We start from the raw sequence: 114,039 nt of genomic DNA, 5'->3' as shown, positions 1-114,039 counted from the left end.
TTCTTTGAATATATTTCACCCTTCTCCCCAAATGGAAACTCCTTTTAAGGGGAGAAATTATTAGAAATTGGTAACTTTTTCATTGTTGAAATGTAACGGATATATACATACATATATGTTTGCTTATTGGCCTGCCATCTTTCTAATTCTAGGTTAAAAATAATGTTTTAAAACCCAATAATGAAAATGTCTTTACCTAGTTATGGAGGATGGGTTTATTAGTTGCTTAAATCCAAAACAGGTATGCTAAAAATGTGTTTGGCATGTACACTTTTTAAGGTCAACTTATCCAACAAAAACCCATTTTTCAAATCAATATATGAACGTGAAAACACCATAAGTAAAAACTCTGTCTCAACAAATATATATTAAGGAGAAATTCATACACTGTACACTGAAAACAATGCATAATTTAAAAGTAACAATTTTCCCATTTCTCTATAAACAAACCAAATGTGCTTTATAAAATGCATGGCTCTATAGAGAAATTCTCTGGGAATGATGTTTCAAGTTATCCAAAAGACCATTTGCTGAATTCAGTTCAGTCTAACTGCTGAGTATCTGTCCTAATACATTATATATATATTTCCTGCAGGGCTTGGCTTCCCCAGAGAGTATCACTTCCAACATTGCTGAAACTTTTCAGAAGAGCCTACTAAAATCTCTTCTTATATTGCCAAGTCTTAATCCTCATATATAATTTACCTTTCCTAGATAATTTTAGTGGCCCACTTATTTATCAATTTTTATTGTCTTATAGAAACATATAGAAATAAAAACAATTATAAAACATAAAGAGATTAAAGTTACAAACTAAAAAGTGAAGTTATCTGAAAGCCCTCAAGAGCAATCACTCATCTCTGAATCCTTAACTCCATCATAGTACAGATGGAGCAAAATGGCAGCAAGTACCGGTATCTCTAAAATAACATGCCTGAACATTACCTTGTCCAGAGGTCAGAGTTTACAGAAAACACAGCTAAACATTCAGGATAGTAATGGACTCCAATGCATGATATGCCATTCAAAAGGTTTGAAATTCAATGTTTTCATAGAACTCTCACCAATAGTCTGAAATAGTGGATGCAGCAGTATATCCATTAGTAAATAGTTATGTAAGACGATCATTTGCTCCTGTTTTGTGTTTAGGTATAATAAGCAGCTGTCACTTTTAAAAGCTTTAAAAACACAACTTACAAAATCAGCAAACCTGCTATGGGAGATCTTCAGAAAGTTCTTGACAGAGGAGAATATATTCCCTTGAAATCTGCTCCTGTATTTGAAAGTAAATTTGTTCAGGTAATTTATTTTTTGAAGTGCATTTGTTTAATTGGTAGAAAGATTTTCAATTACAGGAACTGAAAAAGTAAAATAGATAGAAACGTTATCCTACCGCTTGTTCCCTCAGGCTTTTCCCTCAATACCAATATAGGACAGCAGGATTAAGTAGCTTTTATTAGAGTTGTTGTTTAACGTTCTTTCTTTTCTGCCTTGAAACAAGAAATAACTAATTTTTTAAGAAACCACTTTGGATACTGAGAATTCCAATAATTCAATTCAATTCAACCAATTTGGATTAAATATGTTTTATTGATCTTCAAGACTAGTATTGTAATGTATTGTATTAGTAACTAATATAATACTAGTATTGTATTACTAGTATAGTAATGCCAAAAAATTTCTAGATGTTTTTTCACAGATGTTTGCAATGTCTTTTTTGGGGGTGGGGGGGGATAGGTTTTATGAGTAGTTATATAGTTTTGCTGCAATTCCATTCCCTATTGAAGCACCATGTCCATTCCAAATTTAAGGTTCATTACTAAACCCCAGAACTTTTAAGCTGTGGATCCTCCTGTCCCCTCTTTTCATTCCCAGTATAAAGCTGCTCAAATCATCAAGACATTGTATATATTAAATCAAAAGCGCAACATACACAAAGGGTTTGCATTCCATGTAAAGCATATGAAATATTTTGTTTGCATATCCTAATCTACAAGACATGCATCCCTTGTTACTCAGTTCATATAACAATTGGTTGAATGTACAGTAGTTGACTTTTAACTTTTTTAAATAAAACTATAAAAATAAATAAAGCAGCAACACTCAACATTACTATTTCTTTCTTTAACCCCAGAGTACTCTTAATGTTAAATTGCTCCCCAGAATCAAGTTTAATTTGGTTTGGTTTGGTTTGGGCCACATTAACAAAATTCTGTCAAAACTGAATTAAACTGAACTTCTCGTTAGCAGCTGATCAACTCAGGAAAGACATTAAAACTACTGTATTAATCCTAATAGAGGATCTGATTCATATCTTCATGCTTTGTTTCTCAGCTCCTTTACTTTGAATTCTTATGCAAGGAATTGGACTAATTGCTTCAAACTCTTACGAGAAAAGCATTATGCAATGTTATGGGTTGAAGTTTTAAGAGACTGCTTTAGCATAGGGGACAATTTTCAATTTCTGTGCCATGAGCTCAGGGAAGGAAGGGAAGGAAAGATATTGAGCTAGCCAAGATCAGAAAATGTGCAATTCGTGTCACTAAAATGTGCTAAACAGAATGATCAAGCTGTCAGTGAGTGAAATGCAATTGAAAAGCATTGCTAAACAAGCAAAAAAATCCATAACTAGATAAGCACAATACTCAGGGTGTCTGGACAGAAAATGAGGTTGTCACAACTCTTACTTCCAGCAGCTTGACTAGCCTGCCACAGGCTCTTTTGCAATAGGCAGCTGAGATACCACTGGACTAAGCTGACGAGAGTTGTCCAGTGGCTACTCTTAAGGAACCTATTAATCTCAAGGAATAATTTCATAATTCAGGGTAACCCTGTACTTTTCAGCTCTTTGGTCTTAGAGAAAGTGGTGGTGTTAGACGCTAAGGGATCTGTTCTGTCTGAAGGCCTAAGGTTTGATCTCCTGGCTTTCCACTGAAGCCTCCTCCTTCTCCTTCAAGGAAAAATACAAAATGTATTGGCTTAAATTGGTGTGCCAACTATGGCCCTTAAGAGAAATTAACCCTATGGTATACATTTGCTTTACCAGTGGCAAATCTGTAATGTTTTCTAAGACTGAATTTAAATAAAAATAGGCACTAATTAATTACTGTGATATATTACTTAGACTCAATTTCTAAGAGATACATGTTTTCTGTTTAGGTATAAAATTTAGAATAAATAAAAGAAACGTAACTATTCTAATGCTGCAGTTCTTTAGCTTTAGCATTATACTGTATATATATGCTCTTTGAGGTGATTAGCGAAACATAATTCTAATGTTTTGGTAAGCAACCAAAGTTCTAATTCAATCAAAAGTAAGTTATCAGTTGTATAATAGCTAAGCAGGTTTTATCCAGGAACTAATGTACTCTTCAGCTCCACTCAACAAATGGACCTTGTTATAACTATTTAATTCCCATGAATAATTCTCCTCATGCATTGTGCTTTAACACTTGCTTATAACTTGTAATTATTTCATATGCTAATTCTGTTTTGACAAGTCATTGAGGTGGATTCATCCTGTGGTGACTATATGAGTAACTGTTCATCATCTTAATAATTTTTTTAATTTATGTTTTTTTCCAAAAATGTATCCATTTTGAGTTCATTCATATACTTTAACCATTATTGTCATCTTTTACTTCTTCCTGCTTTGTTGGAAGGCTTTTTTTAAAAATTTCATCATTCACTCGCATGCCAAAATTATGTTAGTTTCTGTCAACTGTACTTTTTATTATGCTTTGAACAAACTTTACTCTTTTTTTCAGGTAAATAGGAAAGGTGGATCAATTTACCTTCATAATCGTCCCAACTATGTGACTGTGGGCATATGTGCCTCTAGCACAAAATTGTCAAAGCCAAATGTAATGTTGCTTGCCAATTCATCTCCCTATTCCTCCAAAGAAGAACTTTCAGCCTATCCACCATCTACCCAGCCCTCACATTCTAAAGAAGAACTGGTACTCACCAGGTGAGCTAACTACTAAAAAAATACTCAAGTATATAGCTATTTACCATAAGTTGATTTGGAGAAACTACGTTATAAAATAAAAGTAATGGTTGGGACACCGGGCTAGAAAAGCAAGACTGTGGGTTCTATTCCTACTTTAGGCACAAATGAAGCTGAGTAACTTTGGGCCAGTCACTTTCTGTCAGAAAGTGGAAGGAAGCAGGCAATGGCAAACCACTTCCAAATTATATCTATTTTTTCTGATGTTGGTTTTCTTAATAAAACGGAAAAATATAGTCTAGATCACAGGTGTCAAACTCAATCGTGTCACATGACATATTGACTCATCGGGACTTTTTGCCTTTGTGGAGCAGGGATGGGTGTGGCCTGCACGATACATCCAGCCTGCAGGCCGCCAGTTTGACAGGCCTGGTCTAGATGATATGGTATCTAAATGGCCCAAGCAAGTAACAAGTAATGTGGCGCTGATGAGGTGTCGCCCAAACGCACCAATGTAATGTGGGGAAAGATGTGCGTAGAACATTATAAAATCAGATTGCCAGATGGTGCAAAACTAGAAATGTACCTTTAAAATATTATGCATTTTTGCATTATTACTTTTTTCTTATCATTCAAGAAGTTGGAAGATCTGTCTGGATTATGTCTGCTATTAAATGGCTTCTTTCTACTATATGCACTCAGTTTGCCTGTCTTTCTTCGTAAAATGTACTGTTTTTAGGCAACCCAAATCATAATGAAATCTGTTTGAAACCACTGCCGAATCTTATCCTGTCCTGTACAAAGTAATGAATTGTTAAAATATTATCTTTCTGAAACTGATATGACAACTTTGTTGCAGGTTCTTGCCTTTGCAGTTTGTAGATCTCTCCATTCACTCCGCTAATAAGAAACGGCTGAAGCTTAAATTGGTGAATGGTCGCGCCTACTACCTAGAACTCTGCGCTTCACCACAGAAGCAGAGTGAGATATTCTCTCAGTGGGTGCGGCTCATCAATCTGCTGAAATCTAAATCTGAAGGTCCTTCAATTAATACTCTTTATAAGGATTTTGAAACTCAGGACGACAATAAAGCCATCAGGAGTAAAACGGGAATACAAGTGAGTGTTTACTGGATGGACCCAACATTCCTTCACAAATCAGGAATATTGTCGGAAATGAGACCCTGAGCATTCAAACACCACATATATCAATTGTTCAGTAAAATTGGTGCTTTTGTAAAATTGGATTTTTTAAAAAAGTAACTTCAATGTCAATTCCTTTATTGTGTTAGGGAAAGTACCTTATATATAGACTGACCTTTAATTTTTTTTTTGATATTACTGAAAACTGGTGTGAAGAATTTTTTTTTGCTATGCTTTCATTACTTTACTCTGAAATGGTCTTATAAGTGTTCAGAGAAGATTGGAAGATATAAGCATGCATTACTTAATAAAATTATTGGTTGGTGGGTTGGCCTGGCTCAAATTCCTATTTAAGCAGAAGAAAAATGTTGAACCACTAAGATAAAGAGACAGACAGACAGTCAGATGCTAAATAACTCATTCCTTAAGAATCCCTGCCTAAAGAAACGATCATGATGGAAGGAAATCCTTAAAGAGAATATAGTCACCCAGAGCAAATTACACATTTTGCGGTGTCATACATCAATTAAACATGTAAAATAAACCAATATATCATACACACCGAGGTGATTCAGAAACATTTTATATTGGGCAATTTTGTGTTTCACAATTAATTGCAGTACAATTTTTTTTAAAAAAAATATTCTCCTAAGGTGTTTCATGTGTAACACAAAGGCATGGCAATCCCAAAGGTGCCTTTTCAAAGGGCAACTGGACTTTCTTTGTTTTTCCTTGAAGATGTATCGCTTCTTATCCAAGAAGCTTCTTCAGTTCTTCAAGGAAAAACAAGGAATGTCATTGTCTTTTGAAAAAAGCACCTTTGGGATAACTACAACCTAGATGACTGAGAATCTCCATCAACAAAAGGCATTACAAGTGATGGGGGAAAAAATTAAATCCTGCAGAAATTTTAAGTTGTGGATGAATAAATAAAAACATTCTATTTATTGAAAACCCAGATTTCAATTCAGTAATTCAATTAATTAATACATTTTCCAGAGCGGCAAAATTGACATTTGACCAGCATTATATACATCGCATCTCACTAGTAAAAATGTCACCCAATTAAAAACATTTTGGGTGGCTAGACCTGAACATTTCACGCATGATCTGCAGCCAGGGTCTCTTGATGACCAAAAAATTGGCTACCAAAAGCCTGAAATGTTATAACTCATGGATTCTGCAGCTTATAGTATGTCCTTAAATATTATAAAAATATAGACTTTTCAAGAGCTATTCTAAAGAGGTTCCATAGGGGAAGATATCTTTTTTTTCAATCCCATGTCTTTTTTACTGTCAGTCTGCAGACAGCACAAGGCAGACTGCTTACACAAGATTGGGACACTGATATCAGTATAAGATTGAGCTGTCCTTAATGCAAGTATTTGAAAAGTCTAGGATTAGCTGCATACACTTGGTTAACTTCTATGTGAAAGAAACCATGTCATCTCTGAAAAACAATGAAAAATAATAATTTTAAGTCCAAATAACTGGATTTAGTATGCAGTTATATACATTTAACTGAAATTATTACATATAGTGACAAGAAAAATGCAAAAAAATAAGCTGCACAGCAGAATCTTTTAAAGGAAATCTATGTTAAGATATGCTCTGTGACAGCACAGTTAAATATAAATCATACTTATCAATGGAGATTCTCAGTTATCCAGGTCATGGTTGTCTCAAAGGTGCTTTTTCAAGAGGCAACTGGACTTTCTGGTTTTTCTTTGAAGACATTTCGCTTCTCATCCAAGAAGCTCTGTTGAAGAAGCTTCTTGAATGAGAAGCCAGACGTCTTCAAAGAAAAACCAGAAAGTCCAGTTGCCTCTTGAAAAAGCACCTTTGGGACAGAACACATACTTACAAATATCAAATTCAATAATAGTTTTAAGCCTATTAAAATATTGTGAATGTGATTTCATATATTCTTTTCTGTTTCTCATTTTGTGCCTCCCATTCTTCCTAATCTACAGGGAAATATTTGGGTCAAATATTCTAGGTTGCACTCTGAATCATCTCCATAGCAAATTCACAGAAACTAATGGCAGTTTTACTGTACTGAGTTTTATACCAGGTGTTCAGTTTTTGCTACATAAGGCATGATGATGTATGCTTTCTTATTCCTTCTTCCTCAGGAAAAAAACACAATAGAATCTTTTAAAAATCAAGGAGCCAGTCAAGAGTCAACAGAACTGAGTAAGAAAGCATCTTCCAAGCGTGTCACCTATTCAGATGTTGTGGGTTCTATTGCAGAATTTCAGAACAAGAGCCAGGCAATAGTTTCTTCTGACAGCTACATGAAACAGCCCCATGCAGACTCAGCGAAACAAAACAAATTTAGTCAAGAATTAAGGGGAACACCTACTAGAAAGAAAAAATCTAGGTAAGTGAATATAGGTCGATGTGCATACACACACACATATACGGATATATGCAGACATATGTACAATACATATATTTTCCACCTTCTGTTTCAGCATAGAGTTTTTATACCAGTACATCTGGTTTGTAATGCAGCTATTGGAGCACTTTACATATTCCTTGGTCCTAAGACCCCAGTTATTAAGCACACCAAAGGAATGGTGAACCATAGATCTAGATCAGAAGAAGAAAATACCAAAAGATAATTCTACATCTGAATGCCTAAAACAAAAGTAATATAAATCTAAAACCAAGGCGAGCTTATATTCAGATTTATTATCAACTTTGAACAACGGACATTTTGCATTACACAGGTAACTATTTTAACAGAGCACCCATCTAACATTTTCTGGTTGTACAATCTCAAATTTCTTAATATTCTTTTAACTTGCATTGGGGGGGGGGGGGAATTAAACAAAATGTACCCAAACAATGCAATAAAATACAGCAGCACTCCCCAATTTGATGGCCTCCAATTATTTGAAATTCACCTCCCATAATCCCTAGCTGACACGAACAATTTAGAATTTCACATTTTCTGCAGAGGAAGGAATTTGTATTTGGAGTTTGGAACTGCAAGATATGGGTTTTTCTTCTCTATTGATTACAAATTGATTAATTCTGCAAAGAATGATAAAACTGCCTGTCCAAATATAGCTTACCTGAATTAGTAAATTGGGCAAAAGCATTTTAATATGGAGCAAATATCAATGAATAGCCTCGTGTTCTTCTGCAACTGTTTATCACACTGCAAAGAGGCCTACAATTTTTTTAAAAATCTAAATAAACAGCTATACAAACTTTTAAGTCAGCAACAATTGGTTCCTTATCATAGGTTTGGGAGAGATTCCAACACTGTTGAGGTGAATCAGGGAAATTTGTAAGGAAACAGCACTGAAAGGAGATGAGTAAGCCAGCTCCCCACATACTATGAACTCTTCTTCTGGCAAAACATGGGACTTGATTCCTTCAAAGCCATTACAACTTTCAATTTTGTTACCTACTTCAAATGTCCCTGCTTTTGTTTAATAAAAGCAAGGAATATCTATTTGCTGCTGTGTGTAATTCAGCTTTAACTTAAATCCTCACCATAGAACCTTACAAGTTTTGACTGTCCTTATTGCTTGCAGGGAAAGGGCATCTTTTTCCAGAAGTGAAAAACGACTGCATTCTTCAGGTAGGAATAAACTTCATATCAAAGTGGATTAGGGCCAGCAGGCAAAGTTTGAAATGCTGGAAAGCTCTTAGGAACAGGCAGTTTCCAGGTTAAAGAAATAGCTTTGTACCCCATGGGAGAAATAGAAATATTCAATTTAAAATGGCTCTCAGAATTATGTAACTGTGAAAGTATCAAGATCTTGCAGCGATAAAGAGCATTTTTACTACCTCTGCCTTATATGCAGCATCAATTCCTGAACAAGATTGACTTACCGCTAGTGATTTATTCAGTGGTAACTTAAATTAGAAAAAATGTACAGATGATCCTCAACTTACAACCATAACTTGTTATGGGCCAGGATTTCCATTATTAAGTTGGTGCAGCCGTAAAGCAAGGCATCGGGTGATCGGATTCGCTTACAACCATTTTTATCATGATCATTAAGCAACCCACACACTCATCAAGCAATCCAGTTGATATATTGCTTGCCTGAAACAGATTGGAAAGGTTGCAAATCATGATCACATGACCGCAGAATGCTGCAATTGGTCATAAATCCAAGTTGGCTTCAAAAAATGCCTCTATTGGGATCATGTGGCACAGGGGTGGTGTGATGGTCGTAAATGCAAGGACTGGTCATAAATCACTTTTTCTGGGGCCATCATAACTTTGAACTGTTGTTAAACAAACAGTTGTAAGTCGAGGACTATCTGTAATGCAATTTGGTATGGCATCTTTCTGCAAAGTCTGCAGCTAGAGTGAAAGGCATCAGCCTTAAGCATTCTTAATCATTTATAAAGTCTTGAGCTTCCACACAGGAGAAAATACTTCTTCCTATATATCTTTGACAGGCCACTGAAATCCATTAGAAGCTTTTGTTGTTGGGAAATGTCCCGTGAATTTATGTTTGGCATCAGCAGGAAACTTTTTCTGTTATGGCACTCATTCTATACAATAGTCTCTCTTGGAATAGGCTATGCACTGGCTTTATTACAATTTAAGCACATGATGAATTTTAAATTTGCTTTGGCATTTTAGGAAGCCTCTAAAATTGTTCATGGCTACTGGTTTTATTACATTTTATTATTTCTTACTGTACTTTTTATCGTACCTAATATACATTTAACACTCCATGTAAGCTGGAAGTGTTTTGTATGACAGACTGTATAATTTATTCTGAGTAAAATCAAATAAACACTACTAGTAATAAGACTACTACTAAACCTTAAAGTATAATAAAGAGGACATATTCAGTTACTGATTTGAGCAACATTTTAATCAGTTGGTTCCAACTTCCTCAACCCATGCCTTTGCTTGGAATATTAACACAGATGAAATCTACCCATTTTACCTGTGGAAAGTCTCAGATCCTTTAAATTCCTCTACATTACTATTCCTTTCATCATTCCATAATATTCCCTTGTGGCACTAATCGATGCACTCTTCCCTCACCAGTCTTTCCTGGTTTTAATTCTTTTTCACAGCACATTTCAGCATCAGAACTACAGCATCAGTACCAATTATTCTTTCTGCATCAGAACTCATTATTTACTCACAGAGAGAAATGAAACATAGCTCTCTTCATGAACTTATCATTCCTTTACCTTTAACATAACATTCCTTTATCAGAAGTCTTATCCCTGAAGCCCTCTTATCAACCTTGAGAAGGCACAAAAACTTGCCACACCCCCAATTCTGGTATCCCAGGCAGCCTTGAGTAATTCTAAATATTAATAGATGAGTACAGATTATGCAAAACCTGGCTCAAAAACAGTAACTGTGAGAGGGACCTTGGAGTCCTAGTGGATGATCACTTAAACAAGAGCCAGCAATGTGCAATAGCAGACAAAAAAAAAAAGCTAATATAATCCCTGTTTATATAAACAGAGGCATAGAATCAAAATCATGTGAAGTTATTCATACCACTTTATAAATCTTTAGTAAGACCACATCTGAAAGACTACATCCAGTTTTGGTCTCATTACAAAAAAAATGTTGAGACTTTGGAAAAAGTGCAAAGAAAAACAATAAAGATGACTAAAGGCCTGGGGATAAAAACATATGAAGAGCGGTTAGAGGAATTGGATATGACTAGTCTAGAGGGAAAAAAGGACTAGGGATGACATGATAGCAGTATTCCAGTATTTGAGGGGCTGCCACAAAGAAGAGGGGGTCAATTTATTTTACAAAGCACCAGAAGGCAAGACAAGAAACAATGGATTGAAACTAATCCAGGAAACAAACAACCTGAAATTAAGGAGAAACTTCCTAACAGGGAGAACAATTAGCCAGTGGAACAGCTTGCCTTCAGAAGTTGTAGGTGCTTCATCACTGGAGGTCTTTAAGAAAACAATTGGACAATCACTGGTCTGATAGGGTCTCCTGCTTGAGCAGGGGGTTGAAATAGACCTCCAAGTTCCCTTCCAGCTCTGTTCTGATTGATTCTGCTCAGGCCTGATGTATATCACTTTCTCCTCCAAAATTATCCACTGAGTTTAACCCCATGCTCCCAAGACTGGGAACAATAAACTCTCACTCTTCTCTTTTTGTATCTGGAGAACAAAGCCATTTCTCCCCAATCTCAAAATTTATATTGAATCAGGTTGTGGAAACTACCTAGATCTTTGTATATTAAATTACCAAAGTAATATCATAATTATGTCCTGCACCTTTTTATTGTCACTGCCAACCACAATTCTTAACTGCAAACTGCAACCAGGCAACCACTAATAATTACATGGATGGTTTAAGGCCTGGGTCTGAGCAGAATCAAGAACCTGATTCTGAAGCCCTTCTCCTCATCAGACATTTTGAGTATTTCAAATTTCTGGGTGAATTTGGGCTTTTCTAGAGGCATGGTAGGTTTAACTGACGTTCCCAGACATGCGATACATGCATTTTGCCTGACAGTTTAAATTGGGTTTATTTAAACTTTCCATAATATTCCAGCATAAGAGTCATTTTAAGCAATCAAAGCCAAAAATCAAAAACCCAATAATTACTACAATTCTAAAAACTGCTTTTTCTCATTTTTTTCCTCCACAATTATCAATGGTCCCGTTTAAAATGATCATACCTGGGATTGACTATTCAAACAGGAATATGTATAAACGTATATGTTGTGCTTACAATACACAACTCTGAAACAGAGTGTAGCTAGAATTTTGCTTCTACTTGGGAGAACCGTCACATTATTCAGTGTTGTAAATCAAATTTGTATTATTTTCATCTGTAAAACGTGAGCAATAAAGATTCATTAAGAAAGCTTCTGAACATACAGTGTAGATTCTATCCAATTCACTAACTCAAATTGAACCAAAAATCACAGAGAGATTCTCAAGAGAATGACATCAGCAGCACTTCTCTTCATCTAAAGCAGTATTTCACAATCTTTGCAACTCTGATATGAGTGCATTAAATTCCTAGAATTCTTAGCAATGGTTATGCTGGCTGGAGAATTCTGGTTGTTGAAGTTCACACAAAGGTTGCAAACACTGATCTAATGTGAGCCATGCATACTTTCAGACACTTGTATATAATAGATGGGAGATTTCTCTGTGAAGCTTATATACAGTATTTAATAATAGCTAAATAGGTTTTAAAATAGAAAGAGAATGCACCTCATTTTCTTTCTATTATTTCATCCATCTGCCAATTCTTCAAAACTCTGCCCATTTTTTCCTGCTGTTTTCTTCAGAATTTTACTGAAAATTACTTTCTAGCCTGTCTACCTAATCCAGAGAGGATAACTTATTAGCAGAAGTAGGTTTTTACACAGGCCACGACCATGCTTTAGGATCTGTATACATACCAGTATACAGAAAATGGTTAGTTCTATCAAAAGCTCATTCATGAAAATCATAATTAGTGATTAGGAGGTTGGTCATCAACCTTACATACATACAATAGTAGAGTTGGAAGGGACCTTGGAGGCCTTCTAGTCCAACCCCCTGCCTAGGCAGGAAACCCTATACCTTCATTATTCCCAAGCACATTTTCTCTGCAAAACCAAAGAAATCAGAAAAAAAATCCATTCTTTAATCAAAACTCTATTTTAAACTCCTAAGCATTAAAAGTCTGCCTTTCAATTACCAACCCCCCCCCCCTCTCCAACTCAACTTTTCAAATCAGTCAGTGACTCACAAGCAGCTCATGAAAAGCCAATCAGATAATGGAAGCTAACCCATAGTACTACAACATGACCCTCATGAGGAGGCAGGTTGACATTTAGATGGAAGAAAGAATGGGAGAGACATTTCCTGAAAAAGCCTGGGATAGAGGGGGGAAAAGCAAGTGAAGACATACAGCACTCTTAAAAGCTTTGCTGGCATTTGAAACTGTGTTATTGATTGAAAACCAATCAAAATGACCTTTATTAACTTAATTCATTACTTAGTAAATTCTTTTCATAATAGAGTTTCTTCTGAATACTCATGTTCTGTGACTAACAACAGCAATTCAAAACCACATTCCTATTCCTATGTATGTATTTCTGCAAATCTTTGTGAAACCAATCCTTTAAACATATGAAAAAATGTATATAACATAAATAGAACTCCTGATTATATACACAGTATACATTGGAAGTATATAATGCTAATGGGGTAAGAAGTGGCATTAACAATGTGTATTGATAGAATTATATGTCAAGTGCCTAGTATCTTGCTTACTCAGAAGCCTCCCAGTACTCAAATTTTATTGTTAGGATCTCTATTTGCATTGTGCTCATAGAAGTTGAATGGGGGTGATGGCACTTTTTATCTCAGGCCTAAGTTGTAGAAACATTAATCTTTTTTATCATTGTCTGGGCTATCAATTAGAATTTTAATTCTGTGTAATTTAATTTTCATTGCCTAAATTGCAGTCATATTCACAATAGTCTATTTTTTAAAACTCACAACCACTCATTGTTTGGTACTCAACACAAAAGCTAAGAACTATGTTCTGCTGCCTTGTGACTCATTATATTTTCCCTTGAGAAAAATGGTACTCATCACGCCTCCTGGAACCAAATAACAATGAGTACCGAGGTACCACTGTATAAAAATAAACAAATGTGGTTTTATATATCTATATATATCTATATAAGACAGGGTCTTATTTTCTTTTGACCCTGAAATAAGCACTTGGCCTTATTTTCAGGGAGGTCTTATTCTTTTTGAGGTGCAGGGGATAGACAGCGTGGTCATTTCATGGCTGCTGCTATGTTGCAATATTTTCAGGGAGCGCTTATTTTCAGGGGAGGGCTTATCTTAGCGCATGCACTCAAAAGCCCAATTGGGCTATTTATCCAGGGAAGTCTTATTTTCGGGGGAAAGGGGTATACACACACATATATTTGTATTTGCAGATCACTTCTATAGATAGTAAAAACTGACTCTTTCCTTATTATCTTTCTTTTCTTTCCCCAACCTTTTCCCACACCATTGCTTTTTCTTGCTGTCCTGGATTTCTCAAATTCTTTAGTAATTTCCAGTGTGGCTGTTTTCCCTCTGATTGTCCTTTCTGTCCCACTTCTGCTTTAAGTCACTATGCTTTCAAAAATTTACATTTTTCTTGTACCTCAGATCCTCTACCGCACTTCATCTCCTCCAACCCCCACCCATTACTTCAATACATTCTTCTCATGCATGCCAAGGAGTTCATTTGTTGTCAAAACAGTGCTTTCCAGAGTTTTTCAACATCCATAAGATATACTTTTAAAATTGTATTTCACAGAACTATCATAGCTATGTTTTTATGATACCAAATAACAGAGATACACAGCAGCAATTTATAATGGATAAAACAACTGATTTTAAAAACTATCCTTTCAACCTAGGGATAGCAATTCTCATGTATCTTTGAAATGGATTAAAGAAAACTACCTTGTAAGCAGGTATACTTCTCATTATAAACATTAATTAACAATTTTAAAAGATGGATAGTTGACTAAAGCTGGGAAAGCGAGTCAGTTTTGTCTAAATCCTCAAAGCCCTGCCCCATCTGGCTATACACACATACTTCCTTTTGATGCTTTTTCCTCTATCTCTCTTTTTCTCTTACACTTTTTAATCTGTTTCTCTGGGCTATATTTTCCTCATGTTCCTCCTGTTTTTTTACAGGAATCCTAAAAAATATCAGTCACTCTGAACTACTTTATAACAAATAATATTGAAAAAAATGTGCTGTCATATAATTGATATGAAAAGAAACTAAGCTGAAGATGCAAAATGAAAGAAGAAAACAACGTGATCAGATGTGAAAATGGAGTAAACGTCAGAAACTGTATGAGTGTTCTCTTCCAGTATATAAAACTATTGAAATATCAGTGTGCATTTTGGGTTTTTAAAAAAATAATTTACCCACAAGAAAAATGTGTGTACCTGACGACTGGTGTTAATTCTTTATTTCATTCTAATTAAATTATTTATCTACAATATACAAAAACTAAGAAAAAATCTTTAAAAATACAAGAGAAAATAAACACAAATTAAATCATACTTCCTTTACAAAAATGTATGAATAACTATATTTTAATTAATTATTAAAGATGTATTCATTATTCACTGTTTCATAAAATCATGATATCTCTTTCCACATTTTCTGGTATCCTTTTTCTAATATCAAAAGCTTTTTAATGTTCTAAAGGCGCCTTTCTAGTTTTTATTGTTTAAACAAAGCAAAAATCTGCTTTTAAAAAAATGCTTTTATTTTGTATATTAAAGGCAATGGTTAATGTTTCTTTCCTATCATCTACAACTGATGGTTTTTGGATTTCTTTGCAAAGTTTTGCTATAAAACTTGTGCATGCTTAATATATTTCCTACCATTTTACATAGTTTATTTGGAAATATCTTTACATTTATGATTGAATCAAAAGTCTACTTGCAACATAGAATTTCTTAATCATTTTTCTATAATTTTGTACTGAAAAATCTTGATTCCTAATTTTAAGCCCAATAAAAAATATTTTACTGATGCTTATGGTCATTTATCAAACAAATTTGTAAATAGCCAGACAGGTATACCATACAGACATTTTCCCACTTTAAATATATAAAATTGATTTATTTATTTATCCAGTAAATACAATAAACTAAGATTTCTTTATTCATGGTTTATTGAATAAGCTATATTTGTTTCCAGAACAAAGGAGACCATAAATAATTAAACCATTCTATGATTCAGCCACTGACTTTCCATTTCTACTATGTATCCTGTTTCCCCCCAAAAAACTACTCCTCTTTTCTCGTGGAATTTCATGAATAAGTACCTATTGCTATGCTTTATCAATGTTTCTATGTGTGAAAAAGTTCCAGCACTTGCAACACTTGGAAGAAAGATCACTAATAGTTTTTAATGGCTTTACAGATAGTCCTTGACTTACAACATTTTGTTTAGTGACTATTCAAAGTTACAACGGCACTGAACAAAGTGACTTCTGATTGTTTTTCATATTTATGTCTGTTGCGGCATCCCCATGGTCAGACTGGCTCAAATTTATGTCGGTTGCACTGTCCTGCAGTCATGTGATCACTTCTGCCACCTTCTGCAAAGTGAATAGGAAGTCAGATTCACTTATCAACCATATCAATAACACTGCAGTTACTAAGTGCAATGATTCATTTAACAACTGTGGCAACAATTGTTAAATTTAGGGCTCAATTGCCATGGTGTGGTGAGGACTACCTATATTTGCAAGTATACAATAGTAGCAATGAAAACAAAGCGGATATAGATTTGCTTCCATTGAAAAAAACTGAAGATACTGAGGAGTAGCAGCAGCAGTTGAAATATGAATAGGAGTGCCAGTAGTTGGAACCCCAGAAGCTGAAATGAAAATATCAGCTAATTTTTCATTTCCTTTACTGCCTGTCCTTTTGCTGCCAAAGTATTAAGGACCAATTTCATCTTGAACTGATGAAAGCATTTAGTGAGAGAGGAAATGGTCTTGTTTTTTTTCTAAATGTCGGAAACAACAAAGCCTTGGCCCTCAGGTTACTGAGCAAGCATTTTCCTGATGAAGTTTAACTCAACAGTGGGCAGCTGGAAGCTGAGGGATGCATGTGCTCCATTTATCCCTTCTTTGCCATCCATTTTCTTCACATCTTGCAGTCTTTTTCTGACAAGTATTCCCTCCCCAAAATGGCAAAGATAGCAGGCTGATCTTATCAAAGCTTGAAAGTTAGACAAGATCAAGTCTAGAATGGGAGGTTTCCAGGAAGTCTACCAGACTGGAAAGTTTTTTTTTTTAAAGCTAGAAAAAAATAATAGCAGATTATTTACATATTATTACCAAGAAAACTGAACTCAGAATCATGCGCATCCTAACTTTTTGTGGGAAAATCATGTTTTGTGACTCGTGATTTAATGCTCAATAGATTAAATAAAAAATAAAAGGGACGTGGTGGCTAAGATGCTGAGTTTGTCGATCGAAAGGTTGGCAGTTCAGTGGTTCGAATCCGTGGCACCACGTAATGGAGTGAGCTCCCGTTATCTGTCCCAGCTTCTGCCAACCTAGCAGTTTGAAAGCATGTAAAAAATGCAAGTAGAAAAATAGGGACCACCTTTGGTGGGAAGATAAAAAGAGTTCTGTGCGCCTTTGGGATTTAGTCATGCTGGCCACATGACAACAAAGACATCTGCGGACAGCACTGGCTCTTCGGCTTTGAACTGGAGATGAGCATCACCCCCTAGAGTCGGGAACGATTAGCACATATGTGCGAGGGGAACCTTTACCTTTACTTTACCTGTATTAAATAATTTCATAAAATTCATACCATCAGAATCTAACTCCTGAACATAATGCAAAGAATATTCTTAAGAGGCAACAGGTTGAATCATCTATGAAACAGAAATTGCATTTGTTGTAGGCATTCTCCAGACTGTACTTTAAAAAAAACACAGATGATGTGTCATTATGAAATATTCTGCAGGAAGTGAATTATTACATCACAATCAGTTGCAGGAGAGTTATAGTCTCATAGTTCCTCTCTAGCTTACTGAAAGAATATGCTGAAACAAATGTGCATGAACACTGGAAGGACAACACATTTTCTCTACTGCCACATTCACAGATGACACATATTCTTCTTTGGGCTATTTTAATAGAGACAAATGGCTAAAGAGAATAAAAATACAAAATACAAAATATTTTCTTTCCTAATTATGATAGTTTTTAATTATTAGTTTAAACTACAATGACCATATGTCAATTACTGTAAAGGACAGTTGTTTACTACAGAAAATTGTCCTTTAGATTTATTTTTCAGAAACTCACCTTTGTCTTTTTTGCCATTTACTATTCCTGTAGAAATGATACCACTTAATGCAGACTTACTTATTACAAAAAATCTCTTTGATGCTTACTTATAACTTCATAGCCCTTTATGTTTTTTAGATATTTTGCTGGAATAAACATTTTTGTAAACTTTTCCTTGGTTTTGCTCCTTCAAAGTAAGCATAAAAACAATTATATGTTTTTTAATCCTTATGAGCCTCTTTCAGATTTCCTCGTTTTCGAGGTTTGTCCTTTATCCCCCCCCCCCCCCCCATATGTCACCGTACTCTAAACAACATTTTGCCTTTAATCCTCCAAGGCGCTTCTTTGAGAAAGGTAATGCTTGATTAAACCATTTAACAAATTAAAAGAACTGAGCGTTATACAGACAAACATTTCAAAGCTGCTCTATGCAGGTCCACTTAAAAGCGTGAGAAGTAAAACTGGTCTGCACCCTGCCCTCCCCAAGGAAATACAGCTATAAGAACCGCCACCGCCCCTGTTTCTACCGATGGGGGGGGGGGGGCAGCTACCTAAAGACACCCAGCAGGACGCCGGTCAATCAAGCAAAGCCGGAGAGAGAGAGAGGCTACCGAGGGCGGGGCAAGTTCGTTCGGGGCCGCCGCGACGTCACGCAAAGCTCTGCGGCCCAGGAACGGCGCACCTCCCCAATCACGCCTCGCGCCCTTTGAGAGGCGGGGCTTGAGGCTCGGAGAGCGGGCGAAGCTGCTGTGCACATGCGCGCGGGGTGGGAGGGGTGGGGGCTAGTGGGACGGCGGTTTTGTGGTCGGAATCCGGCACGGGAGGTGGCCGAAGTTGCGGTGCTTGACTGACTCTCGCTCGGCGGAAGGCAAAACCGGGGAGCTTCTCTTCCTCCCCCCGCTTCGTCGCCTCTGGTTGGGAGAGCTCCGGAGTGGAGCGGGAACTGCGTGCCTCTCGCTTTCGCCTCGCACCTGGCTATGCCTCCTCGTCCGGCGGTGCTGGTGTTAGGAGCGTGAAGGTGAGGCCCCGCGTCTCTTCTTTTGGTCCTGCTGCTACCTGACAGGTGCCTCAGCCGAGGCCGCCGACTCTAGGGACCCTCCAACGGCGCCCGGCATTCGCCCCACTTACCTTCCTTCGCCGCCTTTGTGGAATCTCCATGGTCCCTGTGAGGGGGGGGGGCTCCGCTTTCAGTTTATGGGCCCACAGGTTGCTGTTCCTCTCTTTCCCCCTCCCGCACTGCGCTCCTTTTCCTAACAACCCCCCCCGGGTGCTGTGCGCGCGCGAACTTTCATCGGTGTAGCCTGGACGCGTCCTGCACTCTCGCACCCCAGCCCCGCCTTTTCCATCTTCCTTTTTTTCCCCCTTTCTGATTGTGTTTGTGTTTGCTCTCTCTCTCTCTTGTTCTCTTGCTCTTTAAATTCCCGAGTAGGAATTGTAAGGGGGCTCTTTCATGTCCTGATCCTTCCCTCGAATGTTTACTAGCGGCTGTCTTTATCCAAGTGTTTAATCCTGCAGTGGTCGCCAGGTATGTGGGACTCAGGGTTTGTTTGTTTTTTTAAAAGGCTGCTTCCTGGGTGTCTGGCACGAACGAGAAGTTAGTTTCTGTCTCTCAGGATTCCTGGATGCAGCTATTTCTATTGCTGCCTTGCCCAGAGTCTATTTCGGTGCCTCCTGCCCTTAATCCTGCCTTACTTCTTTCTCTGACCTACTGGAAGTCCTATGTTTGGCGAATTGGCCATGTAAAGCTATTAAGTCCTAACCTGTTTTTGCAAAAGGAATTACGACCGTATGCCCAACAACATTGCATACAGCAAAGGGATTTTTGTGGTTTTTCTAGAGTTAAACTATTGTGAAGAAACCTCAAAAAACATGTGCATTGCGCCTCTGATTGTATCCTGGTAATTCTAAAAGCGTCAAGTTATTCCCTGGATTGATTGTGTCAAGACCCAAGAAAATTTAAGCAGTTTAGTTTTTCCTTAATATATATCTGCATTGACATAATTGGTAGATGAGTTTTTATTATACATTAATGATTTTTCATTATATCTTGTCTTGCAAAAAGAGCAATAGGCATAATCTTTGCTGTTTTAAGGCAAATTTCCAAAAAGTTGCAGGTCCTAGTAAAAATTTGCACTTAAAGTATTTTGTTTGCCTTGAATTTAAATCATTTTCTTTCTATAGTACTTGATTAGCATTATTTAAATGAAAAGTAGCTATATTTTATTATAAAAGAATAAACATATAAGGGTTAGGCTTATTTATGGTGGTCAAAAGTCTTAGTAGCTTTGTTTCTGTTCACACAGGATGCTATCTCCAACAAATGTAAATGCAAGTGAGGATAACAAGATAGAGCATTGTCTTTTTAATTAAATGTACCTGGAAAAACATTTAACGGATATTTTAAAATAATATGTCGTCTGTTGATATTTATTTTCTTTAAACTGATTAGTCAGTTAATTATCTGGTGAATTGCTGTTGCTGAAGTGAAAGGATAAAGTAGTATTAATATCCCTTTTCAATCAACAATTCTGGATTAAGTTTAATAGTTAAAAGCTTTCTAATTAAAAAGCATTTTGTTGAAATCTCCATTTTTAAAGCAGATGATTTGGAAATTGCAGTGCATATGATTTGTTCCATACCAGTGAGTCAAGAATGTAAACAAATAATGGACTTCAGCCATGTTCTTAATACTCATATCAAAGTTTCTCATGAAATCTCTTGCTATGCATACTCAGCTGCTGCTTGCAAGATAATAGGTTTGAGATTTTTTAAAAAAGTTATTTCCCAAATAATGTTACTAAGATATTATAGTAGTATAGTTAAGGCAATCTTATACGTACCTAGAAATAAATTACATTGAAATCAGTAGACTATATTTCTGAGCAGATATTTTATTGGTAAAAAAATGGCCTCCTTTGATATCAATATGCCATATTATTAATGCTTATTTGTTTAATTTATATGGTTTCACATATTATATGCCTAACTCTGTTTGGAAAATAACAGTAAAACATTTGAAAAACTAATATAAATTAAGAACAATATGCTTAAATCTCTCATAAAAATTAATACTTAGTAATTTATGGATCATACTGTGATTTGCATTGGTTTTAAAAATGGTGATTTTATTGTCATATTTTAACTGGTTTGAATAATGATGTTTGGAAAGACAGCTAATTTTCTTACATCAAAATCCAATATAGCTTGTTTGCTTTTGCATTTCTGAATTGTTGTTAGACTTTCCTGAGCTAGCTGGAAATGTGGTTTGGCATAGTTCTAATCATAAGTTAAGCCTAACGCTAGCTCAAATTTGGAATGTTTTGTCTGCCATGGGAAATGCTTTTGGGAGAAATTAACTGCTTATTTATTTAAAAGATTTATAAGGCTGCCTATTCACAGTTTGTGATTCTAAGTTGCATAAAAAAGGTTCTTTTTTTAAATAAACATGTTAGAAAAGGAAGAAAATAACTTTTTCCTTTTCCCATTTTAATAAGAAAAGTTATTCATTTTCAGTCAGACAAGATGAATTCTAAATTTGATGCCTTAATAAGAATATCATCAATATTTTGGCATTGATGATGTAAGAGCTGATCACTTAGACTGTTCTGTTCCTGCTGAATGATCTAATAATTTAAACTCTGACCATTGAAACAATTTACTGGTAGTCCTCGACTTACCACCATAGTTGAGCCCAAAATTTCTGTTGCTAAGCGAGACAGTTGTTAAATGAGTTGTGACCCATTTTACGACCTTTCTTGCCACAATTGCTAAGTGAATCACTGCAGTTGTTAATAACATGATTATTAAGTAAATCTGGCTTCCCCATTGATTTTGCTTGTCAGTGAATGTGAAATTGCAAAGGTCAGAATAAGTAAGATAGCTAAATAAGGAAATATTGAAAATAGTCTCAGAATTTGAGTAATGTAGTATAATAACTTATCACCATAATAGCTTTGATGTATCAGCTTCAAATAAAACAATAAATAAAGTGCAATACGTTGTATACATAAATTGTTTTTTTTTAATGTTGATGCTTGTGAAGTATTATCCAAATAAATATGAATTTTAGAATTGGTACTTAATGATGATTATGATGATGACTGTACCTTTCAGGGATGAACATGTAAAGCAGATGTCATTTGTTTTCATGCCTTCCTCTGATATAATGGACAACCTCCAGAATTCTTGAAGAAGCAGAAGCTAAATGTTTCTGCACTGTAGATCTCCTTTTTTCTTTGTTTAGCATTTGAGGGCAATATTTAGATAAAGCTATTATTTTGTCCCTGCTTAAATATTTCAGTGTGAAACAAAATTTAAAATTCCATATTTTATCTGATTTCAGTTTAGGAAAAAGCATATTTTCCAATCCATAGGTAGCAAGATACATCCAGGCCACAGCCCACTACCCCGCTGCAGCCCATTTGGAACCAGGGAGCAGAAGCAGCAGGTGAGCATGTGCAGGTACAGCTCCATGCGTGAGCAGCAGGCAAGCGTGCACACGGAAAGCTCAATTTATGTGAGCAGCGGGCAAGTTTGGAAACAGATCATGGAAATGGGCAAACGTGTAGGTTCAGCTCCACTTATGCGAGCAGCGGCTCAGAGTGCACACATGCAGCTCCATTTGCACAAGCAGCAGATAAGCTTGGAAACAGGCCACAGAAGCGGTGAGTAAGCATGCTTGTGCAGCTTCATTTGCGTGAGCAGCGGGCAAACATGCCCTCTGCTCGTGAAAATGGAACTGTGTGCATATGCTCACCCGAAGCTTACGCAGAACCATTCCATCTCCCCCCCCCCCCCCCCCGCATGCTGGTCCTTAAAGCCGGAAAGGTTCGGGACCTCTGAGATACATACATACATCATATTATTCCCTTACATACTCATCCATAATATGCAAAGAGCAGAAAAAAATATGAGATAGTAAGTAAAAGAAATTAGTAGCAGAGATAAGGAAATCTGACAAAATCTAGTTTACCTTATAATGACTGTTCTTGCAAATGATTGCTTCCACCACATACATACAGTACATACATCTCAAATCATGGATTTTCTTTAATCTTCTTTTCTTTCATCTTTCTGAGAATCTTATGCACTTTAATCACATATCTTTTTTGATGTTCTGCTTTTCAATCCATTCACTGTCCTTTATGTATTTTAATCTGTACAGATAGTCCTTGAGTTATGATCGTAATGGAACCTACCCATTATAGTCATAAATTGTAATAGTTGTAAAACTGATTTTAAGACTTTTTGCAGCAGTTGTTAAGTGAATACAGCAGTTGTAAGTGTGAATGTTATCATAAGTGCAAACCAATTATAGGTGCAGTTTTGTTGAAAACCAGAAATGCCAGTTTTTAATAAAAACTTTGTAAAACATGGTCATATCATGTGGAATGCTGCAAATAGCTGTAAATGCAGCCATGTTGCTGAGTGCCTGAAGTGTGGTCATGTGACTGCAGGGACTGACCATCAGAACTTTGGATCCAGGTTGTAAGTTCCCTTTTCAGGTAGGTTGTAACTTTGAGTTGTTGCTAAGTAACTGGTTGTAAGTTGAGGACTACTTGTACCGTAATTTGATTTTCATTTATCTGTCAATATGATCAAAGTACCTGAATTCTTTCTTCTGATCACTAGCTTATATATTAAACACATATTAATTCATTACTTATTCATCTGGTCCTTATATCCCATATTTACCACATCCAATTCTTAAATAACCCATTCCCTACTGCATTCAACTTTTGTTTCTTTTGGCATAAGCAAACCACACTTCCTTATAACAAAATGGACAGAAGCCTAATCTTGTTAACAACTATTTTCAGTTAATTTCAACAAACATTAATTCCTCAAAATGAACCACTAGTTTTCTACCAGTATTTTCATACTTTAGTATTTTTTTTTATATTTTAAGTGAACTTGCAATGTTTCCTGTATTTTTTTCTGTCATATACAACTGTTTGAGTCTTTGATACTGTAATATTCCATATTCTGAAGATGCTGTGGATAACTTTGAGAACTGCTTTAGAAATTTTAAACTAAAAGGAAAACAATGTCAACTATAAAATGCTAACATGTAACAAAGAAAACTTTCTCTCCTTTCAGCTCTACCTTCTTTCCCGTCTTTCCTTTTCTTCAATGTCAATTTTTCTATAGTTCACTCTTGACACTAACAATAATCTGTCTCTTAGTCAAAACATCTGATCATTTGTGTCCTTTGCTAATTGTGGTCAATATGCCACTAGTGTAATTTGAGTTCAGTCACAGTATGTTTACAATATTGTATACAATCTAGGACAGTGATGGTGAACCTTTTTCTTATGGGGTGTCAAAATTGCCCACTCAATCCTCCCCGCCCACCTGCGCATATATTTGTGACACACACACACCGTGCATGCATGCATGAACCCTCCCCAGGCTCCAGAGGCTTTCCTGAAGTCTGGGGAGGGTGAAAAGGGCCTCCCCCAGCTCCGTGGAGGATCTCTGGAAGCTGGAAATGGATTGTTTCTAAACTTCCGGTTGGGCCATTGGAGCCGTTTTTTTCCTCCCCAGGCTTCAGGAAAGTCTCAGGAGACTGGGGAGAGCAAGAAAATGGCCCCTGTAGGCCAACCTGAAGTTTGGGAACGAACTTCCAGTTGGCCCATTGGGTCCATTTTTCACCTTCCCCGGCCTTCAGAGGCTTTTCTAAAGGCTGGGGAAGGTGAAAAAAGCCTCCCCTGGACCTACGGAAGGGCGAAAAATCAGGAGCTGGCAGCTGGCATGCCACCAAAAATGGCTTTGCGTGCCACCTGTGGCATGCGTGCCATAGGTTCGCCATCACGGATGTAGGAGCTTTAAACTAGAGTCTGTCTTGCAAGCAAACATGTTGTCTCCATAGCACCAACTAGGAGTTATGTATAATATACTGAAATTTGCTTAGGTTAAGTGTCTGTTGGTTGTCTACGTTTGATACTCAGTTCTAGTTTTTCCTCAATTACAAATCTCTAGAATTCCATGAGACTTTGTGATTGGCAGAAAAACTTTAAATTTCCCATGCCATGTAATATTAGCAATTGTACTGATTGGGATTTTTTAAGAACCAGGACTCAGCTGCCAGCCTGCTCTTTTGTTTTGTTATCAACATTGCAAAGCTAGAGTGTAAGTTAGAAGTGAGTTGCATTGTGAGGTTTTCAAAGGTTTTTTTAGATTTTTATGTAGGGGTTCCATGAGACATGAAAAATATTTTAAATGTTCTTCCAAAATAAAAAAAAACTTGAGAAAAACAACTTGAACCAATGAGTTTACCAATTATCAGTGGCTAAAACAAAAGGCTTGTTTTTGACTGCAAGAGAATTTGCCATAAATAGGATGCAACTCAGTTAAGTGAAAAGAAGGAAAGTGGATGGATGCTTGGCTTATGTAATGGTATGCGGGAACGATCCTGAGACACATGGTAAAAGATGCTGTTTAGGGAACAGCCAGACAAGAGGAGAAGGAGCCTACAATTGCAGAAACGATCCTCTCTAATTGATCAGGCTGTTAAAAGAAATGGTAGGAGATCTGTACTTGCAAGATTCTGTCAATGTAGTCTTATAATAAAATAGAATTAGATCATCTGGTTGTGTTTTCTATTTGGTTTACCTGAGAGGGCTAATAGTTTACTATAGTCTCCAGAGAAGACTTCATAATAAACAAATTTGTTCTCTCTCTCTCCTTTTCTCTCTCCCTCTCCCCCACCTCTCCTTTTACTTTAACCTTTATTTACTTACATGAGTAAAGCAAATGAAACTCGTGTATTTAAATAAATAAAAATGCACTTATGAACGAATCACTTGTAAACAACTTGAAAAAAAATTGGGATTGCAACCTGCTGTGCTATCTTTCTAAAATATCAGTGCTAAATGTTTCATTCCTTTATTCAGGACTGTTTTATGGAAATAAATTTTAGGACAAATCCTGGAGATAGAATTGGTTTGTCAAGGGGCCCACTGACTAGGCACTTCAATCTCTTTAAAACCTCTGGGAAATAAATTAGCAAAGTTATCAATTATCATGACTCTTTTTCTTACAGGGGCACTTACACTCCCTCTGTCCTCTCAGGATTGTCTGTCTTGTCTCCTGTTCCAAGAATCTTTTTTTTCTTCTGATTATAGGTACTCCTTACTTACCAACCATTCATTCAGTGACTGTTTAAAGTTAAAACAGTGCTTTAAAAAACTTTATAGCCCATTCATCTCAGCATTTCTCAGTCATGTGATCACCATTATAGTCACAACATCTCTGGTGTCTGATTGTCTTCTTCCTCTATTCTGCTGTAAAGATGAGGAAGGGAGAAAATGAGCAAGCGTTGTATACTCTTGTATACATCAAAAGCAATGCAACCTCAGTGGCAAAAAGAAGGCAAACCTTTTCAGGCAAAGTAGAGATTGCCTACATAAATTGCTTGCTCTCTGCCCCCAGAAGAGAGATTGACGAAAAGGGAATATCACATTGTTTTTGATGTGTAAAAGACAGTAACCATGCAGTTGAGAATGCTAAAGAGCCAGGAGTGGTTAGAAGGAAAATAAAAGCCAAACTGAATAATCTTGTCTCTTTCCAGCTAGAAAGCACAGTTGCACTCATTTGATTTTCTACTTAGTGACTGGATCACTTACGCAGAGTTGCCAGTCACAATTAGTATCTATAAGTGAGGACTATCTCTGCTCTTTTGTTAAAGTTTAAATACTATTTATAGGAGTTATAAAATACAGTGCATAAATAAGTTGCAAAATACGTTGCCACAATATGAAATATTGCCATTTATTTGGATGATTTGAAAAGAGGACTGATTAATATATGCAAAAAAAAGCTATGAATTCCTGCTAATAATAATTATGCATTGCCTTCTTAACTGAAGAAGGTGTGTCTCTTAACTTGCTGAGAAAATGGACTTGATGATACTCTTGCATTCATTACATGCTTGTGATTTTCCATAGATGTTTGCGTAGTATGGTAAGAAGATAATGGCTATTGCTAATCTTAAAAAAGTGAATAATATGCAGGTAGTCCTCGATTTACAACCAATTCACTTAATGATTGTTCGAAATTGTAACAGCACTGAAAAAAAGTGACTTATTACCATTTTTCACATGATGCAGCATCCCGGTAGCCATGTGAACAAAATTTGGATGTTTGGCCTTTGGCATGTATTTATGAAGGTAGCAGTGTCCCAGGGTTATATGGTCATCTTTTAACAAGCAAAGTCAATGAGGAAGGCAAATCCACAGTGTTACTAACTTAACAGTTGTGGCAAGAAAATGCAGCAAAACTCACTTAACAACTGTCTTGTTTAGTAACAGAAATGTTGGGCTTAATTGTGGTCATAAGCTAAGGACTACTTGTACATATTTAAATATATAAATATAAAACAAAAACTTTGTTAGATTGAAAATCCCAGTTCATAATGTTGGTATTGATATACTAACTAAATAGATATAAATAGATTTTTCAATTCTCAATTGATTTTCAGTTTGGGAATAAGTTCACATTCTTTTTACTGGCAGTTTTTGACTTATCTATTAAGATCAGCCAAAAATTGAAAAGTTCTGAAGTCAATATAGTAGGTCCAAGATATATTTTCCTTGACATAGTGGGTTCATATGTGGCATGTAGAGATAGGGCAGTGTCTGAGATAAGTAAGTTACAGTGAGGATTTTTAGAACATTATCTTCTTGATACTCACTTTGGGTGTGGTGATTGAGATTCTTTGTGGCCCTGAAGGCTTTTTCAAAATAGAGTGTAAAACTATTCATATGATTTTTTTTAACTGGCATGACTGGTTCCTGAGGAAATTTAGGAGGGTCCTGCAGTAATACATCAGGCAACACCTTGAAGCTGTGCATTCCCACACATTTAAATCAATCCCATTGGAGTGAATAGAAGAGATCAAGTACTTCAATATGTTTTACTTATTAACTGACTATATTTTTATTCTGATTTTTAGAAATCTGTCACATTGGCTGATATCAGTAAGATATCAGTAAGATATCAACAGGCTCTAACAGGAAATATCTACATCAGTGAAGAGGGTAAAGGCAAAAATAGATATGGAAGATCATTTCTAGATTGAAAACAAACAGTCAATATTTATATTCTATTTTAGTTTTGTTGTTCTTTTCTTGCTTTAATGATTATTGGTAGACTTTTACTTCTGTGGTTAAAAGCTAAATTCTCTTCCCTTGACTCTTGCATTTTCAAGGAAAGACCTTCAAGGAGACATAATCTTGCTGGCAAAATCCATTCATGCTATCTGATAAATGGTTATGATAACTTTTATATGTAATTCAATTAAAATATATATCAACCTAAAGATTTTTTGACTGCAGTTAGTATACAATGTTACTTGATTTTCCACATGTAACTTCTCCAAACATATAAAGCATATTTCCAACTGGCTGGTTTTTTTCAAATTTGTGAAGTCAAACCTATTTCAGTAAGCCTTGTAACTGATATTAGTTCACTGTTATATCTGTAAGCTGTGTCTACAAGATTCTAAGACATCATATTGTTATGAAAATATCCCAAAAATTTAAGACGTGCCTTGCATTGATAGCCCCAGGAAAAATTATAATACATATATACTTGCAAAAATGGTGGGAGAGGAGAAGGAATAAGGTGTAATTTTCTCTTTGTCATAAAGGGTTTTTATTTATTTCTATCTTTATGTCACTGCTTTATTTTTTAGAAGTAACTTAGTATTGTGGCAGGCTGCTTGTCTCCTCACTGAGTGTTGGGTTCAAGAGGGCATGACTTCTGTCTTCTCTTTAGTTACAGTACATTTATCATTGTAATACCAGAATGGCTGGGGAAGGAAAGTTCTGGTATGTTCTGATATTATTTTGTAAAGATACAGTGTAAGTAGTTTTCTGTAGCTGATCTACAAAGGGTTTGTAGCCTGATTTCAGAAGAAATGCTTTAGATATTGACCTCCTTGAACTACTAGAGAGCAAAGTTCTTTTTCTCTGGGGCAGAAAAAAAAATACAGAAGAGGAAGATAATTGTGTCTGAGGCTTGCAAAATAATTTATCTCATTGCACACTCTGAAAGTTCTACTCAGTGCAAAACAAGTTGAATGAAACTAAACTGATGACTCAGAAAAGCCACTCCTAATTGAAGTAGGATACGTGATCAAATGGCTGAAAGTTCCTTATGAAATTATAAAATATTCAAGAGTGTTCCAAGAAATAAATAAAGTGCTATTTATTTTGCTTTACAGTTATAGAAGTACATAATTATTTCCCAAGTTTTATTGGTCTACCAATCAGAGTCTTCATTTCAGTGGGCAGCCTTCTAAATTTCACAGTATAAATTTACTATATTGTAATTTATTTAAATTTCCAAACTCATACAGCAAGAGAAATAGTAATATGTTAAATTTATTCATATGCCTGTTATTCCCTATTCTTATTATTATACTTGTTAAAAGAAGGGAATCACAATTATATGTTCAAAGGATGATAAGCAATCATCTTTTGAGGATGCGTTTATTTAGATAAAGTCGTGATATATCACGTGACAACGCAAGTTTGACACCCCTGTCCTAGAGTCTTCATTCAGCCATAATTGAATAAATATAATCTAGGTTTGAAGTGTCTTTTGCTTCTGTGAAGATTTACTTATTTTCCTCTGCTGATCATAATAAACAATTTGATTGCATCCAGTTCATATAGTTATGAGCACAATTGAGCCCCAAATTTCTGTTGCTAAGTGAGATATTTGTTAAGTAAAGTTTGCCGCAGTTTACAACTTTTCTTGCCACTGTTGTTAAGTGAAACACTGCAGTTCTTACATTAGTAACTTAATTACTAAGTGAATCTGACTTCACCATTGACTTTTGCTTGTCAGAAGGCTACAAAAGGTACATGATCCCAGGACACTGCAACAGTCATAAATATGAGTCAGTTGCCAAGAGTCTGAGTTTTGATCACATCACCATGAGGATGCTACAATAGTCGTGTGAAAAATGGCCTTTTTCAAATGCTGTTATAACTTTGAAAAGTCACTAAATGAACTTATAAGTTGGGGGGGGAGGGGGAAATGACCATGCTGACTATGTTTTCTGAAAAAGTATAGTTCCAAAACATCTGGAGAGCACTACATTGCCTTCTGATCTAGATATTTCTTCACATGCCTTTTTGAAGGACTGTAAGGAGTTTGATACTTAATTATCTAGAACAATGTAAATTGTTTTTGATAATATTAAATATAATTTCATTGGGTTTTTTTCCTAAAGATTGAAAAATCATAATTATTCTGTTTCTGCTTAAAATACAGATTATCCAGGATGGATTATTACTGTAATGGCATTTCTTTGCAGTGAAAATTATTTGGTCCATGTTTTGAATCTTTTATTTTGCATATATAGATAAATTCTATATACAATTAATATTGCAAGTATCTCCTTGAAAGAAACTGCCAAATGTTTAGTACTTTCCTATTTAAGATTTCAGTAATATCTATGCAGCATTTATATAACTGATACATTATTTTGGATTGAATCTATTTTTAAATGTATAGCATAAAATTAATCCTCACCTGAGTCCTTAAAGCAATGTCAAGTGACTGACTAAATAAAGCATGTTTTATATGCTGTTCTTCAGAGGTTTTGGTATCTTATTAGGGTGTTTTAGCCATTTGCCAACTGATCTGATAACTGTTAGAAGTATGCTGTACTGTGTAACATCTACTCTTTTTTTTGTTTGTTTGTTTAAAAGGTTAATCTCCTGAGAACCGTAGTGAGAGAGGAATGGCTTGATACAACTTCATGATGTAATTTTTCCCCCTTTCGTAGTTGGGAAAGCTGTTGCTATAGAAACAAACATTCAGTTGCAGAAAGTGCCAAAGGAATGCTAATCTGTCCTAAATGAGAAGTTCCAGCTGCTGCCTAAAAGTGGAAAGGCATAAGAGAGGGAAAAAAAGAATAAAATCATATACCATTGTTTCTATCTATCTATTTATCTATCTATCTTTCTATCTCTATCTATCTATCCATCCATCCATCCATCCATCTATCTGTATCCCACCTTTATTGTTTATAACTCAAGGCACTAAACATGTATAACACACCTTCCTTCTATTTTCTGCATGATGACAACTCTCTACAATACTGGCATAAGAATTTTATATTGCTTGTGAAAACTGTTAGTAGCAGAAAATAAATCCTTGTTAAATTAATATTTCTCACTACCTAAATCAATGTAAACATAAATCCATTTCTAGATTATTTATTTATATATATTCTACTTTTATTATTTTTACAAGTAACTCAAAGTGGTGAACATATTCAGCACATCTTCCTTCTTCTATTTTCCCAACAACAGCCTCCCCTCTAAAGTGGATTGGACTGAGAGAAAGTGACTGTCCAAAGTCACCTACCTGGCTTTCATGGTTAAGGCTGGACTTGAACTTATGCTCTTCTGCTTTCTAGCCTAGTGCTTAACCATCAGACTAAGCAGGTTCTAAATTAGTAAAATTAGCAGCAAACAAATCTGACTAGGACCTTGGCTCTTTTTATCAATGCTGCATTTGATTCAGTTCAATTAATGATTTTTTATTTTACATAGATACATAATCTTCCATAGATAAACTGCTATGGTGTTTCTTCTTAGAATAATAACTAACAGCAGATTGTGCTGATGATATTGTGGTTAAATAAAATTTTCATGAATCTCTTTTTGAAGAGATATCTTACATATTACAAAATAAACTTAAAAGATAGCTAAAAATTATTTCTTTAAACTATTTTTGACAAATTACAAATAATATGTTATGTATGAATGCTTACAGTTTCTATTGACTATTTATAGGATCCAAAAATATTTCTCCTATAAAATTTGACATATCTGTCTGCCTAAATATTATTTACATTTATTTTAAGAGATCCAAAATGGGAAAGGCAGATCATTTTCCAATTCTGCTGAATCTGTAGAACCAAAATATAGTACAAAATTTCGATAAAATAATTTGACCGTGTAATTGGATTCAAGAAAATACCTTTCTATTCATAGAAAAAAAAGTGGCAGCTTCTGCCTAGAGGAGAGAAAATGGTTGTCATCATCATCTATTTTCCCTAGCCGTTGCCAGAGTGACCTATTACTGATTTATAAACTTGACCAGTTCCTTTGAGCAACCTCTCAAGGGTGTAGCGGGTTAAGACATTTTATTGCTTGAAAAAGCAGTGTTGTGTTCAAATTACAAGGAAGTAATTTTAGGCTAGATATTAAAACGGGCTTCTTGACTGTACAAACTATCAGCCTGTGGAGCAGGCTGCTTTATAAAGTAGTGAATCCTTCATCAAGAACTCAAGCAAAGATTAGATGGTAATCTAGCAGAGATGTAGTAGATTGTGCCCTGAGTAAATTGGACCAGATTATTTATGTAGCCCATTCCAGATCTATGAATATATAAAGGTAGTTTTTGCTTAGCAACCACAATAGGGACCAATAACTCATTTCCTACATGGAAAATCATGTTACCATGACAAACTTAAGTTCTTCACTTCCCCTTCAGTCATTAAGAAAAGCAACACAACTGCTAAGTAAAAAATCATGTGACCACAATTTATGATTTTCCTTTTGCCTTTCGTCGCAAGACTGCAGGACACTGCAACAGTCGTAAATACTAGAATTGGTCACTTATTTTTTTTAGCTGTACCTGGTTGCTGCATAAGGCTGTTGGTAAATGAAGCATGTTTATATTGACAATATATGTACAATCTATTTTCAAAGATTTTCAGTCAGAAAACAGATTATGATTACTGTGGCCAAATTTGTCATTGTTGATGCTGACTTCTAGTAATTATTGCTCTGTTTTCAAGATGCTCACAAACTGATCTCTATAATCTGTTCTAGAGATTAAAATCTCTAGTTCCTTGGATCCTTTTCGCTCTGTCTCCCTTGAAGATAAATGATATTTGCCGTCATCCATTTATCTTGCATTTCATTTCTTCCATCAGGGTTTCTCAAGAAAAATATTGGCCAAAGTATTTCTTCAGTACTTAGTTGATAACATTCAGGTAAGGATTCCCCTTACATTTCTGGGCTACATACATGCCATGTCAGTTTGCCTTTTTCTACTGTCTATACGTGTCCTTTGTTTTTAGCTTTTAGTAAGCTTTTCATATAACTAGTTTGACTTCTTCTGTTGTCTTCCATTCTATTCTGCATTAGATTTTTTTTTAATTGTCCCTTTTTTAGGACTCATCCCTCTTGAATTTCTTGTCCCATTCTCATGTGATGGAATCTACTTATTGCTTAAAATCTACTTTTTGAAATTCAACAAAAATAAGTAAAGAATTCCATCATCACATTGCAATTTACCATTGGTATTCCTGGAATTTCTAAATCTTTTACTAACTCTTCCCTATTGCATCAGTAACCATGTCAAGAAGAGTTAATCTTGTTGTGCTTTCTATAGAGTTTGGAGAAACAAAATACAGTAGAACCTCTGATCACAACCATCATTTGTTTCATAACTTTGGTTGCAAACCAATTTGGTTGTGACCTGAACCTAATTTTGGAAATTTGGCACTTACAAAAAAAAATTGGTGGGGAAGGAGAAATTGGCCGCAAAAATTTTTTGCGAATTTTTTGGTCGGAACCCGATTTGGTCATGGTCAGAAGCGTTCATGAACAGAGGTTCTACTGTAACAGGATTATTTACATTCCCTACCAGCACTTCTTCCCTCTTTGGAATGCCTCTTACTTGCTTTTGGAAAGCATCAACACTTCTCTTTGATGGGGAAAATGACAATAGATATCAAAACAGTAGTGCTTTTATTCTTTTACTTTTTTAGCTCAGATGCTTTTTACAATATTGTCAAGTTCATTGATTAGGATTTATGAGCTTGCAACAGTTATCGTGAATACATAGTACAACTCTTCCTTCCTTTCTCTCATTTCTTTCCTTGAAGCTTCAGAGACTATTCTCAATGTGCTTGAATTTCTGGTTATCCAAATGGTTATCCAGATAATTGTTCCCAATGAACAAGTATATCACCATACTTGTTCATTGGGCTCTTCCTTTATTCTTCTCATGGACAGTTGCTTCTATTGTGGGTTCCTGTTATAGCACCCACCTTCTTTGATTTGATCAATCTTATTATTTCATATTAACGGAGGTATCACTATTCATTGTACAAATGCTCTGACCCTTTCTTGGGATTTGCCATAAATTTCCATTTACTGCCAGCATGTTTTCTCTCACAAGATTATAATATGCAAGCTATAGTTTAGAATGCAAAACTATGGTCTTGCATGTATTGAATGGTTAATGACAATGATTTATGAGAATTACACATGGTTCTTATTCTGCTTATCGGAGATAAACACTCTTTTTACTCTTTTCTATTTCAGGGCATAGAATCAATTTAAAACTAAAACATTTCATTTGTAGGAAGACTATTACTTTGCTTTTAGAAATATATTTACCAGGACTTTGCTACAATGAAGATAACAGTGTGCATTCTTTTTCTTTTTTCTTTTTATGGTCCGTTGTCAGGACCTTACAGTGAGAGCAAAGGAGGTTTGAGCTATAGTTCTTGAAGGCCGAGGGACATTAAAATGTTAATTCCATGGTCTAAGAACAATACTGTATGTAATTAAAACCCTGTGGTATTCTATGTGGTACTCCTATAAATACTGCTTATACATGAAGATCAGCTAAACTGTTAAATGTTGAACTTACGTTGGTTAAGGTTAGTTAACCTTAGCTTTTTACATACATCAGTTTTATAACTAGATCTTAACACAATAAAAGAGATTGGTGGTGCAGTGTTAGTATTGCAGGCTAATTGTCCACAGCCAGGAGTTTGATCCTTACTGGCTCAGAGCTGACTCAGTTTTCCATCCTTCTGAAGTAGGTAAAATGAGGATCCAGATTATTGGGGGCAATATGCGGACATTGTAAACCACTCAGAATGCTGTAAAACACTACGGAGCTGTATATAAATGCTATTGCGATTGCTTTACAAATTTTGTTAGCATAAGCACACTTTATTATCTTATGTATACAGTATATAGGAAGATTTGCTGTACAGCAATAAGAAATCCTTTCATGCAGCTCAGAAATTTACAAAGAATTTATACTGAAATACATTTTCCACTGCTGTAAACAGTAATAGAAAACCTTTCTGATAGCTAGTTCTTTCACCTAAATTATTTTGTGAGGATAATCTTGAGCCAATTTTATTACAAAAACATCTACTGAAATTTCACTAACATCAAGAATAATAGGTGTAATATGAATGAATTAAAATAAATGGCTATATCTGTTGACATAATCATATTCACTTTTAACAATAAACGTCACTCATGAAATGATGCAAACTATTTTTCAACAGGAACATATTTTAAGAGATAGTTATTACATCATGTGACAGCTTGAAGTTAGCTAACCTGCCTAACCTTGACAGTCTATGAAAAAGCTAATTTCATTTGGTATTTGGTGTTTTGAAGCCCTTTTTGAGGGATGTTTCCTTACCAGATTCCTCAATGCCTTCAAGAATAGCTGACCTAATGTACTGGATAATTCCTTTAAAATTCATGGAGATATTCAGAGATGTATCTGCAGGTCAAACATCAAGAGTTGGCCACAGGAAATATTTTTGGATATTTTGTATTATAAGACTTTATGATAATTTTATGTCATTAAATGCTTTATTAAATTTGCCAAGTTTTAATTCCATAGGAGTCATGGGTTCTGGATGCATTCTTGAAAGTAGCCCATTTGAGATTGGTTTAAAATTGTTGCCCTGCGATTCACCGCTTTGCCCAGACAGGCAGAGAGTTTTAGTATATTAGATAATAGCTATCGGCATTTATTGGCTATAGTAGCAAACATAATAACTAGAAGCCTAGAAGCAGTGTGACCACATGCCGGATCTCAAGGGACAGTCAGATAGTAGCCATCACATTTATTCCATGAACATGTAGTAGTTCTATTAAAAACAAACAGTGGACTAGATAGCCCTTTCATCTAATTTAAGACAACATGAACAGGGAGGTGCATTTTTATCCTTTAATAAATTCAGTTTAGTTTGTGACAGTAAAAGATGTGCTGAGATCAAGTATAAGTTTCAAAACAAACCACCCTTTTGAAATAATGAAAAATGTTAAAAAAATGGGAGTAAAAAAGTTTGATTGCTATAAACAGGCAATTGTTTTATTAAGTCTTTTTATGTTGTAGTAATCACCATGGTGGTTTTGTTTTGCATGTATTAATAATAAAATGGATAGGATAAAGTGACATTTACAAAAACAAGACTTTCCTATATATACGTAATCCAAATATAGGTGACCTGAATATGTGTCTGCATGCATTTTCATCTAGACATTTCCAGATTTTCATAGATTAAGTGAGTTTGTAGTTGAGGCTTCTTCTCCATTGTAATTTCATTTTTTTTCAAATTTTAATTTAATTTGCTCCACTAAACAGAAGTAGGTTTTTACTTGAGAGTTGGAAACAAGGAAATTTTGTATACTATGACATAGTTTTCCTCTATAAAATTAAGGTACACACAACATTAAATATAAGCATTAGTTTTTCTGCATTAACTTTATTCATTTTGATATAATCTGCTTTTATTTTTTTCAGATTTCTTCCTGGATATTTTTTTTCAGATTTCTCTGGTCATGCATAAGAAGAATTATTTAACATTATAATGGATTTTAAGTGGAACTACCAAGAAAAGAAGTCTTATAATAAAATTTATGTCTGACAAGCCGTATAGCTTCTCACATAGAACAATGACAACTTCTCATATGAATGGACATGTAACAGAAGATTCAGACAGTGAAACAAAAATTATGGATCTTGCACCTCTTGATGAATCTCAGAAACACAGGGAAATGGCTGTGGATTGCCCAGGTGATCTAGGCAACCGTATGATGCCATTACGGCGGAGTGCTCAACTTGAACGGATTCGACAGCAGCAAGAGGACCTAAGGCGAAGGCGGGAAGAAGATGGGAAAAAACAAGAACTTGATCTTAATTCTTCTATGAGACTGAAGAAGCTGGCACAAATTCCTCCCAAGACTGGAATAGACAACCCTATTTTTGACACAGGAGAAGGAGTAATTCTGGAGAGTCCGCATTGTGCTGTGAAAGTCCTAGGTATGTATATTTTAAGTAGAACAATTTATTTTATATGCAATGGGAATTTTAGTGCTTCTAAATGAATATTTAGTTAGGCTTGAGAGATTGTGTCTATGCAGCTAGTCCTCATTTACAGTCCATAATGGGAACTGAGCAACTCTGGTTAAGCAGTGTGATCATAAAGTGAACCATAATATCTTGTCTTGTCTCTCTCATGCCAGAAATGCAGAAACTAGAAAAGGGGATATTATTAATTTAATATTGAAACAAAATTCAAAACTTTAATAAAATATAAATCCATATAGTTCTAGTCCAGTACTGATCCCTGTTAATGGCAGAGATATTTCTGATCAGCAAGTCATTCTGTGTGCAAGTCAGTCCCAGAGAGCAGTATAAAAGATGGATAGTTGTTTGAATAGTGCCACATTTGCCATGAATATCCCCATCCCCAGGGAGAAATTTCCTTTTTCCCATGTAATCTTTAGTTCTAATCAGGCCAGTGTGCAGCCTGTTTAAACATCTCAAGACTTTCTACTCCTCCACACCTCCAAGCAGCTTCTCAAGCAGTTCTATCCAATTATGAAGATGTTTTACTTGAGATTTCCATCTTTTTAACTGTTCTGTTTGAAGTGTAGTAACAATCTCCTTGGGGCAATCTAAAAAAAATCCTTGCAGGAAATGTCTCTTGTAAACATAATATGGCCACCCATCTGATGTCAGTTCCAGCTACAGTCATTAAGTGAATCATCTGTAGCCATTAAGCACAGCTTCATATGTTTGACTTGCAACTTCCTGCTGGCTTCTGCATTGACTTTGCTTCTTTGAAGCCTTTTGTGAAGTTGCTCTTGGCAGTCACATGACTGCAGGACTTTGAATAGTTGCTAAATGAGCAGCTGGTAAGTGAGGACTATCTAATAAAGAACGAGTTATTGAACTAAAAACAATTAATGTGAAAATTCAAAATAAGTTGTATGATTTCTATGATAAAGAATGCTTGCTTAGGCAGTCACTTTAAGAATCTTAAAATTATATTTTAATAAAATTGTCTTATGTACCGTATTTTTCGGAGTATAAGATGCACCTTTTTCCCTCAAAAAAGAGGCTGAAAATCTGTGTGCGTCTTATACACTGAATACAGCATTTTTTGCCTCCCGAAACCCCACCCCTTTCACCAGAATGGCCGTTCATAGCCTTTAGGAGGCCTTCAGAGTGCTCCTGGGGGGCTGGGGAGGGCAGAAAGGAGCTTTTTTTTTTTTGCTCAATTTCCCCCCTCCCCAGGAGCACTCTGAAAGCTTCCTAAAGGCTATGTATACTCCCCCCCCTTTTTTTTTTTTACAAAAACCGGGCCGTTTTTTGCTCGTTTTTGCCTCCACCCACCCCCAGGAGCACTCTACAAGCCTCCTAAAGGCTATTCATGCCCTTCTTTTGAAAAAAAAAAGTGCCCGTTTTTACGAAAAATGGTTTTTGGGAGGTCTGCAGAGTGAAAAAACTTTTTTTTAAAATTTGCCTCTTCAAAATCTTGGTGTGTCTTATAGTCCAGTGCGTCTTATACTCCGAAAAAATACAATATATCTCAGAAATTTTATTGATTTGAAATAGCTCACAGTGAATTAACAAATCACATTCGATGAACTGCTATAATAAAGAACAATATAGAAATCTGTACATCAGCAAAATAATACTTGGTCTAGGATAGAAATCAAGAAACCATGAGTTCAAGTCCCGTCTGGTTTTCTACCTTTCTTGCCACAGTTGTTAAGTGAATCACTACAGTTAAGTTATTCAGTGACTCTGGCTTCCCCATTGACTTTGCTGGTCAGAGGGTTGAAAAGGTGATCACATGAGCCCAGGACACTGCAACTTTCATAAATACATACCAGTTGCCATGATCCCAGTTTTGATCATGTGACCACAGAAATGCTGCAAGGGTTGTAAATGAAAAATGGTCATGTCTCTTTTTTCAGAGCCTTTGTAACTTCAAATAATCACTAAACAAATAGTTGTAAGTCAAAGACTTCCTGTATGGGAAACTCTATTACCAGGTTATTGAACTGTCAGCTTCAGAACTGTGTACGCTGTTTGGCAAAAGCTCTCCAGATTTCACTTGAATTTTTCCCATATGTGGAAATGTTCTGCTTGTGACTTGTACTTTTAATTACTTCTGCTTGTGACATCTGCCTTTCCCAAAAAGAAAATAACAATGAAAAATATTTCAATACTTCAATACCAAGGAATGGCAGGCATTCCTTCCCAGTTCATACATTGCATGAATAAAATAAAAAATCATACCCAAAACTCAAAAGAACAGCCCTATTCAATATGTTCTGAGATGATTGCATTCTGCTGGAATAAAATTCAACCCATTTACAGTATTCCAGTTGGAAAATGATGGAAACCTTAACAAAAAGTTTCCATCATTTTCCAATTAGAATACTGTAAATGGTTTACATTTTATGTACCTTAAGTGCCTTAAGAATAAATGAGGTGGACTATGTACTTTGCCACCAATTTTATACATTTTAATGATAAAATGTTACTCTATTTCCCTTTCTGAAGCATTTAAGATCTTTCACTTGAAAAAATATCCATCCAAACCTAAGCAAAGTAGACAATTACAAGTGCAGCCCAGCTCCACCATCTGCACCAAAGCTGATCAAAATAGATTGCAAGGTGGGGAGCACCATATTGGAGGGCAAGGTAGTCCATAATGTGAACGTTTGGAAACTTTGAAACTCCAGGCTCCCGCTTTTTACCTTATATGGCAAAGAAATCTGAAGTAGATCTTCAAAGGGCTGATTCAGGTCAGGAGAGAATGTTCATGTAGGCTATAAAACTAACATCTTGAATTGAATCTAGAAATCTCTTGGTACTCAGGGCAGCGACTTTAGCACGAGGCAAAACACTAATAAATCTACTCCGACCCAGGCCACTGCATTTTGAATTAGTTGCAGCTCCTGAATTAGTATTCATTAAAAACCCATGTAAATTCCATTAATAAGATGATGAGGGCATGAGTTATCATTGCAAAGTGTCCCAAACCAGAAAGACCCCCAACTGGCAGACCAGAGCTTTCATCTATTGCTTGAGAAAAAATTAATTAGGTTTACAGAGATTTGCAAAGACAAATGTATGATGTAGCTGCATTGCATGGACTTCTTATATTGAAATCTTCAGTATAGTACCTAGAAATGAACCATTCAGTACCATGTAATTTATTGGGAAAAATACTATAAATTCAAAAGCACTGGGTTTTTTTCAGCAGTTAAGCTCCAGAGAGCAATTGGGAAAACGGGCAAAGCACATGCCATGCTTGAACATGAGATCCATATTATTCCATACTGAGCAAATAAGAAAACAAGATTCTTAACAAACTGTTCTTTGTGACTAATAAAATGAACTTTGAAAGGTCAAAGAGAATAAAAATAGGCAAAAAGATGTATACTTACAATTGGAATGACACCAGGCAATGGAAATTCATAGTTATGCCTTATCAGCATAAATATAAAAGCAATAATCAGCAACATTTTTTCTCTGAACATATAATGTTTATGTAGGCCTTCCCTATAAGCAACAATAATATTTATGAAGATGTTCTCTAACACCTGTACAGTTCTTCATTGCCATTCCCAATATTTGCTGTCTTTAAAGAGATACTCTGAAGCAGAAGTTTCAAATCTACATTGTTATCTGTCTTCCATTTGCTTCCTCCTACTGTTTCTGATCCCAACCAAGCAGCATATAGAAATGGCATGGATAACAGATAAGTCTAATGTAGCGACAGTAGGAATAGAGAGGGAAGAGAACTGTGAAATGCCCTTCTCTTTGAGTCTTAATAAAATTGTACTGTGGTGGTAAAACTATTGAGGGGGAAGGAACCAATCTCTACTTTGTGAGGGAGTGGGGAAGGAAAAAAAGCAACATGTAGGCAATTTCTTCTTTGTCTGGCTCTTCCTCCCACAGCACAGCAAAGAGGTTGGAGAGGAAAGAATTACAAGAGAGTAAGCAGGCACACAGCAGAAATACACTGGGCTGTTTGCATAGTGTGCTTGCTACTCTCAGTGCCAGCACATCGTTTTTCATGTGTATTCCCTAGTATGTGCCTACTTGTGTAATTCCTTTCCATGCAGAATATTTGTGTCACCATAATGCAAAAACGGATAGAAATAGCATGTAGTTCAAGACATTTTGAGAGAGCATCCAGAATTACTTTTACATAAAGCAGATTTATCCATTTATGCATGTGTGGAGAAAAAAATCTTATCCATGTTTCCAAAAATTAGGTATTTCTCTTTCAAGAAGTGCTTGAAATCGGTTTTTCATACAGCTTATTTAAATATTGTCAAACATATGCAATCAAATCCTATGTTAGGTGTTGTTTCATCCCAATTTTATTTATTAAATTAAATTTATATTTGCCAAATTTCACAACTCTTTCGCAATTATAAAATATAGCAATAAAAGTCCACAATAGTTTAAAATTAAGATGAATTAAAATCATGGTGTTACAATTGACTCCCAAATCCGCCAAAATATATCTGAACTAGTTTTGGAATGTAATTATCAATAGAGAGAATCTCACTGACACAGAAAAACCATCCCAAAGAACCAAAACCATAACAGAGAAACAATCCTTTTAAGTTAAATAAAGAAACATTCTCAAGTATACCAAATTTAGGTTTTAGTTCTAGAATTTTTAAAATCAGCATAGCTAAGGTACTCCAAGGTTAACAGGAATCCTTAAAAAAACAACTATTAGGTGTTCGTAAACCAGGGTAATCCTATGGCTTTTCATGCATAAGACATGTGTTTAAGATCCATTATTTTCTATATATATCTTTAGCTGTATTAAGCACAGTATTAAAACTGATCCCTAAACAAGCAACTTTTCCAACAGGCAAACATGACATATGCATTGAGAATCTTGAAATATGACATCTTAAATTTTAAAAAAAAAAGTTTAGAAGGTTGTTCTTGGAATTAAAAAGAAGGAATAAAAATGGAAAGGACTCTTAAAACATTAAAATTATCTTAACTATTTAAAAGTTAAATAAGTCAAATAAGTTGTATACTGCTGAAGATTCTTGCCATGTCATCACATACAGTGGGACCTCGGGTGCCGACCGTAATCTGTTCCAGGACTTTAGTCTGCACCCGATTTGGTGGTTATCAGAAGCAAGACAAACTGCGCATGCGCACACACACACAAAATGGCACAGCAGGGGAAATGTATCTGTTTATATAAATAGCAAGCATCCTTTTAAGAATTTCAAATAAGTCCTGAAGAATTTTTGTGTATATTTTTTCTGGATTCTGCATTATTGCTTTCTTTTATGGCTATTCAGTTCATTTAAGTTCCAGTGTGATGCAGAGGATACCAATACAGATAAATCCACCATATCAATTATAGACTGGTATAAGATAGTTTCCATGTCCTTTTACTAACTAGAAAAACTCTTCCAGGTGGTTTGTGTGGGTGTATGGACAAGAGGTCAAAAAGATTATTTTCTGTACTAATTTTCAAAATACACTATAGGCTTCATTTAATGTTTTTAGTATTGTAAAAAATATTGCTCCTCAACCCTTTAAAAACATTTTGCCACTAAAGCTGTGATGGCGAGCTTATGGCATGCGTGCCACAGTGCCATGCGGAGCCGTTTCTGCAGGCATGCAAACCATTACTCAGGTTATCTCTACTGCATGTGCACCTCCCGCCGGCCAGCTGATTTTCAGGTGTCTACTGGGAGAGGTGTGCTCCTGCGTGAGGGTGGGGAAGTTGTGTGTGTATTCGTGAGTAGTGGGGGAGGGGTCGTACAGATTCGGATAAGAAAATTATGTCATACTCCACTTAAAAAGATTTTTCTGAAAGTCTGATAACCTTTAGTGAAGTGATGACAAACCTTTTTTTCCTCAGGTACTAAAAGCATGTGCGTGCGTGTGCGCTTCTCCTGTGCATGCACGCGCTACCCCCGTTTTGAAGCTAGCAGGCCTCCCTGAAGCCTCCTGGGACCAAAAAAGGGGGATGGGGGTGCCCCCCCCCCGTTTTTGGTCCCAGGAGGCTTCAGGGAGGCCTGCTAGACCAAAACGGGGGTCAGGGGAACATGCATGGGAGGAGCACGGGGGGGGGGGGGTCATGCATACTTGGGCGGGGCCTGCAGGGAGGATTGCATTATGGGTGTCGGCATGTACGCACGCACCCAAGGGAAAAAAAGTTTGCCATCACGGTACTAAAGGTTATCAGAGCTTCAGAAAAGGGTTTTTTTTTAGTGCTGTATGACATGATTCTCTTAACCGAATAGGAGAAACATCAGTTTAAAGAAAGTTATTTAAATAGGGGAAGGTTTGCCTAAATCAATAATAGTTGTTAAGAACAAGTCGCCTTGGTATTCCCTTAACTGAATGATTGCACTAAGAGACGTTGGTAGTGGATGTCTTTGTTAATCATATAAAATCAACAAGTCTCAAACTTCTGTCTTACTTGTTTTCCTGTACACCGCTTGGAGAGTCCAAGCAATGGGTTAATTCAGTCTGCTTGCCCTTAGGACTGAGGAACTATTTTTCCTTAAGCCACACCTCCTCCTGGTGTGCTCAATCCCCCAGAATTCTTCCTCAGTCAGCCCGTTTGGACGTATTTAGTTAGAGCTCTGAGCTAAATTGATCCTTTTTTTGGCTTGGACTCTCAAATTACGTTTAAAGTTTTTCTCTACTATTCCTCCAACATCGTGAGACGTTTCTCTCTTAAATTCTGCGACTTTCTTCAGTACAATCTGCACTTGAAGGCCAGGAGGTAAGCTGGAAGGTGGTGGGGGGTGCCCCTCAGCCGATCCTCTTGGGACGGCTTCGGAGGCCTGCCGCTTGTCGTTTAAAACGGCGCGGCTGCAGCGGCGAGGTTCCTAACTCCCCAGGCCCCTCGTTTGTTATTTTCGTCGAAGTTTTTTCGCTCCCCGGCCTGCTAGAGGACCTCTGCCGCAGGGAGGAGTGGGCGATCGTCGCCATTGCGAGGCGCGTTCGCCCCTCGCTCTCCCTTAGCCCCACGCTGTTGCGGCGGCCATTTTTAGGCGCGAAAATAGCGCGCCCAGCCATGGCCGCCATTTTGCATCAGCCTCGTTGTTCAGGAGGCCGCTGGAGGTGGCAGGGCCTAGCAAGGGTTTCTCGGGCTAGGATCGCCACCTTCGCCTTTTGTCTATTTTTGCGAGCGGCGCTGGTTCCTGTGCCATTCCAACGGTCATCATACCGGCTCAGGGAGGAGGCCTTAAGTAAGCGCAGGCCTAAAGAATTTTTCTATAGTCATTCTCCTCCCTGCTTCTCCTGCGGAGCCTTGCACCCCGGTGCAGGCCCCAATCCTACCCCTGGGCCTCCGACTGGTGTGAAACATGGGATGATTTTATAGTATTGATTCGATTAATTGTATATATGGCAATTTTAACGATCATTTCGTTTTGTTTCCCATTACAGCACCCAGTCTATATCTATCCTTCTGCCTTATCATAGCCTTGCTCCATCTTGTGTGGTCATTGACTATGGACCTGCCCAGTCCTCCCGATTCCCAAGACGCTAGGCCGAGCCTCTCGCAGGCCCCTAGCAAGGGTTCCTCCTCTTCGGGGAGTGGGGGTGCGGGCAAGAGTGGTGGGGGTAGCTCTGGGAAACAGCGTTCCAGAACCCCTTCGGTAGCTGAGGCCAAGGATGCTGAAAGGCGCCAGCGGGCCCTTGACAAGCAATTCGAGAAGGCCAGACGCCAGGCAGACAGGGTGCAGTCCCTTTCAGGAGCCCCTCCCTCCCGGGAAGATCTCCAGTCGGTCCTCGCCGAGGAGGTGGAATCCCAGGACCTATCCCCTAATAGGTCATTTGCAGAGCCGGCTTCCCCGGTCCCTTCCTGGGCCTGTGAACAGGTTCCTCCCCCTGGGGATGCTAGCATAGACGATATGCAGGGTGAGGCTTCACCCCCCCTAGTAGAGGGCTTGGATCCCGATTCTGACTCTGAGGAGTTATCGCCCCGCATGCAGGAGCTAATGGCCCGTGCCATTGCCAAGGGCATCACGGAGGCAATGAAATTTAAAAGTCCTACCGCAGCGGCCCCTAGGGGTCCCAAACCCGATCAGGCAGCTCCGCCCCCAAGCAAGCGTGCTCGCCATCCTTCCCTGGAATCCTCGGTGGTCAGCGAGGCCTCTGCCATTGAGGACCCTGACCCGGAGGTGCTAGGCCTCTCGGACGACGAGGACCTTCCCCCCGAAGCGCCCGCCTTTGCGGGTCTCTTCAAGCCCAGCCTTTTTAAATCGGTCCTTCACAAGGTCAAGGCTGCCACCAGGGTGGGGATCAAGCCCAAGCCGACCGCGCCGGCGGATGATGCCCCTCCGGCTAATCCCAATGCGGTCATGTTTGATGTGCCAGCGCCCCAGCAAGAGCTGGTTCCGGTCCCGGGGCTGTTCCTCGACTTAATCCAGCGCCAGTGGGCTCAGCCAGCCACGCAATCCTCTCCCAGTGGGGTAGATAGGAAGCTTTATACTATGGAGCCAGTGTTGGAGGACCTTCTGGCCCTTCCCACTGTCGACCCGCCCATCGCTGCGCTCACTTCCAACTCCTCGCTACCGGCCGACCTCCTGGAAGGCCTTAAGGCGGAGGACAAGAAGGCGGAAAAGGCGTGCCACAAGACCCATCTGGCGGCTGCCTGGGCCATCAGGGCCTCTTCTTCCGCTTCCTTTTTTAATAGGGCCTCTGTGATCTGGCTGCGCGAGCTCCTAAACAAGCTCCCGGCGGGAGACATCCGTCTCCACCAGGACGTGTCAAAAATAATCGCGGCCTCCCAGTATGCCGCTGACGCGTCCCTCAATGCCACCAAATTTGCCTCCAGGGCCCTCGGTTCTAACATAACTTCCCGTCGACTGATCTGGCTCCGACATTGGCAAGCGGACCAGAAAAACAAATGGAAACTGGCTTCCGCCCCTTTTAAGGGGTCCAAATTGTTTGGCGAGTCCCTGGATCCTCTCCTCATTGAGTCCAAGGACAAGAGGAAGATCCTACCCTCTTTAAATAAAAAGCAGGAACGTAAGGCCGCTCCCTACTCTAGGAGGCAGTCCTTTCGTGCCTCCGAGCCTTCCACCTCTGCCTCTTCCTTCTCTCCCTCTAATAGGTCCTTCGGCCAGCAGGGCGACAGGTCCCAAGACAGAGCGCCTTTTCGGGACAGAGGCAGGCAGCAGTTCGGCTTCCGCAAGTATAACCGCGGTGGGGCCTCCAACAGGCCGTTCCGTAAGTCAAAGTGACTGCCAGGGCTTGGCGCCCATCGGGGGTCGCCTCCAGCTGTTCGCCTCTCATTGGGCCCAGAACACCGAGGATGCTTGGGTTCTGCAGACAGTCAGGGAAGGCCTCTCCCTAGAATTCCTGTCCCTTCCCCCTCGGACCTTCATCCGGTGCCCTGTCCCGTCCTGCCCCCAGAAGAGGCAGCGTATGGACCAGGAAGTCCGTCATCTCCTGGACATCAGGGCCGTGGAACCAGTTCCCCAAGGCGAAGAGGGGAGGGGGTTTTACTCCATCCTCTTCCTGGTACCAAAGAACTCGGGGGGGTGGAGAGCCATCTTGGACCTCAAGAACCTCAACAGGCATATCGCCTACCGGAGGTTCAAGATGCAGTCTCTGCAGTCCATTCTGGCGGGGATTCGACAGGGAGATCTTCTCACATCTATAGATCTCAAAGAGGCATATCTCCACATCCCCATCCGTCCTCAGCACAGGAAGTTCCTGCGCTTCTTTTATGCGGGTCGCCACTTCCAGTACAAAGCTCTTCCATTCGGCCTCTCGTCCGCTCCTCGGACGTTTACCAAAGTGCTGGCGGTAGTGGCGGCTCAGCTAAGACGCAGGCCCATAAGGCTCCAGTGCTACCTGGACGACATCCTGATCCAGTCGTCGTCCAGGCAGCAGGCCCTTCGGGATCTCCAAACCACTATGAGATCCCTCAGAAACCACGGCTTCTCTCTAAATATAGAGAAGAGCCATCTCACCCCAACCAACAGACTTGTACACCTGGGGGCGGTGATAGATACCAACTTGTGCAGGGTTTTCCTTTCCCGAGACAGGTTGACCGGTCTAAGGTCCATGACCCACAAGGTGTTGAGCTTGAGGCAGGCTCCAGTGGTCCTTCTGTCGCAGCTGCTGGGAAAAATGATCTCCTGCATTTCCATCGTGCCGTGGGCCCGCCTGCATTCCAGGTCTCTCCAGTGGCTGCTGCTGCCGCACCAGAGGGCATCCAGGAGCAACTCTACCAGGCCGATTCGAGTTCCCCCGGACGTGAAGAGGTCTCTCCGCTGGTGGGTGTCTCCGGCCATCCTCAAGGGCCACCTATTCAAGGAACCCGAGAGGTTGATCATCACCACAGACGCCAGCCTCTCCGGCTGGGGAGCTCACATGGGGTCCCTGGTTGTTCAGGGCAAGTGGTCCCAAGTGGAATCCAGCTACAGCATCAACCTGCTGGAACTGAGAGCTGCTCGCCTGGCCCTGCGCCATTTCAGCCGGCCCATCCATCGCCAACATGTGCTTCTGATGACGGACAATGTGGCCACCAAGGCCCACATCAACCGCCAGGGCGGCACCAGATCCAGAGCACTGATGAGAGAGGCGGAGTCCCTGGGACGCTGGGCGGAGCGCCATCTGGAATCCCTTCGCTCCGACCATATCTCCGGAGTGGACAACACACAGGCCGACTGGCTGAGCAGGACGACCATAGATCCTGCGGAGTGGAAACTGGACCCTCGCCTGTTCCACCAGATGTCCGACAGATTCGGGACTCCGGCCGTAGACCTGTTTGCGTCCAGGGACAACAAGCAGCTCGACCGCTTCTACTCCCGGTTCTTCACCCCGGGGGCGGAGGGGACAGACGCACTGCGTTGCAAGTGGCCCCGCGAGCTACTGTATGCCTTCCCTCCCCTGCCTCTCCTTCCTCAATTCATCTCCAAAGTCATCGCAGAGGGAGCAGAGGTCCTCCTCGTGGCCCCGCATTGGCCCCGCAGGTCGTGGTTTGCCGACCTTGTCCACCTGTCGGTGTCTCCTCCGTGGCGCATTCCTCCGGACCAGATCTCCCTCAGCCAGGGGGCCGTGATTCACCCAGAGCCCCAGTGGCTCCAGTTGGCCGTCTGGCACTTGAGGGGGACCAACTAAAAGACCAAGGCCTGTCGGAGGAGGTAGTGAACACCATTCAGGCGGCTAGACGCCCTTCAACCACTAGGATTTATGATGCGTCCTGGGCCGCCTTCGCCAAGTGGTGTGAGGAACTGCTCATCGAGCCGACGACCGCGCCTGTTCCCAGAGTGCTTGACTTCCTTCAAGCGGGACTCAACAAGGGCCTGGCCCCGAACACCCTTCGACGCCAAGTGGCGGCTTTGTCTACTGTCTGGTCGGGCGACCGCCTTTTGCCTCTCAGCAAAATCCCGAAGGTGCGTCTTTTCCTCAAGGGTGCTTCTAACCTTCGCCCTCCCACCGTTCATCGCTATCCTACTTGGCAGCTGTCCGTGGTCCTGCGGGCCCTCTCTGGCCCTCCATTCGAGCCTTTACGCACTACTTCTCTTCGATTCCTGACGCTGAAGACGGCCTTCTTGATTGCCATCACGTCAGCTCGCCGGATTTCGGAGCTGGCGGCTCTCTCTGTTCGCCAGGATCTGTGCGTCATCCACCCTGACAGGGTCATTTTGAGGCTGGACCCGACCTTTACCCCCAAAGTAAACTCATGGTTCCATAGGGCGCAAGACATTGTGTTGCCAAATTTTTGTCCTCATCCGTCGCATCCCAGAGAGCGATCCTGGCACAATCTTGATGTCAGGAGGGCCCTGAAGGTCTACATCGCTCGTACTGCGGAATTCAGGAAGTCAGAGGCTCTTTTCCTCTCCTTCCAGCCCGGTTCCCTAGGGAAGAAGGTCACTTCCTCCACAATTGGCAGGTGGCTTCGCGCTTGCATTGCGACTGCCTATGAAAGTCAATCCAAGGCCGTCCCGCGCGGCATCACTGCACACTCCACACGAAGTGCTGCTACTTCAGCGGCCTGGGCCACCCAGGCCTCGATCCTGGACATCTGCAGGGCCGCTACGTGGTCCTCTCCTTCTCCATTTGTGCGACACTATAAACTGGACATTTTCGCCTCGGCTGAGGCGTCTTTCGGCAGGCGTGTGCTCCAGGCGGTTGTGTCAGAGACCGAATCCCGGGAGCCTTCTTCTGCCCACCCAGATGGACAATAACTTTGGTATGTCCCATTGCTTGGACTCTCCAAGCGGTGTACAGGAAAATGACCATTGGCTTACCTGAAGGGTCCTTTTCTGTACACCGCGGGAGAGTCCAACCCACCCTGGCTCTCAAGGCCGGGATTCGGGTTCCTCGTGTCAACAGTACATCATCTTGGACGCTTCGCTCCGTCCGCACGAACTGACTCCTTCAAAGAATTCTGGGGGATTGAGCACACCAGGAGGAGGTGTGGCTTAAGGAAAAATAGTTCCTCAGTCCTAAGGGCAAGCAGACTGAATTAACCCATTGCTTGGACTCTCCCGCGGTGTACAGAAAAGGACCCTTCAGGTAAGCCAATGGTCATTTGTTCAGACTTCTTTTATATAACATTAGGACTTACATTTATAAAAGGTAAAGATATATCAGACATCAGGGAAATATTGTAAATATATTTTCACAAGCTATGCAGCTACTCCTTGAAATTATTTCCATGTGGTTGCAGTAAAAGTGACTTTTAAATTATTCTAGTTACAAAATAGAGATATCCTTTGAATGTATTTATAGACTATCAGTCTGTGGTATGAAAAGTCTCTTAATTTTTTTCTTCAATAAGTCTAGAACCTTGAGCCTTGAGAACATGCTTTGTCATTAATCCACTTTTTTATCTTGTACAAATACTCTTAGAAAAGGGATTTAGCAGGGAATTAAACATTTTCTTCTCAAGATCTGATAAGGTCCCACTAATTATTAGTCCCTTCGCCATATTTGCTTTTTATAATTGCAGAGAAATATTTAGCATAACTCCAGTTTGGTCCTTAGTCCTTTGCAGCTAAAACAGACTGATATAGAGATATTCTTGTTTACAGAGATGAAGATCTGTGCTCATCTTAGAATCTTAACTATTAAATTTCAATAATAGTGGTGTTTATTTATCAAAATAGTCTTGAAAAAATTGTCCCAAAATGCCAGTCTATATTCTATGCTATGGAAGGACTTTGAAAGAAAAAAGAGGAACATGGAGGAAAAAATATCCTCGTGGCCTCTGAAGATAAAAGTTCTAACACAGGTGAATTGTAAAACTGCCTTATCATTTCTTTACTTCATTTATTGACCAATTTTTAACAACTGAGATAACTTCTAATATTAATAAAAAAAATACTAGAAGTTAAATGTAGCTTTTTTTCTACTTAGAATCAATATTGCTATTCAGATAAACAGCAATAATTTATCTTTGTAGGTTAACATTTAAAAGGTGCTTCTATTTTGTAGGAGATTATAATTTACTATCTGAAAGGTATATTTTCTTCTTTCTCAATCTTTCGGAATCTTTCAACATTCAACAGCATTGTTATTCAAAATAAAATTTTAACTTCCTTTAAGCTGTTATTGTTTAAAATATTTTTGACAATGTAATCATCTTATAATGTTTTTATTTTGCAAGAAAATAATGTATGATTGCTGATGTACATCAGGAATGTGGCATTTCAGATTTCACAGTTTCATATTTGAAATGAATGAATCATTTCACATCTTAGTGTATTGCTTGAACTCTAATTCAATGATAAGCAAAATGAATTTGTGTCCAAAATACATGGTTTCTATATATCCCTGGTATATTATGGATATAGAAGTAACTTTTCATGAAGACATATTTGTCACATGACAGTAGTCATATTCAGGTCCTGCCAGTAATTGCCCTGGATGTGGAGATATCCCCTCTATTAGAAAGCCTTTTATATGTTTGTTTGATTATGTTGAAAATAAGAAAGTATTTCATTTTGTATAGTAGATTTATTTTCCGCGCTGCTCTTCAGAGATGTATTATATAACATTTATTTATGATAATCCTGCCACATTTCTTTCTCTTCAGCTAATAGACTTTCCTATCATGCTGAAAAAGAAATCTCTTATTTCTCTTATTTTTGTGGTGTTATCCTTATTGTCCTCTGCTGCTCTTTGGAATATGAATTATGCATTGTATGTGTTTGTAAACACATGTTCATGAATTAAAAAGCGCATTTGTATAATGAACAGAGGAGTGGGGGTTGGTAAATAACTACTGGATAATTTCAGGGGTGGGCTGCTGGGAGTTTGCAGGGGTTTGGGAGAACCTCTAGCTAAGATTCTGTGCAGTTCGGAGAACCCCCAAATCCCACTCCTGGCTGGCCCCGCCCTGCCCCTCCCAGGAGTCCCCACATGGCCCATTTTGGATGCAGGTAAGTGCAGGGGCGCGTGCACAGACTCGGGAAGGTGAAAAACCTTCCTACTGGGCCTACTGGAAGTTAAGGCCTCCAGAGGGACTCTGGAGCCTGGGGAGGCAGTTTTCGCCCTCCCAGAGGTTCAAAAGAAGCCTTTGGAGCCCAGCGGAGGGCAAAAACACACCACCCCTGCCATGGTGCAGGAGGCTGACTAGGTCACCCCCACCATGGCCACTCCCACCCAGCAACCAGGCAGAGAACCCCTTGCTAAACATTTTGAAGCCCACCCCTGAATAATTTCACAAAGTACTTCCTTTGTGTCTAACTTAGAAATTGACAGAACTCATCAGTTAGAATGTAGAGGAACTACATTGTATACAGGCCCAATGCATTGCATTGTAGCTGACGTCTTTCTGGGTAAAGTACAGGATGCTGCTTATTATTTAAAGAAACCTTATAAGACAGGGGTGTCAAACTGGTGGCTCATGGGCAGGATTAAGTCACATACAGGCCACACCCACCCCAGTTCTGTAAAGGGAAAAAAGCCACGAAATGTCATGTGACTGAAACATGACGCCACGAGTTTGACACCCATGTTATAAGGCAGGGGTGGCGAACAAGTTCGACAAAAAGAGCCAAAATTTTAAACTGTGAGAGTCAGAGAGCCACACCACGCAGTGACCTGCCAAAACAGACAAACACTCACACAAAAGCATATAATTTTAACGTTAATATATTAAACACATAATATAACATGCTCAGTCAGGTGTTTTTTGTTATAAATTTTTATAAACCCATTAGAACTGCAACGGAAGGCAACGGAAATATTTTTAGACACAAAGCTTTTGACAAGTTAAAATTCACAGTAAATGGAATAATCTCTACAATCTTTTAATATGGAAAGTCAAAGGCAAGGATGGGCATTTTCTCTTTTATTATTTATAATTGGTTAGGACAGGGGTGTCCAAACTTGGCTGGGGAATTCTGGGAGTTGAAGTCCACAAGTCTTAAAGTTCCCAAGTTTGGACACCCCTGGGTTAGGAGGTCCTGGCGGGCCAGAACTGAAAAGCTAAACAAATATTTCAGCTAAAGATTCAGGTAGAAAGAGATACAAGATGAAATGCTATGCAAATGATATAGTAGTAACGATTATGCAAACACAAAGCTCCATAAGATACTAATGGCAGAATCCAAAGATTTTTGGCTACCTTTTAGAGATAAAAAATTAAATGAAAAGTAAGATAATAAGGCATTCAATTTCCAATGAAAAAAAAACATGAAAAGGGGGATTGGGATATGAGAAAAATATAGTGAAATATCTAGAACTCTTATTTAATAGGATATAATAATAATACATTTGAAAACAATTATAACAAATTATTGAATGAAATGAACAATTCCTTGAAACTTAGATATTATCTAAGATAAATGTTTTATTCCAAATGGCACCAACTGGAAGCTGGTGGGGGAGCAAGATTCAAAATCATACAAGACTCAAAAGAAAGATATAGAGGAGCAGCATTTCTTAATCTTAGACTGGATTACAAAGCAAATTGTCTTAATCTTATTTAAAGATAAAATTGAACAATCACCTCTGTGGTCCCTTCCAACCCTGTGATTCTATGGGTTTGGTATATCTACAAATGATTGGCAGATCACCAATCTTTTCCAACTTCCAGTATTTTAAGTTAAATGAAATGTTAAAAATTTAGAAAGATCTCTGCCATAGCCACCATTCTGATAATTGCTTGTCTTTTAACTTCAGTATAATGATTAATTCATTGCATTTGAATTAATCTATTTCCTTGGACACTTTGATCTCTAGTAACTAAGATATAAGTTTGTATTTTTTAAAATATAGAATACTTGATTCATGATGAGGTGCAATAGGTGACTGACAGTACTGCTACAACCTTCCTCTGACTACTTAGTCTTAGCATTTTATTCTGATTAGCAAAGTTCAAATTCTAAGGGCTGGTTATTTTGTATTTTTTAAAAAAAGTGGACTCCACAACCCAAAGTCTCCATTCCCCTAATTATTACCCATCTTCCACTTCATCTTAACTTAAGACTTCATCTTAACTTGACACGCGGCTCGCGGCCAAAATAAATGAGGCTCTTTGCCTCTTACCATTATTTAGTATGCTGTGGCTCGGATCGCGTGCTAAACCCGGAAGTGCGGTCGACGCGACGACGCTCCAGCAGGCAAGCGTCGTCGCGTCGACCGTACTTCCGGGTTTAGCGCGCGATCCGAGCCACAGCATACTAAATAATGGTAAGAGGCAAAGAGCCTCATTTATTTTGGCCGCGAGCCGCATGCAGCTCGCGAGCCGCGTGTTCGCCACCCCTGCCCTACTGTATTGATGGGTTTAACTTTTTTGCTTCTATGCTTTCAAAAAAGCTGTAAAAACTTATATTTTAAGCCTGCTTTCACTGACTTTACTTTTTTTTAAAAAAAACCTTTTTAATAGCTTTGGGTTTATTTTTAGATTTATAGTTTTATTCTAAATCAATTAGAGAACCCATGTTAGTGACCTAAGTTTAATAAATTGAAAATTAGAGGTCAATTGCCAGACAGGATAGAAGTAATGGTGATCTGATGTCCACTGCAGTATTTTAATCTTGACAGGGACAAGTCTTTTGACTTTAAATAACCTCATATCAAATTTTAGAATTGACTTAGCCACTTTAAAGCCTGATAGTGAACATTTGATGTCTAAAGCTGTGCTTTTCAAAAGTAATGAAGTGAGATAAAACTCTTTTATTTTGATGAGAAAATGTTTTCGTCTTCTGTTATCTTTTCAGAATTTATGGTGTGCCATGAATCAGAATTTCCTGTTTCCTCCCTTCTACACTTACACTCTAATTAAATTCCTTGACTTTTCAGCCACTTAAAAAACATAGTACAACTATATTGCTGACATCAGTGCATAATTTTCCTTCCAAGGTGTAACTAGCTTACACAGTACAGTAATATTAAAAACTTTGAAGTTCAGGATAATTAATTTGTAGCATCAATAGGAGCAATTCTGCAGATAGTTCTTGAGATTATGTAGAACCTCCCAAGTATGTAATACAAAAATACAGAAAAAGGTAGGAAGCTCCTGAAGCAGATTCCCTTCCACAACCATGTTCTCAGCTTGTCTCTTGATAATCGTTATGGGAATTGTAGTATGACAGTACTTTCCCTACATTGATATCTCATATGAGTTTGGAAGAATGGAAATCAGAAAACGAGTATAACTTACTCAGGATTGAGACCCAAGGAAGTGATATAAATTTAACAAGGTAAGGTAAGCAAAGCATGACTTTTGGCATTCTTCCCAATAATTAAAAGAGGCATCTGTATTTTATTCTGCATAATGAACTCACATGTTGTATCTGGGAGTCTGTGTGTTTCTCCTTTCCTCTCAATTTCTATCTATGCATATTTGTAGGGCTATACTGGAAAGGATATGGGTTCCATATTCTCTGTTGGGTTTTTTGATCAAGGGGATAGAGGGTGGGGGTTTAGATGGTCAAGAGCCTTTCAGACCACTGGCCATTCTTCTTCCACAAGGATGTACTGGAGATGAAGGTGGACATGTTTTTCTCTGTAATTTTTGCTGGATGCAGGCAATTTTCAAACTCAGTATTTTATTTAGTTATCTTTGGCCTTGTCAAATGTTATGGAATTATTTTGTGTTATTGATAAACATACTTTATCAAGTAAAGATGAATTTTAAGGGAGTTTGGTTTGTAGCTAATTTGTTGGTTTATCTGATTCTATATGGTTTGTTTATGGGATAATCAGTTCACCAGACTGTTGCTTTTGTTTTCATGCAGGAAATAATAACTGTAGTAAATAGTGAGATAATGCTAGTTAACCAAATTTATTTTATGTATTTAGTAAATCCTTGCTTACTAGTGCACCTGTTCCCTTTGCAGAAGTTGATGAGCTGCTGTGTTCTCTTAAGCATGTCCAACACACGCTGATAGATCCACAAAGTCAGGAGGAAATTGCTCTCATTTTACAGCTTGTGCAAAATACTGACTTTCAAAATGCATTTAAGATACACAATGCTGTTACTGTACATATGAACAAAGCAAGCCCTCCATATCCTCTTATCTCCAATGCACAAGAACTTGCACAAGAGGTATGTATGGTATACATTCTTATTTTAGTAATTGAAGTACTAGTAATTACTTTGTTCCAAAGTGGTCCTAGGTGTGGCATTAAAAGTTCTCCATAATTAAATTAGTATTTGCTTTTCCTTGTTTAGAAGAAAATGCTTTTTAGATCTCAGAGGTAATATATATGAGAATTTAGGTTTGCAAAATACTATTTCATATTTTTAAAGACTATATTTAAGAAATGTGAAGTTTCATTCTCTAAAGAAATATAAAAGTATGTAAAGTATTTCTTTACATTAATACAGTAGTTAAGATCACAGTTCTGCATGTCCAAAGGAACATGCATGTGTTTCTTAAATAGCACTGCATCATTATAGGAACATCAAATAATCTTTGAAACAATAGAAGTTCCCCAAAACCCTTGTGGCATGACACAACAGCTTTTTGACCAGACATCCTCAATCTTGCTTGGATCCTCCAATAATTCTTAGGATACAGGCAGACTGAGAAAATACCATACTATTCTATTTAGCATTTAACTGCTTTTGTAAAATTAAAAGTATTTAAATATATAAATAGATGCAATAATATTCACAGAAATTACACATCTCCATTTTTACATCAAATTTGTTATAATTGATTTCCAGCTACAATTTAATGCCCTCAAATAGTGTTTCGTTCACTAAATTTGGTTGTATAGCAAAACCAAATTACTGAAATCTTTGTATAATGTTTAAACTTCTTTAAATAAAAATATAGATCTGGAATATAAATTTCATATTAAAAAATTAAATAACTGCTAGGGTCATTTTAAGTTTTCAAATATTTACAGATAATTGGATAAACATTTGTTACAATCTGCATTGTATTTTGCTATTTCAATGTTAACATCCAAACCCTTTTATCACTTATGAATTAATTATTAGAAGCACTTGAAAGAAATTGGCGTGTTTCAATATTGCCAGATTAGGAGTATTGAATACTTAGCACATTTACTTATTGAGAGATTTTATATGGCTGCCATCTTATCTACATAACTGTAGGTGATTAACTGGAACCCACAAAAAATATAATAAAGCAAAAAGCTAAAGTAAAATAGTTGCAGCAAAATAACTGAGACACTGTATAACAAATTCAAACACAGTATGTCAGAGGAGTCCTTGATTAATGACTACTCTTCAACAACTATTTGAACTTGTGACTAAGCCAAACAAGAGATATTTATTACAGGTTCTCTAAGTTGCAACTGTTGCAATGCTCCTGTGGTCACATGATTGTGATCTGGGTGCTTGGATTTTCAGACATCAAAATTTTTTGGATCATCTGATGGTGATTTGCCAGCTTCCCACGTGAAGTCAATGGGAAAGCCAGCAGGAAGACATAGTCATGTGAGAGCCTTGCTTAATGACCTACATAGTTCCTGCTTAACAACAGCAACTGGAACTCTCTTTGCTCCCTTTGACTTACAGTCATGTGGTAAAGTAATGGAGTTCCTGGTCTCAATTAACATACTTGAGTAAGGACTATCTGCATTGAAATACCTGCATTGAAAGAAAACAGATGTTCCATCTTAAACATTTCTTTAGAAGAACTAAGTAAGCTCTCTAACAGATTTGTATTTTAAAAAAAATAAGTAAAAAGATTTGACTTCACTCTGAAAAACAGCCCACCAAACTTTAACAGCACCAAAGAGAAATTAGCCTATCAAGGTAGTCCTACCAAACCATTATAATTAAAACAAAGATATATCTGTGGAGATTTTCAGTCATCTAGGTTATGGTTGTCCCAAAGGTATTTTTTCAAAAGCCAACTGGACTTTGTTTTTTCTTGAAGATGTTAAGCTTCTCATCCAAGAAGTGAAGAAGCTGAATAAACAAAGTTAAGTTACCTTTTCAAAAAGCACCTTTGAGGTAAAACAATGATAATATAAAATAGCATTTGATGTCTTGCAAAAGCCTAGCAGAACGAGAACTCCATGCATCTTTGAGGCATTTTCATAGTGTGGGAGAAACCACCAAAAAAGAGCAGCCTTAGACTCTTTATCCCCTTCAGATAGGATGGAGAACTTCAGCATTCCCTGCCCTCAGGAAAAACACATAGGTTGGGATGGAACACTTAGGAGTTGGAGATCTACTTAGATGGCTGTTTTCCAGAGACATTTGGAATTGGAAGATTGATCTTTGAATACTCTGAGGGAGTTTTATGTTAAAAATGAATGTGGTCTCTGATTTCTTTTATCCATTTACTGTATTTAAAAAATTGTTTGGAAATCAACGTGTAATATACTATGCTATTTATAGAAAAGGTGTTCTTGTGTGAAAAGTAAAATATTTTGTTTATGACGGATGGTAATTGATATCACATTTTTGTGTTCTAATTCTCAGGTACAAAATGTTTTGAGACCAAGCCATCAAAAAGATGGGCTGGAACTTAATTCTTTATTGAATGCTCCTCATGTTCAGGTAGGAATACTCTGTTTTAAAGTATAAAACATTCAGTTTTTTAAATATACTGTAAATAATAGATATTGACTGTTTTTTTCCTCTTTCCATATGGTAAAACTCTAATTTCAAACAAATACTAATTACATAATTGAGATAACTACAAGTGTATTTCTATTGGTATTTGTGTAATGATGAAAAAATCAAAATTTAAAACAAATTGATTTGTTGACTGTGAACATTTCTGAAGTGTCAGTTGTAAAATGCTAGCAATATGAACATGTGAGTACTTTTAATGGTACCAGAATCAGACTTGGCATCAATAACGGCCAGCACAATTATTTGCTGTTTTTCATAGTAAAACATGAATTAATAATAAAATGGAGTAATAAATGGAAAATAATTTCCTGCTGCTTTAAATTTTTATACCTTACATTGATAAAACCCCTTATTCCGTGAACCTCAATGGGTTTAAGAAATACTGGTAGTCCTTCCATAGCAAGTTCTCATTCGGCAACCTTTGGAAGTTATGATGCCATTGAAGAGAAATTTATGATGGATCGTTGTTCTGTCTCTGTGATCACATGATTATAATTCAGGCACTTGGCAACTGGCCTGTAACTGCTGGCTTCTGACAAATAATGTCAGTGGGCAAGCTGGCAGCAATTGCCGTCATGTAACAAACATGCATGCCCTTAACAAATATGCATAAGAACTGCAATCAGAAGTGCTGTTGCATGCATATGTGGAACTGGTGGTCTCAGTTACGGTTGTTAACTGCCCGTACTTGTACCATTCCTTAATTTGACTGTCCACCCATATTGAATCAGAAGAAAATACAAGAAAAGTGTCTTCTGATTAATATTGGATTCCAGTACTAAATTTTTGTGGTACTTTTACGCATTCCTGCTTACTATTTGGTACATACTATAATAAACACAGTGGTACAACTTACTATAATAAATTTTAAGTTTACTTTTTTGCACCAGGCACTACTTTTGGCTCATGATAAAGTTGCTGAGCAAGAAATGCAACCAGAATCAGTGGCAGATGAAAAGATATATGAAAATGTTGGTGTGTATGGAGGAGAAACAGTTAAAATTGTTCGCATTGAGAAAGCTAGAGATATTCCATTGGTAAGTATACTAAATGTGATCTCGAGAAACATTGACTCCACTCCCATATTTTTCATAATACTTGATCTGATCATTATAGTACATTATCTGAAAAGAAGGGAATACAAATATATAAAAATGTGCAAATCATTTTCCCACTCTACTGCTGGCTTTGTGGACTGATAAATAATGAGTTTTGCTCACATTTTCAGATTCTCCTGAAAATTCTAATCTATTTTAAACAGATTCAAGTGCTGGTTTCTCATATGTATTTTTCTGCAAAAATTGAATTGAAAATTGAGCCTAATTTCGATGTTTATAAGGCATAGCTCCCAATCTTCCCCAATATACGAATATGCTAAAGACTAATTTAAGATATCTATTAGGTTTGCTGTTGTTTTCCATACAAAGTATGCTAAAAAAAAATTGGCATTACAGAATTTTTTATGAATCTTTATAATTTATTTCAGTAAACTGCTGTGCTTTGGATAAACTACACAGCAGGATTGCTTTCCTCTGCCACAGTACACTAGTTCTGTAATTGCACTCATATTCATCAGAGTATATAGAAACGATTGTAGAGATGATCTTGGAAAGGAGGAGTCATTAAGGGACACAATTTGGGAAAATGAAACGCCTGAGAAATAAACTCAAAACAATCCCTTGATTCTATTTGCTACAAAGGTTGGATAAAAAGAAACTCTGATATACTTTGATATAACTCTGATAGACAACCATTTAAATAGGAGCCAGCAGTGTGCAGCAGCTGCCAAAAAAGCCAACACAGTCCTAGGCTGCATCAACAGAGGGATAGAATCAAGATCACGTGAAGTGTTAATACCACTTTATAATGCCTTGGTAAGGCCACACTTGGAATACTGCATTCAGTTCTGGTCGCCACGATGTAGAAAAGATGTGGAGACTCTAGAAAGAGTGCAGAGAAGAGCAACAAAGATGATTAGGGGACTGGAGACTAAAACATATGAAGAACGGTTGCAGGAACTGGGTATGTTTAGCTTAAGAGAAAGAAGGACTAGGGGAGACATGATAGCATTGTTCCAATATCTCAGGGGTGGCCACAAAGAAGAGGGAGTCAAACTATTCTCCAAGGCACCTGAGGGTAGAACAAGAAGCAATGGGTGGAAACTAATCAAGGAGAGAAGCAACTTAGAACTGAGGAGAAATTTCCTGACAGTTAGAACAATTAATCAGTGGAACAGTTTGCCTCCAGAAGTTGTGAATGCTCCAACACTGAAAGTCTTTAAGAAGATGTTGGATAGCTATTTGTCTGAAACGGTATAGGGTTTCCTGCCTAGGCAGGGGTTTGGACTAGAAGACCTCCAACGTCCCTTCCAACTCTACTATTGTATTGTATTGTATTGTAACTTTCACACTTGTGCTTATTATACCTTATAAAATAGTTTTGTTGGAATACTAAAATAGTTTTGTTGGAATAACAATAGTTTTGTTGTGATGTGTTTCCTAATCTGCCATATCTTGAAAGGATACATGCATCTTTACCATTGTATTATAACTCTTCTTCTCAAAGGACACTTTTGTTTTTGTCACTTTATATCCATATGATAGGTTGAAGAAAAAGGAAAAAAAATATTTCTGGTTATTTTTTTCTGGCTCTGTGAGCCACAAAACCCAAGTATGATGTTGCACATTTATTAGTAGAGAGATTTAATATTTTTTTGTAATGATTGGCACAAGATGCCATAAGGCATTTTGTGTTTTTGTTGTTGTTGTGCTAATAATAGAAACTAAACATTACCTAGAAACTGTATTTTCTGGTTTTCTTTCTTTTCATTCTATTTTTATCCTACTCCTGAAAGACTGCAGAATACCATTCACAAACAAAAATATGCATGGTTCTCTTGTAGATTTTCTGTCTTCTGTGTTACTCTGTGGAATAGATCAGACCAATTTGAAGATGTCTGGACTTCCATTCTCAAAGTTTCCCAGCCCCAGCATGTAGAGTAGAAGTCTAGACATCTTAAATTTACCATGGTAGAGAAACACTGGAATAGACTGACAGATTGATCTTAAGGTGCCTGAGTGGGGGTTTCAAATCAAACTTTTTAATTTTAATAATAAGATATTTCTCATTATCATCTCAAATGTTCACTTTCTATTACATAGGGTGCCACAGTGCGAAATGAAATGGATTCCGTCATCATTAGTCGAATAGTGAAGGGGGGTGCTGCTGAAAAGAGTGGGCTCTTACATGAAGGTGATGAAGTTTTGGAAATCAATGGAACTGAAATTCGTGGAAAAGATGTTAATGAGGTTTTTGACTTGCTGGTATGTTATGTCACTTATTTGATATAATGGTTTGGTATAATGGTTAAGGCATCGGGCCAGAAATCAGGAGACCATGAGTTTTAGTCCTGCCTTGGGCAAGAAGCCAGTTGGGTGACCTTGGGCCAGACACTTTCTCTCAGCCCTAGAAAGGAGGTAATGGCAAACCACTTATGAAAAATCTTGCCAAGAAAACTGCAGGGACTTGTTCAGGCAATACAGTTAGGAAAAAAGGGTGGGGCAAAGAAAAACTTCTGATGTTATCCTTAGCATGCCAATTACAAATGGCAACAGTTTCAAAGAATCAGTTCTTGAAGCTCCATCGACTCTTTAATGGCATGCGTAAGCTTCTAAGTTTATATTTCTGGAATGTTTAATCTCTGTGTTGTAACTATTTCTGGTTTAAATACATTTTGTCAACAAAAATGTCCATGTATATCTTGAGATATAATGAGAATGGCTTAATATCTGTATGTTGCACAAAGAAAGGATGATTATTATATTGCTAGTAAGGAACAGTAGAAAACACAACACAACAATTACAAATAAATTTAATTGGTTTGAACCCAATAAACAAATATTAACCCAGAAAACATCCAGATTAACAGTACATTAAGATATGGATGAGATACAGCCTAATACATATGCATGCCTAATCATTTAAAACAAGTTACCTACCTTGAATACAATGTCATCTGGGTGATCTTGGCCCAGTCCCTTTCGCTCAGCTCAGCTCATCTTACAGAGTTTATTAATTAATTAAAAATTCTTGTGCCATGCATCTCACTGGTGCAGTGAAGTTGTAGTGGGGAAAATAGGAGGAGGAAGGTGCATTACTTATGTTTACTGCCTTGAATTATTTATAAAAAAATAAAGAGTGATTATAAATAAATAAACACAAATAAATAATAAATCATATCCCACTCTTTATTTGAAAAACTCTTCTAAAAGTTCTTTGGCATAAAGAAATAAAAACAATAGCAGAATATCGATAGTGTCAGAATCCATCAGATTAAAATATATTGGAATATTGACAAAAAGCTAATTCATAAATAAAAACCGGGGATACTCTGTCTCCGAAGTGTAACCTCAATAATGGTACCATTCTCATTGCTAAAATGCTTGTGATGTTAGGTCTGATACATTGGCCGATTTTTAAAAGAATAATAATGCAACACTTTATATCAGAATACGTCCAAATGGAGTTGTGAAATGTAGGATCATCATACAGAAAGAAGACAGTTGGGCAAAAACAATAATTTACCAAGAAACCTAAGATTAATTTAAATTACAATTCACTGATGCTTTTCTTCACAGGCAGATATGCATGGCACTCTGACGTTTGTGCTGATTCCAAGCCAGCAGAACAAGCCCCCACCTACTAAGGAGACAGTGGTATGTGACATGTGAACTTCACATAACAGAGGTTCAGAGTTGACGTTTATACGCAGGGTTTTTTTAAAAAAAACATTCTCTTTATTTATATTTGTTTGTTTATAAAACTTATTGGCCATCCATCTTACCATAGGGGAACTCCAAACAGCTTACAGTGATAAAATGTATCTATACATATATGTTAAAACAAAAGTAAATTAAAACCAAACATTAAAATCTAAGGACATGTTATTCAGAGTCACTTGACATTTCAAAAACTAAGCAATTCCTTGATGCTTGGTTATAGCAATCTAAAATTCACATTTTGAATTTTACTTAGAGTCCTGCCCCTATTTATTATTTAAAAGAAGTATTCAGGCTTTTTGAGAAGAAAAAGAAATGTAATTTAAAAAGACTCCAAGTCTTGTATAATTCTACAAGTGTCTGGAGCAGTAATTTGAAGAGTGAGTTTCTTTTCTAACAGGCAGGAGAAAATAAATAGGAGAGGATGATAAAGGGTTTCTGGATTGTTATGTCCACATCTTACCATGTTTCCCTGAAAATGAGACAGAGTCTTATTTTATTTTGACCCCCGAAATAAGCGCTTGGCCTTATTTTCGGGGAGGTCTTATTATTTTTGAGGTGCAGGAGGCGGCGAGCATGGTGACCTCGTGGCTGCTGCTGTATTGCAATATTTTTGGAGGGGGCTTATTTTTGGGGGACGGCTTATTTTAGCACATGCACTCAAAAGCCTGATTGTGCTTATTATCCAGGGAGGGCTTATTTTCAGGAAAACAGGGTAGCTGAAGAAGCTTCTTGGATAAGAAGCGAAACGTCTTCAAAGAAAAAGTCTGATTGAAAAAGCACCTTTGGGACATCCACATTTTAGTGGCTTCCTTAGTATCCTTTGCCCCTTCCCCATGAGAAGCATTGGGAGAAGTACAAAGACTAGTAACAGAGAAGAGAAAATCCTCCTGGGCTGGCAGCCTTCTTGTTTCTTAACATGAATAAATTTACTAATAGTGCATCCTATAAAATCTAAAACACCAGGATAGTCAAACCGCCTCTATCCAAGAACTGCCATTTGTGAGAATAACAAGTGCACTTTCCAACCCTTGCTCAGGTCTGAAGCCAGAATGCCAGAGGTCTTAGTTAGTCCATATCCTCCAGAGCCCCTGTGTATTGGCCCCACTATGTTCCCAGTCCCTTCCTCCTCCCAAAAAAAGAATGTAAAAGGGTAGAAATTGTTCAGTTTTGTTAGATTGAAGCCTGGTTTCTTGAGAAGTGGGCGAATAAATACCTCTTTAAGGATTTCTGATAGCTCCCACTTAATCACAGGTGAGATCCAACTTCCAGTCTCATGCCTTACTGCTTTAATTCATCAGATGGGGGACAGATCCAGTTCACAAGTGGCAAGGCTAAGATTGCAGAGGACTCTGTTCACTTTGGGGGATCTTTGAGTCCAAAAGCATCCCAGATAATAGTATGTTATTTCTAACATTTCTATAGCTCTGCTTATCCATCGTCTAATTGGGAACACAAGCAAATAATTTTATCTATGAAATTCTCATCCAGACAGTAGCAACTTACACTGACTATCTGCCAGACTATCCTTCCCCAGAAGAATCCATTAGCTGCCCAGCTGTCCATGCCCTTATCACTACAGCATAGGTTTGAACCTGGGCTCCTACCAATGTCAGGTTACATTCATTTCTTGAGCATCGTTCCAGCTGTCTCTTTGCCTACTTCACTGCACAATGCTTTTCAATAAATCAAAGAACTGCATGGGAGTAGTGGACAGGGAGTCCCTAGTCAGGGCCTATCCTGTTAAGCGGCCTAGTCGTCTCTATATTCCAGTATTCAGCAAGGAACCTAACAGAAGACGTTCCACGTTCCTTGGGAATTCCAGGAATCTATTGAACTCATCAGATGTTGTGTCCATTAGGAGTTTTAATCTGTTTTTGAAGTAAGGTTAATCATTAGAATTGCCTATCCATTTTTGTGTTTGTATATTTTTGTGTCCTAGATTCATGTGAAGGCTCACTTTGACTACGATCCTTCTGATGACCCTTATGTCCCTTGCAGAGAGTTAGGGCTGTCTTTTCAAAAAGGAGATATACTCCATGTGATCAGCCAGGAAGATCCAAATTGGTGGCAGGCTTATCGAGATGGAGATGAAGAAAATCAGCCTTTGGCAGGCCTCATTCCAGGTACTTAATGTTAAGAAAAGCAGACAATTCATGTGAATACCTGGTGTTCCCCTAAGTTTTTAATAATTAAACTTAATGTTTGGTTATGTGCTCATTTTATTGTTTTATCTTCAACAGTAGTATCATGTTTTAAAACTAGTTTTTCATGTATATTTGAAATGTAATCAGTAATATTGAAATTAGAAGAAAATATGTGTAAGTGCTATTGGTCTTAAATAAAATATGTATAAAATGTATTGAAGTTACAAAGGGAATATTCACTGCAGGGCAAAGACTTGCAACTGAAATGTCTCCTACTATATATAGCAAATAATAAATTTAAATTTATTCATGTTCATAATGCAGGAATCCTACTGTTTCCTTAAGATACAGCAAGGTAGAATGGACCTATTAATAAACATTAGTTTGGGAATGTATTATTTAAATTGCTAAAAATATACTTTTTCACAAGAATGAGAGCATTTTAGTATTGTACCATATTAATGACTAGCAAAGTATCACAGCCCTTTTTATCAGTCCTTTAGATGAGAGAACACTACAGTGAAAATAGATTAACCTGTGATTAATAAATAAGTAGAAAAAGCAATTAAGGTTGGAAGAGTTAGCTAGGCCACCAAAGAACTCAGTGGCTGGACAGCATGAAAGCTGACACCAGCCAGAGCATAGAAAAAACCCAAAGTAGTGCAAGATCGGAAGATGTTGAAAGACCTGGCCCAAAGAATCGCCAAGAGTCAGACACAACTAAATAAATATCATCATCATCATCACCATCATCAAAACAAACAAGTAGACATAAAATGCAATAAAATTGCATAACATAAATTAATAGAGTAGCATCTATTTATTAAATCTATATGCTGCCCATCTTATTGTTGAATGACTGTAGGTGGCTTACAACATCATAAAACTGATATAAAATATTAAAACATTAAAAACATCATTAAAAGTTAACAAAATCTGAGTTAAAAAGGAACCAATATATAAACAGGCTGGAGGTATGATCTTCTCAATCAATCTCGTATCTCCAGTGAGGGATGCCCCCACAGGACCCCTGACTAATTGGCTGAGCCAGTTCTTCAGGCCTTTTCGGAAGGCTGAAAGGGTGGGGACAGATCTCATCTTGCAAGGCACAATGTTCCACAATAGGCTCTTCTGGACCCCATCAGCAAACTGGATCCATAGCAAGCCCCTTCTGTCAGAGGAAGTGGGATGAGCCAATCCCATAATAAGAAGTGGTTTTAGAATTAATTTGTACCTGAATCCATTTTATGCCATTGTCTTGACTAGCCAAATAGATAAAAGAAAATTGCTCACAAGGTGTGAAGAATATTCTTCGTACAATTTTATGAAAGATATATGCTTAGAACAATGGCAGTTTTATTCTTTTGAAATGCTCTCAAAATAACATATTTTTTATAAGAAAGTTATGTTTTTTTCAGTGTTAATTCTCATACATATTTTCTTTCATGAAGGAAAAAGTTTTCAGCAGCAAAGAGAAGCAATGAAGCAAACTATAGAAGAGGACAAAGAGCCAGAAAAATCAGGTAAGTGGAAAACTTCAAAAAAACTTCTATTGGCAAGCTTAATGTATTTCAACTTAATAGTTGCAGCGGATAGATGGATTTATCATCTGGGCAATTGATTTGTCTTAAGAGGGGTGATCGGGTTTAAGTATCCCCTTTCTTTTAACATCTACCTCAATGTTTTTCAAATTTGGCAACTTTAAAGTGTGTGGACTTCAACTTTCCAGGAGTCTGCCCTGGGGATTCTGGGAGTTGGAAGTCCATATATCAACTTTAGCATGGTCTTTCTTAAGTGAAGTTCTTATATGCAATTTTTCTTCACAAGCATTGTTTAGAAAAACAGCTACAAAGACTGAGTTGAGTAACTGACGGTTGTTTGATTGCTTTTAGGAAAACTTTGGTGTGCAAAAAAGAACAAAAAGAAACGGAAGAAAGTTTTGTACAATGCCAACAAAAATGATGGTAAGAAAAGAGTTTTAACTGACTTCAAAATACTTTTTTTCTAGATGAATGAAGCGTTAATAGGATATGGTAGACCTCAACTCGCAGCCACAAATTGGGGCCAAAATTTTTGTTGCTAAGCAAAGTGGCTGTTAAGTAAATCGCACCCAGTTTTAGGACTTTTTTGTTCTACAGTTGTTAAGTAAATCACTTCAGTTATTAAGTGAATCATGTGATCGTTAATCAAATCTGGCTTCCACCACTGACTTTGCTTGTCCGAAATCGGCTAGGAAGGTCAAAAATGGTCAACCATGACCTCAGGATGCTGAACTGTTATACAGTGAATGAGTGCCAGTTGCCAAGTGCCCAAATTTTGATGATGTGACCGTGGGGATGCTGCAGTGGTTGTAAGTGCAAGGATTGGCTGTACATCATTTTTTTTCAGTGCCTTTGTAACTTTGAATGGTTGCTAAATGAATAGTTATAAGTTGAGAAACTTTCCTTTCTCCTTTTTTTTTTGGTTTACCAAAATATACAATAGTTATGATAGCTCACCTGCTTGCTTTAAAAATAAATTAGTCATACAGAACCATTTAAAATATTTGAGATATATCTTTTATATATGTTCTCTTGTCTCTTGTCCGTTTTGTTTGGTTTTTGTACACATTCATGATTACCACCAAATCGTAACTCTTATTTGAGGGTTCAGTGTCTCCATAGCAGTTCAGAAATGATTCTAATCTTCAGGGATACAGGTATCCTCAACTTACGACTAGAATTGGGACTGTTCCATGGAACTCCAAGTGAAGTTCCATCACTTAGCAGTGCAGTCCTTAAGTGAGTCATGCCTGATTGTGTGATCTTTTTCCCTGGTTGTTAAGCAAATACAGCTTCCTCCATTGGATTTGCTTGTCAGAAGCTTCCTAAGAAAGTTGCAAATGGCAATCATGCGACCCTGAGTTGCTGCAACCATAAAAAATACACGCCAGTTGTCAGGTGCCTGAATTGGATCACATGACTATGAGGATGCTGTGGTGGTCATAAGTGTGAGGGCTGGTCATAAGTTACTTTTATCAATGTCATAACTTCCAATGGTCATTAAACAAATGGTTATAAATTGAAGACTACATGTATGAGTATTTTTTTTAATCTGGATCAAAAATTTGGATGGGAAATAGACCTTCTGTTTTGATACTTCATGTAATGAAGAAAGATGCCAAAAAGCATGTCATCACAATTCCACATCTAATATTTTGGATCATCATGTGAGTGAATAATTTTCTTAATCTATTAAATGCATCTCAGAGTACTTTTATTATTAATTTAAATCTCAACCTTGTCGGTCTATATCATGCATGTGTATATATGTGTATGTCTATATTGAAGCCACACAACACAGTTTATTAATAACTACTAATAAATAGCATTTTGAATTACGTGCACATTGTAATTTAGTATCAACATTAGCAACTTGTAGTATAACACTTCACAATACATGCACAAACATTTATTGCATGTATAACACAAATGTTGCATTGGGTTAGCTATATAAGCATCCTGTTATAATATGCATACTGCTTTCTTGGTCAATTGACTAGGAAGGCACTATGCATATTATTGCACATAGGATATCTGTCTACCTATCATTTTCTCTTTATCATCTATCATTTTATAATTGTAAAAAATAGCTGAGTAGCAGCAAAAGAAATGAGAGAAAACTTCAAATTATTGTTAAAATCCAAACAGTTCTGATATTTGCAAAATAGAATGTATATTTCTCAACCTGTCAGTGCTACAAGAATTATTTTTTTACAATAGAATAAGCTTTTAAAATTTGTACATTTATTCTGGGTTTTTGTTTTTGAAGATTATGACAACGAGGAGATTTTGACTTATGAAGAAATGTCACTTTATCACCAGCCAGCAAATAGGAAACGACCTATTGTCCTGATTGGTCCCCAGAACTGTGGTCAAAATGAACTGTGGCAAAGATTAATGAATAATGAAGCTGACCGATTTGCTTCTGCAGTTCCTCGTAAGTTGAAATTATGGGCATCTCTCTGTTCTATTTCTTAACATGTCATTTTCTAGCTTAGTGCACTTGACATATAGTGATATTGAGGGAAGATGCTTTAGTCTAATCTTACTTAGTTGTGTATTTGTTATTATATATGTGATTAATAAACATGAAGTCATAAAGAGAAATTTGTCAATCTCATTCACAAAAACTTCACATTGCCAATTTAGTTATTTTTCATTTTTAAAGAATGTTTGTTTCAATAATTTCAATTGCATGTGACATTCTCTGCATCCTGTGCTCAGCAGTGTTCTTAATTCAGCTGTGTGTTTGGAAGTGTGTTATATATAACTGGATATATGTCATATGTTACAACATGTAACAATTTTTGAACCCATTTAAATAATTGTAGTCTTTTGGATATAAAACTAAAAGTTCTTAATTTAGCTCAAGGACGCTCGACTGAAAAATAGTTTTTGCAGCTCTTTTTCATAAAGACTTGAAAACTGATATATTATAATACTATTTATGTACATTCTTACTCAAGATTTATTAAGTCCGCTTACTGATCTTTTTTAGATACAACACGAAATAGGAGGGACAATGAAGTAGCTGCCAGGGATTATCATTTTGTATCACGGCAAGTGTTTGAAACGGATATTACAGCAGGAAAGTTTATTGAGCATGGTGAATTTGAGAAGAATCTGTATGGTACCAGCATAGACTCTGTCCGGCAGGTGATCAATTCTGGAAAGATATGTCTCTTAAATCTTCATACACAGGTAATGACATAGGTTTTGGACTCTAAAGTTTTAAATTTTGTTTGTTTGTTTATGTCCTGGCTATTTTTACAAATAGTTCAAGGTGGAGAACCTATCCAGCACACTTTCTTTCTCCTATTTTCCACACAACAACCCTGTGAGGGGGTTGGGCTGAGAGGGAGTGACTGGCCCAAGTTCACCCAGCCAGCTTTCATGGTTAAGGCAGGACAAATTCATACTCTTTCTAAGCTGGTGCCTTAAGCTTTAGACCAAACTGGCACTCAGCTTCAGAATATTTTTGATTAAATGTTATTGTACTGCAATGATTGATAACCATGAAATGCTTTCTGCTTTTTAAGAAATTTAAACATTAGCTGTATATTAGCTGCATATTTAAGGCTAAGTTGTATTAAGGATCAATTTATGTGGCAGTGATGCTAATAGTTGAACCACAGGTGGAATTCAAATAATTTAACAACCGGTTCTCTGCCCTAATGACTGAGTGGGTGGTCATGTGACTGGGTGGGCGTGGTGAATTTGATTGGTCTCACCCTTAGGAAATTTCTCCTTAGTCCAACTCACAATAAACCCTGTTCCAATATTTAGTATAGAATAGAATAGAATAAAATAGAATAGAATACGCTAATATTAAGAAGACTAGTCCTGAATTCAGTTGCCCAAATCCAGTACCTGTTTCCAATTTGTATCATGTTATGACTAATCTTTGATAGTTTCATTTTGTTTGGTATGGATGTTAATAGCACAAATTTGATTTTTACATTAGTCATTGAAGAGTTTACGCAATTCAGACTTGAAACCATATATTATCTTCATTGCACCTCCTTCACAAGAACGGCTTCGTGCATTGCTGACCAAAGAAGGCAAAAATCCAAAGGTAATACTAATGTTTTCAACTGTGTTGTTTAAATTTTTGGAAAACTCTACCATTGTAATGTATATCATTATATGTTTTCAGCCTTGTTATATTTTCCAGTAACATCCCAATTTACTTCCTTATGGCTGAGTGCCCTTGTCACATTAGTAATGTTTAAAGAGGGAAATTATATAGTTATGTTGTAACCTACTAGTGAAATTATATGGTTATGTTCTAATCTACTAGTGCAACTAGTTTGGTTCTAACTTAATTGATTTCCCTTTTCTGTTAATGATCTCATGGTTAACAAAATAATTTCCCCTAGTTCCTAAAATTAGCCTAAATTTGTATAGTGACTTCTAAATTTGTATAGTGACTACTAGGTTAAGAGAGGTAAATTTAATAAAAGCAAGGAGAAAACAAAGATAGACTTCTTTGGACTCCCCCTCACAAACTTCCACTGTTTGTTAAAACTTGTAAGAAATGATTTGGATTAAAAAGAAAATCAGTAGTTTTTATCCTAACATTTGTCTGTCTTGTATATTCCTTTCTCTTATGCAGCTGAGTTCTGTTTTTTTATAAAGCAAGATAAATATTACTGATATAGGATATTTTTTCCATTTCAATTTCAGCCAGAAGAACTAAGAGAAATCATAGAGAAAACCAGAGAAATGGAGCAAAATAATGGCCATTACTTCGATACAGCGATTGTGAATTCTGATATTGACAAAGCATATCAAGAATTACTTCGTTTAATTAACAAACTTGATACAGAACCTCAGTGGGTTCCATCCTCTTGGCTACGATGAAAAGAGAGCCACGCCAATGAAGAAAAGGGTTTTGCCAATTGCATCCTTTTCATCCTTACTAATTTGTTTAATCCTCAAATCCAACCATGTTGCTGTGATTGTGGAATGTCTGGCTTTCTCTACTTCTAATTAGACACAGTGAACAAGCCACATTTTAATTATTTAAATAGGTTTTTCTAACAGCTTCTTTTTGTCTAGACTTTGTTCTTCAAGCAAGTATATTTATACAGTCCATGATCATTACTAATACAGGTTACTTTACACTGGTAACTTAATGATCTAATGAAAATATTGTAGCTCTCAAAAATACCTTTACAAAATATTGGATGGATGAAATAATCAAGAAGAAAAAGGAACTAATCTGCACATTTTCTTCTTCATAGTATAAAGGGGCCACTAATATGGAGTTGTCCTTAGGCTTGAATTTTTTTAAATTTTAAATTTAAATTTAATTTTTTAAATTAAACATTCTTTTATCCAATAGCACTGTAATTTTTTAAAAATATGTACAATGTAAATAATTAAACATGTTTTTGTCTTTAGATACTTTGTAAATCAGATTGATAGCTTATTAAATGAGATTCCACTGAAGGTGAATTCTATGTATAAGTCAATATTTGAGATGTGATATTTTTATGGATTTCCCCCCTTTTGTCTACATCACTTGATTGGAAGCCACTGGTATCCCAAAGAACTATGGAGCATTTTAGAAGGGAAGCTATATTTTTATGACAATTCTTATATGGATTTTTTACAAGGCTTTGCTTCCTTACAATGTCAAATTGTTTTCATAAACAAACAAATGAAAACTAGAGTTGGGAATAGTGAATATTAGCATATATTCTTGTATTTTTATATGTAGGTACAAAACATCTCATGGCTGTTGGAATTAGTATTAAGTAATCGGGTTATAGCCCTGGAACAGTAACATAATATGGATGTTAGGAACTTGTCTTATTCTCTTTTCTGGAAATCCCTACTGAAAAGGTCCATTGGGTAAATATTGGTGGCTTCTCCAGTAATAGCTGTTTTGGAAATAGATTAGTTTTGTTACTTTATTGTTGATGGCATCCTTGAATGTGAATATTAATAAATGTTTTTTCTCAACCATAGCTTTTATTTTTATATACTGTCTTACACTGGAATTACTTCAATGTGTAGTTGAATAAGTGAAGTATTAGCTATATCTTTATGTTATTTCATCCCTCCCCCCCAATAATATATGAAATAGAAAAGAACTCAGCAAGGATAATACTTTTTTATTCATTGTTGAACATGCTTTATGGCATGTAGCAACTGTTTGGAAAAACTAGCTTAAGAACTGAAATTGTTCAGTATTATAAGCATCCCTCAGCAAGCAAGAAAAGAGGAAAAAATAAAAAATGGAAATATAAAACAGTTCCCTCCCATTCAAATTCTGTTAGTCTTATATTTATAAACTGATGGTAAAATAATCACCTAGTAATGTGCCTCATCCAGTAAAGCCTTTGGAATAATTCCTGAGACATAAATATGCATCTTGAACATTTAAAGCATAATTAAGTTTGTAGATCAGGCATACAACTTTGAACATGTATGTCCTGTTCTTCATAACTATTGTTGCAAAATGACCATATTTCAATTAACCTAGGCTAATCTTGGAAAAATTTAACAGGGATAGTCTTGGATAGGAAATAATCAGAAAAAGATTAAACTGAGAAGTTGAAAAAGGCAGGGAAACATTTCAGTTTTTGTTTTTAAGAATATTTCAAGCAAATTTCTATGAAATCACCCAGAATCAAGCACAATTTAAAACGAAGTATTAGGATGAAATGATTGCATTGTGGATAGTAAAATCTGTATTTGATTTTTTTTGCAATAGGTGTAACATTTACATGTATGTAGAATACCAACCTACAACTTTTTTCGCTATCATACTTGAATTCTGGTATAATCCAGGGTGCATTCTGGAGCAATAGATAAATTAATTATATTGATGTGACACAGCAGTGAGTGTATTACATGTTAAGATGCACAAAACAATGAATCCCTTTGTTATGTTTTTGTTGCCCTTTTAATATCTAAGAATCTAGAGTTTGCTGAACAGAGAAATTACTAAATATTAGAAGATGGGTTTTAAAAAACTACAGAAAACATTTACAGTAGTTAAACAGATGCAACAAAGCCAAATAATGGTATTAAGATTGTTAAAATTGTATTTTATAGATCAATCAGTAGTAACAAATTTATACCTTTATTCTGCTGCTGAAAGCATGCATTTTGAAGTCTTTCAAAAAGCATGATGATTAGAAAAAAATAGAGACATTGATTACTATTTAAGTGTTTTGCTATATGCTGAATGAGTGTACTGGATTTTTCTTGGCTATGAAACAGGAACATTTTTAATCAAGTAAACATTATTTCACTGGCATGAATGTAACCATGTCTAATAAGGACAATAAGAGGCTTGTAAGGTTACTGTGACAATGCACCAATGCTGTAAACTGTATGCTAATGTAAACATGTATATTTCCTGACTTCAAGTAAATGTTAACTGTTAATATATTTTTATTTTAGTGGCTTATTACAAAATATTGTAATAAAGATGAGTGTATGGAATTAATTATAAAAACTGCAATGCAGTCTGTTGTGATAAATATCACCAGCATTGTTCCAAATATCCTTATACCAGCTTGGTGCTTCCAGATATATTTGGGGCTACAGGTCCCAGAATTCCTGGGCAGCACAGCCAAGATAAAGAATTCTGGAATTGCAGTCATAAGAGATATGGGAAGTCCTTGATTGGTGAAGGCTGATTATGAGGAGGTTTTGCTATTCGGGCTCTGCATGCCTTGGTGACTCCAAATTCCCTTTTGTGAACATAGCATCCCTGTTTATTAAAGCATTTCAGGTTTTTCTGGCAAACCTGAAAAAAAGATTGGCCACTACTTAAAGGAATCTGCTTATTAAAAATTAGTGAAATTCATAAAGCAGTTACCTTTTATTCAGGCTCCTATAGAAGCTGGATAAAGCTCAGGCTGTTTTAAGAGAGAATAGGGAAGTGTTGTATTCCTACAGGCCTCAAGCACTTTTAAAGTGCAGTTACTGTACCCCTCTCAGCTGTCATTGAATTTAACCATATACAAAATTATTTCCACTGACATTATCCAGACTTGTTCCAGGGAGTCCCCAAACTCTGGAGTGCCCACAGAGTTACCAGTTGTGGAAGAATGTGTTCTACCAATGGTATCTCTTCAGCTGGCATATGGAGTTGGATATCACCTATTGCAGAGATGTAATGGCACTTCCTATAGCCACAATGTACTATGGAGACAAAAGCCACCTGATTTTTATACTTGCTTGAAGTTCTTTCACTATTCAAGTGCATCAGTCCAATTTACTTTTTTCTAATGATTCAATAGGATACTATCTTGGCACAAGTCATTGTCTGTGAGAGTACAATTTAGATCCATCAGATTAGCAAACGGGGGCATGATAACCAATATTCTCCATGCATTGTCTGCCCTCCACCTTTGCAAGGTAAGTTAGTAAAGATTACTAACTACACAGCTGATTCTCAATGGTAATTTCTTCCATATGTTATGTTTGCCCAAAAGTATTTAAATAAAAACTCTTAATCCTTGAATAAGTTTGAGAATATTTTCAACCTGATTTAACAGCTCAGATGCAGCTTGTAACAACCTTATGACAAGTAAGGTACGGACTAAACAAATGAAACTTGAATATTGTGTGTGTTAAATTGTGAAGGTTTTTCACTGTCCTTTGAGAAAGAATTAGCAAATCTTGCACCATTTATTTGCTTACCAAAAATAAAGTTCACTTCTTACTTACTTTGCATCGAGTTATGTTTTGCATACATGAGAGCCTTATGCCGATTTGTAAATTTACCTTTAGAGGAAAGGGGAACAGCAAGAGTTCACATTTCTATTTGTCCCATGCAATTATTTATTTTCAATCAAGAAACCCTTGTTTCTTGAACTCTTAAATGTTTGTTACCCTTCTTGCATTTTCCTCCAGTGCTTCTCTTCTGATACTATTTCAGACTGGTTACTAGTGTGTATCCAAAAATAAAGCATAGGCAGAAGATCTATAAAGACAGGATTTTCCACTAGTCAGTCTGATATCAGCACACATACAAATACTCTTCCCCAATTGGGACTTCAGCTAAATAGGAAATCATGACTCTGCTTTCCACTAGAAAGAAACCAGACTACTCAGTTTCACACCTTCAACTTTTGTTTAACTAATTACCCCTTCCTCCCTTTGGAATGCCCCAATACCTGCTTACTTCTACTCATCAAAAGCAAATGTAATTATGCTGCAGCCTGCCACAGGAATCTAGCTGACATTATCTTGAAATTTCTTTCTCTCCAATCTCGATAGGGAAGGGGCTCAAGGAAAAAGAGATTATCTACTAAATTAACTTTTTTTTCTTCCCATCTCCCTTGTATAATAGATTGGAGAGAAAGGGATTTCAAGACAGAACTGTAACAGGCCGCCAATGCAATCACATTGCTTTCAATATAAAAGCAATATAAAAGTATAAAAGCAAACAAATTACTTTTTGGCAATCCATTTTTATCCAATTAATCTGTTCTGCACTGTACTGACTGTAGTGATGATCACTTAGTCTTTCAATTAAATGGGGTGATACTGTTTAAACTGTAAGTCAAGAGCTACATGATACCAAAGAAGACAACTAGCACCCGATGCAGGCTGAAGCACCATTGGTTTCTGGCTGATGAATGAGGGGTGGCAATGGCAAACCACCCAAGAGACTTGAGAATCACTCACTCAAAGGAGGTTTGACAAACACCTATAAGCTTCATTTAGCCAGATTTCTTTATTGATTTTACAGTACAATCAATTGATATACAATTTAAAATGAATGTTTCTTTTTTAGTGAAAAAAATAATAATTCCAAGTTAAGAATTTCTGAAATGCTCACTAGTCTCTATCTGTGACCATGAATAAAAAATATTATTACAAGAATTTGGCAGTACACAGGGAAACTATACCAAAGGAACGAAGACAGATAGGAAATGGAAATGAATCCTGCTTCATGCGAGTAGTTAATTAAACAGCGATTTTCCACAACAAGAACATTTCTTGAATAGGTCTGGAGTGGAATATTCAAGCTAATACATCAAAGAAAGAACTTCATAAATAAGGTCTACAGAGTAGCACGGCTTTTAGATTTCAGTCACAACTTTATATCCATAGCTATTCAAAGAGAAGATCCTCATCTTTTTCTTCTGCAAGCAAATTAGCAGGTTCTTGCACTCCAACAGCCTTCCGTGATTCTTTCAATTTTTCATTCTTCTCTTTCAGTATCTTTTTCTTTTCTTGGATCTTCTTTAATCTGGGAGGCATATGAGATCAACTTTAGTGATTTTGTTATTCATCCTTTTAGAATGAAAATGTAAGAAAATTACAATATTACCCAAATTCCCCTCCCTCCCCATTTACAGAAAGGATGGGAAAAATAACTTTTAAAAAAAGAGACGAGTAAACTGAAATGTGGATTCTTATTTATTGTAATGGTCAGGAATACCAATGGCCCTGCAATACATTGAAGGAGGAGGAAAGGAGCTATCAAGTTACACAGGAATCTAATCTCTGGTTATTTTGCTTGGATTACATGTAAATATTGTTCACATTATCCACCTTAGAAACAATGAAGGTATCCCTTAGTTAATCTGGCTTAGTCTGTTCCAAACAAAGCTTTGATTTACACTATGTAAATCAAAGCTTTGTTTGGAACAGACTAAGCCAGATTACCTGCTTTACCTATGCAAAATTAACTGAGTAGGAATGACCAACTATTTCTCAAAGGCAGACTGTTTTCAATGATTAACTAACTCAAAAGACAGTTTTCAAAAAAATACTATAGAAGCCATCACAGTACTGAGAGATGCCATAAACAGTTTGCTCTGCAGTAATAATTTTTGCATTGTAATACCCAACTATTTAAAAATCACCTTATATACCATCCAAAGTGTGCACTAAAATCAGTTGGAAAGGCTGTGCTCAGATTTTGGTTTACAATGTAGTTAGGAGTAGGGTCCTTTCATTAATGGCACCCCAATCATGGACCTTATAATCCCTTGTATGTGTCAGAAAAAGGAGTTGTCCTTAAAATCTGGTCTCCTGAATTAGATTTTAAGGTCAAAGTTGCTGGTCCTCTAGCAACTCTCAAGGACTCTCAAGGACACCTAGTACCTGTAGCAACTTCATGACCACAAAGCCTTGCTTTGAAACTAACCACCCCACAAAACACCCTTCAGCCTCCCAGCAAGTGTTAAGGTAGACACTATGGTGCAGTGTCTTAAGATATTGGATAAGGAATGAGAACATCCAGGTTCAAATCCACCTCAACCATCACAACTCAGTTAGTGACTTTGACCATGTTGCTTTCACTCCAAAGTTAATTGTTGCCAAAATTGGAGGGTAAAAATGATAAACTCTGGCTTCTACGGGATTTTTAATGCAGGCATTTTTGACCTTCTGCACTTTGCATCAGAAAGCCAAAAATATTCCTAGATTCAAAATACTCAATATCTAACTTGCTGGCTCACCTGTAAAACTCCTCTCGTTCTCGCTCATCCAACTCAGTTATGATGTAAGACAGTGTACGTTCAATTCTAGGAATAATCACTGTATAAAAGATAGTTGTTACTATCACACACAATTTTAAAAGAAGAGCTTGTGCTAAGTGGGATATGAAAGCTTATACAGGTAGTCTTCAATTTACAATCAATCCCTTAACAGTTCAAAATTATGGCAGATTTCAAAATAGCTACTAATGACCCGTCCTTGAAATTACAACTGCTGCCTCCCCTGGTCACTGCATTTTAGGCACTTGGCTCACGTTCACAGCCAGTTTGCAGTAACCCATAGTGACGATATTTTGGCAGCTTCCAGCATTTTTTGCCAGTTTCCATCAAACAATACCCATTTGGAAGAATAAATTTGCTTAACGATCACATTATTTATAGAGCATGTTATTCACTTAATAACTATGATTATGGTGTAAAAACAGTTGTAGAATTAAGTCCAGTAGCAACTACAACTTAAGACTGAAATTCTAGGTTCCTTTGTGATCATAAGTTGAGGACTATCTGTATGTAAATTCCCTCTTCTACCAACTTATGTTTTGTATTTGCTTTATTAGCATTACAAGCATTATTTTTTTTTTGCAATGTAGACGGATACTTTGGAGGGGAATTCAACCCTTGAGGTCTCTTGGGTCCCTTAGCACTCCCCAACTTAAAAAGTGTTGCATAGCCTAGGACTATGCCTTTGTTTCTCAGGAGTTCAGTCCAGGATGTATCTGGCGATATTCAAAGGCCCTCAAGGGATATCCAAGCTACATCAAGTTACATCCAAGCTACATCAACTTGTTATATACTGTGTCAAGCGATTGTGAATCTTCTCCATTTCTGATTTAATTTGTTTAGATTGATTTTGTTTTAAAGGGGATTCATGAGTTCCCCATGATAGCACCCAGCAACCACTTTCGTTCCTCTCCCACCCCTGAACTGATGCTGTGATTATCCAGGCATTTCAAACCTAAAAGAGAAATGCAGATATTCCGGCAAATGAGAACAGCCATTCATATTTTCAATTGTTAGACATATAGAAGAATGTAACAGAACTTGATCTTAGGCAGCTTTTACACAGGTAAAGCTACAGCACAGGTATTTATATAGGTATCTCAGCACTAAAATAAAACACTCAATTTATAGTGCATTAATAGTAGTATGAGATATTATAATTTAAAGCATAATAAAATGGTTATTTGATCCTTCTGCAGTGAGCCATAAATTACTGGCCAGTGATACAGGACAAAGAAAAATGACATTTTTCTTGTGAAACAATCTACAGGATAATAAAACAACTTTCAAGCTTCACCAATCAAATGCAATATGCATTTTTGAGTATTCTACTTCTTAGGTATCAAGTATCGCATAGTGATCATGGGCAGGTCAAAGTTTTATTTAAACTGGGTATACAAGCCTTTTGGGGGAGTAAGTATAACACTTGACTTTAATCTCAGGGGGACAAATTCCATCTGTCCAAAACAAAGAACAATTAATTTACATGTAATTGAAATTATTGAAATGCATTTTAACAAACACTGTTCAATATATATGAAATAATTTCTTTCTATTCACATTGAACTATAATTATTAAAGTAATGTTTGCAGGGGCTTTAAGGGATGAATTTGAGGTTTTCTATGATTATCTGTAGTGTAGATCTAAATTGGACATAGTTGCACAGATTTGGGGGATTACAAACTTAATATAGCCATAGTAGCTATTAAGAAGTAATACTGAATAGAAAATAAATAAATTGCATCCCAATGTGGCATCTTGCTGGAAAAGAGAGGGTAAAGGAGTTAGATTAGGGGCATTACTGGAAGAAAAAAAACTGTCTGAAACATGTCCTGAAGTGGCATGTAAAGAAGCTGGTGTTAGGGAGATGATTTCTTTGGATTATGATCTCCTCTAATGGCAAAGTTGGAAAATCTTCAAACATTAAAACTCTGATACTATGACACATATCAGGGAACAATGCCTGCCTAATGATTCCGGGGGTGAGTAGATACCAATTGTGCAACCAGCACAGAAATGACCCACAGCTTTCCACATCATCACGTTTTACTTACCATGTTCAATAGCATTCACACGCCTGTTTGTTATCTTGATTGCTTCATCCAGAGTAACAAATGATGTCTATAGAAGCAAATGAGATGGCGTGGAAAATAAGGTATTATCATGATTAACAGTGATAGATTGGCTTTCAGAAATTTAGCTCCAGACAAACCAAAGGTATGTTCCTAAAAACTGGTACAATACCAACATAGTCACTCGCCTGGCATCTCACATACAAAGATGAAAATGATTCTGTTTACTTGGGTCCCGTTTGTTTAAATTCATAGGCACATTTCTTTAAATTAAGGGACAGGTATCAAATGACCTCATACACAGTCTCTCCTTTCCCAAAAGTCATGACCAATGATATCTAAATGGTTCAGAAGTGTGTTCTTAGAACGTTTGCCCAATCCAAACTTCCAATCCCTATGACCCTTCAACCAGAATGACCAGGGAGTCAGATCATGAGAAATGTAGTTTAAAACTTCAAAAAGGAAAATAGTTTGCCTACCCGTCTGTAGTTCATAACTTTACAAAGGCTTGGAGAAGAGATTATGCAATGTGGAGCTCTACTCAAATACGCAAAAGAATGACCTATAGAGTGCTCTTAACAGATCTCAGGAAGAGTCTATGCATCCACAAAATAGATAAAGATACAGGCTTGTTTCAAAGACAAGGCAATATAGCAGGAAGCCAGATACAACAGATTTGTAATTTGTGCAATGAACTATGTCTGGGCGGGATGAAGCCAGAGGAAACTGACCTGGTTATGGGGGCAACAGACTAATCAAAGTTGTTCCCTTTGAATTTCCCTCAGGATAACTGGTGCTCACGGGAGGCTACAGACAAAAGCCTGGGGGCACAGTGAAAATGAGGGCCAGTGCAATGGCCAAGGTGGGATCCCATCCCGTTGGAGAGGTGGAGTGTGAGCGCGCATACTAGGACCTGAAAGATGGTGAACTATGTGCAATGGTCAGATGGGCAGTGTTTTGAAAATCAAGCCTAAATGTTGCAATCTGTTTTTCTCATTAAATTAAAGCATTTACTATAACCAGCACCGATCAAACCAACACCATTAAAACATTGCCATTTTAGCTTGGATACTGCTTCTTGTGTCATTTAACTTGGAATGAACTGCTGTTAGATATACTTGAAAATACAGTATTAAATAAGACCCTAATGAAAATAGTTGGCAGTTCAGATCATCCCTTGAATGATCATCCACCAAGTGAAGATTTCAAATGTCTTTTTGACAGCATTCTGTCTCCACCTACCTGAAGGGAAGCTAGTTCTACAAGGAGTTCTACTGCTTTGGCATAGTTCCTTTTCAGCTTGGCCAGCTGTTCACCACCTCTGGCTAAACCAGTCAACTCATAACCTAAATAATACATTTAGATGATTAGCTAATTCATTAAAGTTTCAATAAACTTTTAAGCCAAAAGAAGACATTAGAGAAAGAGATTAATTATATGGAGGGAAAGTGTCAACTGACTCATTTTTCTTGCTAGCAATAATATAAGAATAAATGTAATAAGCCATTCTTACTAAATAATTTTCACTAAATTCTAATAAATTTAGAATTTAGTAAGCAAGTGGCATAAAACCTATTGTAATTAAATACGTGAAATATAAACAAAGTTTGATACTGACTTTTCTGGGAAATTACCAACATTTGGGATTATAACTAAAAAGTATCAGATGCTTCAAGAGATGATCAGAAAGTCTCAAATATCTCTTATTTCCTTTCACTTGTTTACCTTCCTCCAGAACTTAAAAACTCCTTGGTTATGTAAAAACTAAATAAACATTTTTCTTACAAATAAATTTGTAAAACCTGGGATTATTGTTATTTAGTAAGCTATGTCATAAGAATCAGACATTTTAGTAGAGTTTATTGATAACACCAATAAAAAAAAATACAAACTTACTATCCCCTCCTTCTTGGTAATGCTCAAAAACTGGCAAAGTCACACCTGTAAAAAGCCATACAACAACAGATTGTAAAAAGTACACTTTTCCCCAACTTCCATTCCAGTCATCATCCAGTTCTCTCCAGTGAGTCCAAACTGAATTCTATAGGAGACATAATTGCTTGGACAGTGTTTCTCAATCTTGGCAAGTTTAAGTGGACTTCAACTCTCAGAATTCCAAATTCTATTTTAAATTGTGCTTAAAATAATAGGACAGCTTGATCTAGGATACTGTTTCTTAGCCTCAGCACTCTGAAGATGTGCGGACTTCAACTCCAGTCCTGATTGGAGAATTCCGAGACTTGAAGTCCACGAACCTTCAAGGCATCAAGACTGAGAAACAGTCTTCTATATGACTCACCTGCTACATTGTCTCTTTTAGCTCTGATCTTGACTTGAGCTTTGTTCACATTCTGAATCACAGTAGTACTGCAGTGAAAAAAAAAAGAAATTTTAATTTGCATAGCTACACAACAGATTTCCCTAAAGGTGCATGAAAATTATTTGCCAAAAGATTTTCACCATGTTATATCAGTTTTAACTAACAAAACTGCCAGCATGTAGAACTTTAAAAGCAGAGAACTTAATGTTAGCATATCTGACAAAAATGCATGTCTTATTACTCAATGATTATTTCTTACTGATGAAACTAATTCACATAAAATCTAGAAAAGATCAAAAATAACAAGTGTAATTTTTTCAGATATTAAAAATCAAATTGATGGTGAAAACTGCAGAAATGTTTAAGGATTTTGTGGTATTTTTGATAACAAAAATGACAGAATGATCTAACCTGAAAAATCAACACACTTCCATTTGTAAAGTGGATTTCTATAACTTTTTTTCACGGTAATATAGGTGAACTTAATTTTCAAGATGGTGACCATAGCAAACCATGACTGTCAGTTCATCATGTTTGCAGTATGTGTTTTAAAGCATGGATGAACAACATAAATCTCTCAACTACAAGAAATATGGTCCCAGAACCATGGAAGTCCTGCTAAAGTTCCTTCGGTGTAGCAGGAAACAGAACACTATTTCCAATCACCATTAATAGCCAGGAATCAAATAACTGATCCTTCACATCAATTATTTCCTGCTGTTAATAGACAGTAGTATAGTGGAAGCTGGGAAGAGGTGAGAAAATATGGTGTATATATAAGCTTAAGCAGCATTTATGTATGAACGTAAAGTTCACAGATTCATTTTTCAAGATAGGGCTGGCATCCCAAAAGTGCTTTTTCAAGAGGCAATTAGACTTTGTTTTTTCTTTGAAGACGTTTCGTTTTCTGGTTTCCCTGAGAAGCAAAACATCTTCAAAAAAAAAACCAGAAAGTCCAGTTGTCTCTTGAAAAAAGACTTTTGGGACAACCATGATCTGGATGGCATAGGCATATATAGGCATAGGGCTGCATCTTACATGGACTTCCTTCACCCAAGTTTATTAGTTTCACCTAAAATCTCCAGCTGTGAATTTTGCTTCAGCAAGGGAAAAAGCAGCTTCTCTCATCACTTCACCCATCAACATCTTAGTCTGCAAACAACAGAAAAGAAGAGCTTGTGAACTCAACATAAAAAGTACAGACAATGATAAATGTTAGTAAGAACAAAAACTGTTTAATAATATTAAGTTTAAGAATAAAGCAAAACAAAACTCCTTACTTCAATAATTTTCTTCAAAATCTGTCGGAATCGTAAAGTCAATGCATCCGATTTTTTTTTCAAGAGATTGCGACCAGTCTGGGCTCCTTTCAAACGGGCTTTCATTATAGTCTGAGCCCTATCAAAATCAGAAAAAGTGAGACTTTTTATTCTATCACTTGAGATGGATGCCTCTGAAAATAAACCACAATCTTCTGTAGCGCATAGAAACTGAGAGTGCATTTAGAACGCAGGCCTGGGGGCAGCATCCTTTGCTTAAAACAAATATGCTATTAAGTATACCTGGGTAAGCAAGCATGGAATTGCAGTCTTAATTACAATCCCAAAATATTTACAAGGGAATAAACTCCAAATTAGCAATGAAGGAAAATTCTTTTGTAAGGAGACTATAGAAAAGTTAGAAGTGCTGACAGGAGAATTTTCAGAATAGGATTGATCTTTCCATCATGTGAATAAATTTCTCAGCAAATATATATTTGGCATTATTTCTTTACTCTCATTCAGAGCAAGACAAATAAGATCTAAATCATTTATAATTCAGGAGACTAAGAATGGCAATATAACACATGGTGAAATTTGTTCTTGGAAATTAGTATATAATAAGTCACATGCAATGACTGGGCTTCCACACTTCCCCAATCGCCTAGAAGTTAGACACTACTGGTTTTCCACATGCTTCAAGTTTTTAATGAATTCAAACTATCACTAGTTTACTAATTGTCTGTACCTAAATCTACTGAAGAAAAATAATTAGTACCCTAATAGTAAACTATAATTGGGTGGGTATAAGTACTGTCAAAGGAGAATTAATGTAGTTTCTTTTAAGAGTTTTAATAAGTTGAAAGCAAGTTCAAGAACAGAAGTGTACCTTTTAAAATAAGGCAAAATAGAGATTTCATATTCTTGTACCAGCTAGTTTTTACCACTGCCTACCTAGCAGACTGATATACGTACTAGCTAGAACAAGATTTTGTGTGTGATTTTTCAACATCATTCTGTTTGCTGTCAACAGTGTCTTCCACTAGTCTATTCTATAAATGTACTGTAAGTGTGGCTGATCTATGCAAGATTTATGCCAATATGAATATTTGCTTATGAACATGACTCAGAACTGTTCATATACATTTATTGTTTTCTTCACAAGAAGTAAAAAGAAAAAATGTTTTTATAATTCATATCTCTCTCAATTATGGAGTTGGGCAGTGAAGAAGTAAATAATAATGACATTTTCTACTGGACACTACATTTTTTAAAAGGAGAAAAGTATTTATCTAAATAATGATAAAATATTACTGAAAACTTAAAAGTTTACTAAACAGATACTTAACACAGCACATATGAATTAAAAATCTTGAAAGATCAAAACTTCCATTAATAAATAGATATGACTCTATTACCGGTATAGGCACAAGATTATAACAAATAGAAATATTGAAAGATTACCTACATATCTGATTCTGAGTAATCTAATTTGGTGGACAGTATAATGCAAAAATTGGGAGAGTATTTAACAATACTAAGTATTATAAGTATATAAATGCCCTTGAGAAGAAAAGTTAAGAGAAGCAACTCTGATCAGAATTAGCAATTCCAACATGATTATTAAAAAAACATTTGTTAGGAAAGTTTGAAGTGAGCATTCAACCATTGTATTTAAAGCACAATTGAACCCATTAAAATCAATAGGATTATACAAACCAAGATATACAAAAGATCATATTGCAAGGCCTCAGTGCTCACTTACTCTATTAGGGCATTTGCACCAATAAAATTAGTAGAATTGTTTTCTAAAACACGACAGAATTGGACTACATGAAATCCCCTCAAAGTAGCTGTCAAATCTTTTTTACATGCATTAGATTACATGCAATCTGTAACCATAATCTGTGAACTTTATTTTAAGATACACTGGGTTAACCCACGCCTTGAAATGATGATGAAGGCAGACACAACTATATAGTATTAGGTTGCTTTTTTAAAATTCGGAATTGCCATTATCCTGCCTACTATTATGGACATTTTAGAGTACTACTTTTGAGATTTTTCTCTCCCATGCCAACCCTTTCTGGCAAGGTCATACTTTATTCCTATATTCCACACAGTAGAAAGGAAGCAAAGCTGAATTCAGTCCTTTCAACAAATGCCCTTGCCGTGAAAACGTTCACATTCAATGGCAACAATCCTGTTCCATACAACGTCATTTCCACGACCATACAACAAAGCATTTATTTTTATGACAACACGATGCATGTAATTTTCACTTCTTCGTTTTCTTTAACCTGTTTATTCTGTTTTGCTCCTAACTGAGAGGGGGGGGGAGGAGAGAAGTGTCGGGGAGGACTCTGAGAAATATTCTTCTTCCAAGGACTCACTGAAGATCAACATTTACTCTCTTTCTGCAGATTTTGAACGGAGGCCAAAAGATCTCCCCACAGCTTCCAATATTTTATTAATTTATTTAGTTTGTCACTCATGTACAAGATAACAGGAATAAGAATAAACATGAATAAGAACACAGGGAATGAGTACAAATAAAGGGGGCAGTAGGACAGGGACGTTAGGCACGCTGGTGCGCTTATGCACACCCCTATATAGCTATGATGATGATGATGATGATGATGATAACAACAACAACAACAACAACAATAGCAGCTATGCTGGAATGTTGATGCAGGACAAAAATGTCTTATTCTTCACCCACACACATCCCAAACCCACTTTTATTTTAGTTCAGCCTTAAATAGTCCAAACGAATTGCCACACCGGGCCGGTTTTTGTAACCGAAGCACAGCGAAGCCAGCCATTTCTTCCTGCAGATTCCCTTCCCCCCGACTGGTAGGCAGAAAACAGAGCAGCTCCCCCACCCCCTACACCAGGAGAAAGAGATTTCAAGGGGGGAATTCGTGAATTCAGGGCTGAACTCGGGAATTAAGAATAAAAGCCCGCTGCCCTGCGACAACCTCCCCCCCCCACCGCCCCTCATCCATCCTCTCGTCCAGGGCGATCGGGCAGAAGAGGAGGAGGGCAACTCACATCCGCGAAGGGAAGATTTCGATCCTGTCCTTGCCCGACATCCTGCCAAGATCGAGCGACGGACCGAGCCCACTGGAAAGGTACTTCCTTCTCTCTCTCTCGGCTCAGCAGCCCGATCACGTGACTCCCGCTGGTTACCAAGGGCACCAAGCCCTCCGACTCGGCTTCCCGCTGTTAGGCCCCGCCCCTTTCCTTGCGCGCGACGCGGCGTGTCGTTGACGTCAAAAACATAGAGCTAAAAAAAAACAAGAATTTATAAGGCAGGCGAGAATAAAACGGTGGGTCTCGGCGACCCGTTAGTTGGGATTTCAGGGAGTAAAAGAAGAAAACAAAAAGGCTTCTGCTTCTAGCGCAGAAAAGCCACTGCGGGCTGCCTGGAGGAAGAGCAGAGTTCTTCCTCCTTCTTAAACCCTGAATGACTATGAGAAGAACCTATCAAGCGGCAGTCTTGAAAGTAGTCGTGGATTTGGAATTTGGGGGAAGTTGCTGACGTTTGAATTGTTTGAATTAAAATTGCTCAACGTGGATTAATACCAAAATACTGGCCAGCTTTTTTAAAGATAGAAACTTATATTATAGTCTCAAAGGTTAGTAAGGTTGGTCAATTGGTGGATCTTGAGAAAGTGCGATTAACATGAGGAAATTCAGCATTATAGGCCGGACCGGAAGTCGACATTACTATCCCGAAATATCCCATAGACCTCCACTTCCGCTGTTCAAAGTGCTTCCTGTGGCTTCCCGAAACAGGAAGAGGCGGGGCGGCGGCTGCGCTGTGCGAGGCACGCTGAAGCTAGAGTCGGCTACGTGAGGCTGGCGAGAGTCTGGTCCGAAGAAGCGTTTGGCGACCGGGGCTTGTAGAGCGGACAGGTAAGGCGGGGAGGGTGGGGCGGCCCTGCGACTTTCATGCCTCGTGAGGGACTTGGTTTGTTGGTTCCCTCGCCCGGGATGCGGGCAGCAAGTGGAAGGAAAGAGGTCGCTGTGTCGAAAACTCCCCCAGTGTAACCGCGAGGAGCCACTTGGGCTACCCGTGAGAGGCCTGGCGGCCGTAAGAGCATCTCTTAACCAGCGGGATGGGCTTCTGTGGTGTCCCTTCGGACCCTCCCCTGGCCCTCGGCCTGCCCTCGAAATATGTCACAAAAGGGCTCCCTGCCCCGCAACCCCCGCGCCCTGCTGGGTCACAAACGCGCCCTTGCAGCCCGGCCGCGGAGGAAGAGAAGGGAGGGAAGGCCTGCGCGGAGGTGCCCGCAAAAAAAAAAAAAGGACTCATCAGCGCCGGAGATGTAACCGCCGCAGGTGCCAATGTCGGCCCAGGGTGCAGAGAGGGAGAAAGATGCCTCTAAGCGCCGGTCCTCAAACTGGCATGCTTGGTACGTTTGAGCCCCTCCGGTTTTTTGAGGGTGGAGCAGAGAAACATCGTCCTGGGATCTTTTGCTCGGGCTCAAGCACTTAAGGATCTTTTTTTTCCAGAGATGGTTAGGGGACTGGAGGCTAAAACATATAGTGGACGGTTGCTGGAATTGGATATGTCTAGTGAAAACAAGGACTAGGGGAGAACATGATAGCAGTGGTCCGACATCTCAGGGCAGCGCTGCCACAAAGAAGAGGGAGTCAAACTATTCTCCAGAGCAGCTAAAGGCAGGACAAAATGCAATGAATGGAAACTAATCAAGGAGAGAAGCAACCTAGAACTAAGGAGAAAGTTAGAACAATTAATCAGTGGAACTACTTGCCTCTAGAACAGTGTTTCCCAACCTTGACAACTTTAAAGGTAGGTGGACTTCAACTCCCAGAATCCCCCTGCTAGTCTACCCATCTTAAAAGTTACCAAAGTTATTAAGCATGTTGGCTGGGGCTTCTGGGAATCGAAGTCCACACTTCCTAAAAGTTGCCAAGGTTGGGAAACACTGCTCTAGAAGTTGTGGATGTTCCAACACTGGAAGTTTTAAATAAGAGATTGGACAACTGTTTGTCTGAAATGGTATAGGGTTTCCTGCCTGAGCAGGGGATTGGACTAGGTGGCCTCCAAGGACCCTTCCAACTCGTTATTCTGTTATTTCTTCTCCCATTTGGTATATAAGTGACTTAATGGTTTGGGCAGAACTTGATTGCCTTTCCTTAACCAGCCTGATCAGGTAAGAGATTTTAAAAAATAGGAAGGCTGCTGATACTATTGTCCATCTACCAATAATAGTCCAGATACAGAATTAACACACAAGTCTTCCTTTCCACTGATCGCACTTACCACCAACTATAACCACCCTGTTAAAGTTATGATTGAGAGTTTCTAAGGTGACCTTTGGCTTAACACAGATTTTATGCAGACAGCTAACAAGTAGGGTGCACACTCCTCTTTCTGGTTTGGAATTGAAAAGGGACTTCAAGAACTTTCTGGAGTTGTGAAGACAGCTGTTACAGTCATGAAGTGGGGTGTCAAAATTTAAAATATTTTACTTCTGTATCTCTCTGCCTAGTCAGTACTAGGGTTTTTAGGACAGCATGCACATTTATTTACATGCCAGCTAGATTTCTGCATGTTGATGCAGATCTGGACATAATAGTGGGAGTGTGATTTTTATAAGGCTGTTTAATGAGCTTATGTGTTAATCTAATTTAAAATATTTTTCTATATCTATTGCAAATATACAATCTTGGATTTCATAGCTGTAAGTTATTCTTTAATGAATAATGAATTTAGTGACAAATTAAAGAAACAAGGTTTTCCTGACCATTGTTCACAACTGCTAGCCAGTCATTGTGAAGCTCTAGATATTATTCTTTATTCTATTTTCAGTTATACTTCACTATTACTAATTGTTTTGATTATGAAACATATTTGTACTTACGACTTTCTGATTTATTATTGCAGGATGCCTGGATTAAGCTGTAGATTTTACCAGCATAAATTTCCTGAAGTAGAAGATGTTGTCATGGTCAATGTCAGGTCCATTGCAGAAATGGGAGCCTATGTTAGTCTTTTGGAATACAACAACATTGAGGGCATGATCTTACTCAGTGAGCTGTCCAGGAGACGAATCCGTTCTATAAATAAACTCATCCGAATTGGCAGAAATGAATGTGTTGTTGTCATAAGAGTTGATAAGGAGAAAGGTGAGTTGCATAACAAATACAGCAACTTTTTCAATCCATAGGAATATACTTATTGTTTTCAAACATGTTCAATGAGGCAAGCACTAAAGTTGTAGAACAGCCTGCTAGAAGGATGGTATGCAGTAATTTGGAAGAACAGATCTTTCCTGTTGCACAATAATTATACATAGTTTTTTTAATGAGAGAAGGACTTAGAAAGGCTGTTAGTTCACTTAATATATTTAAAAATATTTCTTGTTATTTTAGGTTATATTGACCTGTCAAAAAGAAGAGTGTCTCCAGAAGAGGCAATTAAATGTGAAGACAAATTCACCAAATCAAAAACTGTAAGTTTTTGTAAGAAACATTTGTCCTGCTGTTGAATAATGAGATACATTTTAATTCTGCTAAAAGTTTCTGTTTGCTTGCCGTTAAAATAAAGAAAAACAAAATATAGCCATACAACTAAGATTATACAGGTAGTCCTTGACTTACAATTACAATTGAGCCCAAAATTAAGTTGCTAAGACAGTTGTTAAGTGAGTTTTGCCACATTTTACAATCTCCCCCCCCCCCCCCAATAAGTGAATCTGGCTTCTCCCTTTAGGTTTGTTTGTCAGAAGGTGATCACATGACCCTAGACACTTCAATTTCATAAATACATGTCAGTTGCCAAGCATCTGAATTTTGATCACTTGACCCTGGAGATGCTGCAATATAGAATTAAGACATTTCTTAGAAATTTCCTGACAGAACAATTAACCAGTGGAACAACTTGCTTCCAGAAGTTGTGAATTTTCCAAACGTGAAGTCTTTAAGAAGAGATTGGACAACTACTTGTCTGAAATGGTATAGGGTTTCCTGCCTGAGCAGGGGGTTGGCCTAGAAGACATCCAAGATCCCTTCCAATTCTGTTATTCTAAATTCTAAGTTATAAGTATGAAAAATGGTCATAAGTTCAGAGCTATTGTAATTGGTGACTGAATGAGTAGTTATAAGTTGAGGACTACCTGTGCCATATATATTATGAACAATACATTTTCATACTACAGTGTTCTGCTCTTGCATATATGTGCAGATGATCCAATTAGCTATAAACATAGGAAGGTCCAGTTCAGCATTATCAGTATTCAGTGTATGAATACTCGTTTTCGAGTATGATGTCTTAATGTGCCCAAATTTGTATTATGGCTGTTATCAGGAATGTAGTAATATACAAAGAGTTTCTCTATAGAGAGTTCGTGTCACCTAAACATTTCTACATCACAGAGCTTTCCAATTATGCTGTCAATAGCTCTGGAGTTGTAGAATTTTACTTTGTTTTTTCTGTTTGTTCTGCATGTGTAAATTAACTTCGGAAAATGGGATTTTTAATTTATCCATTCCACTGCAAAGAGAAGAAAAGTTGTACACCATTTAGTAAATAAATTTATCTAGGATATATTTAACACAAAAGTGGCGCATATCTGTAGCTCGTGTGTAGGATGAGAGTGAAGGTTCGTTCTCTAAGCTTGTGGGTTGGTTTCTGAACGTTTCATTACCAGGCTAGGTAACATCTTCACCGGAGTTTAGGGGATGTCAGTGGCAGTGTTCTTCTGTTTCTAAGGGCTTCGTGGCAAACACTGACACTGACATCCCCTAAACTAAGCTGAAGACGTTACCTATCGTGGTAATGAAACGTTTGGAAACTAACAAATTCGGAGAACGAATCTTCACCCTCATATTTAACACAGTTGCCCTAGCTTTAAAAGAATTGTTTAACTTCTGACCTCTTTGGATATATCAGGTATATCCAAGATTCTAAAAAAATACATGGCAGACACAAGGCCCTGAAAATTTTATCTGGATCAGGAAATTGGAGTGTGAGTACATTGATGAAATATTTGACATGTTAAGAAGAGGCATCTCCTCTCTGGAATTTTCAATTTTCATGGAATATTGTTATATTGTTTCATTGGATTAGGATTCATTGTGTTAAATATAGCAATGTTACATTCTCGTGCAACTTTTTTCCTGCATCTACACAGGTTTACAGCATCCTCCGCCATGTTGCTGAGGTTTTAGAATATACAAAAGATGAACAGCTGGAGAGCTTGTTTCAGAGAACTGCTTGGGTATTTGATGACAAGTATAGAAAGCCTGGATATGGCGCATATGATGCCTTCAAACTTGCTGTCTCGTAAGTAAAGATGCCTTTCTACTATTTCACTAATTTAGAAATTAGAGGATAAATTTGTGCATTGCTTACTTTTATGCAGATTTCTGTACCCTTATGATTATTACTCAACAAGTCGAGTTTTCTGCATTTTAAAGATAGGGCAGCATGCTAGCCTGCTTCTATCTATAAACTACTTGTATCTTTTGCAAAGCTAATTTTCAGGATAAAGAAATGTGTTTAAATATTTGCATAGTTTGTTGTTTTGACAGTTCTCTTTTATATATAATTTAGGAAATTCTGGTAAGGTTTTCTTTGATTATTCTTTTTATACAGAGATCCCGCAATCCTCGACGGGCTGGATTTGACAGAAGATGAAAAGCGTGTGCTAATTGACAATATCAATAGACGTTTGACACCACAGGCAGTCAAAATTCGAGCAGGTGGGTCCCCAAAACTGCATAAGTTAAGTCGCTGGAACATTCTATATACTAGAAAATGTCAATTGGTGAATATATTATAAGGATATGTTGAATGCTGCTTTTTGCTTTATGGTAAATCTAAAACTATTGATATCTGAACATGTGATTATCTTGGGCTCATTGAGGACTGGAATAGTAAGCATGACTGGGAAATGTTTGAATGGGTATAGATTAGGAAAGTGAATTTCACAGTGTTATATTTCAAACTATAACACTTTTTTTGTTGAATAAGTTATCCAAACAATTATTTAATTTTCTGAAGGAAAAGAACCAGAAATTCTCAAATAGGTTTCTGGAACATGTTTCTGGATAGACGGGAATTGGAAAGTTTCTGAAAATGTAAGAAATCAAAGATTCATTGGCAGAAGATGAAAAAATGTTCATTAGATGTTATGAAAGAGGAAGCACTTAAAAGATGAAGAAGGAAATGAAGGAAAAAAAGCATGCAGAACAGTGAAATAAATCAAATGGACAAGGATGAAAATTTGTAAAATGACTTAAGCCAGCTGCCTAAATCTTTAGCCCTGGATCATACAGATCTTAATTAATGGGTAGATGAGGTATAGCTGTATATACAACTAGAGAAGATTGCCCTGTTTTACACAGTAAGGCCACTAAGAGTTAATCACTCAATTGAATCATCTGAATTCAGAGTATACAGATATTAGGCAATAGATTCATATTACATGAAGCTTACTAATTTACTGTTATCATTTAAAGATGTAAATTCTGTGATTCTGTTATTACTAATCAGAAATATTCCACTGGGATTGGGAAAATGTGAAACATTTCTGCCAAGTAATAAGGTCCAAATTATAATTTTTAGTGGTTAAATTATATAACAAGCTAAATGCTTTTGTTGCAAACATTTCCAATGGTGGTTTATATAGTTTCTCTACCCCAAAAACTTGTTTTAAGCAGCTCAAATTATTTCTAACATGACAACTAATTTCTTTAAAAATAAATGCCCATATGAGGGGTAAGGGAAAAAATAGGATTTTATTCAAATACCAAACCACTTAGCAACGTGTGTGAGACAGAGACAGAGAGAAAAGGGATCTGGCCATTTGTGTTACCAGTCAGTGAAGACTTGACACCCATTGGTTGAATTCCTTTCATATTGTAGAAGCATGAAATAGTGAAGAAGGGCTTTCTTCATAACGGGAAACAGGGTTAGATGCAAATGTATATAGGATGTGTGGGAAAAATTGCATTGTAAGGGGGAAGATACAAGTAAATGAAATTCAAGAAAATTGAATTTCTCATGTGTCTTCTGCTTCAAACATTCTATCCTAACCATGTTGTACATTAAGTACAGCAGGACTGTAACTTTATTGCTTGTATCCGTATGATTTATATTGATATTGTTTCCTGATTGCTTATTTGTACCTTACGACGATCATTAAGTGTTGTACCTTATGATTCTTGATGAATGTATCTTGTCTTTTTATGTACACCAAGAGCATATGCACCAAAGACAAATTCCTTGTGTGTCCAATCACACTTGGCCAATAAATAATTCTATTTTATTCTATTGTAAGTCCAAATGTAACATGATTTTCCTTGGGATCATCTTAGCCTATGGCTTCTTGGTAGTTATGAATATTTTTATTTTTCATTAGAATTAATCTTAAATGCAATGTTATTGAACTATATATATTTGGTTGCTAATGATTTAATTTTGCTAAACATTTTTAACATCAAAATTTTGGCTTTTTTAGATATTGAAGTGGCCTGTTATGGTTATGAGGGTATAGATGCAGTAAAGGAAGCTCTGCGAGCTGGCCTAAGCTGTTCTACAGAGAGCATGCCAATCAAAGTAAGTGGATATCCTTTGACATGGTTGTTCTGGAAAATCTTGACTATATAAAAAAAATCTAACATTCTCCTGTGGCTTAATCGTCATACCACTTAGTCTGTAAATGCATAGGAATTGGGTTGAGAGGAAAGGCTAGATCTGAATTGATCCAAGAAAGCCAATTACAATCTTACAGTGGCTCAGTTGGATTAATTATTTTACCAATGTTATAAAACGTAATTTGAAAGCATGTGGGGGGGGAGATTTCCTTAAGGCAGAAAATTAAGTAGATTTACTGAAAGTTAATGGTAGTCACATTCTGTTAAAACGCTACAAATGCTGAATTGGCTGAAACCTTAGAAATGTGCAGTTTGGCTGATTCCAATATTTTGTTGCTCTACACGAATAACCTCAACAATGCCATGAGTACTTATTTGGGGATTACAAATAAGTGAATTGACAGATGTAGAACCTGTAATTAATGCAGTTTGCCTATATATTATGGAATACTTGTCATTTAAAAGTTTATTATCTTGTAGTATTACCCCAAAATACTAGAAATGGACTCCTTCAGGAAAAGAGCTGTATGACATAAATCCTGGGGTTCTTTGGGGATTTGTTCAAGATGTGAAGCATCTTTTATCAGCAGCTTTGAGGAACAGGTTAAGACTTGTGAAAGCAAGACTAATACTAGCTCATTCTTTTTTAGATAAATCTTATAGCTCCTCCTCGATATGTGATGACCACAACAACACTTGAAAGGACTGAAGGCCTTTCTGTCCTCAGCCAAGCCATGACTGTCATTAAAGAAAAAATTGAAGAGAAGAGAGGTGTCTTTAATGTGCAAATGGATGTAAGTATTGTGTGTTCAGCCAAGCTGGGATCAGGGACACTTACAGTGAAACAAAGGCATGCTGCAGCTGTTATCTTGACATTTTGGCCTCAAACAAAATTTATGAAAAATCCACAAAGAACAATTCAGTGCTAGCTTTTACACCAGTTTGAGGTTTTGACTCCCCAGAAATGAAAATTCCTGAATTCAGCTCAGTGCAGAGTCTTTTTGATATCCACCCCTCTCTTGTCCCCCAATTTTGGTAGTAATTGTAGCTTTTAAGATTGTTTTCCTTAATTCAACAGTGCACTGCAGATTGTATGCTAAATAATTTTCAATTCCATCTTTTCATATGACATTGTATCTGTTCATGATGTGTATTTATTCATTTCACCTATTTTAGACAAGAAAATCTCAATAAATGTTCCAGTAGATGGCCTTCATAGTATTATATTTCTGTCCATTCTTACAGCAAGCAGGAGTATTCCCTCTTATGGGCTTAGAATGTACAGCGCTCTCTTTTTATCAAGGAATACACAATCTAATTGATGGAGATGGAAAGAGCAGCAGCTGTTTATCACTTGGTTGGCAGTCCCTTCCAGGGGCTATCATTGCAGTTGCAAATGAGTTTGACTGCATATAGCAGGTTGATAATTGCTGTCTTTTATATTTGGACAAGTCAACTGCATGTTTAATTAAAAGTACATCTGCTTAAACAGATGCCGAATTGCACTGAAAGATAACCATGTATTGATCACTTTGTCTTTACAGCCCAAGGTGGTAACTGACACTGATGAGACTGAACTTGCAAGGCAGTTGGAAAGGTTGGAGCGTGAGAATGCTGAAGTGGATGGCGATGACGATGCTGAGGAGATGGAAGCAAAAACTGAAGATTAAATTTATTGGCATGGCAAAATAGATGGAAATTATGCCTTCATGCAAATAACTAAAAACACCTAGAGTCGACTGATGAGATTTCATTGTTAAAAATGCCACAGGAACAGACTTGAAATACTTTCAAGTTTTTAATGAGACCAAATTTTGAACAGACAAGAAACCATCTGCTGCAATATGTTGCTTGATTTTCTCAATGGGAAGGTACTTCCCACTGAAGATTAAAACCTTTCTCCCCTAAATAATCCAAGCATACTTTGATGACTCTTCTTAATATTTTCACGTCTTACACATTCAAATTGGCAACTGGTTCACTATGTTGTATCAGCGAGTTTCTGAGGATGAAATTCCTCCACAGACCACACTGAAGCATTCAATAAATGTATTGGATATTTACTTGGGTTTCATTTCATTTTCATTTTAAGAACTTTGTAGTGCAAAAAGCTAAAGAGGAAAGAGTGGCTTTTAGCTCTTGAAGATGGCAGTTCGCATGTTTTAACCGATAAATACTTATTTCTACTTAGTTTATAATCAGTTGTCATTATACAAATAACTTTAGGGCTACTTCATGTACAACATCATCAAGACTAGATACTCCTTTTTAAGACTCTGATGAATTAATACACTAGTCTTCCTCTTCTTATTTTGCAGGCTTTTCTTTTACATTTTGAGTATGTGATGCCTCAGAACAAAATATTTTTCCCTATTCTGCAAGGTAAACCATAATCTTCTCTCATTTATAGAACAAAGAAATACTACATTCAGTTGCCTAAATAAGTTTATTAGGAGGGTGGTAAATTTTGTGTTTATTTTTTGCTGGTCTGCCACATCAAACTTCTTTTCTATATACTAACATAGTGATTATATGTGCTAAAACTTTTATTAAATGTCATTACTTTTTTCCCTAAATACTGTGCTATATATATAAGAATTATCTTTTTTATGTATATCAAAATCAAAAGCTGGTAAAGACTTCTAAATCAACTTTTTTCTAATATTAACAACAAATGTTTTAATGGTAGCTTATAATAGTATACTTTTTTTTCTTACCACTGGGTGTCATACAACTACAACAAACTGACTTTAGTATTGCTTTAAAAGGATTCAAAATGTTGTCCTGAATTCATATTTAGTAAATCCTTGCTTACTAAAGTTCTTCATCTGGCCAGCTAACTCCTTATGAGGATTTCTGCACTCTTTGAGGAAAAACCAGTTCTGTCTCAAGATAAATTTTCAGTGTTACAGAAAACTTTTGACGTCAACATCAACAGATGGTTTGTTACAGTCAATTTCTCCCACTGGGTGAATCTGTAGTCCTAAAGATAGATAGGGTAATTTGAGAACTGATTAGACCTACCTGATCTGACATCACTGTCTGAGTTTAGTTTTACATCCATACAGGTTCCTACAGGTTTTCTTCCAATAGGGATTTGTTTAATATTTGAAGTTTTTTTTGTAGCAGTAAAAAAATCACATTTCAGTTTTAAATAGTATATAGATTGGGTAACCTTCCTTATATCTGTAGAGTGAGAAGACGGCCATTTTCTCCAATGTCTAGGAATTTATTTTTGTGTAAAGTATAGGTTGATTGAATGCAAACAAGTATGGACATGTATCTTTAAGAACTAATTACAGTGTTGGCCCTCTGTACATTTTTTTAGAGTAGCAATGTTCATACAATGGATAGTTCATAAATATTTCAAGTGCTGTTGGGAAATAAAATATAAGTGAGGGTTATCTAGGTATTGTTGGCATCAGAAACGTCAGGGCAAACACAAAAATCGATCAACTAATAGAAAATTATAAATTGAACAGTAATAAAATCGGGGATCGGGGAAAGATAATAGGATGAATATAAAAAAGGATGGCTTTTCAACAAAAAGATTTAAAAGGGCAAAGGTGTAAAATAAGTACCCCATGAAACTAGAAGGCAGATCTATTTTTGATAATTATTCATATGCCATCATTATTTTTACAAACAAGGCAGTGAATGTATCTAAGACCTTTTCCTGATCCCATTTTCCATACAACAACCCTGTGAAATGGGTTTGGCTGTGAGAGAGTGACTGGGTCCAAAGTCACCTGGCCAGCTTCCACGGCTAAGGCAGGGCTTGGACTTACGGTCTCCACTAGACCAAACTAGCTGTCTGGTATATCTGGCTAGATATACTTTCGCCATCCATGAACGGTTCAGTAGTTAATAGACTTGAATGCCTGGATCGGAGAGCCTCCAAGAATACAGAAGCTAGACCACCTCTAGCCTGACCTAAAAAATAAATACATATTAGATACATAATATTTACATAGGGCTGACTCATATGTAAAACAGAAAACAAGCTGTTGGAGTGTATTGTAAAACTCAGTCATAAAGTCCCCCACCCACTCCATAATAATACTATGTCTGCAAAGAGATTTCCTGACATTTTGCTGACTTAGTGACTAATGCTACATCGTCTGTGACTCGCACTATTAGCAAGTACAGTAATCAGGAGATATGCAAGAATAACAATTGTTTCCTTCCTACTTTCTTATCTCCAGGATGCTTTTTTTCTTTTTTTGAAATCTTGCTTTGACCATAAAAGTATTTCCCTAGAAAACATGAAAATCTCACAATAGGGAAAAGTATCACTGATACCTTAACCTTAAAGCTTTCACCATACCTGTAAGATACTCTAGACAAGAGTATGGAGTCACTCACTACAGTCTCAAGGTAGGATACAATTTCCGTAAGAAGCATCAATTTCCATCCAGACAGGAGTGAAAATGCTTCATCGCCGTTCTTAAAGTTTTCCCTAGAAAACGGTTGCATATATTTTGGAGCAACTTTTAGGACTTATGGGAATGACAAAGGGAAACTGCCTATACTTCTTGTCAGAGATACTGCCTGCATGTGGAGATCTTCACAGAAAGGTCAATAGGAAGCCCTTTAATAAAAAACAATTTATACATCTTGGTTTGGCTTGACTTTTAACAAATGTGCATGGATCTACTTAACAGTAATACCCATATAAATTTATATGTAAATGTAGCCTTATTATTCTGGAAAGTTAAGTACAGCACATTATTATGCATTCTTAACTAGAAGTAGGCCCAAGTACAAATGGTTTTTATTCCCCTGCAAATGTAAGTTGAGCAAGTGTACAAGGTAATGCTCAATTTACAGTGGCAGTTGGAACTGATTGCCTTCATTAATAAAATCTCATGGTTGACAAGTAAAGCAACTTCATGCTACCACTGACTTGGTTGTGGGAAGCTGGCAAGCCCCAGATGGCTTGCACACAAGCAAGCAGTAAGTGGCTGCGGCTGGATGGGGAAGAATGTGTAAGGAAGGTGCAGCACCTCATAACCAAAGAGGGTGTGTGAGGGTGCACAAGAGTAAAAAGGAAGTGCAGCAAGACTACTTGGGAAGGATGCATGGGAGTACATAGGTGGCCAGCTTGGTATGAGTGCAGAGGGGTTGGGGGACTGGTTCAGGAGACTTACCCCCAGCTAACCCACTAAATTTCTGAGGAAGCCACAGGGAGGTCACAAATGGAGGTCACATGATTATGAGGTGCTGCATTTAGTCATAAATTCAAGCCAGTTACCAAGCACCTGGATTGCAAACACTTGATTAGGGGTCCTGGGACAGTCAAAAGCCTGAGAACTGGTCATATCTATCATTTGTTCAGGGCATTTTAACTTTGAACAGTTCTTGAACGAATGGGTGTAAGTCAAGGACTACTTATATCAGGGGTGGGTTCCTGCCGGCTCTAACCGGTTCGCTAGAAGAGGTTCCACAAAACTAGTGTGCCATTTAGAACTGGTTCCACCAGTGGAGCGCCCCCTCGCTCGCTCACCCCCGGGCCCCGCCCATCTGTTCTACACTTGTCCGCTCGCTCCCCCCACCCATACACACCACGCCTCTAAGAGCCCTATAGAAACCCCTTGGCTCTCTATTGCTGCCTGCTGAGGAGGTAAGTAAGCTCTTTGCTGGCGCAGCGGCTTTTGGGGCTAATGGGGCTTGCGTTTCCAGCCAGATAGCCCCCGCTGCTTCTGGATGTCTATTGCAGTCACGAGAAGAGCGCAGAGAAGAGCGCAAAGGTTCTCAGCACTCGGGGAAGCCATGAAAGTGGCTGGGAGAGGCACTCGGCTTGGTTTAGCCTCTGGATGTTGCAGCAGCAGCCCCAAGTGCGCCGATCTCAGCGTTTTTCACATCGGGGCGTGCTGCAAGAGGGAGGGAGTGAAGACCTTTTCTGGATTGCTGGTGGTGGAGGTGTGGGCCCGTCGCCCCATGCTCAGCAAAGCAAGTCCGGGGAAGTCCTTTGCGTCAGCTGGAAAAGGTCTTCACTCCCTCCCTCTTGCAGCACACCCCAATGTGAAAAATGCCAAGATCGGCGCGCTTGGGGCTGCTGCGACATCTAGGGAGGCTGAAGCAAGCCATGTACCTCTTCCAGCCGCTTTCACGGCTTCCCGGAGTGCCGAGAACCTTCACGCTCTTCTCCGCACTCTCCTCGGCTCCTCACGACTGCAATAGACATCCAGAAGTGGCGGAGGCTGTCAGGCTGGAAACCCAAGCACCATTAGCCCCAAAAGCTGCTGCGCCAGCAAAGAAGGGCTCCACATGGCTGCCGGCTTAAAAACATGGCCGCAATCATTCATTCTATTTTTCTCCATGGTACAGAGCTAAATTAAACTTTGATATGTTAATTTTTAGAGCCATATATCTCACTACATTATACAATTTAAGTCTCACTGCAAATAATTTGGATTTTCTGCCAATAACGTGGCATCATGTGCATGTAAAAGTATAAATGTATTTCCAACCAAGACATCCTTACTAACCAAGCACTTAAAGCATGTTTAAAAAAATAAAAAAATTATATATGTATATAAAAGCATTTCTTACAAATATATATATTGTTGTCTCCTCTTCATTTGCAGCATTTGTGCATACATCTTATATACATTTTTAAACCATAGCTTCTTTCACTTCATCAGGTAAAAACATCTTTTTCACACTTTCCATTAATCAAATACACATACTGTACTTCTGTAATATTATGTAACATAATTCTTGTTACCTTTTTCCAAGAAGCTTCCACATCCTCTTTCCATATGTCTGTTTTCTATTCATTATAATAATAATTTGATCTATCTTCTAATATTTGTTCATACATTCCCCAAGATCCACTGTTTAGGCTTGCAAAAATTTGTCTTTTATTTACAACTTTTCATTAATTTACTGTGTTTCACTAAATATCTCAGCCATTCCTAATAATCAAATAATATTTTCAGGTTTATATTAATTATTCTATCATGTGTACCTATAAAGAAACATGCTTAAACCAAGGTCTCTTCCAACGACCCTATAATTCCATGATTCAAAGTATTTGGAATAAACAGATATTTTTCTAACAGATACTTATTGTTCTCTTACATTCTTATGTTTCCAAATCCCCCAATAATTTTTTCTGTACTGTCTCATCTCCTTTCCACTCATACATTCGAAACACTTAGCAAAATATTTTTCCCCTGAATTGCATTCATTGAAATGTTGCATTGGGGTTTTTTTCCAAAACATTTCTGATTCTTTCATTATTATCCTTCACTGGAGGTAATACACAACTAACACCAACCTAGAAGTTTCTATATTCCTATAACTCCACAACAACTTAGATCAGGTGTCTCCAACCATGGCAACTTTAAGCCTGGCGGACTTCAACTCCCAGAATTCTGGAGTTAAATTCAGCCAGATTTAAAGTTGCCAAGGTTAGAGACCTCTGACTTAGATGATATCAATTCTTCTCCTTTCTGACATTCATTCTAGTCATTTCACTCATAATTAAACCTATACCTTTACTTTCCTGCACATATTCATCATTTGTATTCCACAACATTAGGACACCTTTACTAAGATTTATAACATCCTTCTTTTTTCTTAATTGCACAGATACGTAACATATTTTTCTTTCTTCCATGTCATCTGCCAATTCTTGCTCTTTATCATGCATTTCTTTTATATTCCAGATAGAAATCTTCTGTATGCCAATTGATTGGTTTTGATCAAGGCTTTTAGATAATATTTTAGTAAGACAGAGAAGGTGTGGATTTAGTGACCAACCAAACCATTTGTAACATTTTCTATTGTTGGAAGAAATGTCGTTCTGGGTTCAATTCCAAGTGGGTGGAAAAGACACTGGAAACATGGAGGCTGCTTGGAAAGATGGTTTTAATGGTGGACAGGACCACATGGCTTGAGGTCCTAGCCAAAAAGGGGATCACATGCTGCGAAGATGTTGAGTGAAGAAAAAGAAGCGAGGGAGCTTGCTGAGAGTTCCTGAGTTTTTTATAGTCTCTGTTCAGCCCCACCTCTCTGCTTCCTGTTCCTGTGTAAGAAATGTATTCTGATTGTGTTAGATATCTGTTCTAACTACAGTGGTTTCCACCAAGGTCCTCTGTTCCGGTGAGAACAGAGATTTAATCCTATTGGTCGAAGGGTCTGACAGCTCCCTATAAAAGGGCTGCTGTCAGACACAACTGCTGGATTGTTCTCACTTGTTGTACTTAATAAAGAGCTTCTGTTTACCATTAAGCCTGTGTGTGCGCCTATCCATTACCCAATCTAACAGATTGGTTGTCAGACTCCCAGGGGTAGTGGGGGTCTTAGCTAACTTTGTAGGTTGTGTGTCTTTTGAGTCCCAAGCATGGTTGTGTTCCCAGGTGTCGTGTGGTGAGATGGGTAAAGGGCTAATACTATCATGCCTTAATCCCATCACCCTGACGCTAAGGGGGAGATCTTTGTTATGTAGAATAGACAGGCATTTTAATGGCCCATTGACAAAGGTGAGGCTATTAAGAGTGAGTCTGTTTCCTGCCTAAAAACATGTTTCTCCATTTCTTATCCAGGGAAATATAATATTCTGCCTTTTAAATATTTCCTAGGATATTTCATTCTTCTAGGAGAGGGGTGGGTGCTAACTTCCTACACTATTAAAAACAGTACCATCAATTTTGGCCAAATTTTGCTACACCTCAACCAAAGCTTAGTTTTATCCCAAGCATGTTGTTCAGGTTACTCCGCACAAACCAATATTGTTATTCTAGAAACTATTTTCTAAACTAACATACTGCTGCCCACATCCCACCGACTCAGAGGTATATGCAATACACTAACAAACAGGACATTTTACTGTATATCAAACTTTGGAAACTCCCAGCGAGCAAAACGGTGTGGCCCGTGGTAAGTTCTTGGCTTCCACGTACTAAAGGAACATCTTCCTGTGATGTGTAATCAGATGGCTGATTCATAATACCTGAGGCATCCGTCGGTTTGAGCCTTTACAACTGTAAATAGGAGCGACCTTGTTCACCATAAGGACAGGTGCTCTCTCATTGCCAGCTCAGTGTTTGCTTTCTTTACCTTGAGCAGGGAGGGGACCAGACGTCACTCTGGAGTGGGGCTGAAGAAAGTCAGCCTGCCTCTTAAAACCTCACTTTCAGAAGAACCGGTTTGCAGTTGTCTGCAAGGTTCTCAACCGGCGCATTCTTCTCTTGCCCACCATGGAGGAAGGGAGGGGGATCCTGAAAGAGGGCTTTCTAGTTAAAAAGGTAAGACTTCCTCCCACTGATCTCTAACGGGGAGGCTTAATTATAACACCTTGTTTAAATAATATTTATTATTGTTTAAATGATTACAAATAGAAATCTTCAGCTGACTAGGAAAAAAAGTAATAAATCTTAGAAATAACAAAATGGTCCCTGGAAGATTTCCCGTGGTCACTAGGCAAGGATGAAGGAATGGAACTGGGATAACATGTCTTACAAAATTGATCTCTCTTCCTTTTCTTTCACAGTTCTAATTTCATTTGTAGCCTTGCCTCCTTTTTCAAATTCATGCTCTTAGGCAGCCCCTAGATAGGCGCATGGCTTGCAGCTTTTGAATTATTGTAGATCCATTGTAAGGAATGTGCAGTTGACTTTTACATTTTCAGAAATGTAACATTTTTCTTTGGAATTTCCAATGGGCACCACCAATGGGCATGATGTAGCAAGTATTTTGATGAGCGGTTTGAGGCTAAAGCACATATTTCCACCTTTACAGTAGGTGTGGTAGGAGGACAGCTGTGTTGATCTTTGGTAGCAAACATTCAGGAAGAGTGTGGTAACATGTTTTCCAACTGACACTTTTTATAAAAGGCAAACTCTTGTCAGCTCACTTCAACAAATGCAAAGTACAACTAAAAGGATATAAGATTTAAATTAGAATGATGGAATGAGTTGGAGAGGGAAGGACAGGTTGGTTATGCAAATGAGGGTTACATGAGAGACGGATCACAAGCACCTAATCAGTTAACAATTGGAATGTATTAAAAGTGCATTGTGTTTGTTGAGATCTTTTGAGTTAACCTGAAAATGTTTGATATATGTGAATTCAGCAGCTCCTCACTTAAACTCTCATCCCCCCACCCCCACCCCATAGTCACTTTGAGACCTGCAATTGAATCTCCTGAGGGGTACTTTCAATAGAGGCTTTTTATGATATTCTGTCACAATTTCTGTCACGAAAACAGTTTTGCACTGTAACAGCATCATGTTTTAGATTCCTACATTCTGAGCCATGCAAATGGTGCCTAATGCTATCAAATGAGAGGCACTGAAGAGTTATGGCATTTTTTGTCCATGGCAGCTTTTTGAGAAAAGAAAAGAAAAAGGAGAAGACTACATCTGAAGGATGATCTGTGCTTTAACACCTTCCATCTCAGAATAAAATTCTGTCAGCTAGACCAGGGGTGTCCAAACTTGGGAACTTTAAGACTTGTGGATTTCAACTCCCAGAATTCCCCAGCCAGCCATGCTGGCTGGGGAATTCTGGGAGTTGAAGTCCACAAGTCTTAAAGTTCCCAAGTTTGGACACCCCTGAGCTAGACAGAATGATTGTACAATAGAAGCCTTCTCTGAAATCACAGAGGGCAAAATATTGTAAGAATTCAAAGATTTCTCAGAGCTTTATGGAAAGTCCAAACCACACTGTGTTCCATTCATAAACAACGCTAGCTTTTCCCACTGCTACATGGTTCATCCAATGAGAATTATCATCCATAAATCATCCTCTGAGAATTAAAAGGGCTTTGAGCCAGAGGGCTTCTATTCCTACCAATCAAACGGACCTCAGAAAGCCATGCTTTCTTTTCCTTATATAGATATCACTTGTAAAAGAAAAAGAGAGAAAAGGTATGACAATTCTGTCAGCAGTCTTATGAATGAGGAAGGGTAGTTATATAATGCAGCACATGTACCGGGACAAAAGTGCAATTTTTTGACAGGTATATACAGGAAAATTCATGCCTAAAATACAGTGGGAGGAGCTATTCCTGATAGTGGTGGATGAGGGTCTGAAGGCGCCACTCCTTTCTCACCTGGTTCACCTTCCCATTTGTGCTTCCAAAGCCATTCCTTTCTCTCCCATCTTCGGCACCTTTCACACTTCCCTATAAGTTCTGAAAGAAGTGCACAGCAAGGAACAGAGAAAGGAAAACACCCAGTCTTATTGGTGTCCAGATTTGTTAGGAGAAAGAAGATGTAATGCACTTTTCACAAGGGGAGAGTTTCGGATTTTTGTCCGGTTGCAGTTTGAAAACCAATGAGGAAATGTAGGCTAATACCACAAATGATATTATCTTCTGGACTGTTAGTAAAATTCCATGAAGAGGGCAGGGCAATTTCACTATCAATTTCACATTTTATCTGAAAGTCTTTTTAACAGATTAAACACATCTCCACCTAATTTTCAGTAAATATGGGCTGGTTGCTTTTTTTTCTTTCAGAATGCAATACCTCTATTATTCAAAATCTTTTAGTTTTTATTGTAATACAGTATCATCTGTAACAGTAGAGAGACAGCGGTTAAAGGTGCAAGATTGAAAAATGGGAGCCCTTAAATTCTAGACTCATTGTAGACAGGAAACCAACTGGTTGTCTTTGAGTCAGACACTCTAAGCTGTAGGTAGAAAGAAATATCAAACCATTCCTTTTAAAAATGCAGTTGCCAAGAAAACTGCAGGGACTTGTGCAGACAATAACCTGGAAACAAGACTCGACTTGAAGGCATTTTTTTAAAAAAATAGCTGTATGGATTGTAAATGTGAGTGGGGCAATATTGGTTATATTTATTCTTTGGTTTTAATGAACATTGTAATTACTTTTATGAATCTGTGTTCTGCTCTAAAATATAGATCTTATTAAAATAACCCTTGGGTTATTTTCATAGAAGCATAATGGGAAAAATTAAATAAGTGTAACAGCCTCAGTGACTAGGATTTTGTTCAATCAGGAATGTATTGATGCAATAATTTATGAGTCGGAATGAATAAACGTGTTGCTTTGTGTAATTAGTGTAACAGGTAGAGCTGCTTTTGAGCAGCTTCAGAAACCGCTATTTTTTGTTTCTTTTTATTGTTTGCAGGGTCACGTTGTCCCCAATTGGAAAGCAAGGTGGTTTGTTCTTTTCCAGGACAGGCTGCTCTATTATAAAGTGGTGGGGGGAAAGCAGGAGTCTTCTCCCAAAGGAAGGATTTTTCTGGACGGCTGTACGATTACTTGCCCGTGTTTGGAATATGAGAATAGGCCGGTAAGTTCCATGTTGGATTCTTTGCTTAGTTCTCTTACTACTGTGTTGACTTTAAAATGAGACAAAGCAATTAGGGAATAAAACAATCTAGGTCAGGGTTATCAAACTTGTGGCCTGCTGCCCAGATGCATAATGCGCTGGCCCCGCCCACGCCCGGTTTACCAAAGGGGGGGAGAAGTCATGATATGTCACGTGACGTCGCCATGACACTATGAGTTTGACATCCCTGACCTAGGTTTTGGGAATGACTTGGCATAATATTCTGAGAGAGCTGCTTTCTTTTCAAACAGGATTCCCAAAACGATATTATGGCAGGAAAAAAAGTGGGGAATGGGCAAAGTTGGAAAAAGTTGGAATAGTACAACTGGGAAACCAGTTACTCATAATAACATTGAACTCTTTTACTAGATGTGATGAAGCAGAGGCCAGAATCTGTCTCTCTGCAATGTTTTAACTGGGATTTCCCCAGCGAGCACTTCCAATTCTATTATTTTATCATTCTAACCTAGTGAATCCAGTCAATGTAACCAATCACTCTTTAGTCATTAGACATAGTTAATCAGGTCCTCACACTAATTCAGGTGATTGTATTTGATGGCTTAATATAACTGATCTAATCTAACCAATAACCTAATGCAATTTTAATATACAATCCTCCCCCAAGCTACAAAAATCTACTTGTTCTCTATTAGTTTAGACTTGTTGTGTTGCTTCCCTGCAATTCCTGCATATTGCAGATCTGTTGGGTAATGTGGGGGTTGCATTTTCTGGTTAGTAAAGCGGAAGATTAAAGGTAGACAACCTGATAAATTTTCAACAGTTTAGCAGGGAATTGTTTTCAAGGCTGAAAAACAGGAGCAGGGAAAGAACCATTGAAATTATTCTCTCATTCAGATTCAACTGAATGCTATACTGAAATTTGTATGTTAACCTAATGATGTTCCTGAAATCTGATGAGCTTTTTATCCTACTGATCTTGGAATGCATGGGATCCCAGATGATGATGATGATGATGATGATTGTTGTTGTTGTTGTTGTTGTTGTTATTATTATTGTTGTTGTTGTTGTTGTTAAGTTAATCTTTGGTGAGATTCACAGCCTTTGGGGCTGGTTGGTAGCTTAAAAGCTCGAGTCCTAACCAAGGACCTAGGAACTGTTAAGGTAATGTCGGAGGATATAAGTTGTTCCAAAGTATTATTATTATTATTATTATTATTATTATTATTATTATTATTATTATTATTATTATTATTATTATTATTATTATTGCATCAACAGAAGTGTATCACAGCGGCCAGTTGTTTCGCCGGATTTGGCATTAATTACTAGTCGGGCCCCACCCAGGGGCCTAGGACGTCGTAACGTATTTTCGTAATATGTGTGCAGATCCAAGCAGTGCAGCCTTTTGCATTTGACTGATGGTGATTTTGTCAATTTTTAACTGTTTTAAATGTAATTCCAGTGCTTTTGGAATAGCACCCAGTGTGCCGATTACCACTGGAATTACCACTGCTGGTTTGTGCCATAATCGTTGGATTTCGATTTTTAAGTCCTGGTATTTCACGATTTTTTCATATTCCTTCTCAGCGACCCTGCTATCACCTGGTATTGCGATGTCTATGATTGTAACCTTCTTTTTCTCAACCAGTGTGATGTCTGGTGTATTATGCGCCAGTATTTTATCCGTTTGTATGCGAAAATCCCACAAGATCTTGACCATCTGACTCTCGATGACTTTTTCAGGCTTATGTTCCCACCAGTTTGTTGCTGTTTTAATATTATAATTTTTGCACAAATTCCAGTGGATCATTTGTGCCACTGAATTGTGCCGCATTTTATAGTCAGTCTGCGCGATTTTTTTACAGCAGCTGAGTATGTGGTCAACAGTTTCATCAACTTCTTTGCAGAGTCTGCATTTGGCATCATCAGAGGATTTTTCGATTTTGGCCTTAATGGCATTTGTTCGGATAGCTTGTTCTTGCGCAGCCAGGATTAGTGACTCTGTTTCTTTCTTTAATGTACCTGTTGTTAACCATAACCAAGTTTTTTTACTGTCCGCTTTATCTTTTATTTTTTCCAGAAATTGACCATGTAATGCTTTGTTCTGCCAACTCTCCATTCTTGATTTTATCACATCTTTTCTGTATTCTTGTTTCGTCTGTTGGGCCTTCAATAGATTTTTGTTCTTTACTTCGATTAATAGATGTTCTTGACTTTCTTTTAAATAATCAGCCAGTGCATGTTTTTCTTCTTCAACTATTTGCTTCACTTGTAATAATCCTCTGCCACCTGATTTTCGGGGCAGGTATAGTCTATCAGTGTCACCACGTGGATGTAAACTGTAGTGCATTGTCATTAGTTTCCTGGTTTTTCTGTCCAAAATGTCCAAATCAGTTTGTGTCCAGTTAATTATACCAGCTGTGTATCTTATAACTGGTATTACCCAGGTATTTATGGCCTTGATTGTATTTCCACCATTTAATTTAGATTTCAAAATTTTCCTAACTCTGTTGGTGTACTCTCTCCTGACAATAGTTTTTACTTCTCCATGTTTGATGTTATCCAACTGCAAAATGCCTAAGTATTTGTAGGCTTCATTTTCATTGCATTTAATTAGTTGGCCATTGGGCATTTCAATTCCCTCACATGTAGTGATTTTGCCCCTTTTTATGGATACAGTGGCGCATTTTTCCATGCCAAACTGCATTGAAATATCGGTGCTGAATACTCGGACTGTGTTTGTCAGTGATTGGATTTCTATTTCTGACTTTCCATAGAGTTTCAAATCATCCTTATATAATAAATGTGAAATTTTTTCAGCTTCTTTGGCTGTTTGGTAACCTAATTTCATTTTTTTTAAGATTACTGATAGTGGGATCATTGCGATGATGAAGAGAAGAGGTGAAAGTGAATCACCCTGGAAAATTCCTCGCTTGATATTGACCATTCCGTAGTTCTCATTCCCTACTGCCAACTCAGTTCTCCATTGTTTCATCGCCTTTTCAGTGAAGGATATAATATTTTTACTAATGCCAGTTGTTTCTAAGCATTTTATGATCCAAGTATGTGGCAATGAGTCGAATGCTTTTTTATAATCAATCCAGACCATATTCAAGTTCGTTTTTCTTTTCTTACAATTTTCTAATATCATTTTATCAATTAGGAGCTGATCTTTTGTGCCCCTACTCCTTCTTTTGTTGCCTTTTTGCTCTACTGGCAAGATGTTGTTTGTTTCCAAATAATCCATAATGTTATCTGCAATAATGCCTGTGAGTAATTTAAAGGTTGTTGGCAAGCATGTTATTGGTCTGTAGTTTTCAGGTATTGTTCCTTTAGTTGCATCTTTCTGAATCAAGTATGTTTTTCCAGTTGTCAACCATTCATCAATTTGACCATTTTGTAAAATTTCATTCAGTTGCCTGGCCAACATTGCATGTAAACTGGTCAGATATTTGAGCCAGAAACCATGTAATTGGTCATTTCCAGGTGATGTCCAATTCTTTACTTTTTTTACTCGATTTTTGACCATCTCCGTTGTTATTTCTAATACTTGCATTTGTTTATTACCAATGCTTTCCTCAAAGTCATGTATCCACTTTGCTTCTTTATTGTAGTCCTTTGCATTTTCCCACAATTCTTTCCAGAATTCAACTGTGGCCTGCTTTTCTGGTTTTTGACTTTTGGTGCCACCATTCACATTAAGACTTTGATAAAAAGGCCGTTGGTCTGATCGAAATTGCTGATTTTGTTTATACTGGATGATTCGTGCCTCATATCTTTCAATTTTCCTAGCTGTTGCTGTTATCTGCTGTTTTACAATCTCTACAGCTTCATTGATGTTTCTTGTATCCAATCTATACCTTCTGATTAGCTGATCTATAATTTTGTTGTTTTTAAGCCGTTGCTCACGCATGTTCTTCAAGTTGCTAGCATCTGCCCTTAATTTTTTGACTTTTTGTTGTTGTTGTTGTTATTATTATTATTATTATCATCATCATCATCATCATCATCATCATCATCATCATCATCTCTCTCTTGCTCATTTGGCTAATTTATTTAATGGGGGAATGTCTTGTTTTATCAATAAAACATCTCTCAGTTGGGGTCAAATAGATGTGTGCTGTAAGGCCCTTTTCTTTTATGGCTATTCCTATAAACCCTGCTTCTTATGGTGTTCTTTTGCAGTTAGTTATTAAGCTAAGGACAAAAACCAACACAGACTATTTCCTTGACTGCTGCTCTCGAGAGGAGCGTGACATTTGGGCTTTGGATATCACGGGTGCTATTCATGCTGGCAATCCAGTGCAAGTTCAGCAACTTCATCTCATGAGAAACTCCTTCAAACTTCCTACAAATATCAGTTTGAAGTACGTGGTAAATATGTTCTCAATCTGTTATTGCATGCTGCTGGTTTGAACTGAAAACAACAAGGATGGTTTCTGTATGTTAGGAATGGGAAGGCGATAGTTCTTGTAACTGAGCCAAAGATCTCCGTAACCCTAGGCTTCCAAGCCAGTGGCAAGGGATGCTTGATATTGTAGCTCATCTACATCTGAAAGGCTATAGGTGTTTTGACCTAGGCTTCCCCAGTAGCATGAAGCCGAGTCATTGCCCCAATAAACCCCTTTTATTTAATTTACAGTGAATTCCTCGCCAGCAAAGTCTTTCCTCTCCCACAGTCTTTGAAGAAAGTTCACAATTACTGACCTTTATCAGGTTTGGAGAGTAGCCAGGCCGATATCTTTCAGACACTGCAATACTTGGCAAGAATGCAGGAATGAACTAATTGTCTCCTGCAAACACCTCTCTCCTTTCACTCCTCTTTTATTCCCTATGGGAGGGGCCATTCACCGTCCACTTGTCGCCTTACTCCCAAGTCGACCCTTGTTCCTTAGCTGTTCCCTTTGTCCGCCAACTCTGTGCATGCACACACAATAGCTCCAGCTATTCGTCTGCCTCACTGATGTCTGACCACGAAGGTAGCTGATAACTGTCAGAAGGCCCTGGCCCTATCTCTGCCTCCGATGCAGAGCACTTGTCAGAGCTTTTCCCAGACTCCAGGACTGGCCCATGTTCCTCCCCAACTTCCTCAGTGTCCGAATCTGCTGCCAGCTCTGCTGGCCGCTGGCGGGCCACAACAATAGGTTTACAGCCTCCTCTTTGCATGTATACAAAATTTTCTGTATATACACTCAAAATTTCCTGATGCAGTTCCTCTGGAACTCACCTATAAATCCATCCTAGACTTCCATACTATATCATAACATTTTGTAACACAATGTAATAAAGCACAGATCATGGTTACTGGCCATAGAGGATGGCCATCCCTTGAGAGAAATGGATTAATATGACTTGCGTGTAAGCAGAACTGGATTCCAAGCATGTTCTGAGTATTTTTGGATTGAAAGTATGCTATTGGCTGAAAACAGTGGAATGTGGGTAAATTCACAAAACTGGTTCTTCTGTTTGTTTATCACTGACTCTCTTTTGATTTTTTTTTCTCCTCCAGTCATATTGTGGACAAAATGTATGACAGCAGTAGCGGAATCAAGATAACACCCAACACCAGACAAGGCAGTTTGTATAAAGAAAGCTTTACAGGTACACATGTTATCAACTTTATTCTTCATTAAACTCCTCTATAGAGACATTTTCTACCAGAAAACATTTTCAGAACCTGTTTTAATTATCAAGTGTGTGAAAAATAGTAAAGAATGCATTTTCAATTTCTTTTGTTCCACTGCTTCCAAAAAAAACATGTGGCACATTTCAGAAATTGCATGGAAATATGCTTTGAAAGATGAAGCTATTAGAGCAAGCATGTTAGTGGTTAGAGTGCTAAATTAAATCAGACAGATTCAGATTCATCTCACTAATCAGTTATAAAACTCACTAGGAACTTCTGCGGGGGAAAATGGAGAACTGAGAACTAAGTGTGGAGCCAACAACCATGACAGAAAGTAGACCCCCTCTTCATAATTCTTCTCTGGACACATGATGGACTTGAGATTGCACATACATATTCCATACGGTTGTTCCTCATGAGTAGGTTGCAAAACAATAGTGGGTTTAGAGCTCTGGAAGATGAGAGAGCAGCCATCTTGGTCAAATCAGAATCTGCCTCTTCAGAAGGACACTGAGTTTACCAACTTCCCTTTCTAATCACTTTCAGAGATTCCTTGTTAACTTTTCAGCTATTAGGAACTTTTGGATTGAAAAGTTTGAAAAGAAATGGGTGATTTTGCTTCAATCCTTAGCAAAAGATGTTTTGAATAGAGTTTAAGGATTATTATTTTTTGTAAAACAACTTTTTTTAATAAACAGAAAAAAGGGGACATTTTCCAAAACTTTGCTTTTGGAAAATTACAAACCGACTATGAGTCCATATACATTTGAGATAAGAATCCTTCCCATGGGAAAAATGTTTTTGTTTTTTAATTCTTTTTTTTCCCTTCAAAAACGTGATGAGAGTTTAAAAATTGGACACTAGAGGAAATTAGAAGGAATTAAAGATTATAATTAAAGGGGAATATGTAAATGTAATCTATTAATACAGAGGGGAGCAACATATTTTAACTTTTAACTTTTAACAGTAAAAATACTGATGGATATTTTTGGACCCAGAAGTTAATCTTAAGAGTGTCTGCTTCTGTATTTTTTTTAACTAGACATTTCTTGGGAAATGTATGTTGGCAGCAACATACAGTATAAAATTTATCACAAGGACATAGTATGACTGTCTCCCCTTCTACCTGTCTTGGAGATCAGATGGCAGTAGATATTGTTTGTCTGATTAACTCCATTTCTTCCTTTCAGGCTCCATACTGGTGGATTGGTTGATTTCCAATAGCTTTGCAGCTTCCCGGCTTGAAGCAGTCACAATGGCCTCTGTGCTGATGGATGAAAATTTTATTAAACCTGTGGGAGTTCGCAGCACTGAAGCCATGAGGAATGGAGATTTGATTGAGCAATTTTTGGATGACTCTACTGCCTTGTATGCATTTGTAAGTGATGCAAACTCTGAAAGTTTAATCTCCTCCTGCATACAGATGAGATTCAGAAGTTAGCTGTGTCAATTTACTTTGCACAGTCAAATAGAAAAAAAGCAGGCAAACAAATGATAAAATCTTGATAAATGACTTGTACTTTGTAAATACTTTCAATGTTTTCATCTATGGTATTAATTGGACTTTGCATAGGTGTGGCCTACATAGATTTGGATGTAAATATAACCCTGGAAAACACAGCTCATAGGAAGAAATATCTCCTTGGATTGTGCATTTTTGTTACTGTGATTGTTTGTCAGGATACGCTTTAGGAGTAACAACTAAGCACTGCAAAATTGCTGCTGGTGGGCACCATCTTATATTAATAAGCTACCTTCTTACCTTTGGATAAAGATAGCAACAGCAGCCATGTAGTCTGCAATGGGCAGCTCTGGATTTGCCTTCCATTTTAATTTCCC

General features: G+C 37.4%; 5 protein-coding genes across 6 annotated transcripts in view; 4 read left to right on the top strand and 1 right to left on the bottom strand.

Moving 5' to 3' along the window:
• Positions 1 to 896: 896 nt before the first annotated feature.
• On the top strand, positions 897 to 16,135 carry GARIN2 (golgi associated RAB2 interactor family member 2). 2 transcript variants are annotated; one of them, XM_081937740.1, is made up of 6 exons: positions 897 to 1,299; positions 3,768 to 3,970; positions 4,809 to 5,067; positions 7,227 to 7,474; positions 8,643 to 8,689; positions 14,776 to 16,135. In XM_081937740.1, exons 1-6 carry the CDS (start codon positions 1,216 to 1,218, stop codon positions 14,820 to 14,822), a joined length of 888 nt encoding a protein of 295 aa, XP_081793866.1. In that variant the 5' UTR covers positions 897 to 1,215; the 3' UTR covers positions 14,823 to 16,135. The 2 variants fall into 2 exon arrangements, with proteins under 2 accessions (XP_081793866.1, XP_081793867.1); XM_081937741.1 differs by lacking the exon at positions 8,643 to 8,689.
• A 2,561-nt stretch (positions 16,136 to 18,696) lies between these two features.
• Positions 18,697 to 72,506, top strand: PALS1 (protein associated with LIN7 1, MAGUK p55 family member). Its single transcript, XM_081937724.1, has 14 exons — positions 18,697 to 18,933; positions 36,519 to 37,037; positions 55,340 to 55,548; positions 57,910 to 57,987; positions 58,956 to 59,102; positions 61,227 to 61,388; positions 62,703 to 62,780; positions 64,786 to 64,969; positions 66,442 to 66,513; positions 66,883 to 66,954; positions 68,801 to 68,968; positions 69,530 to 69,732; positions 70,496 to 70,606; positions 71,218 to 72,506. Exons 2-14 carry the CDS (start codon positions 36,635 to 36,637, stop codon positions 71,392 to 71,394), a joined length of 2,064 nt encoding a protein of 687 aa, XP_081793850.1. The 5' UTR covers positions 18,697 to 18,933; positions 36,519 to 36,634; the 3' UTR covers positions 71,395 to 72,506.
• Positions 72,507 to 76,218: 3,712 nt separating this feature from the next.
• Positions 76,219 to 86,899, bottom strand: ATP6V1D (ATPase H+ transporting V1 subunit D). Its single transcript, XM_081945204.1, has 9 exons — positions 86,718 to 86,899; positions 83,685 to 83,802; positions 83,477 to 83,556; positions 82,384 to 82,451; positions 81,981 to 82,025; positions 81,327 to 81,430; positions 80,067 to 80,133; positions 77,973 to 78,051; positions 76,219 to 76,756 (listed from the first exon to the last, which is right to left on the bottom strand). Exons 1-9 carry the CDS (start codon positions 86,756 to 86,758, stop codon positions 76,618 to 76,620), a joined length of 741 nt encoding a protein of 246 aa, XP_081801330.1. The 5' UTR covers positions 86,759 to 86,899; the 3' UTR covers positions 76,219 to 76,617.
• Positions 86,900 to 87,425: 526 nt separating this feature from the next.
• Positions 87,426 to 96,361, top strand: EIF2S1 (eukaryotic translation initiation factor 2 subunit alpha). The gene is made up of 8 exons (XM_081945191.1): positions 87,426 to 87,584; positions 89,584 to 89,825; positions 90,072 to 90,151; positions 91,832 to 91,983; positions 92,296 to 92,402; positions 94,163 to 94,260; positions 94,949 to 95,092; positions 95,843 to 96,361. The coding sequence occupies exons 2-8, from the start codon at positions 89,585 to 89,587 to the stop codon at positions 95,966 to 95,968; spliced, it is 948 nt and encodes a 315-aa protein (XP_081801317.1). The 5' UTR covers positions 87,426 to 87,584; position 89,584; the 3' UTR covers positions 95,969 to 96,361.
• A 7,097-nt stretch (positions 96,362 to 103,458) lies between these two features.
• PLEK2 (pleckstrin 2) overlaps positions 103,459 to 114,039 on the top strand; it is a 19,021-nt gene continuing 8,440 nt past the window's right edge. The window contains 6 exon segments of the mRNA XM_081955253.1: positions 103,459 to 103,555; positions 106,410 to 106,574; positions 110,760 to 110,941; positions 112,084 to 112,175; positions 113,391 to 113,631; positions 113,633 to 113,642. Coding sequence (XP_081811379.1) covers positions 103,508 to 103,555; positions 106,410 to 106,574; positions 110,760 to 110,941; positions 112,084 to 112,175; positions 113,391 to 113,631; positions 113,633 to 113,642 — 738 coding nt within the window. The 5' untranslated portion in view covers positions 103,459 to 103,507.

The sequence above is a fragment of the Natrix helvetica genome (assembly GCF_964273705.1).
Source record: "Natrix helvetica genome assembly, chromosome: 1".
NCBI classification, from domain to species: Eukaryota; Metazoa; Chordata; class Lepidosauria; order Squamata; family Natricidae; genus Natrix; species Natrix helvetica.
This window is presented reverse-complemented; position numbering and strand designations above follow the sequence as displayed.

Bases quoted from the DNA above. Each gene is read 5' to 3' on its own strand.
- ATP6V1D (XM_081945204.1), bottom strand. From the start codon at position 86,758: ATGTCGGGCAAGGACAGGATCGAAATCTTCCCTTCGCGGAT. The intron at 83,803-86,717 runs GTGAGTTGCCCT...TGATTTTGATAG, and splicing joins GAAATCTTCCCTTCGCGGAT to GGCTCAGACTATAATGAAAG. The intron at 83,557-83,684 runs GTAAGGAGTTTT...TGTTGTTTGCAG, and splicing joins TTTTGAAGAAAATTATTGAA to ACTAAGATGTTGATGGGTGA.
- GARIN2 (XM_081937740.1), top strand. From the start codon at position 1,216: ATGGGAGATCTTCAGAAAGTTCTTGACAGAGGAGAATATATTCCCTTG. The intron at 5,068-7,226 runs GTGAGTGTTTAC...CTTCTTCCTCAG, and splicing joins GGAGTAAAACGGGAATACAA to GAAAAAAACACAATAGAATC. The intron at 8,690-14,775 runs GTAGGAATAAAC...GTTTTTTTACAG, and splicing joins AAAACGACTGCATTCTTCAG to GAATCCTAAAAAATATCAGT.
- PALS1 (XM_081937724.1), top strand. From the start codon at position 36,635: ATGTCTGACAAGCCGTATAGCTTCTCACATAGAACAATGACAACTTCT. The intron at 62,781-64,785 runs GTATGTGACATG...TTTGTGTCCTAG, and splicing joins CACCTACTAAGGAGACAGTG to ATTCATGTGAAGGCTCACTT. The intron at 64,970-66,441 runs GTACTTAATGTT...TCTTTCATGAAG, and splicing joins TTTGGCAGGCCTCATTCCAG to GAAAAAGTTTTCAGCAGCAA.
- EIF2S1 (XM_081945191.1), top strand. From the start codon at position 89,585: ATGCCTGGATTAAGCTGTAGATTTTACCAGCATAAATTTCCTGAAGTA. The intron at 92,403-94,162 runs GTGGGTCCCCAA...TGGCTTTTTTAG, and splicing joins GGCAGTCAAAATTCGAGCAG to ATATTGAAGTGGCCTGTTAT. The intron at 95,093-95,842 runs GTAAGTATTGTG...TTGTCTTTACAG, and splicing joins TCTTTAATGTGCAAATGGAT to CCCAAGGTGGTAACTGACAC.